Consider the following 144179-nt stretch of genomic DNA (forward strand, 5'->3'; position numbering starts at 1 on the left):
AGAATGTGTAGACACTTTTTTAAAGTATATATATATATATATATATATATATATATATATATATATATATATATATATATGTATATATATATATATATATTTATAGAATGTGTAGACACATTTTTAAAGTTTTAAAGTATATAAATATATATATATATATATATATATATATATATATATATATATATATATATATATATATATATATATATATATGTATGTGTGGGAAAAACATCACAAGACTACTTCATCTCTACAGGCCTGTTTCATGAGGGGTTCCCTCAATCATCAGGAGATTTTCTCCTGATGATTGAGGGAACCCCTCAAAGGCACATGTATATATACACATTTTTAAAGTATATATACATATATATACTTAAAAAATATATATATATATATATTTTTTTTTTTAAGTATATATATATATATATATATATATATATATATATATATACTTTAAAAAAAAATATATATATATACATTTTTTTAAAGTATATATGTATATATATAATTTAAAAATGTGTCTACACATTCTATAAAAGGCACATATATATATATATTTTTTATATGTATATATATATATATATATATATATATATATATATATATATATATATATATATATATATATATATATATGCCTTTTATAGAATGTGTAGACACATTTTTAAAGTGTATATATATATATATATATATATATATATATATATATATGCCTTTTATAGAATTTGTAGACACATTTTTAAAGTGTATATATATATATATATATATATATATATATATATATATATATATATATATATACTTTAAAAATGTGTCTACACATTCTATAAAAGGCACGGATACCAGTGTTTCCATATATACGATTGGTACCTAACAGAACTACACTATATAACAAATCCCAATTATCATGTACAATATTACAGTATATGTAACAGCTGCAGCAAAAACATAAAAAAAATAAAAATAAAAATAAATATACCATATGTAATTTTTATTTCCTACTGTGCGGAAAATAATTTACCACGAAGACGCCCGGAACCAATTAAAAGTGATGGCAAAAAAAAAGGGATTACTGTAACAAAGGAACCAACATGGACTTTGTATTATTCATTTTCTTGGCCTGAATCTGTATCATGAGCAACTTTATGATAGACGGTGGATAATTATGTCTTATCAATAATATCATGTATTATTTCAACATGACACAATTAGTAAGAAAAGGATGAAGTCCACAGCAAAAGGTTCAAATGTTAAAAATAAAAAAAAGCAAACACCAGGGGGCGACATTGCTCTCTGCACTAGTCTCTCATCCAGAGAGAGAGAGAGAGAGAGAGAGGGAGGGATTATACTAGTCACTTGCATTCAGCCACATGATGTTCATAGGAAGATGAAAACGCTTCAAATATCATTTCTGTGCTTTTTTTCCCCGGCTCACAATCGCGCATCACTCGCCGTTTAATTCCCTCCTCAGTGCACACCTCCATTACGTTTGGATTTATAGATGTATGCAAATGATTTTCAATTACTCGCCTTTTCATCACTTTGCCACCACGTCTCATAATTACACATAAAAGCGTGACCACAACTATTTATGTCTCCCTGCACCGCTCATATGCATATGCAATATGCATATGATACTTTCACAAATAGAGGATGCATGCTTTATTTGACAAACATAATCAGCACATATACATATTGTTCATCAGTCAAAAACTTTACTTGCTTGTAATATTTCCATATACTACATTCTAGGAGGGACTGATACTGACTATATTCATGTCGAATAGATACCAAGTACATGCGCGACATAAATCGCCGATATTGATATTTTTTTAACTTGATCATTGAACAATTTTGTGATTGTTTTCATTTTATGTGTTGACGATTATTATAATTATTGTAATAATACATTGTCTTTATTATTTATAATCATTATCATTACATAATGATAATGATTATAAATAATGAACCCCTAAGGGAATAAGCGGAGGAAAATGGATGGATGGATGGATTATAATAATGATTATAAATAATAAAGACAATCATTAGGCAACACAGTCAGAATTGTAAACATGGGTAAACCGTACACTTCTTCACTTTTAATACTTATAATAATATAGTAATACTAGTAAAGTTATTCATTACATTATATTGTAAAAAAAAACAGTAATAATGCAATGATAATAATTACATTTTTACATGATATTGTAAAAATAGGGTAACACTTTAGTATGGGGAACACATATTCACCATTAATTAGTTGCTTATTAACACGCAAATTAGTAACATATTCACTCTTATTTAGTCATTATTAAGTACTTATTAATGCCTTCTTTTGCATAGACTTATTATACAACCAGTTAGCCATTAACTAAGAGTCTTCCCTCAATAACCTCAGAATTATTGCTTATTAGTAACCCAAACCTTTATATGTTCCCCTAGTGTCCAAATAACTTTAAATTAAGTTGTTGTTACTTTAATAAGAAACTAATTAATGGTGAACATGTTCCCCATACTAAAGTGTTACCAAAAATAGATATAATAATATTTGTGCGAAAATAAGGACCCAAAATCGAAAAACGTCACTTCATAAACAACACAATACAAGCATAGACAACAACATCACCCATGTGAACGAGAATATGAACAGAAGGGAAGTGCACAATATCGACGTTATCACGCAAGTATCGATTTGATGCCGACATCACGCTGGGTGTCGACGACGGGATCCACCCCACCTGCCCCTAACTCCATCGTGACTCAGTTATTGATGTCACAATATTGGAGGAATTGTCCTCAAATGTCACGTAAATGCGTGTAAGCGTTGAAAAAAATGTTTTAATAGATAGTATGATATAATGATGATTATTATTATGATTATTACTACTTTTGTGTGTGTGTAGAAGTAGAGGACGAAAGAAGATTTAACAGTTGTTGTTGTTGATATTGATATTTATGTATGTATATATATATATATATATATATATATATATATATATATATATATATATATATATATATATATATATATATATATATATATATATATATATATATATCTTTTTTCTATTTTATAAACTTTTATTTATAATATGCAACATTAACAATCAAGAAATAATAATGCTCAAAACAAGAACAAAAACAGTACAAAACAGCGCCAGGGTATTATAAACTCAATAAAGTAACTACAATAGAACACAATATATATCCATCCATCCATCCATTTTCTACCGCTTATTCCCTTTGGGGTCGCGGGGGGCGCTGGAGCCTATCTCAGCTACAATCGGGCGTATATATACATACATATATATATATATATATGTGTATGTGTACGTGTATGTGTATGTATGTGTGTGTGTGTGTGTGTGTGTGTGTGTGTGTGTGTGTGTGTGTGTGTGTGTGTGTGTGTGTGTGTGTGTGTGTGTGTGTAACAAAAGCCATAGGTTCACACAACTTCGGTAAATAATTTAAATTTGGAACACAGCTTCATAGTTTTCACAGCTTTTTGGTTGTTAAAGGGTAGAGAGTGTTTTAAAGTACAGTTCTAATTATTTTTCTTCTGAGAAACTTACATTTATGAATATAAAACTTAGCCAATAGTCTATCTGTGTTGGCCCTGTGATGAGGTTGCGACTTGTCCAGGGTGTACCCCGCCTTCCGCCCAAATGCAGCTGAGATAGCCTCCTGCATCCCTCGCGACCCCGAAAGGGGCAAGCGGTAGACATGGATGGATGGATGGATGGATGGATAATGAGGTTGCAAATGTAAAATTCATTTTTATTTATTTTTTCCCTACAGTGTTAATCCAAATAGCACATCTATAAAACAAAGCGTTGATATTTAATATTTAGTCTCCAGTGCGCGCTGCTTTTTGCGTCATTTTGCGTTACGCGGAGTGCTGGCGCGTCATTGGCTGGCGGGAAAGAAGCTGTGCGCAAAACCAAGCGCGCCGCTCGCCAGTCGCTCGACAGAAGCCGAGCTGTGAACATCATCTTCTTCATCCTCATCACCACAGCTGCTTGTTTCACTCAAACAGGATCTTTTGTCATTTTTGTGGAGGGGGGAAACAAAAAAAAACACTTTTTTTTCTCGATGCTTCCATCCTGAATAGATTTGATGGAAACATATCAGATGGATGCGCGTCAAAGGACTTTGGAAATGCGCACTTCTTGTAGAAAATAAGGAATATTTTTTTTTTTTTTTGCACTTTAAAAATGATTGTGTTGCTTTTCTTGCTCTCCGTGCCGGGGGGTGCGCTCTGCCAGCTTCGCTACTCGGTAGCGGAGGAGCAGGACCCCGGGACTGTGGTGGGGAATATCGCGGACGACTTGGGTCTGGACATCACCAAACTTTCCGCGCGGCGCTTCCAGACGGTGCCCAGCTCGCGGACCCCCCACCTGGACGTCAACCTGGAGAACGGCGCGCTTTTGGTGAAGGAGAAAATAGACCGGGAGGACATTTGCAAGCAGACGACTCCGTGCCTTTTGCACCTGGAAGTCTTCCTGGAGAACCCGCTGGAGCTTTTCCGCGTCGAGATCGAAGTGATGGATATCAACGACAACCCTCCCGCCTTCCCGGAGGCGGACATTTCCGTGGAGATATCGGAGAGCGCCATCCCCGGGACGCGCTTCCCGGTAGAGAACGCCTTCGACCCGGACGTGGGCGCCAACGCGCTCGGCACGTACGCCATCACCAACAACAACAATTTCTACCTGGACGTGCAGACGCAAAGCGACGGGAACAAGTTCGCCGAACTGGTGCTGGAGAAGCCGCTGGACCGGGAGCAGCAGGCCGTGCACCGCTACGTCCTCACCGCGGTGGACGGCGGCGACCCGCAGCGCACCGGCACCGCGCTTTTGGTCGTCAAAGTTCTGGACTCCAACGACAACGCGCCCACTTTCGACCAGTCCGTGTACGCGGTGGACTTGCTGGAAAACTCCCCGCTGGGCACGGAAGTCATCCAACTTAACGCCACCGACGTGGACGAGGGAGAAAACGGAGAGATTGTTTATTCCTTCAGCAGCCACAACGCGCCGAGGATTAAAGACTTGTTCAGCATCGACGCCCGAACCGGCAGAATCGAAGTGGCGGGCGAGGTGGACTACGAGGAGTCCGGTACGCACCAGATTTACGTACAAGCGAAGGACTTGGGCGCCAACGCGGTCCCGGCGCATTGCAAAGTGCTCGTTAAACTCCTGGACGTGAACGACAACACGCCGGAAATCAGCTTCAGCACCGTGACCGAGTCCGTCAACGAGCAGGACGCCCCCGCCGTCATCGCGCTTTTCAGCGTCTCGGACCGGGACTCCGGTGAGAACGGCTTAATGAGCTGCGAGATCTTAGGAGACGTCCCCTTCAAGCTGAAGTCCTCCTACAAGAACTACTACACCATCATGACGGACGGTCCGCTAGACCGGGAGACCACCGAGTCGTACACCATCACGGTGGTGGCCAAGGACAAAGGCCAGCCGTCTCTCGCCAGCAGTAAGTCCATAAAAGTGCACGTATCTGATGAAAACGACAACGCGCCGCGTTTTACTCAGGCTGTTTACGACGTGTACGTGACCGAGAATAACGTGCCGGGCGCCTTCATCCACGCCGTGAGCGCTTTGGACCCGGATGTGGGACAGAACGCGCTCATCACCTACTCCATATTGGAGTGTGACATCCAGGGCATGTCCGTGGACACCTACGTGTCCATCAACCAGGACACGGGTTATTTGTACGCGCTGCGCTCCTTTGATTACGAGCTGCTCAAAGAGTTCAGCTTCACGGTGCAGGCCAAGGACTCGGGCACCCCGGAACTCTTCTCCAACGCCACCGCCAACGTGATCATCGTGGACCAGAACGACAACGCCCCCGCCGTCATCGCGCCGGTGGGCAGGAACGGCACCGCCAGGGAGCACCTGCCCCGGTCCGCCGAGCCCGGGTACCTGGTGACCCGCGTGGTGGCCATGGACTCGGACGACGGCGAGAACGCGCGGCTGTCCTACAGCATCCTGCGGGGCAATGAGATGGGGATGTTTCGCATGGACTGGAGGACTGGGGAACTGAGGACCGCACGCCGGGTCTCCCCCAAGCGGGACCTTCAGGGTCACTACGACATTCTGATCGAGGTGCGGGATCACGGCCAGCCGCCTTTGTCGTCGTCCGCCAGCGTTAGCGTGATTTTAGTGGACAGCGTGGTGGAAGGGCGGAGCAACGACCGCGGCGCCGCCTCCAAGGCCAAGGAGACCTCTCTTGACCTGACCCTCATCCTCATCATCGCTTTAGGGTCCGTGTCCTTCATCTTCTTGCTGGCCATGATCGTGCTGGCGGTGCGTTGCCAGAAGGACAAGAAGTTGAACCTTCACACCTGCTTGCTCGACTGCTGCTCGTGTTGCGGCTCCTGCTGCGGCCGACAAGCTCGCAGCCGCAAGCAGAAGAAGCTGAGCAAGTCCGACATCATGTTGGTCCAGAGCGCCAACGTGACCTCGGGGGCGGGGGGCCCGGTGGGGCAGGTCCCAGTGGAGGAGTCCGGGGTGGGCGGCGTGGGGGGCGGGTTTGGCTCCCACCACCACCAGAACCAGAACTCGTACTGCTACCAAGTGTGTCTGACGCCAGAGTCGGCCAAAACCGACCTGATGTTCCTGAAACCCTGCAGTCCCTCACGCGGCGCCGACGTCGACCACGCCAATCCCTGCGGCACCCTGGTCGGCAGTTACAGCGACCAGCAACCTGACATCATTTCGAACGGCAGCATTCTGTCAAATGAGGTAAGAATGAATCATCTTTGAGTTGTTATTGGCTAATATGGATCCTGTGGCCTTTAGACAATGTGATGATTGGATATCAATTGTTGGACGTCACCACAAATGTTGAATTTAGGGTTCATAGTTTAATGTTGCATTCATGTGCCATAAGGGGAGACAGCGTGTATGCGTTTGTGTTTTATAAAAAGAGCCCATCTGAAGTGAAATTATGGGAGCAATAATCACCACCACCACAAGTCACTATTATTCATAGAAATTACACTACAGACAAACCTAATACATTCAAGTTTTTGCATAAAAATAAACAATCTAACTGAAAATATCGATATGGCAATACACCATTCCTACAGTGAAGCATGGGGGGGGTAACAGCATCATGATGTGGGGATGTTTTTCACTGTCAGGATAGAGGGAAACATGAATGCAGCCATGTACAGAGACATCCTGGATGAAAACAAACACTTCTCATCCAACCTGATGAAGCTTGAGAGGTGTTGCAAAGAGGAATGGGTGAAACTGCCCAAAGACTGAAAAGGACTTGAGGCTGTAATTGCTACCTCAAGTGCATCAACAAAGTATTGAGGGAATGTTGTGAACACTTACTCACGTGATTTTTTTTTTAATTGTTTCATTTTAAATAACTGCAAAATAAAAATAAAAACATTTTCACATTGTCAATACGGGGTATTGTCTGTAGAATTTTGAGGATACAACTGAATTTACTCCATTATAGAATAAGGCTGTAACAAAAACAAAATGTATAAAAAGTGAAGATGCACTTTCTATACTACTTATATTTTTAATCTGCATGTAAAATGTACCACTAAATTATGTAGAATATTGCAATATTGTATCAAGTATTGTTAGTTTTGCATCGTGCAGTCCTTGCCAATACCCAGCAATATTATTGCTTTTTTCATGTTACACACAAGTAATTGAAGAAGAATGTGTGTGTTTTAACAAAATAGGTCATTAGAAGTGAAATTATGGAAAAAATAATCACTGAAGTCAACTATATCCTTAGACGTGACACGATAGACAAAATAATGTATTCAATAGTTTGCATAAAAATAACCAAAAACAATCTGCCTGAGTTAGGTTGGTTAAACAATATCCACTATACAGCAATACTTGTTATGTTGTTTATTACTGTTAATTGGTTTCAAGCCTGATTGTGGTGAATTAATTTCTGGGACATACGAATCATTTATTTTAAATACAATATGTAATTGGCTAAAGCATACAACAAAAATCATTCTAAATGTGAATTTTAGCATTACGAGAGCCATCGAGACATTTACACTCCCTTAATGCAAGTAATACATAGTAATGCTGCACGAGGCTAAGCCAATCAGTAGCCATGATACTGAACAGCACGCTCTTAATGATTTGGTCTCATCTGGTGGCCAATACGACTGTAGTTTTGATATTTGTACTTTTGTTTTTGCCATTTGTATGCCTATAATGCTGAATTTGGGCCAATATTATGTATAATATGCTTTACAAATATGTGAAAGAGTGATATCTCTAAACTTCAAAGCTTAATGTGATGAGGGATGACTGAAATACACATTTTTTCTTAAATTGTATACATTTTTAAAGTTGTTTTGGGCGCACTGTAACTGACGAACAGTTTATTTGAAGCAAAAAAATATGAATATGAGTATTTTTCAAATCGATTAATCGTTGCAGCCCTAATGCATTGAAATTATTCCGCCCTCTGCATCTGCACATGTGTATGAACCAAAGGAATATGGAAATGTGATTGTCGTTGCAATAAATAATGCTATATGTTTGTATTTTCTCAAGTCATCATATCAGTTTCCCACCAAAATAAAACATAACCTCATAAAGCATACCTTTAATAGTTTGTCGTGTGAAAACATGTACCGTATTTTTCGGACTATAAGTCGCAGTTTTTTTCTCAGGAGCGACTTATGTGTGAAATTATTAACACATTACCGTAAAATATCAAATAATATTATTTAGCTCATTCACGTAAGAGACTAGACGTATACGATTTCATGGGATTTAGCAATTAGGAGTGACAGATTGTTTGGTAAAGGTATAGCATGTTCTATATGTTATAGTTATTTGAATGACTCTTACAATTAATATGTTACGTTAACATACCAGGCACGTTCTCAGTTGGTTATTTATGCGTCATATAACGTACACTTATTCAGCCTGTTGTTCACTATTCTTTATTTATTTTAAATTGCCTTTCAAATGTCTATTCTTGGAGTTGGGTTTTATCAAATACATTTCCCCAAAAAATGCGACTTATACTCCAGTGCGACTTATATGTTTTTTTCCTTCTTTATTATGCATTTTCGGCAGGTGCGGCTTATACTCCGGTGCGACTTATACTCAGAAAAATACGGTACTGCATATTGAATGACAAAATAAAAAAATATATCAATTCGCATTTCTTGGAGTCATACATGTGTCTAGATGCAAGGGGTGCATTAATTCCACAGGAAATCACGTCTCACCAGAAAATCAATACAGAGACATTAAAGATCTATATTATATGGTTAAAAAAGGGTATTGCGATAAATTGCCACTTCAAAAGTTTCCCCACCCAAAATATCGCAAAATATTTCATACCATAATACTCGTGACTCAAGCATCAGTATATGTAATGCATCCCAAAGTCCTTGCCAATATCGAGCACTATTACTGCTGCTTTCATGTGACATATCACAAGTAACTGTGTGTGTTTGAGTGTGTTTTATTAAAAGAGTCCATCTGAAGTGAAATTATGGGAGCAATAATCACCACAGTCAATTTTATTCATAGAAATGACGCGACAGACAAACCTAATTTATTCCAGCTTTTGCATAGAAATAACCAAGAACCAATCAAAGCATAAGTGAGTTAAGTCACATCGTAGATTCTCCTAATTACGTTCCTTTTTATCCTCCGAAGAAGGATTCCGATAAATACTTGAAGGCCAATTTATGCTGAGGCAGCAAATATTAAATGAGAAGAGGAGATAAATGAGTCAATGGCTTCGTTTTGTTCAATGAGGACATTTTTTTTGTGGATTGTCAAAGTCTTGCCTTTGCTGCGCGTTAAGTATTCTGCACACGAGCCAGCATGGCAGCAGCAAGAACAAAGGTTGTTCAGTCCCAGCGTCAGCCGGCTCAATCATTTACGCATTCAATCGCCTCCTAAACCACTCTCTCTCTACTGCTCTCGTCTTGTCTCTCAACTCACTAAGTGGACACGTACGTGCAAGTGGATGCGGTCAATATCGCTACTTTTTAACACTGTCTGCTAGGGTTGTCACCATTTCCGATACTTATTCGATATCTATACCAAGATAAATATGCAAACCCGTTTACTTTTAAATTCAAAAATGTTTCAAAGTATTTAGGGTGACTGTGCTTCAACATGTTTGCACATAATTTAAATTGCAGTATCAGTTGCCAAGAGGTAACTAAATATTAAAAAAAGAACTGCAGTGTTCTATAATATCCCAGTATATCAAAACAAACAATACGGTGCTTATACATATGCTCATAAATAACAACAATAGTCAAGTATTTTACGGTCTAAAAAGAATAGCAGTGACGTGGAGCCTGCAATTATATAAAACCAACAATATTGTTTATAATATTCTTCTAATATGGTTGTAGTGTGATGTCATCATGTCACGTTTAATTAAATATGCTAAAAAAAGGCTAAAACATATATTTAAATACACATTAGGTCAGGAAAAAACACAGAGGCTATATCATCCCTACAAGCCTGAAACAGGCTTGTAGGGATATATTTTCCTGACCTAACGTATATTCCGCTCTTGAGCACTGTATAACGGATAAACCACAGAAACCTCAACTATATATTTAAATACAAATATTTGTGTTTTTATTTGGTATTAGTATCAACATTTCAGCCTTTTCAGCCATTTTTCAAATGTCTGCTTTTTGTTTTATTGTGTTGTTTATTTAATGTCTACAGTGTGTCATAAAAAAAAAGAGCTCTGTTCAACAAATGGCCCCCAGTCCAGACTTAACATGTATTGGCTAATCAAATGAAAGAAGGTGAAAGTGTTTGTTGCGCGAGTGAGAGCGGAGATCCGCCACCACAAGCCCAGGGAGTGTGCACAATCACAGCATGCAGAATGCAACACTTTGAACACCACTGCTTTACTGCAAAGTGTGGCCTGGGGGTGGGGATGCTGGGGATGGGGGGTGTGGTGGGGGGCGGGGGGCATCGGGTTTGCTGAATGCAGCTCTTTTTTATGGCACATTGTAGAAGTAGGGTGAACAAAAAATTTGTAAATGTGTAAAAATGATAATATCATATAAAAACACAAAGATTTGTCTTTAAATATATCTCTACCTCTTTTATTAGCCTAATTCATATCAAATGACAAAAATATATTGTTGTTCTGTTTTATATACTTGACCGCTTCACTGCTGTTATTTTTAGAATGTGAAATAGTTATCTGTTGTTGTTATATATGAGCATATTTATAAGCACAGTACTGTTTGTTTTGATGTACTGGGAGGTTATAGAACACTTTTTGAATGTATGTACTTGTATGTACCTCTTGGCGACTGATACTGCAATTTAAATTCTGTGCAAAAAGATAGTGAAGCACAGTCATCTGGAAAACTTCACACTTTGAAAGACTTTTCAATAAAATAGTGCATTTAAACATACATTGGATCTTTGTTATCGAATAAGCATCGTGAATTTTGGAAATTTGTCGGTATCAACGACTGAAATTCCGGTATCGTAACAATCTTAGTTCCATTTTCATTTGTTTTTGAGTGAGGGTGAACCGGAAGCGCCAAATCCGCATTCGTGACAGGCTTCCACAAATACATAACTACCGAAATTTTTTGGACTATAAGTCGCAGTTTTTTTCATAGTTTAGTTAGTTTGGGGGTGCGACTTATACGCAGGAGCGACTTATGTGTGAAATTATTAACACATTACCGTAAAATATCAAATAATATTATTTAGCTCATTCACGTAAGAGACTAGACATATAAGATTTCATCGGATTTAGCGATTAGGAGTTACAGATTGTTTGGTAAACGTATAGCATGTTATAGTTATTTGAATGACTCTTACCATAATATGTTACGTTAACATACCAGGCACGTTCTCAGTTGGTTATTTATGCGTCATATAACGTACACTTATTCAGCCTGTTGTTCACTATTTTAAATTGCCTTTCAAATGTCTATTCTTGGTGTTGGGTTTTATCAAATAAATTTCCCCAAAAAATGCGATGTTTTTTTCCTTCTTTATTATGCATTTTCGGCCGGTGCGACTTATACTCCGGAGCGACTTATACGCCGAAAAATACGGTATATGGAATCACCAGATATTTTTTTTAGACTTTCTTCATGCACTGAGAATTGATGCAGCTCGCTAAGAAGAAAGAGTATTCGGTACTGACGATACTGAAAAAAGCAGGTGTCGATGTATTTTTTGCATGTTGGTATCGACTTGGTATCTAAGTATTAGGGTTGTACAGTATACCGGTATTAGTATAGTACCGCGATACTAATGAATCATTTTTGGTACTATACCGCTTCTGAAAAGTAATATGTCCAGGAAATATGTCACTGGAAACATGAGGACTTTGAATATGACCAATGTATGATCCTGTAATGTCTTGGTATCGAATTGATAACCAAATTTGTGGTATCATCCAAAACTAATGTAAAGCATCCAAACAACAGAAGAATAAATGATTATTACATTTTAACAGAAGTGTAGATAGAACATGTTAAAACAGAAAGTAAGCAGATATTAACGGGTACATTTACAAGTAGATTAATAACTCAATTTCTACCACTTGTCCTTAATAATTTTGACAAAATAATAGAATGGAAAATGACACAATATGCTACTGCATACTTCAGCAGACTAAATTAGGAGCCTTTGTTTAGAGTGTCCGCCCTGAGATCGGTAGGTTGTGAGTTCAAACCCCGGCCGAGTCATACCAAAGACTATAAAAAAAATGGGACCCATTACCTCCCTGCTTGGCACTCAGCATCAAGGGTTGGAATTGGGGGTTAAATCACCAAAATGATTCCCGGGCGCGGCCACCGCTGCTGCCCACTGCTCCCCTCACCTCCCAGGGGGTGATCAAGGGTGATGGGTCAAATGCAGAGAATAATCTCGCCACACCTAGTGTGTGTGTGACAATCATTGGTACTTTAACTTTAACTTTAACTTTACTTACTACTAAAAGACAAGTTGTCTTGTATGTTCACTATGTTATTTAAGGACAAACTTGCAATAAGAAACATTTGTTTAATGTATCGTAATATTTTTTGTTAAAATAAAGCCAATAATGCCATTTTTTGTGGTCCCCTTTATTTAGAAAATAAATCAAAATAACTTTGGTACCGGTACAGGTACCAAAACATTGGTATCGGCACAACACCAGTCTTGAGTATAAATTATCACTGTTTTAAAAGAGCACATCCTGTGGGTTCAATGTACACAATTGAATATATTACTTGCTCAGACAGCAGTGTGTTTATTCAATTTCAGATTATTGTGTAAGATTTCTTATTGGGGGAAATACATTAATGTCTCTTGTATTGCATTAACCTATTAAAGCCCAAGCTGTTTGTTTACATGCTTTTTTTAATTTCTCTTTGCTATTTGGGCTTATTGGACCCTAATTAGAATAAAAACTAAAAATCATCTTTTAATATGATGAACTTAGTCCATAAGTGCACAAACGTGTACTTCATGTGTAGTGACATGCAAATTTTATTTTTACACTTTTTTTTTTCCAAATTCCATTGTATGTTATACTCTTCTGACACCACCAGGTGGCAGTATAAGTGTCCATATGTCGACATAAGACCCCAATTCAGTAGTGTACACAATTTTGGAAATAAGAGCTAAAAGGGTGCTGTCCACGCATGTGGCCACTAAGGCCTTTAGGGGTTAAAGCCAGCTGCGGTTAGCGCGCGAGTTTGCTTCCCCATTCAATGAGCAGCATCTCCGGTCCGTGAGTTTATTTAGAAAAGTACAGAAAAGTATCGGTACAACACTACTAAGTATTGATACTTTTGACAACACTAGTATCTGTGTACTCACTTCTGTGCAGGACCAGTGTGTATAACCAGCTTTGTTTTTATGGTTCTTCTAGAATAAACACCAGCGGTCGGAGCTCAGCTACCTGGTGGACAGACCGAGACGTGTGAACAGGTACTAAAAACTTCCTGTCTTGCACACAAATGCACACAAATGCACACACACACACACACACACACACACACACACACTAATACACAATATGCTGAGCCAGGTGAAGCACAGAAGCATTCAGCATCTCAGCTAGCCAACATCCAGCAGGCCGAAAGGGAGCCACAGTCTATTCACAGATCTATAAAATTGAATATTACACCCGTCAGTGTGAGCCTGGTGGATTCTGCATCGTTAATTGTGTCTCCGAGAGCCTACATGGTTCCCAGTGTGTTCGTAATGTAGCTCTTCAATTTGGCACCAGTCCCGTAACTGGCAGTGCGGCGCCTATTAAAGCTCTAAGACTGGATTTCATTACATGCCATGTGTAACATCCAATTTAGAAGCGTGATGGCCGCCGTGACGGTATTAATGCAGGTTCTAATTCGCAGTCATTCTCTCTCTCTCTCTTTGCCGTCTTTTAATCACACCCCCCACCATTATTATTAGCGTGACCTTTGACTCCACGCATGACTTGTTTCCATTTCGCCTGTGCTGCTGTGACATGATTGGCTGCATTTTACGTCTCTCCTCCAGTTCGGCATTCCAAGAAGCAGACATTGTCAGCTCTAAGGACAGCGGTCACGGTGATAGCGAACAAGGCGACAGCGATCACGACGCCACCAACCGGGGCCTCACTGCTGGTGAGTTCCACAATAACGTGTCTGATTGTTGACAGGGGACTTCTTTTTTGTGCATTGTTAGCGCAACCAAAGGTGCCGCTCTCGTTTCATATTCATATTATTTGGCAAAGGCTTTGTTAGCTTTCGTTGTTTTGTCCCCTAATCTCCTCACGGCGGTTCTGCTGAGCGATGCTGAAAGGACAGCGACTGACAAGGAGGAAGTGTGAGCCCAGCACTTCGTCCCAGACATTAATCAATAGGTTCACTCAAGTGAAAGGGAAAGAGTAACACAATAAGATGCAGCTGGTTGTATTGTTTTATTTTAACAGCCTCTTATGGTCTGATCTACTAAAAAGTACTAAATAGCGTGTACAAGGGATACAATTGTGTGTTCTATTAGTGGGTGATCTACTAAGACTGTGTACAAAAATAAACTTTTTAAATAAGGATGTTGCATGTATATCGGCTTTTACCATGGAGACACTCATTTACTGCACTTTTTTAAAATTTTTATTTAGCCTTTATTTAACCAGGTAAAATCCCATTGAGATCAAAGATCTCTTTTCCAAGGGAGACCTGGCCAAGAGGGCAGCAGCAAGGTTACATTAAAAACAGTAAACAACACATAAAACATCAAACTTGCTCACGTAACACATGTGCATACAGACAAGGTAGACTGCAATCCTCTCACAGAAGCTTTAAACTCATTCAATGTAACAAGGGTTTAAAGTTGAAGATTCGATTGTATGTTATTCCAAGCCTTCGGTGCTGAAAACCTAAATGCTTTCTTGCCCAGTTCAGTTCTTACTTTGGGGACGACAAATTGCAGAACATTCATTGAACGAAGATTGTGACTTCCTTGTTTCTTTGTTAAAAGACACGATAGATAAAATGGAGTGATACCCAGAATGGTTTTGTAGATGAACACATACCAATGATTGATTTATTGCATCGTATGGGCCAACCTGTGGTGTTCTGCCATAATGTCGACATGCAGCACACAAATAATGACCTGTATAATATGTACCACCTTTACTAGACTATATTGAAGCGCGATCTAGACAACAGAGCCTACTTTTAGCACGGTGAAAGTGCTGTCTGGGGTGTTGTGACTGTGTATCTACAATGGTACATAGATGCAAGAAAATGCATATTGCAAAAAGTTTTTATCGTATATCACCTATATGAAAAAAACAAATGCCATTGATCAAGACGCCAGGCGGACACTGAAACAAAATCAATTGAATTTGTTTTAATCAGGCCCGTAAGTCATCTAGCAGCTATTCGATTATAACATGTCATTGTTGAATAGACGATGTGTTGAATATTTTAATTCATGAAAGTCCAAATCTGTTGACACATGCACACAGGCGGATTATTGTCTCTCTTCGTCATCTGTTTTTGCAGCGCGATCGCCTTCTTTCTCAAAGCAGTTTGTGCTTAACTGTGCCAGTTTACATACACATTATAAACATGCTAATTATATATATATGTATTTACTGTCTATATATGCATATAATGCGTATATATGTATATACTGTGTGTCTGTGTGGTATATATATATATATATATATATATATATATATATATATATATATATATATAAATATATATATATATATATATATATATATATATATATATATATATATATATATATATATATATATATATATATATATATATATATATATATATATATATATACACACACACGTGTATATATATTACTATACATATGTGTGTATATATATAATTTCCATATGTGTATATACATATATATATATGTATAATTTCTATATGTATATACCGGGATTGCCAAGATACCTGTGGCGGTGGGGGCGTAGTTAGGGGCGTGGTCACCATGACCGCATAATTTGCTATGATGATATGATTTTCTATAAAAACCATTAAAAAATGTATATATACATTTAAAAACAAATCTGTTATTGTTAATCAATATTAACATACATTTTTATGTCTTTTTGCCATATTTTCAATTATTGCTGCTGTACAATGCACTTTGTTGAGAATTTTAAAAGTTTTTTTATTTAAAAACTAGCAACTTGCATCTTTTTCTGGTGTTATAATATAATGTACTCATGTTAAGCAGTGTTAATTTTGACAGCTGTTTTTAATTCAGTTTTAGTTATTATTTTTTGAGGACAATTTATTTTAGTTTTAGTCATATTTTAGTCATCTAAATTAATTTAGTTTTAGTCAACAAAAAATGTAGTCGTCTAAAACTACAGTATATGGTGTCGACTTAAATATAAACTATATCGGACAACGCATCTTTGAAGTTGTCTTGAAAGCACTTTTATCTATTATTATTTTTCAAATGTTGAATAACACATGACTCAAATGGTCACATGAAAAAAACAAACTAGTTTTAACGGGCAAGCTCACTTATGCTTACAACAAAAGTAGTGGTAGTGTAAGCCTGCAGATGATTAGCCTGCATAATCCTTCTATCCCTTAATAGAATAGAATAGAATAGAATGGACTTTATTGTCATTATATTTGCAAATAACAAGATTAAGGACTCCAACTTAAGGTGCAGTAGTGGGAACAAATATGGGGTAAAAATAAATGACACAACAGGTAATAAAGAAAGAAAATGTCCCCGACAAAAAGCGAGCTGACGTTTCACCTGCTTTGTGCTGGTGCTCCAGTTGGACTTTCGCTCCTTAAAAGCCGCCACAGTATGTCCATTATAGTGTAACGATCTGCTGGTGATAATGTTTTATATTTGTGTGGTTTTGAATTGATCAAACACACCGTCCGTGCCTGAAAGTGTCTTGGCGGAGTATAAGAAAGTGTTGTTATGTGTCTGGGAAAGCACAGAGATGAAAGGGTTTGCATGTTTCACTATGTAAAAGCGCTTTGAGTCACTAGAGAAAAGTGCTATATAAATATAATTCACTTCACTTCACTTCATGTGAGGTAAAGCCCCTCGGTATTGGGCCGGTTGTTATCATACGATTGGCAATAAAAGATAAAAAAACACCGTCAGACTTTCTTCTGGAGGCGACAGTACCGTATTTTCCGCACCATAAGGCGCCCTGGGTTAAAAGCCGCGCCTTCAATGAACGGCATATTTCAAAACTTTGTCCACCTATAAGCCGCCCGGTGTTGTAAGCCGCATCTAACTGCGCTAAAGGAATGTCAAAAAAACAGTCAGATAGGTCAGTCAAACTTTAATAATATATTAAAAACCAGCGTTCTAACAACTCTGTTCACTCCCAAAATGTACGCAAATGTGCAATCAGAAACATAGTAAAATTCAAAATAGTGCAGAGCAATAGCAACATAATGTTGCTCGAACGTTAATGTCACAACACACAAAATAAACATAACGCTCACTTTCTGAAGTTATTCTTCATTCATAAATCCCTCGAATTATTCTCCTTCGTTGTCCGAATTGAAAAGTTGGGCGAATGTGGGATCCAAAATGTCGTCTGGCGCTGTCTCCCTGTCTCCCTGTCTTGGTGAACGTCACGTGTGTTCGCCTTCTGTCATCCACTGTTCCCACGCAGTTAGCAGTCTAGCTTCGAAATGCCCTGTTGACACCAATATCTAGCGGCTGGAGGTCTTTTGTCAATCCACCCGGAATGATGGCGAGTATTGAATTAAGCGCGTAAGCGTGTCTCTTAATGTGATGTTATGAGCTAGCAAATATAACAACTACACTACCCAGCATGCAACGAAAGTGACGAGCATGCGCGGTAGCCCTGAGAAGCGTTGTTGTATGCTGGGAGTTAGAATGTGGTTATGAGCACGCTGTGAGTAAACGTTGAGAACTCAGTTAACACGCCTCGTCTGCATTATTTATAATTAGACAGACAACACACTTAATAGGAGCCATTTTGGGGTCTTTACATAAACACACAAATGGAAATGAAACGTCACATATCCCAGCATGCACCGCGCGCTTCTTCTACGGGGAAAAAAGATGGCGGCTGTTTACCGAAGTTGCGAGACCGAAACTTTATGAAAATGAATCTTAATATTTATCCATATATAAAGCGCACCGGGTTATAAGGCGCACTGTCAGCTTTTGAGAAAATTTGTGGTTTTTAGGTGCGCCTTATAGTGCGGAAAATACGGTACATGAAGCTGTATTTCCATCTGTACTTAAATATAATTAACATGTTAAGTCAATAAACATATTATTACTACTAATTATTATTTTAGTTATTATTTACTAATTTTACCATTGCGTAATTGTATGTACATTTATTTTTATCAGTTTTTGTAAGTCTCTTCTTTTGCAGTATATTTAATTAGTATTTATTTTTGTAATAAGCCTGACCTAAGCCTTGATAATAATCTTTGTGATTAACACATGGTTTCATATCACTAGGCAAGGTTTATCCTGTTAAACTGTAAGTAAGTTAGATATAATTATGATATAGGATTAAAATTAAGATTAAGATTACTACGGTAATTCAGTGTTAATATTTGAGTGGGCTCCAGGACCCTCTGTAGTGGAAAAGTTGGGCACTGAGGTCAAAAAGGTTAAGAACCCCTGTGCTAAATATGTATATTTGCATTTTCTTCTAATATTGTGGGCAGTCTGATTATCATCATATATTCTACATAATCATGAAGAAAAACACACTAAGTGGATTGCGCTCCTTATTCTGCTCACTAAAGAGATGCAATCTTCCGCGATCAAATTTAGTAGATCAGCTGTGTGCGTGCTTTTACAGCAGGGAAGGGATTCATATGGCCCCATTGAGAGGAAGGTGAGGGGTTAATAATTTTGCAATGCAGTCTGCTGAAAATGATGGAAAGTGTCACTCTACATAGCAACTGACACTGTGGTCAAAAATGGAATTGCCACAAAACATATTTTAAGATATTCAACACCTTATACAGCCTGGCGGCTAAATTGAATAGTGTGCACCCCCCCAATTTGTCACGTTTCATTTGTCAGGTAAACCGCGGCAAATGGGGCCATATTATTCCCCATCCTACTGTAAGTTTGCCTTTGGTAGATCAGACCCTTTGACTTGTAATTAAAATCGACGTCGAGACATTAAAAATGTATATTATTTTGTTTGAAAAAGTGATTCAATATATTTCCATATAAATATTATTTTAAATAGGAGTCATCTTTAAAAGTATACTCTTTTCCAGGTACAGTGTTACCACAAGAACAGTACAGGCCAAACGTTTGGACACAGCTTCTCTTTCAATGTGTTTTCTTTATTTTCATGACTATTTACATTGTAGATTGTCACTGAAGGCATCACAACTATGAATGAAAACATGCGGAGTTATGTACTTAACAAAAAAAGGTGAAATAACTGAAAACATGTTTTATATTCTAGTTTCTTCAAAATAGCCACCTTTTGCTGTGATTACTTTTTTGCACACTCTTGGCATTCACTCAATGAGCTTCAAGAGGTAGTCACCCAAAAGGGTTTTCACTTCACAGGTGTGCTTGAAGCTCATCGAGAGAATCCCAAGAGTGTGCAAAGCAGTCATCAGAGCAAAGGGTGGCTATTTTGAAGAAACTAGAATATAAAACATGTTTTCAGTTACTTCACCTTTTTTTGTTAAGTACATAACTCCACATGTGTCCATTCATAGTTTTGATGCCTTCAGTGACAATCTACAATGTAAATAGTCATGGAAATAAAGAAAACACATTGAATGAGGAGAAGGTGTGTCCAAACTTTTGGCCTGTACTGTATATTTTGGCAAAAATGTATATTATAGGAAAAGTAAGGGTTATAAAAACCAAGTTACAATTGTACATTCTTCAGATATCAATCATTACCTTAAATGTGCCGTTTCAACATCGCTATTGAGTTATTTGTGTTTGTATTTCACTGCCTTTTTTTCGACACATCTCACCGTAACGGTCGTCTTGTTTTTTCGAACATTTGATTAGGTTTGTACCTGTTTATTGATCAAAGTGGAGTCAGACGAAAAAAAGGATCGGTAGGAAATTGTATTTCATATTGAATTGCCCTTTTCCTGTGAAGGTCCACTCGACTACGTCTGTCTGGACAACAGCCTGCCGAGTCGTAGAATCCAAATCAGGACCCATTGGATCGACAATGTAGGATAGTCAACAGTCGTCACGCTCTGTGGCATTTGACGTTCATTTTATTCATTTAATGAAATATCAAAGTTGTTGTACAAGTCGTGGTGTGTTTTGTGCGTTTACAAACAACCAAAACGATAATCAACACACGCTTTACACTAGCATAAACACGTAATGATTTATGTCGCTTCATCTGTAGAGTGTTGGAAAAGATGATGCAATAAAACATGAGGGGTAAACTCACTTGTGCGATGTGGTAAGTACAGTATTACCTCAATATAATTGGTTCTGTGACACAGGTTGTAAATAAACTCACATTGCAAAACAGTCGCCCATTGAAATAAATTAATATTAGAGATGTCCGATAATGGCTTTTTTGCCGATATCCGATATTCCGATATTGTCCAACTCTTAATTACCGATTCCGATATCAACCGATACCGATATATACAGTCGTGGAATTAACACATTATTATGCCTAATTTTGTTGTGATGCACCGCTGGATACATTAAACAATGTAACAAGGTTTTCCAAAATAAATCAACTCAAGTTATGGAAGAAAATGCCAACATGGCGCTGCCATATTTATTATTGAAGTCACAAAGTGCATTATATTTTTTTAACATGCCTCAAAACAGCAGCTTGGAATTTGGGACATGCTCTCCCTGAGAGAGCATGAGGAGGTTGAGGTGGGCGAGGTAGATGGGGGGTGTATATTGTAGCGTCCTGGAAGAGTTAGTGCTGCAAGGGGTTCTGGGTATTTGTTCTGTTGTGTTTATGTTGTGTTACGGTGCGGATGTTCTCCCAAAATATGTTTGTCATTCTTGTTTGGTGTGGGTTCACAGTGTTGTACCAGTGTTAAAGTTGTTTATATGGCCACCCTCAGTGTGACCTGTATGGCTGTTGACCAAGTATGCTTTGTATTCACTTGTGTGTGTGAAAAGCCGTAGATATTATGTGATTGGGCCGGCACGCAAAGGCAGTGCCTTTAAGGTTTATTGGCGCTCTGTACTTTTGCTGGACAAAATAAGACAAAGAATGAGTGGAAGATTTTACATGTAAACAAACTGTTGCGTCACAGTCCACACTACGGTGAGTTCAAGAACTGCCAAAATTAGTAGGACGAAACGATGTTCACCAAACTCTCATCAGTGAAGCATACACACAAACATATTAAACAGTGGGCTTTCTAACAATTAGGAAGGTTTGTGTCATGTTTGTCCTCAAACAAAAAACATACTAAAACAAAACAAGTATTTTCTTTTTCCATTTTCAATCCTTTTTAAAAAATGCTCCAGGGAGCCACTAGGGCGGCACTAAAGAGCCGCAAGCGGCTTGAGAGCTGCGGGTTGCTGACCCCCGCACTAGTAGTATGCGGGCTCTAATTAGTGGGATGCCAAAGTATCACTTAATTAGGTGATCTTTGTTTTATTTTGCTATATTCAAAGTCGGGCTGGGCGGTATATCAGTTTTATGAATTATACTGGTATATTTTCGAAAGAGATGCAATTTATGTGATTCTATCGAGTCAACAACGCGACAGAGATGGATGCACTTAAACACATTTATTCTAAAATACAAACTTTGTGTAAATATACTGTAAAGATGTTCCCAGTTGCAACGGGAATAAAAAAAAAAAACAGATTTAAAAAGCTGCTAGAAATGATTCACCGGTTATGTGTTAACTACTTGGCTCAAGAAGCACTGCCACAACAAATATAAAAGGGTGTTTCTGCAGTGGCAATATTGTCAGCTGCCACACAGCATCCTGCAGTTTACAGCTTGGTGTTCCTGGCTTAAATGTTTAATGGCAACAATGGTCTACTAAAAATGTTGAGTTAAACAAACACTATTGTTAAATGTAAATTATTGTCTAGTTGTTGCTGATGTTTAAAACCAGGGACTTGAGTTTATATATATATATATTTTATGTTTTTGTTATTAGCTGAGGATTTGAGCATAACTAAAGCTTTGTTTTAAAGAAGATTGAAGATTATACTTTATTATTCTTATATTATTTTCAAGGCTTTTTATTTTTTTTAATTTGCATCTATCTTTGCATGAAAGTATAACATTTCCCAAAAATTACCCATGTTTCAATAAAACAACTTGACACGCATATTTGGTTTTGACTTAGATTAAAGCCACTTGACTTAGTCTAAACTTGTTCACTGTTCTGTTACAGAGAACAAGGAAATTGGATTGCTTCTTCTAGTGGCTCCCTGGAGCATTTTTAAAAAAGGATTGAAAATGGAAAAATAAAATATTTTTTTTGTTTTAGTATGTTTTTTGTTTGAGGACAAACATGACACAAACCTTCCTAATGGTTAGAAAGCCCACTGTTTAATATGTTTGTGTGTATGCTTCACTGATGAGAGTTTGGTGAACATCGTTTTGTCCTACTAATTTTGGCAGTTCTTGAACTCACCATAATGTGGACTGTGAGGCAACAGTTTGTTTACATGTAAAATCTTCCACTCATTCTTTGTCTCATTTTGTCCACCAAACGTTTTATGCTGTGTGTGAATGCACAAAGGGGTAGGATTAAATACACTCTGCTTCTTCTTACTCCTTTTCGTACGTGCTGTAATGAAACAACTGGAATTGTGTGATGCATTACATCGTATCGTATGCATGTTCGAAATAAACTGAACTGAACTGAACTTTCCCGAAAGAAATAGCGCGATGTACTTAGTATACAGCCAACATATATATATATATATATATGGGACATGAATTTTGTTCCATACCGCCCAGCCCTAAGTAATACACAGTGTTACTAAATATACTTGTTAAATAAAAACTCTTCCTTTTAATTAGTACTTAGGCTTACTACGCTAATGTGTTAGTCAGTATGGTGGTACATGGAGAGCCAAGTGTTTTTTTGAGGTGGTACTTGAAAAAAGTTTGAGAACTGCTGTGACTTTCTTCCTTTCCATGCTTGTAAAAATAAAGTTATGTTGATCTCTAGCTATAAGCTAATGTTAAGCAAGTAAGACCAGTTGTGTCGGTCGGATCTTACGAGGTTTGATTGATTGATTGATTGAAACTTTTATTAGTAGATTGCACAGTACAGTACATGTTCCGTACAATTGACCACTAAATGGTAACACCCGAATAGGTTTTTCAACTTGTTTAAGTCGGGGTCCACGTTAATCAATTCATGGGTTTACTGTGACATTCACTACATTAACTAGTGGTGGGGAGGATCGTAAGCGGAATTGTTGCTAGTAAAACAAAACATGACAATTAGCCGAGAGACCAGGTAAAAAGGTCAAACGCAGTCAAGCAATTTCAAAAAAATAAATGTCAGTAGGATTAGAGTTTTGGTGATTCACGTCATTGTTATTATTCCTAAACCTATTTAGCTGAATTTTTAATAAACGTGCTCTCGCTGCATTGATGAAGCATTTTTAAGCTCACAAATTAGGACAAAAAATGTAGCAATTGGTTTAAATAGAAGAAAACTTTCTCAATAGTTCTTTATAAAATGTTTGGGGGTCCCCTTAACATCTTCATGCATTATCCTGTGTTTAAATGCTATTCAATAGCATTTAAGCGAGCTAGCGATTAGCATGCAAGCTTGCTTCTCCAGTAAATGAGCGGTATCACCGGTCGTGAGTATATCAAAGTGTGGTTTATCAATCACAGTTATATGATCATTTAAAATCTAATTGCAGGAGTTTTACTGTGGTTTATCATTAGACATGGTAATCGTTACATCTAAGATTGCAACTGGAGATGTCCGATAATGGCTTTTTTGACGATATCCGATATTCCGATATTGTCCAACTCTTAATTACCGATTCCGATATCAACCGATACCGATATATACAGTCGTGGAATTAACACATTATTATGCCTAATTTTGTTGTGATGCCCCTCTGGATGCATTAAGCAATGTAACTTTACCATGAATTGATTAACGTGGACCCCGACTTAAACAAGTTACCATTTAGTGGTCAATTGTACGGAATATGTACTGTGCTGTGTAATCTACTAATAAAAATGTCAATCAATCAATCAAAAACAAGGTTTTCCAAAATAAGAGAACAACTTCAACTCCAGTTATGGAAAAAAGTGCCAACATGGCACTGCCATATTTATTATTGAAGTCACAAAGTGCATTATTTTTTTTAACATGCCTCAAAACAGCTTGGAATTTGGGACATGCTGTTCCTGAGATAATCCGAATACCCACTACAACTATGGGAAATACTATACTTTGTCTTTCACAAAGTGCATTATTTTTTTTATTTTTTAAACATGCCTCAAAACAACAGCTACAAAAACAATGAAGGCACACAGCTTCAGTCCAGAGTATACTAGAGCATACTTGCCAACCTTGAGACCTCCAAATTCGGGAGATGGGCGGGGTTGGGGGGCGGGGTTTTGTGGTAACGGGGGTGTATATTGTAGCGTCCCGGAAAAGTTAGTGCTGCAAGGGGTCCTGGGTATTTATTCTGTTTTGTTTATGTTGTGTTACGGTGCGGATGTTCTCCCGAAATGTGTTTGTCATTCTTGTTTGGTGTGGGTTCACAGTATGGCGCATAATTGTAACAGTGTTAAAGTTGTTTATACGGCCATCCTCAGTGTGACCTGTATGTCAGTTGATCAAGTATGACTCGCATTCACTTATGTGTGTGTTAAAGCCGCATATATTACGTGACTGGACTGGCACGCTGTTTGTATAGAGGAAAAGCGGATGTGACGACAGGTTGTAGAGGACGCCTTTAAGGCACGCCCCCAATATTGTTGTCCGGGTGGAAATCGTGAGGAATTCAGGAGAATGGTTGCCCCGGGAGATTTTCGGGAGGGGCACTGAAATTCGTGAGTCTCCCGGGAAAATCGGGAGGGTTGGCAAGTATGCCCTACGTCCGTGTTTTACCGGATATGTACCGCTCCACAGCGGCGTTTTAAAAAGTCATTAATTTTACTTTTTGAATCCGATACCGATAATTTCCAATATTACATTTTAAAGCATTTATCGGCCGATAATTTCGGCAGGCCGATATTATCGGACATCTCTAGTTGCAACTATCAAACATTTTTGGTTATCGCGTAATCTATTGATTAGTTTGTTCGATGCAATGCATGTTCTACAGAAAATAGTTAAAAACAGTTTATCAGCTTGCCATAACCTTTAATATTGTTTTCTAATAATTGCCAATCATCAACATTGAAATTATACTTTTAACGTGAGAATAATCAGATCTGTGTGTGTGTGTGTGTGTGTCAATTTCAATAGTAATTTGTTCTGAGTGTCTGAGGAATGATCCGATACCTACCTCATACTGACATAAATTAGACGTGACAATGACATATGTGAAAAGCTCAATTGGCAATCAATTTTATGCATTAAACCACATGGGATATATTACAAATATTACTGAGCACGGAGGTAGTTGTTCAGGGCCAATGGCAGTAATATCCTTCTGACAAGCTAGTGTACTATTAAAACTTAGATGTATGCTTTAATTACTGCAATGTGTTTCTTGAACGTGTAGGAATGAATGGAACATACTTTCTTGTGGGTTTTGTATCCCTCCCTAAGGCTCTTTTGGTAATAACTTCCTACTAAAATGGAATTCTCTTCTAATGGGCAGTGTGGATCATTTTGTAGTCGCAGTTTTTACATATTGCTTTGATTCCTATTTTTGCATGTAAATGTGGGCAGTATGCGGTTGACGTTTATTTCGGTCATGTGTGCTGTTTCAACATGATACATCACATATTTCACACATTTTTCCCTTCTCTTTTCGACATGCTTGAAAAGGAGTAGGAAGAAGCAAAGCATATTCATTCCCACCCCCTTTCCACTTCATATCATTTTCTTTACACATATGTTAATTTCCTGTTTTCAACTTGCAACACATTTTACATCAATGTTTTATAAATACAACAGTTTTCTTAATAAATAGTTATGCCAGTTACGATTCACTTAATGAGATTAATTATATCTGTTGCGTTTCGACCAGATGTTCCTCCAAGGGAATTTAAGTTACTGGTCAATCCCAAGTTCTTTTGATGACACATAAACTGAGTTTAAATTATCACCAGAACAGAATAGGTATTTTGCAATTTATTTTCAAAGCTTTGAAGAGACCAGCCTAGGACAACACATTCAATTGCGCAGCCAAGTTGATCTGAAAAACATTACCCCAGTGCTGTATTCCTCAATATGTCCCTTGCCCCCACCCTCCAGAACGAATACACATGTCTATTGTTCTCCCTAGCTAGAGGCAGGATGTGTTAACAACTAAAAGGGAGTATTGCTACTACCTGCATTCCGAGCTCAAGGTAGTCCACAGTGTACACTCGGTCATGAGATGGAGAACAAATAGAAAGAGCACAAAGAGAAAACACTAGTTATTTCCTACATTACTATAGAAAGAAATAACTCTTAAATATGGATATATGTAGATATCTATCTTCGTCATATCCTATTTTCAATAAGTATCATAATTCTTCTTCTTTGTACTTTATAAACGCTAGTTTGAACAGCCTCTTAAATTAAATTATGTCTGTACATTGTTTGACTTTTTTGCCTAATCCAGGGGTCGGTAAAACAAAACGTTGAAAGAGCCATATTGGACCAAAAATACAAAAAAAAAATCTGTCTAGAACTGCAAAAAATTAAAAGTCTAATATGAGTGATATAATGAAGGCAACATATGATGTAAGTGTCTATATTAGCTATATTAGCCTACTATCAAAGGCTGACGCAAATCTTCGTTGACAGAAATGTTGTATTTTAATTGTTATTCTTCACATTTTTGCAACATTGGAAATCATTAGTAAAATGGAGGCTTCTCACAGGATGAGATAACTTCAGGAAATTACTGGCTTAGAATAGCCCAAGGTATAGATGTGTGTGTCCAAGTTAAAGGAAACGACAGACTGTCGTCTTTTAAGGATTCATTACAATATTTGCGAGCTGGGTAATGTTTGCTGTGGTCTGGAACAACATGGCACACAAACAACACAGAAATGCAGCCAATATTACATGCATATACCGTGTCATGAGACATGCAAATATAAATGAAATACACAGAAGACATAAGTAAAGGAAATTCAATTAGCTCAAATATACCTACAAACGAGGCATAATGATGCAATATGTGCATACAGCTAGCCTATTAGCTTGCTGTCATGCATTGACCAAATATGCCTGATTAGCACTCCAACAAGTCAATAACATCAACAAAGCTCACATTTGTGTTTCACGCACAGCATAAACAATTTGGTGGACATAATGAGACAAAGAGGAAGTGGCATAAAACACGTCTTTCTGTGGCAGCATCGGAGAAAGTTGTACATGTAAACAAACTACAATGAGTTGAAGGATTGCTGAAATTAGTAGGACAAAACAGCGCTCTCCAAATACTCTCATCAGTGAAGCATGATTAATAGAGGTGTGGGAAAAAATCGATTCGGATTCGAATTCGAATCGCGATTCTCACGTTGTGCGATTCAGAATCGATTCTCATTTTTAAAAAATCGATTTTTTATTTTTTTTCATTTTTTATTTTTTTAATTAATTAATCCAACAAAACAATACACACCAATACCATAACAATGCAATCCAATTCCAAAACCAAGCCCGACCCAGCAGCACTCAGAACTGCAATAAACAGAGCAATTGAGAGGAGACACAAACACGACACAGAACAAACCAAAAGTAGTGGAACAAAAATGAATATTATCAACAACAGTATCAATATTAGTTACAATTTCATTATCATTATCATTAGACATTTATAAAAAAATAAAAAAATGAACAATAGTGTCACAGTGGCTTACACTTGCATCGCATCTCGTAAGCTTGACAACACACTGTGTCCAATATTTTCACAAAGATAAAATAAGTCATAATTTTGGTTCATTTAATAGTTAAAACAAATGTACATTATTGCAATCAGTTGATTAAACATTGTCCTTTACAGTTATAAAAGCTTTTTACAAAAATCTACTACTCTGCTTGCATGTCAGCAGACTGGGGTATATCCTGCTGAAATCCTATGTATTGAATGAATAGAGAATCATTTTGAATCGGGCAAAAAATCGTTTTTGAATCGAGAATCGTGTTGAATTGAAAAAAAAAAAAAGATTTTGAATCTAATCGTGACCCCAAGAATCGATATTGAATCGAATCGTGGGACACCCAAAGATTCACAGCCCTAATGGTTAATATAAACAGTGGGATTTCTAACAATTAAGAAGGTTTGTGTCATGTCTGTCCTCCTACAGAAACCATTTTAGAACAAAAAATATATATTTTTCCTCATCTTTTTGCATTTTCACACATCTCTGAAAGAGGTCCAGGGAGCCACTAGAGCCTAATCCATTCCATAATTTAAGTCCACATACTGATATGTTAAAGGTCTTAAGTGCTGTACGTGCATACAAATGTTTCAGGTTAGATTTTTCTCCAAGGTTATATTTCTCCTATGTGTGAGTGTATTTGTGCTGAGTGCATATTTCCTTCAAGAGAACATCCACTGCATAAACCCGAGCTAAAACCAGCTTAGCATCCTTTTTTTTTTTTTGTGTGTGTGTATATTTCTCCAGAATGTGCCTGCTTAAGCAGAATTGGCTGTGCGCACCTGTCCACACGTCCACCTTTGTACCCTCGTATTGCACACACATATTTGCAGTGGGGTCTCATCTTTCATTCCGTTTCCCCCACACGTTGGAGCTCTGCAACACTTGGCTGAGCAGTAATTCATTTCTCCGGCCTTTGCATGGCAATTATCAAAAGAGATGCAGGTTGTCCTGGTCGGATGGTGCGTCACAACGTCTCTTTTGTTTTGCCTTCGGATATTTCCAATGAAGAAGCATCCGCGGCCGGTATTTGATCAAACCACATTTCAGCCACCCCTTCTGACACTTAGGAAAATAAGGCTGGTGATAAGGTTTTAAATCAAGGAGACCGCGCCTGTGAGGCTGGGATATCTACAGATGCTTTTTAAAGTCTGCAAATAGCTTTCCCCGAAAGGCGTGTGTCTGCAGTGAAACACAAGTGATTGACGACCACACCCTTATCTCGCCGACACCTTCATTGAGCTTTTTTGGATTATTCAAATCCGCCGCTGTCTTCTCTCCGCAATTATTATTTCTCTCATGTGCTCTAATAGGAACTCGGGTAAAGAAGTCAAGAGAAAAAAATGGCTTCTCAGACATGGTGAGACGGTAGAGAGAGCAGAAATGATCGCCGTGATGACATTTTCGTGAGAACAAACGCCATGACAAATGGGGCAATTAAATCACTGTGGCAACGGCGTATAAGATAGATGATTATGAATTAGTAGCCGGCGTCATGTTTCCTTGTCAGTGATCTGTCAAAGGCGTTTAGTAAACAGCCTTTTAGAACTTCCTCTGCTCGCAAACTCATGAAAATAAAAGTTTGCTTATCAATGCTTACTTTTCAGATGACTGATATTCATTTGTCAAATATAAATAATGTGTAGTCCTAAACCTGGTTTGTAGAGTGTGTGTTTGCTCAAAATGATCATTTGCAGTAATATAGTGAAGTGAAGTATATTTATTAGAGATGTCCGATAATGGCTTTTTTTGACGATATCCGATATTGTCCAACTCTTAATTACCAATTCCGATATCAACCAATACGGATACAACACATTATTTTGCCTAATTTTGTTGTGATGCCCCGCTGGATGCATTAAACAATGTAACAAGGTTTTCCAAAATAAATCAACTCAAGTTATGGAAAAAAATGCCAACATGCCCCTGCCATATTTATTATTGAAGACATAAAGTGCATTATTTTTTTTAACATGCCTCAAAACAGCAGCTTGGAATTTGGGACATGCTCTCCCTGAGAGAGCATGAGGAAGTGAGGTGGGCGGGGTTGGGGGGGCGGGGTTGAGGTGTGTGTGTGGGGGGGTGCAGCAGGGGGTGTATATTGTAGCTTCCCGGAAGAGTTAGTGCTGCAAGGGGTTCTGGGTATTTGTTCTGTTGTGTTTATGTTGTGTTACGGTGCGGATGTTCTCCCCAAATGTGTTTGTCATTCTTGTTTGGTGTGGGTTCACAGTGTGGCGCATATTTGTAACAGTGTTAAAGTAGTTTATACGACCACTCTCAGTGTGACCTGTAGAGCTGTTGACCAAGTATGCGTGCATTCACTTGTGTGTGTGAAAAGCCATAGATAATATGTGATTGGGCCGGCACGCAAAGGCAGTGCCTTTAAGGTTTATTGGCGCTCTGTACTTCTCCCTACATCCGTGTACCACTCCGTACAGCGGCGTTTTAAAAAGTCATACATTTTACTTTTTGAAACCGAAATCACATTTTAAAGCATTTATCGGCCGATAATGCTTAATATCGCTTTTCTCTAGTTACTCAAAGCACTTTACACAGTTAACCCCATTATCTAAGTTACATTTAAACCAGTGTGGGTGGCACTGGGAGCAGGTGGGTAAAGTGTCTTGCCCAAGGACACAACGGCAATGACTGGGATGGCAGAAGCGGGGATCGAACCTGGAACTCTCAAGTTGCTTGCACGGCCGGTCTACCAACCGAGCTACACCGTCCCGCACCACTGACAGTTCTTAACATCTGGTACCCTCTTGTACAGGGGTCGCCATCATAAAACATACATCAAATGTATGTTTTATGTATTAAATTACTAAATTTTCTAGCATCCAACATCAAACTCTTCCCGCAACCACAAGTCCATGACCATCATCGCTCACCTGCGACGGGAAGCATGCATGACTCCGTGAATTTTGCACCCCAAGTATGGATTTTGTGTTGACTTATTGTGAATACAAAACTAAACATTGACACGTGCAAAGGCAATACTAAATGATAAAACAAAGCTAAAGAAGGACTTCCCTATTCATCCCCTCTTTTATCACACAGGAAATATGCGCCAGGTGAACAGCGGATTTTACTAATTCCGGTAAAAAACATGTGACTCGCGGCACATATGTGACCAAAAAAAATATACTACGGTACTAAGACTATAGTGGCCATACACAGTTAGCTATTACAGCAGGGGTAACCAAAGTGCGGCACAGGGGCCATATGTGGCCCGTTACTCGATTGTCATTGGCCCTAGGCACATTACAACAACAACAAAAAAAAAACACCAACAAAAATTAGCAAAACACCAAGAATCGCAATGAAAAAAAGCCAAAATGTTGACATCAGCCAACAACGACCTAAATATTTGTCTTAAAAAAAAAAAAATATATATATATATTATATGTATATATATTTATATATATATATATATACATACATATATATATATATATATATATGTATATATATATATATATATATATATATATATATATATATATATATATATATTTAATATATATATATATATATATATATATATATATATATATATATATATATATATATATATATATATATATATATATATATATTCTGATCTACTATATATATATATATCAGTCTAGTACCCGCACTCTTTTACTATGAAGCCACGCTGTTGTAACACGTGCAGAATGTGGCTTGGCATTGTCTGACTGAAATAAGCAGGGGCGTCCATGAAAAAGACGTTGCTTAGGTGGCAACATATGTTGCTCCAAAACCTGCATGTACCTTTCAGCACTAATGGTGCCTTCACAGATGTGCTTTGGGCACTAATACACCCCCATACCATCACAGATTCTGGCTTTTGAACTTTGAGCCTGTAACAGTCCGGATGGTTATTTTCCTCTTTGGTCCAGAGGACACAGTTTCCAAAAACAATTTGAAATGTGGACTCGTTAGACCACAGAACACTTTTCCACTTTGCATCAGTCCATCTTAGATGAGCTCGGGCAACAGCGAAGCCGGCGGCGTTTCTGGGTGTTGTTGATAAATGTCTTTCGCTTTGCATAGTAGAGTTTTAACTTGCACTTACAGATGTAGCGACAAACTGTAGTTACTGACAGTGGTTTTCTGAAGTGTTCCTGAGCCCATTTGGTGATATCCTTTACAGACTGATGTCGGTTTTTGATGCAGTACCGCCTGAGGGATCGAAGGTCATGGGCATTCAATGTTGGTTTTGGGCCTTGCCACGTGCAGTGATTTCTCCAGATTCTCTGAACCTTTAGATGATATTATGGACCGTAGATGGTGAAATCCCTAAATTCCTTGCAATAGCTCATTGAGAAATGTTGTTCTTAAACTGTTCGACAATTTGCCCACGCATTTGTTCACAAAGTGGTGACCCTCGCCCCATCCTTGTTTGTGAATGACTGAGCATTTCATGGAAGCTGCTTTTATACCCAATCATGGCACCCACCTGTTCCCAATTAGCCTGTTCACCTGTGGGATGTTCCAAATAAGTGTTTGATGAGCATTCCTCAACTTTCTCAGTCTTCTTTGCCCCTTGGGCCAGCTTTTTTTAAACATGTTGCAGGCATCAAATTCCAAATGAGCTAATATTTGCAAAAAATAACAATGTTTACCAATTCGAACGTTAAGTATCTTGTCTTTGCAGTCTATTCAATTGAATATAAGTTGAAAAGGATTTGCAAATCATTGTGTTCTGTTTTTATTTACCATTTATACAACGGGCCAACTTAACTGGTTTTGGGTTTTGTATTTAACTTGGAGATTTATACATTTTCATTACAATTGCTATGTTAAAATGCACGATAAATATATGTTTATTGCATTTCAAAGAACATACATACATTATTATTAGGGATGTCCGATAATGGCTTTTTGCCGATATCCGATATTCTGATATTAATTACCGTATTTTCCGCACTATAAGGCGCACCGGATTATTAGCCGCACCTTCTATGAATTACATATTTCATAATTTTGTCCACCAATAAGCCGCCCCGGACTAAAAGCCGCGCCTACGCTGCGCTAAAGTGAATGTCAAAAAAACGCTGCGCTAAAGTGAATGTCAAAAAAACAGTCAGATAGTTCAGTCAAACTTTAATAATATATTGAAAACCAGCGTTCTAACAACTCTGTCCCAAAATGTACAAATGTGCAATCACAAACATAGTAAAATTCAAAATGGTGTAGAGCAATAGCAACATACCGGTAATGTTGCTCGAACGTTAATGTCACAACACACAACACACAAAATAAACATAGCGCTCACTTTCTGAAGTTATTCTTCATTCGTACCGGTAAATCCTTCGAATTCTTCGTCTTCGGTGTCCGAATTGAAAAGTTGCGCTAGCGTGGCTTCCAAAATGGCGGGCTCCGTCTCTTCGAAATCATCGGATTCAGTGTCGCTGTTGTTGTGCAGCAGTTCTGTGAATCCTGCCTTCCGGAAAGCTCGGACCACAGTTGTGACAGAAATATCTGCCCAGGCATTTACAATCCACTGGCAGATGTTGGCGTATGTTGTCTGCCCGTCTTAGTGAAGGTGTGTTCGCCTTCGGTCATCCATTTTTCCCACGCAGTTCGCAGTCGTGATTTGAATGCCCTGTTGACACCAATATCCAGCGGTTGGAGTTCTTTGGTTAATCCACCCGGAATGACGGCGAGTGTTGTATTTGTGTGCTTCACTTGTTTTTTGACACCATCTGTGATGTGGGCGCGCATAGAGTCATATATCAACATGGACGGAGCAGCGTGAAAAAAGCCACCCGGCCGCTTCGCGTAAACTTCCCTTAACCACTCGCTCATCTTTTCTTCATCCATCCATCCCTTCGAGTTAGCTTTTATGATGACGCCGGCTGGAAAGGTCTCTTTTGGCAAGGTCTTCCTTTTGAATATCACCATGAGTGGAAGTTAGCATGGCAAGCTAGAACCACAGTGAAGGATGACTTCTCATTCCCTGTGGAGCGAATATTCACCGTACGTGCTCCCGTTCCACAGTGCGGTTCAGTTGCTGTGAAATACGGTAGTAATCCGTGTGCGGATGGAGAGATTGCGTCTTTTTATGACCCGGATCGTTTAGTAGGAGCCATTTTGTGGTCTTTACAGATGTAAACAGGAAATGAAACGTACGGTGATATCCGCGCGTTTTTTCTTCTTCTTCCGGGGGCGGGTGAAGCGCTTCCTGTTCTATGGGGGCGGGTGAAGCGCTTCCTGTTCTATGGGGGCGGGTGCTTTCCTTGGCGGTTGCTTGCGTAGAAGAAGAAGCGCTTCCTGTTCTACCGGGAAAAAAGATGGCGGCTGTTTACCGAAGTTGCGAGACCGAAACTTTATGAAAATGAATCGTAATAAAGCGCACCGGGTTATTAGGCGCACTGTCAGCTTTTGAGAAAAATTGTGGTTTTTAGGTGCGCCTTATAGTGCGGAAAATACGGTAACTCTTTAATTACCGATACCGATATCAACCGATATATACAGTCGTGGAATTAACACATTATTATGCCTAATTTGGACAACCAGGTATGGTGAAGATAAGATACTTTGAAAAAAAATTAATAAAATAAATTAAGATAAATAAATTAAAAACATTTTCTTGAATAAAAAAGAAAGTAAAACAATATAAAAACAGTTACATTGAAACTAGTAATTAATGAAAATTAGTAAAATTAACTGTTAAAGGTTAGTACTATTAGTGGACCAGCAGCACGCACAATCATGTGTGCTTACGGACTGTATCCCTTGCAGACTGTATTGATATATATTGATATATAATGTAGGAACCAGAATATTAATAACAGAAAGAAACAACCCTTTTGTGTGAATGAGTGTGAATGAGTGTAAATGGGGGAGGAAGGTTTTTTGGGTTGGTGCACTAATTGTAAGTGTATCTTGTGTTTTTTATGTTGATTTAATCAATTAGAAAAAAAAAATAAAAAATAAAAAAAAGCGATACCGATAATAAAAAAAAAACGATGCCGATAATTTCCGATATTACATTTTAACGCATTTATCGGACATCTCTAATTATTATGTAGTATCATTACATCAATGGTTGATTTGGTCTCATAAAAATAATGGCAATAATATCGTTTATCAGCAATATATCGTCAAGCCAAAATTGTTAAGGGGACAGGCCGAACAGCACATACGTTTTTCAGTTTGTGGTGTGGAATGTCAGAAAAGGTGTGATCAAGTGAAATCAGAGAACATGAAAACAAGAGCCTTGTGACAGACATATGCTATCACAAGGCTCTTTTTGTTGGATTGTCTAGTTTGTGTCCTATTGCGTGCTTATTAGCTGTTGTGTAGGTGATAGCCTATAGGCTACTATAATATCATGACTAAAATGCAAGAAAAGACCAACCTTGGAGGACGTTTAGACGTTAACTGGCTATCCAACTTTTCACAAGTTAACATGCTGCTGGACTGCTTGTATAAAAGATTATAAGTGTAAGCTGCTATAATCTTTTTTTTTGCTGCTACAAGACCGACAGCAAATATAAATCCTGGATCACGACACCCCTAACATAGAATATACTAGGTTTGGATGTGGGTACTACCGAGTGCTGATTCAAATTGAGGTTTTAATTAGTGGGATTATGCAACCGCTATTTTTTATTTTTTTTTTCCTGCCAGCTGTTAGTGACAAACAATCACAATTGTTGAGCCTTACGTTTGTTGACGTTAACGTCTCATTCTTTGCATCACTCTCAGCACCCGAGCGCGTTTATTAAAGAGTAGAATTACGACTTGCGCATTCCTGTAAAGTAACAAAAATCAGGAGGAAAATTTGATTACAAATCCAAATGCCCCGTTGTGGGAATATTTCAGCTTCTAATCGGATGGGCAATATTAGCCCATCAACACGGACGAATGAGCAAGAATGCCATGGACACGTGATGCCAATACACAAAAAAGACAACATCCCACCTAGTTTGTCCGATTGGGAAAAAAATGAACTTTAAGATTTTCAATATTAATTCAAGTTAACTTTTGCTTACAGAAATTAGTCCATTGTATTTTGTGTTTATTTATTTAGGATAGAGTTATTTAGTTCAGTTTTCAACACGCATACAATACAATTACAATGTAATGCATCACGTATTTCCAATTGATTCAATCCAGCATGTCCGAAAAAGAGTAGGAAGAAGCAGAGCCTATTTAATCCTATCCCTTTTCATATCATAGCAGTTTTATGCTATTTGTTTGTTCTCTGTTTGTAACAGAACAGTGAATAAATAAATATACCATAAGTATTTAAACAAATATTAAATACATAAATAATGAATGAGCATGTGTCAGACATCTTGGACTCCTTCGACGTGGACTGGACACTGGCCGAGAGTTAGTGGGCGCCCGAGGGTGGTGTCGGCTCTCTTGGTTGCTTTGTTGGGTCTGCTCCTGTCTCTGGCCATGCTCCCTCCACCCCAGCAGACGGTGGCGTGGAACACCGCAGAGGCCACCACAGTGTGTGTGGGTGTTAAAATGATGATGTTTTTGTTTGGTTGCTTGTCTCTGCATGGTGCAATCGTGTGTGCACAATATATATTATTGGTTAATTCTTTTTTTGTTGTTTTACTTTTGTAGCTGTATGTAGAAATGGCACTGCTGGAGTGGCAGCTGGTTGCATCAGCACTGCTCATTTAATGTCTTTAATGTTCTTTGTGTTTTTTGATGTTTCCCTCTTACACACATGTTTATGTGTGCTATGGCTATGAGGTTTTCTTTCCCTTGGTCTAAGTCTGGACCCCCTCTCCAGAATATTTTTTTTTTTACAACTAAGATGCATGTTACAATCAAAGAGCTGGTGTGTAATAAGTACAATATTTAGGGCCTGATCTACTAAAAGTTTGCGTGTACCTAAACACGTGCATACTTGATATCTACTAAACGTGTTCGCAGTGGATTGCGTCTGTTAAGTGAGCAGAACAAGTAGTTTATTTAGCATCTCTGACTTCATGAATTTGCAGAATATATCCTGATTATCAGTAACCCTACAACACTGGTAGGAGAAAATGCAAATATAACCATACAGCACGCGATGTAACACTGATCAAGTGTTTTGCAAACACAAGTTTGCAGTTGATTTAGCACGTCTGATAAGTATGTGCTAACTGACACAGTTACACACATGGCTGTGAGAAAGGAGGTGCTGTGTGGACACAGAATCCTCCGTGTGTGTGTCAACATATTTAGTCTCAGAAATAAGAATAATAGACTTACAATAGAGATATTGTTTATTCAGCAACATCATTTTATAATTGTATTGCTTGATGACTTGAAGGAATGATCAAAACAAATTCAATAGATGCATTTTAGTGTCCTTGGCGTTTTATTTTAAATGCCGTTCATTTTTTAATTGAGGAAATATTCAATGATAATATATCTCCTATTTGAAAAAAACAGATTGTATTATGAAGAAGGAGTCCTATCGGGTTCTTTTGGCACAAGGGACTCCTGAGGCAGCGGACAGGTACCGACAGGCCAAGCGGTGTGCGGCTTCAGCGGTCGCGGAGCCAAAAACTCGGACATGGGAGGAGTTCGGGGAAACCATGGAAAACGACTTCCAGAAGGCTTGGAAGCGATTCTGGACCACCATCCGCCGCCTCAGAAAGGGGAAGCAGTGCACTATCAACACCGTGTATGGTGAGGATGGTGTTCTGCTGACCTCGACTGCGGAAGTTGTGGATCGGTGGAAGGAATACTTCGAAGACCTCCTCAATCCACCAACACGTCTTCCCATGAGGAAGCAGTGCCTGGGGGATCTATGGTGGGCTCTCCTATTTCTGGGGCTGAGGTTGCTGAGGTGGTTAAAAAGCTCCTCGGTGGCAAGGCCCCAGGGGTAGATGAGATCCACCCGGAGTTCCTTAAGGTTCTGGATGCTGTCGGGCTGTCTTGGTTGACAAGACTCTGCAGCATCGCATGGACATCGGAGGCGGTACCTCTGGATTGGCAGACCGGTGTGGTGGTTCCTCTCTTTAAGAAGGGGAACCGGAGGGTGTGTTCTAACTATCGTGGGATCACACTCCTCAGCCTTCCCGGTAAGGTCTATTCAGGTGTACTGGAGAGGAGGCTACGCCGGATAGTCGAACCTCGGATTCAGGAGGAACAGTGTGGTTTTCGTCCTGGTCGTGGAACTGTGGACCAGCTCTATACTCTCGGCAGGGTCCTTGAGGGTGCATGGGAGTTTGCCCAACCAGTCTACATGTGCTTTGTGGACTTGGAGAAGGCATTCGACCGTGTCCATTGGGAAGTCCTGTGGGGAGTATGGGGTATCGGACTGTTTGATTGTGGCGGTCCGCTCCCTGTATGATCAGTGTCAGAGCTTGGTCCGCATTGCCGGCATTAAGTCGGACACAAATCCAGTGAGGGTTGGACTCCGCCAAGGCTGCCCTTTGTCACCGATTCTGTTCAGAACTTTTATGGACAGAATTTCTAAGCGCAGTCAAGGCGTTGAGGGGATCCGGTTTGGTGGCTGCAGGATTAGGTCTCTGCTTTTTGCAGATGATGTGGTCATGACGGCTTCATCTGGCCAGGATCTTCAGCTCTCACTGGATCGGTTCGCAGCTGAGTGTGAAGCGACTGGGATGAGAATCAGCACCTCCAAGTCCGAGCCCATGGTTCTCTCCCGGAAAAGGGTGGAGTGCCATCTCCGGGTTGCGGAGGAGACCCTGCCCCAAGTGGAGGAGTTCAAGTACCTCGGAGTCTTGTTCACGAGTGAGGGAAGAGTGGATCGTGAGATCGACAGGCGGATCGGTGCGTTGTCTTCAGTAATGCGGACGCTGTATCGATCCGTTGTGGTGAAGAAGGAGCTGAGCCGGAAGGCAAAGCTCTCAATTTACCGGTCGATTTACGTTCCCATCCTCACCTATGGTCATGAGCTTTGGGTTTTGACCAAAAGGACAAGATCAAGGGTACAAGCGGCCGAAATGAGTTTCCTCCGCCGGGTGGCGGGGCTCTCCCTTAGAGATAGGGTGAGAAGCTCTGCCATTCGGGGGGAGCTCAAAGTAAAGCCGCTGCTCCTCCACATCGAGAGGAGCCATATGAGGTGGTTCGGGCATCTGGTCAGGATGCCACCCGAACGCCTCCCTAGGGAGGTGTTTAGGGCACGTATGACTGGTAGGAGGCCACGGGGAAGACCCAGGGCACGTTGGGAAGACTATGTCTCCCGGCTGGCCTGGGAACGCCTCGGGATCCCCCGGGAAAAGCTAGAGGAAGTGGCTGGGCAGAGGGAAGTCTGGGCTTCCCTGCTGAGGCTGCTGCCCCCACGACCCGACCTCGGATAAGCAGATGAAGACGGATGGATGGATGGATGGATTTTATTATGCATTTTGTTGCATATTTGAATCATTCCAGATGGACAAATGCGCTGTGGCAATGTGATCCTAAGCCTCGCGCACAGAACGTCAGTGTGCTAAAAATGTTTCTGTTGTCCAGACTGCGACTCAGAAAAGGTGTTACAGATGTGTGCTGCTGATTCGACACATCGCTCACAAGTATAATTTTAGAGCTGCTAGATGGCTTTAGGGCAAAAATGTTGCTGTCATATATATATGTCGTTTTTGTATTTAATGGTGTTTGTTCATTACTACAATTAATATTGTTAACATAACTCCTATATGAAAAAAACGTTACTATAGTATGCAGTAAGTGCAACCTCCCTACCATGAGTGCACCTTCATCTTTTTAAAAAAAATAGGTGGGTTTCAATGTAGATACACTGCTTCTAAAATGCCCATAAAAAGTGGTACATGACTCCTGCTTGTTTGAAAACCATAGCAAAACGCCACGGGCCGTATTATGATAACATAAATGCGCAGTAAATGACCAAGTGTCTTTGTGGGGAAATCCGCGTAGCTGCATGCCCAAAAATGTCATTTAAATAAGGCGGTCTGCACAAATTATGAATAGTACGCGCAATGTTAGTAGATCACACGCAACACGCTATTTATTAGATTGCTTACACTGCTGAGCACCTTATATTTGGATCTTAGTCGATCAGGCCTTTAGAGTATGAAGTAGTAGGACTCAAAAAAAGACAATAATGGCACATTGAACTAAATGGCAAAGACTAATTCCTGACTATGACAGCACAACTAGGACAAATTAATAACAAATTATTACACAAACAAAAGTACTAAAAATTGGAATTGATTCTAAAGGACCGGGAATGGCTTCCGGATCTGTTCAAACATTAAGGGTACCCATCCCTAGTATATATGTACATGTATATATACATCACTTGTATGTTGTAGGGTTAAGTCACTTCTCAAAGCTACACGAATATTGCTAAGTTTCGACATGGTGTGATGTTTGCGTTTCCAAAGATGCGTAGGACAGCAGTTTGCTTGCAGGTAAGATAATGTTTTAATTCCAAAATATAAAACTTAGGTGCAATCCTCGTACGGCATGATCTTTGAGCATAGCTCAAGGCTAACTTAGACACAGCACATGAAAACTAGAGCAGTATCAAATAACCATACCGTTAAACAGTTGTGTGTAGCGAACGGCGACACAGGTATTTGGGGATGGTGTGGCGCTTTTGTGAGAGTGGCTGTGCCAGCAACCTGAGAGTTCCTGGTTCAATCCCCACCTTCTACTAACCTCGTCACGTCCGTTGTGTCCATGAGCAAGACACTTCACCCTTGCTCCTGATGGGTCGTGGTTAGGGCCTTGCATGGCAGCTCCCTGCCATCAGTGTGTGAATGTGTGGGTGAATGTGGAAATAGTGTCAAAGTGCTTTGAGTACCTTGAAGGTAGAAAAGCGCTATACAAGTATAACCCATGTATCATATTAAACGGGGTATGATTAGCGTCAATCCTCAGGTGGGAACACTAATCACAAAGTAAATGCAGGTTTGCAAGCTTAGCAACCCTGGCAACAGAACGAACAAAGGAGCCAAGTGGCACTAGGAACAAAACAAGACTTAAACATAGGACGAATAATACTAAGTATGAACCAAGACATACATATTCTAACCCCTTACACAACAATTAATAGTTGGCAATAAGTCAACTTTGTCAGCCACATGTTCTGTTGCCAGTGTGTATAGAAGTTGGGCAGTATTTACCTTTGTCCCGTCTTACTATCTGCTGATTTGCCCATGAGCTCTTAAAGTTTTCCGTCCAATCATTGTCAGACTATCAAAATTGTACTTTTTTGATTAATGCTCACACTAGGGTTGTACGGTATACCAGTATTAGTATAGTACCGCGATACTAATGAATTATATTCGGTACTATATATTAGGGGTTCTGTGTATTTGTTCTGTTGTTTTTATGTTGTGTTACAGTGCGGATGTTCTCCCGAAAGGCGTTTGTCATTCTTGTTTGGTGTGGGTTCACAATGTGGTGCATATTTGTAGCAGTGTTAAAGTTGTTTATACGGCCACCCTCAGTGTGACCTGTATGGCTGTTGACCAAGTATGCTTTGCATTCACTTGTGTGTGTGAAAAGCCGTAGATATTATGTGACTGGGACGGCACGCAAAGGCAGTGCCGGGCAATTCATTTTTACCGGGGGCCGCATGAGCAACCCGAGCACTGCTGGAGGGCCACATCGACAATATTTCAATTAAATTTTGCTCAATATTATTTTTGATGTATACCGTAAGATAAATAATAATAATAATAATAATAATAATAATTATAATAATTAATAATAATAATAATAATACTTTCATTTAACCTAACTTAACTTTATACCTCAAGCACTGCTTTGGAAATCATTTGTACTCCTTTCAGAGATCACATTTAGTTCCCCTTAAACATCCTGATGTTGCACAATGAAATGTAAGCATAGGATGAAGTGTGCATTCCTGTAACTTTCTCTGGTAACAGCATTCCATGATTAATATCAATAAATTAACATGAATAATTAATGACAGTAAAATAAGCACACGTATGACGGAGGAGTCATAGTGTAACTTTATGTGGTGTTTGAGTTGTCCGACTTTTTGTGTGGCCATAAACGCACCAGTGGCTTAGTGCTATGCGTGTTGGTGACAGATGACAAGTTGGTTTTGGCCTGGTTTGTACGGCAGAAAATGACTAGTTTTTCGAGATAGAAGTGTTTTACTCATGTTTTTGGTGTGGTTATGGCCGAATATAAACAGTTTTGCTCAATAAAGTGATCAATATAATTCCTGGCCTCGAAGCATCTCGATAGACGTTACAATAAAAAAAACGGTGTTGACGAACACCATTCGGGCCGCTTGTTGTCACTGTCACTCAGAGTTGCATTCCAAAATTACACAGAATAAATTATGTGTTTATTTTGTTTAGAATTCAGATGGGATTTGATTTGGTGTGCGGCATAAACAGTATTTGCTGTGCGCAGAGGACGCTTGAGCAGTGCGCAATTGCGCAGGCGCGCACCTTAGAGGGAACGTTGCTTGGCAGTACATGTCTTTTTGAAAACACGGCATTCGATATCAAATTTCTCTTTTTAGCGTCTCGGGTGTAAACCGTGCATCACTTGTCGCTGTGCACCTTCACTCACAGGTTACACATGGACATACGCCCATAAATAACACTTTTCAAAATAAAAGCAGCACAGTTGTATTGCGCGCACGACAAAGATGTTTTTTCAACTTTATTTTGTAATTTTTGATTGCAGCTGTTCACATTCACTCACAATCACGCACGCGCATTCGTCCACACGGAAGTAATACAAATAACGCTTTTCAAAACAAAAGCAGCACCGTTGTATTGCACACTCGACATAGATACTTTTTTAAATGTATTTTGTAATTTATGATTGGCCTCACGCGGGCCGGACAGGGACGCACAAAGGGGCCGCAGAATGCCCAGGTCTGCTTTAAGGTTTGTTGGTGCTCTGTGTACACATCGGCGTTTTAAAAAGTCATACATTTTACTTTTTGAAACCTATACCGATAATTTCCGATATTACATTTTAAAGCATTTATCGACATCCCAAGTATTATGTTTATAAACTCAGAAAATATGTCCCTGGACACATGAGGACTTTGAATATGACCAATGTATGATTCTGTAACTACTTGGTATTGGATTGATTGAGACTTTTATTAGTAGATTGCACAGTCCAGTACATATTCCGTACAATTGACCACTAAATGGTAACACCCGAATACGTTTTTCAACTTGTTTAAGTCGGGGTCCACGTTAATCAATTCATGGTAGCCATTATGGACAACATCTCCCACCCACTACACTCGGACATTGCGGGGAGAATGAGCACGTTCAGTGGAAAGCTCAGACTCCCAAAATGCAACACGGAACGACACAGGAGGTCCTTCATACCGACAGCCGTCAGACTGTATAATGCATATGTTCCTTCTTGACTGCACTTAAATGTAGAATATATGTAGTATATGTAGAATATATTTATGTTATTTACCGTATTTTTCGGACTATAAGTCGCAGTTTTTTTCATAGTTTATGTACCCTAAGATTTTTTGTTCGAATAAAGCAAATAATGCAATATTTTGTAGTCCCCTTTATTTAGAAAAGTACCTAAAAGTATTGAAATACATTTTGGTACCGGTACCGCTTCCAAAATATTGGTATCGGGACAACACTAGCTCACACATAAATGTTGCATTTTATCATCCATTCGAATCGGTGATAAGAATCTCTGTAATTGAATGGATTCTTTGCTTGTTTTTTTTTTGTTTTTTTACAAGTGGCGGCGTGACAACGTAAGATTGATGGTGGATATCATGAAAAAGATCCGGCACATCTCGCTGCATTTAAATAGCACACAAACCCAAGATCAATAAGCAGTGGTCACCCAGAGCCTTTCTAACTGTTAGGAGGGATATTAATCAAACAGGCAGCCCCCAGGCAGGCGGCCATCTCGACTCTCCATCCAAACATTTAGTAGCTGCCTCTGCAAGACTCACAAATATTTCTCTGTCTGTCATTGCCGGGTAGGGTAGCAGCCATCTTGCTCTGTTTTGGCCCTGGGGAGGTCTCTGGTTTACTCATCACAGCCTCACTGGGCAGCTCGCACCGGGAAGCTTTGCTGCTCCCCTGCCGTCCTGAGCTGCTGTCCAAATATTGGCATGCCTCTCTTCTCTCTGGAGAAGGTAAAGAGGAAAAAATAGCTGGAAGACACAATCTGAGGGGGGGGGGGGGCGGGGGGGATACGGGAAAGACAACTTTCTCATAAAAGGGGGCTCAGACTTTTATGGTCCCTTTTTTCTTTTACCAGAAGTGTCCCCAAAGGAATTGGATCCTATCTATTTTTAGTGGATTCAGGAAAGGACTAAAGTCCCCCAAAAAGGATCAGTTTTCCCCCAAATTAAAAAGTACCGTAAAACAGATACCAAAGCACACCTGAAAGGTTTTTCTTTCCCTAAAGGTCTTAAAGTAACCCAAAAAGGATCCTCTTCCCCCTAATAGTCCCAAAGTAACCCAAACCGGACTTATACCTCAAAGTCCCTTTGCCCCAAGAGGTACGAAATGTGCCATTTTAAGCACCCCACTTGCCGTGGGGTTTATTTAAGGAATTCTGGGATCTTCCCAGAACTCCATAGGGCAGGGGTGTCAAACGTACAGCCCGGGGGCCGGTTCAGGCTCGCCAACAGGTTTTATCCGGCCCGCGGGATGAATTTGCTAAGTATAAAAATGAACCTGAAATTTTTGAATGAAAGAAACTGCTGTTCTAAATGTGTCCATTGGATGTCGCAATAGCAATTATTTGTATATTTGTAGATGGTGCTACATATGTACACAATAAACCACATGATGTTGGTGGCACTCAGCATCAAGGGGTTGGAATTGGGGGTTAAATCACCAAAAATGATTCCCAGGTGCGGTCACCGCTGCTGCTCACTGCTCCCCTCACCTCCCAGGGGGTGATCAAGGGTGATGGGTCAAATGCAGAGAACAATTTCACCACACCTAGTGCGTGTGTGACATTCATTGGTACTTTAACTTTTTTAACTTTACATGAGTCGAGAAAATGAGCAAACTACATGAATAACATCCTGTAATTGGATTTTGATTAGAGATGTCCGATATTATCGGCCGATAAATGCTTTAAAATGTAGTATCGGAAATTATCGGTATCTGTTTTTTTTTATTATCGGTTTCGTTTTTTTTTTTTTTTTTTTTTTTTTTAATTAAATCAACATAAAAAACACAAGATACACTTACAATTTGTGCACCAACCCAAAAAATATTCCTCCCCCATTTACACTCATTCACACTCATTCACACAAAAGGGTTGTTTCTTTCTGTTGTTAATATTCTGGTTCCTACATCATAAATCAATATATATCAATACAGTCTGCAAGGGATACAGTCCGTAAGCACACATGATTGTGTGTGCTGCTGGTAACCTTTAACAGTTAATTTTACTAATTTTCATTAATTACTAGTTTCTATGCAACTGTTTTTATATTGTTTTCCTTTCTTTTTTATTCAAGAAAATGTTTTTAATTTATTTATCTTATTTTATTGTATTAATATTTAAAAAAATAACCTTATCATCACCATACCTGGTTGTCCAAATTAGGCCTAATAATGTGTTAATTCCACGACTGTATATATCAGTATCGGTTGATATCGGTATCGGTTGATATTGCTATTGGTAATTAAAGAGTTGGACAATATCGGATAATCGGATATCGGCAAAAAGCCATTATCGGACATCCCTAGTAATCAAGCTAGCGTCGTTAGCATTAGCGAATATGCTCACACGTTTAAAAGTGTGTGTTAGTAATATTACCTTAAAATGGCATTATTTTTGTATTGTTTCAGTTTCGTAGTCATCAAAACGTCACAGTGGAGTTATTGAGTCTGTCTAGCTGACGCAGCAAGTGGGTCCATGACAATGACATCTGTTTTGTTTAATTAGCTGTTTTACTGCCGTCTTAAAGGCATCGTTTGGAAACAATTAAGGTATGTAAATAGCATTTATAAAATATTTCCCACCGGTATATATTTGTGGCCTATATATAGTCCAGTGCGGCTAGTGTATGTAAAAATATTTATTTCTTCTAAAATTTGGTATGTGCGGCTTAAACACCGTATTTTCCGGACCATAGGGTGCATTAAAGAAGTCATATTATTATTATTTTTTTCTAAATGGAAAACACTTCCTTGTGGTCTACATAATATATAATGGTGGTTCTTTAGTCAAAATGTTGCATAGATTATGTTTTACAGATCATCTTCAAGCCGCTTTCTGACAGTCGCTTCCGGATGCGCCGTTTTGTGGGCGGTCTTTTTTGCGTGGCTCACCTTCGGCCGCGTCTTCTCCCCGTCATCTTTGTTGTAGCGGTGTAGCGTGCAAGGACGGGAGTGGAAGAAGTGTCAAAAGATGGAGCTAACTGTTTTAATGACATTCAGACTTTACTTAAATCGATAACGGAGCAGCATCTCCTCATCCGGAAACAACAACACCGGAAATGTGTCCCGTGAAAAACCGTCAGACCGGAACTCTAATAACTAAAGTTCCTTGGGTGAATAATGTAAACTCACTACACCGGTATGTTTTAGCGCTTTCATGGCGAGTTTACTGACAGATATAAGTAAGAACTTTACACTACTTTATATTAGAAATGGCAACAGCGGAGGATGGAAGTCACATAAGAAGATAGGGAAAAAGAAGAAGCTTATCGACTATGGTGTTAGCACGGAATTCAAAGGCGGACTTGCACAATTTTTCAGGACTTACGCAGACCCAAATACACATAAGCAGGTACCAGAAAGTAAGAAAAGTTTATTTGGCATAATATTGCGAAACACACCATAATAATACTCGTATGTTTAATGCACCAACAATCCTTCAAGCTGTGCGGCTTAATAGCTTACCAAAGTCGTACTAAAACATTTTGATAGATTTTTGAGCGCCGTGTGTAATGTTCTATATTTTCAATGGAACATTTAAAACAGGGGTGTCAAACGTACGGCCCGCGGGCCGGATCAGGTCCGCCCACAGGTTTTATCCGGCCCGCGGGATGAGTTTGCTAAGTATAAAAATGAGCCAACATTTTTGAATGAAAGAAACTGCTGTTCTAAATGTGTCCACTAGATGTCGGAATAGCAATTATTTGTATCTTTGTACATTATGCTACATATGTAAAAAAAACAAAAAAAAACACATGGTTAGTGCACCAGTCGAGGAAAATTAGCAAACTACATAAATAACATCCTGACTGACTGATGGACATTATCTCAGTAGAGTGTCCGCCCTGAGATCGGTAGGTCGTGAGTTCAAAACCCGGCCAACTCTTACCAAAGACTATAAAAATGGGATCCAGAATTGGGGGTTAAATCACCAAAACAATTTCCTGGGGGCAGCCACCGCTGCGGCCCACTGCTCCCCTCACCTCCCAGGGGGTGATCAAGGGTGATGGGTCAAATGCAGAGAATAATTTCGCCACACCTAGTGTGTGTGTGACAAGCACTGGTACTTCAACTTTTTTCAGAAAGTATAAATAACGACAAAAAAGATAGAATACTAATAAACGAAAAAATGTAAGTGTAAAAAAACCCCAAAACAACAGTATGATTTGTACATTTTCAGAATGTGCTTGTTCTTAATTTTTAAGTTATCGTGCCGTGATTTTACCAGTCCGGCCCACTTGGGAGTAGATTTTTATCCATCTGGCCCTCGATCTAAAATGAGTTTGACACCCCTGATTTAAAATGTTGGTGTTGTTTACTTGAGACCCATCATAGTGTGACATGTATCTCTTATGTCTGTCTACTAGTCACACTTATCATTACACCATTTACCAAATAAAATAGCTTCGAGGTGGGGTATGCTCAACCAAAATGTGTCCTTACATTATCCAGCCCTACGCTGGTGTGTGGTTAAGAATAATAAAATAAATAGAAGAAGTTGTGAGAGTGATTCAGGAGTCAGGGTCGTCATAATCAGAGTACCCATATTCAAACATGTGGCTCATCTTCTTCCCTACCAGGATTTGTTTCCTACTCATTTCCTGCAGCGACCACTTGCTGATTGTGTGTCAGGCAGCACAATTAGAGGAATCACTCCGACACGGGATTTCGGAAACAAGCAGCGATGTAATGAAAAACAAAATAGAAGGAGGGGAAATATGCTGATGGCTTATTAACAAGTAGATTGTGTTTGCATTGTTTGCTGCTTGCTGTGTGTGTGTGTGTGTGTGCGTGCGCACTTTTTTGTGTGTGCGCCATTCCCCCTGCTGGATGAGGTCATGATGAGAGAGAAGGCAGCTGCCAGGGACTGTCATTGCCACTCACTGTTTGTTGTTCTACTTCCTGCCCGAGGAGGCCAAGGTGCTCGACGGGGATCAACAGCTACTGGGTGTCATGTGCACGTGTCTGCTGGCAAGCGTTGACACGACTTGGCAACACGGTGCTTTTAAGGCCATGTGTTTGCAAACATATGTGTTTGCGCTGTTTAAGAGCAGGCTGAAAACCAGAATCAGCTTTATTGGCCAAGTATGTTGAACACACAAGAGATTTGACTTGGTACTCTGTGCTCTGGCCGTTAATATTATAATGTTCGGTAACACTTTAGTATGGGGAACACATTCACCATTAATTAATTGCTTATTAAAGTAACAAAGACTTAATTTAAAGTTATTTGGACACTAGGGGAACATACAGTATAGGGGTTAGGGTTAGGGTTACCAATAAGCAATAATTCTGAGGTTATTGAGGGAAGACTCTTAGTTAATGGCTTACTGGTTGTATAATAAGGCCATGCAGAATAAGGCATTAGAAAGTACTTAATAATGACTAATTAAGAGCCAATATGTTACTAATGTGCATGTTAATAAGCAACTACTTAATGGTGAATATGTGTTCCCCATACTAAAGTGTTACCAAATGTTCATAACATTAAAGGCCTACTGAAATGTGATTTTCTTATTTAAATGGGGATAGCAGGTCCATTCTATGTGTCATACTTGATCATTTCGCGATATTGCCATATTTTTGCTGAAAGGATTTAGTAGAGAACATGGACGATAAAGTTCGCAACTTTTGGTCACTGATAAAAAAGCCTTGCATGTACCGGAAGTAGCAGACGAGTAGCGTGACGTCACAGGTTGTGGAGCTCCTCACATCTGCACATTGTTTACAATCATGGCCACCAGCAGCGAGAGCGTTTCGGACCGAGAAAGTGACGATTACCCCATTAATTTGAGCGAGGATGAAAGATTTGTGGATGAGGAAAGTGAGAGTGAAGGACTAGTGGGCAGTGGGAGCGATTCAGATAGGGAAGATGCTCTGAGAGGCGGGTGGGACCTGATATTCAGCTGGGAAAGACTAAAACAGTAAATAAACACAAGACATATATATACTCTATTAGCCACAACACAACCAGGCTTATATTTAATGTGCCACAAATTAATCCTGCATAACAAACACCTCCCCCCTCCCGTCCATATTAACCGCCAATACAACTCAAACACCTGCACAACACACTCAATTCCACAGCCCAAAGTACCGTTCACCTCCCCAAAGTTCATACAGCACATATAATTCCCCAAAGTCCCCAAAGTTACGTACGTGACATGCACATAGCGGCACGCACGTACGGGCAAGCGATCAAATGTTTGGAAGCCGCAGCTGCATGCGTACTCACGGTACCGCGTCTGCGCATCCAACTCAAAGTCCTCCTGGTAAGAGTCCCTGTTGTCCCAGTTGTCCACAGGCCAATGGTAAAGCTTGACTGTCATCTTCCGGGAATGTAAACAATGAAACACCGGCTGTGTTATCCGACACAACAGTCAGGGGGTGCATTCTACGGCGGGGTGCGTTATCCGGCACAACACCTGCCGCAATACACCGCTTCCCCCCTACAGCTTTCTTCTTTGCTGTCTCCATTGTTCATTGAACAGATTGCAAAAGATTCACCAACACAGATGTCCAGAATACTGTGGAATTTTGCGATGAAAACAGACGACTTAATAGCTGGCCACCATACTGTCCCAAAATGTCCTCTACAATCCGTGACGTCACGCGCAGGCGTCATCATACCGAGACGTTTTCAGCAGGATATTTTGCGCAAAATTTAAAATTGCACTTTAGTAAGCTAACCCGGCCGTATTGGCATGTGTTGCAATGTTAAGATTTCATCATTGATATATAAACTATCAGACTGCGTGGTCGGTAGTAGTGGGTTTCGGTAGGCCTTTAAAAATCTTAACTATACAAACTAGGGTTGTACGGTATACCGGTATTAGTATAGTACCGTGATACTAATGAATCATATTCGGTACTAGACCGCCTCTAAAAAGTACCGTAGGCTTTGTTTGCTTACTTACTACTAAAAGACAAATTGTCTTGTATGTTCACTATTTTATTTAAGGACAAAATTGCAATAAGAAAACATATGTTTAATGTACCGTAAGATTTTTTTGTTAAAATAAAGCCAATAATGCAATTTTTTGTGGTGCCCTTTATTTAGGAAAGTATCGAAAAGTACCAAAAAGTATCGAAATACATTTTGGTACTGGTACCAAACTATTGGTATCGGGACAACATTAATACAAACAAAAATTTTACAGCACAAACGTCGCAGAAACTAACATTAATAGTATTTCGCAGTCCCTGCAGGAATTCTCAAATGTCACAATCGAGCCAATTCACGCAAATTACGCGCAGCCTCGCAATTTTGTTCAATTCCCACAACATCCCGGCACATTTTGTTATGATCCGTAGCCTGGATCATGTTTTGTCTGTTAGTTTTGACTTCCTCAGTTCTGTTTTCTGCACCCCTGGGTTTGTGTTTTCAGTTACCATGGGTGCTTATTGGTTTCACCTGCCTCTGGTTAGTGTTCAGCACGCTCACCTGCTGCCAAGCACTAATCAGAGAGCTATTTAGTTCTGCCTTTTCCGGTCAGTCAGTCTGGCTTCCTAATTTGCATCACGCAACAGTTGACAACGGTTTTTGATTGCTTTTTGTATGCTAACTCCCACGCTAGTCTCCTTAAGCTTTGCTTCCCGTCCTATGAGCACGCTTTTGTTTGTTCCTGCCTGATTTATTGGTAAATAAATCATTTCCTACCTTCACGCTGTGTCCGGAGTCCGTCTGCATCTTAGGAGAACGACCCCCGTATCACTATGTGACCCGATCGTCACACATTTTGGCCAATCAGTGTCATTTTAAATTACAAATAGAACATTTTCATAGCTAGAGACCAACCTGTTTAGGACCTTCTAAATACTGTTTTTTTTAGCATTGTTAGAGCCTTCTACTGTTGGCATGAAATAATACCCACATGGTCACCTCTACACTCATTTATTTTCAATTGTTAATTCAATACATTCGACATAACCATATAGCAGTCTTGGCGCTAGGAATTTTCAAAAAGGGGTCCCGGGGACCCCATCAAGTCATAAAAATGGGGTCCCACAGTAAATTTTTGGGGTCCCACTTTTTTGTAGCCGTTTTGAAAACAAACGATGAATGAATGCATGATCCTGTTATATCTCACGTTCTATATTGTGTTTTAGAAAAAGGTTGTCTTAAACGTTACTTAATTAATTAAAATAATAATAATAATAATAATAATAATACATAATAAAAAAAAATTATATATTTTTATTTAATAAGTGGTAGGTGTATTTGTTTTAGTATTGCTTCGGTCATGAAATGATGATAATGGTGTGCCAGGGCATACATACATTATTTATTTAACACTTAAATCTCTGGATTCCACATCAACTTCAGATCTATCCGTCAATTCTAAGTTTTTTTTTTTTGTTTTGCTTTTTTGTTTGTTTGTTTTCTGCCTTTTTTTGTCAAATAAAATTATGTTTTTTTTTATGGCAAACACACCAAATATGCAAAATATTCCACCAAAACTATTTTTCAAAGTGGAATATTTGATGTGAAGTAATCAGAGCCTTGGATAGGTCAATAATTCATAAAAACATGAATTTTGAGTCAATATTATGTTTTGAGCAATGACAGTTTTAAAGAAAAAAAACAGCTTTGTTTTATTAGTCAACATTGCAACTTTTTCTAAAATACTTTTCACCTGTAAGATTTTTTAATTCCACTTTTGTTATGTTTTTGTTTATTTTAATAGTATTTTTAGAATGTGCCGTGGGCCTGTAAAACATTAGCTGCGGGCCGCAAATGGCCTCCGGGCCACACTTTGACACCCCTGCTATAGATAATAAAACATTAAATCTGATAAGTCTATGGATAAAAAGCAGAGCCTGGTGACGCATGCACGTTTATCATAACGCACAGTCAGCATCCCTGCTTCAGTAAACGATGGCGGGTATGACGTCACTGTCAACGATGCGAGCGACACTTGCTAACTTGTCAGCCACTTCTCCAAGAGACTCCTTTTGAACACTCCTCGCACATTAACACTTCAAAAGGCACATATTCGCCCCGTTTGTTGACCTACAAAGTATGTTTTTGGGGTGGAGGAGTCTGGTCGGGTGTTGGTTAGCTTGAAGCTAACAGCTAGCCTGTCTCCAGAGGTGGGTAGTAACGCGCTACATTTACTCCGTTACATCTACTTGAGTAACTTTTGGGATAAATTGTACTTCTAAGAGTAGTTTTAATGCAACATACGTTTACTTTTACTTGAGTATATTTATAGAGAAGAAACGCTACTTTTACTCCGCTACTTTACATTCAGCTCGCTACTCGCTACTAATTTTTATCGATCTGTTAATGCACGCTTTGTTTGTTTTGGTCTGTCAGACAGACCTTCATAGTGCCTGCGTTTCAACAAATACAGTCACCGGTGACGTTCACTCCGTTCCACCAATCAGATGCAGTCACTGGTGACGTTGGACCAATCAAACAGAGCCAGGGGTCACATGACCTGACTTAAACAAGTTGAAAAACTTATTGGGGTGTTACCATTTAGTGGTCAATTGTACGGAATATGTACTGTACTGTGCAATCTACTAATACAAGTTACAATCAATCAATCAAAAGTGTGAAGGAAAAAAGACAATTTTTTATTTCAAAAGCCTAAAGACTGACTGCACAGTTCCTGTCTTCACAATAAAAGTGCCGCTCCATCGCGCCTGCGCTTTCAAAATAAGAGTCTCCGAAAGCCAGCGCAAACAAGCTAGCAAGCTACGGAGTTTGCCGCCAATGTATTTCTTGTAAAGTGTATAAAAACGAATATGGAAGCTGGACATATAAGATGCCAAAAACCAACCACTTACATGTGGTATTAGACAGAAAGGAGGAACTTTTTTTCTCCTCCATTTGAAAACGTGGACGTTTGTCATCACTACTGTCTGATTCCAATCAATGCAAGTCATCAGAATCAGGTAATACACCAACTTATATTCTTGTCTTCATGAAAGAAAGGAATCTATATGTGTTAAACATGCATGTATATTCATTAAAACACTATTAACATGTAAACAAAAACGGCAAAAAAAATATATATAAATTATATACTGGATATATCAATGTATGTATATATATATATATATATATATATATATATATATATATATATATATATATATATATGTATATATGTGTGTGTGTGTGTGTATATATATATATATATATATATATATATATATATATATATATATATATATATATATATATATATATATGATATGTGTGTGTATGTTACTCATCAGTTACTCAGTACTTGAGTAGTTTTTTTACAACATACTTTTTACTTTTACTCAAGTAAATATTTGGGTGACTACTCCTTACTTTTACTTGAGTAATAAATCTCTAAAGTAACAGTACTCTTACTTGAGTACAATTTCTGGCTACTCTACCCACCTCTGCTTGTCTCCATCCTCAAACAATATCGATCCAGCGGGAAACAAAAGTGAAGTTTCCATGGACTCACAAAGACTAAAACAAGTCATTTACTGGAGACATGGCACAGGATGAAGTTAAAAAGGTTGACTTTACACTCACCTTAGTCTTTAATTTGAAGTCTTTCTTTTGATAGCCCCTCGTGGTAAAGTTGTCCCGAGTGCAAACTGAGGCAGTGATTGATAAAACTTTAGGTGAATCAAAGTTTACGACCAATAGAAACGCAATAAACGGGAACGGAAATTTGACCCGGCAAATATAAACAAAACACCGGCGGAAAGTGATAATTGATCAAATACAAAAAATTAAAAAAATACGCGTCCCCCGGAATTGCACGTCCTTTCTGATTTCAATGCGTAAAAAGACACAAAAAGTGTGTTAACGCCAACACTGATATAAAATAGGAGAGTCACTGGACTGACTTGAAGTAGGGCTGGGCGATATATCGAATATACTCGATATATCGCGGGTTTGTTTCTGTGCGATGTAGAAAATGACTAAATCAGGATATTCGAGTATACGTTGTCACGCAGTTGCTTTTAGCTGCGGGCATTACACTACAGGCTTTTCTCACTCTTTCTTGTCTCTCCTTCTCACAGAGAGATAAAACAAGTGCGCCTTCTTACATACGTCACATACAGTCACGCGTGCAACGTCATACGCCCTCGAGAGAGGTAGCGGCATGGCTAACGTTGGCTGTGATGCTAGCGGTGCGGTGCGAGTGGTAATACGAGAGATAGAAGGTGCAAATCTGGTAACAAATGAAGAAAAAATTAATTCCCAAGAAAAACAGCACGGGGTCCATCGTCTGGCGGTGGTTTGGCTTCAAGCGGGAATATGTCGAACAGACAACCGTAATATGTCAAGTGTGCGGCAAAAGTGTTGCTATAAAAAGTAGCAACACTGCTAAAGTGTAGCATCATTTGAAAAGTCCCCCGCTAGAGAATGAAGAGTGCTTGAAACTCCGCATGTCTACATCTCCGTTCGGTGCCACACCAACAAAATGCCCAAGCCACCATTTCCACATCAACACCATATCAAAAAAATAGTCAACAACAGAAGGAGATAACGTCTGCAGTAACCTACCACATAGCGAAGGACATACACTATTTGATTTCCTATTATGCAGCTCATTTTTATTTGACAGTTATGGAAATATCTTGTGTGACATCATGCACAAAAGTGCACTTTATTTGTTTTAAACTATTGTAGTGGTGTTCTGTACAAAAAGTGCACTTTAATTTAGTGTTGTTTTGATTTGTCATCTTAGTGACATCATGCACAAAAGTGCACTCATAGCTTGTTTTAAAATGTCTCTGACAATCTTGCACTTTCTGTTTTGAAATGACATGAATGTTTGTTCCACTGCTTAATAACTGTTTAATAAATACAGTTTTGGTAAATTAACTTAGTTGTGATTTCCCCCTCTGCATGAAAGTTTAAAATGAGCATATATTGATGCAGTATGAACAAGAATGTTTTAATGTAGACACATAGAATCATCATACTGCTGTGATTATATGCATCAAGTGTTAATTCAAGACTAAGGCAAAATATCAAGATATATATTGTGTATCGTGACATGGCCTAAAAATATTGAGATATTAATAAAAGGCCATATCGCCCAGCCCTAACTTGAAGCCATAATCTACTACTGTAGTGTTGCTATTATTAGTTAATTTAGTCCTTTTTGTTTGCTTAATGCTTAATTTAAGACAAGAATACATAGAACATGCTTTAAATCAGTGTTTTTTAACCACTGTGCTGTGGCACACTAGTGTGCCGTGAGATACAGTCTGGTGTGCCGTGGGAGATTATCTAATTTCACCTATTTGGGTTAAAAAGATTTTTTGCAAATCTGTAATTATAGTCTGCAAATGATGTGTTGTTGTTGAGTGTCGGTGCTGTCTAGAGCTCGGCAGAGTTACCGTGTAGTACTTTTCCATATCAGTAGGCGGCAGCCGGTAGCTAATTGCTTTGTAGATGTCGAAAACAGCGGGAGGCAGTGTGCAGGTAAAAAGATGTCTAATGCTTAAACCAAAACTAAACAAAAGGTGAGTGCCCCTAAGAAAAGGCATTGAAGCTTAGGGAAGGCTATGCAGAACAAAACTAAAACTGAACTGGCTACAAAGTAAACAAAAACAGAATGCTGGACGACAGCAAAGACTTACTGTGGAGCAAAGACAGCGTCCACAAAGTACATCCGAACATGACATGACAATCAACAATGTCCCCACAAAGGAGGATAAAAACAACTGAAATATTCTTGATTGCTAAAACAAAGTAGATGCGGGAAATATCGCTCAAAGGAAGACATGAAACTGCTACAAGAAAATACCAAAAAAAGAGAAACAGCTACCAAAATAAGAGCACAAGACAAGAACTGAAATACTACACAGGAAAACGACAAAAAACTCAAAATAAGTCAAGGCGTGATGTGACAGGTCGTGACAGTAGACCTACTTTGAGACAATAGTTGTATTGATGGGTTGGTTATGGTTTAAATTCATATCCAACAATTGCGACAAAAACTTTTTACTGTCAAGTGAGTTTATTTTTTTAACGATTTCTGCTGGATTTTGCAACGCAAAAAATGTGCCTTGGCTCAAAAAAGGTTGAAAAACACTGCTTTAAATAACAGACTAAAGACGCAAACTTAGTGGCGTAAAATTATTGTCTCGTATTTGTTTTCCATTTTTGTTGAAATCCTCTTGTTGTTTAAGGTCACAAGAAACTATTAAAACATTGATCACAAATTCATACACATCACATCACAAGGTGATTCAACGTTATTAGAACAAAAACAAAAATCAGGCATTTCAGACTGCAAAACAATAGGGGAAAAAAGCCTGCAAAATCCTGGAGGGACTGATAAGAATATTTGCAATGAGACGCATCACACAGGTCCTCTCGAGCCAGCGAATCTTTGCACACTTGATTTACTCACCTTCCCCCCCGAGTACAGTACCTCATTGTTGTCTGATTTGATCAGCATTTACATTAAGATAAGTGTGCATTGTGCTGATCAAGCACTTAACTGCACAATGATCAGAATGGAGATTAGAAGGATAAACACGGGGAAATGTCAACAAGTCATTAAGAGGTTAAAGGGCCCACAATTGTTGATTTAGCATACAGTAGATATACCTTCATGTCAGTGGTAGCTCACTTTCAATCAAAAGCATTTAACATATGATTAAACTTGTGGGAAACGTGTGAGAATGGACGAAATGAGAATTATGATTGGGGTTGGGGGGTCTATGTGTGCCCAACTTGCTTACGGCAATATGGCAGATATCTGCCTCACTTATACATAATATTAAATTATAATTTTGATCTGATCTCTTCTTGTTCCATAACTCTTCTAATTTTCCATGTCATTAAACTGCACATCCAACTTTTTGTTTAGTCTAAACTAGAGATGCCCAATAATAAATGCGTTAAAATGTAATATCGGAACTTTTCGGTATCGTTTTTTTTATTATCGGTATCGTTTTTTTCATTTTTATTTTTTTAATTTTTTTTTATTAAATCAACATAAAAAACACAAGATATACTTACAATTAGTGCACCAACTCATTCACACTCATTCACACAAAAGGGTTGTTTCTTTCTGTTATTAATATTCTGGTTCCTACATTATATTAGGGATGTCCCAATCCGATATTTGGATCGGATCGGCCGCCGATATTTGCCAAAAAATGCGTATCGGCAAGGCATGGGAAAATGCCGATCCAGATCCAGTTAAAAAAAAATCCGCTCCGTGTTTTCCAACGCACCTATTTAAATAATACATTTCACTTTTCTGCTGCTCCCTAATTTCCGTTCCGCATTTTCCAGCACACCTTCAACACATCCATAGGTCTGTGGATTCTCACGCAGTTGCTTTTAGCTGCTGGCATTACACGACAGGCTCTTCTCACTCTTTCCTGTGTCTCCCTCACAGACAGCAAGCGCACCTTCTTACACACGTCACATACTGTCACGTCATACGTCACATACGTATACGCCCTCTCCCAGCAGAGAGGTAGCAGCATGGCTAACGTTAGCTGTGATGCTAGCGCAGCCGTGTGACCAACGTTCTCTCTAAGGTGCACGCTTGTGCAATTGCGCACTGCTCAAACATCCTCTGCGCATAGCAATTATATGCCACGCACAAAATCAAATAAAAAAATAAGCACATAACAATTTTCGACACACGGACACAACAGAGAAAACAGTTTTCGTCATCATTGTTCAAATATTGTAACGTCTGTCGAGACGCTTATCTCCATTCGGTGCCACACGTCCACACCATCAAAATGCCGAGGCAAAAATTTCCAGATCAACACCGTATGAAAACATTTGTGATTTTTTTAGTTGTGATTTCCTTCTCTGCATGAAAGTTTAAAAGTAGCATATATTAATGCAGTATGAAGAAGGATGTTTTAATGTAGACATGCAAGCCTTGAAAGAACATTTTGAAAATCAAGACTACATTTCCTGCAAATGGGTGCATTTCTACCCTATATTTTAACTTTAGATTTATTCTCATATCAAACTCTTTTGGCTGTCTTTTTGACACTTACATCCGGCGCCCCCGTCCACACCCCGGATTATAAATAATGTAAATAATTCAATGTGATTATCTTGTGTGATGACTGTATTATGATGATAGTATATATCTGATAGTATATATCTGTATCATGAATACAAGTGGCTTCGACTTAAACAAGTTGAAAAACTTATTCGGGTGTTACCATTTAGTGGTCAATTGTACGTAATATGTGTGCAACCTACTAATAAAAGTCTCAATCAATCAATCAAAACACATAGAATCATCATACTGCTGTGATTATATGCATCAAGTGTTCATTCAAGGCTGAGGCAAAATATCGAGATATATATCGTGTATCGCAAAATGGCCTTAAAATATCGCAATATTAAAAAAAGGCCATATCGCCCAGCACTAGTTTCAATAATGCCATTTCTGTTTGTCATGTATAATTTTGTCTATTTTGTGTTTATCCTTGAATAAACAGGTCAGTTTCTTGTTACCAACCATTGTGTATTATTCAAACTCCCCTAATTCAGCTGGCTAGTTGTTATCAAGAGTACTAAAACCCTTTTCAACATGATTCTGACAACGAAGTAGGCTAAATAACTTTAAACTTTAATACATGCTCGGATAGGCCAGTATCGGTCAGTATCGGTATCGGATCGGAAGTGCAAAAACAATATCGGTATCGGATCGGAGGTGCAAAAACCTGGATCGGGACATCCCTACATTATATATCAATATATATCAATACAGTCTGCAAGGGATACAGTCCGTAAGCACACATGATTGTGCGTGCTGCTGGTCCACTAATAGTACTAACCTTTAACAGTTAATTTTACAAAATGTCATTAATTACTAGTTTCTATGTAGCTGTTTTTATATTGTTTTACTTTCTTTTTTATTCAAGAAAATGTTTTTAATTTATTTATCTTATTTTATAATTTTTTTTAAAAAGTACCTTATCTTCACCATACCTGGTTGTCCAAATTTGGCATAATAATGTGTTAATTCCACGACTACATATATCAATTGATATTGGTATCGGTTGATATCGGTATCAGTAATTAAAGAGTTGGACAATATCGGAATATCGGATATCGGCAAAAAGCCATTATCGGACATCCTTAGTCTAAACTAGTGTTGTCCCGATACCAAGATTTTGGTACCGGTACCAAAATGTATTTTGATACTTGTCGGTACTTTTCGATACTTTTCTAAATAAAGGGGACCACAAAACATTGCATCATTGGCTTTATTTTAACAAAAAATCTCACGGTACATTAAACATATGTTTCTTATTGCAAGTTTGTCCTTAAATGAAATAGTGAACAGACACTACTAAAAGACAACTTGTCTTTTAGTAGTAAGTAAACAAACAAAGGCTCCTAATTGGACGTACGCAGTAACATATTGTGTCATTTATTATTCTATTATTTTGTCAAAAGGACAAACTGTAAAAATGAATGATTAAACCACTTGTTCATTCACTGTTAATATCTGCTTACTTTCTCTTTTAACATGTTCTGTCTACACTTCTGTTCAAATGTAATAATCACTTATTTTTCTGTTGTTTGGATGCGTTACATTAGTTTTGGATGATACCACAAATGTGGGTATCAATCCGATACCAAGTCGTTACAGGATCATACATTGGTCGTATTCAAAGTCTTCATGTGTCCAGGGCAGTGGTTCTTAAACTGGGTTCGATCGAACCCTAAGGGTTCGGTGAGTCGGCCTCAGGGGTTCGGCGGAGCCTCCGCCGCGGCGGTCAAGACACACCTGACTCATCGTGTAAATAAAAACTTCTCCCTATCGGCGTATTATGGATACCCCGAAAGAATGTTCCCTCTAATTTTCCATCTGATTTGCAGGTGTGTAATTTGTTGTGAGTTCATGCACTGTGTTGTTTTTGTTCTTTGAACAAGGTGATGTTCATGCACGGTTCATTTTGTGCACCAGTAAAAAAACATGTAACTTTATCTTGAATTTGAAAAAAATATATATATTTTTTTTTCACTAAAGAAGGGTTCGGTGGATGCACATATGAAACTGGTGGGGTTCAGTACCTCTAACAAGGTTAAGAACCACTGGTCCAGGGACATATTTTCTGTGTTTATAAACATAATATATACATTTTAAAAAACGAAAGAAGACGTTGTGATGCCAACAAATATCGATGTAATCATAGTAGTACGCTCTTGTACTTGGTATCATTACAGTGGATGTTAAGTGGGGGCCGGTGGGGGGTGACCGGTACTTTTTAGAAGTGGTATAGTACCAAATATGATCCATTAGTATCGCGGTACTATACTAATACTGGTGTACCGTACAACCCTAGTCTAAACATAAATTCCCCTTTCTGCTTGTACATTGATATTGTCTTATGTTTTATGTGTTGTGTAATTATGCACTTTATTGAAATAAAGTTAGAAAAATAAATAAAAAAAAGTAACATGTGAGCAGAGATAAACCAACCAATGTTGATGTTCTTCTCTCTACCCTACACTTTCTGCCACAGTTCTCCTGGTTCCATCTGTCATGTCCCCGTCTGGGGTTTTTTTTTTGGCCATTGCTCTCTCCATCTGTGTTTGCTGGGGTCCTTCTCTCTGTTCCTTACGGCTCCTGCAGCCTGGCCGCTTTTCTCTGACTCCCGTGTCTGTTTTGGCCATGCTGTCGATTGTCTGGGAGCCTTGTGTCTCATCTGACTTCATGGTCACTGCGGTCACATGGCCCGTCTCGCTCCCCCTTGTGTCCTGAAATAGCAGCATGATTACATCAACACGAGGGTCAGCCTGCACTAAAAACCTACCTTATCACTTGATAGCGTTACTGACTCACTAACATGACATTTACTCATTGAAATTGGCATCATTGAGGCACATGTTCATTTTATGTTTTTCAATCGAGTTGATATAATTACCACCAGGATACTTGGCAGTGATTCTCAAACTGTGGGCTCTATCTAGTGGTATGCCAAAGAATCACTTAATTAAATATTCAAACACTGTGTTACTGTTCAAACTGTGTGAAATGTTACGGTGGCCAACTATATTATAAATATACTTGTTCAATAAAACCTCTGCCTGGTTTTAATGAATATTTAGGCCTACTACGCTCCATTATTTTAATGTTGGTCATTATGGTAGTACTTGGAGCGCCAAGTGTTTCCTGAGGTGGTACTTGCTGAAAAAAGTTTGAGAGCCACTGGCTTAAGGTATTCCCCATAATAATAATACACTGTAGACCAGGCTTGGGCAATTATTTTGACCCGGGGGCCACATTTAGAGAAAAAAAATGTGTCTGGGGCCGGTATATCTATTTTTAGGAACGCTATTACAAAACCTCACAATAATGTCTGATTGAATGCTAAAAAACGTTATGACAGACCGCCTTAAAAATCGTAATGGAATTTGACATTTTTCTATGAAGGATAAAATACTGAATATTGACAAAATATGAACGCCACACCTCTTTCGATCGACACATTTTACAATCAAGTGAAACGCAACAAAAATGCAACAAACAGTGAAATATGAACGCGAAGGGTACAAAATGAACCCACCTACAATCTGATACATCACTAAGCTTTACAACTTTGTTGTGAAAGTCTCCTTCCGCGTCTGTGGAAACGCTCCCCGCCCACACTGTTTAGTGCCTCATCTGAGCTGCTGTGACGTAGATTACCATAGTAACTAATTATATGACCATCGTAACTAATTAGATTACCATAGTAACTATTTAGATTACCTTAGTAACTAATCAGATTACCATAGTAACTGGTATATCATCCAAAAGCGCAGATTGCAACTATTGAAATATATAGTATAGTTAAAGACTTACGGTCGTTCGAAAACATGACTGCACATCAAAATGGCAGCTACACTTTCCATCTTAAACATCTAAAACAATTATTTGGGAATGTCCGGCGGGCCAGATTAAAAAGCTTAACGGGCCGCATGTGGCCCCCGGGCCTTAATTTTCCCAGATCTGCTGTAGACAGTACAGAAAAAATTGATTCACATCCGTATTGCAATTCTTATACATCCCTAATCTAAATCAATTGATGATTTTCAAAATTTGACTTAAAAATACATACAGTATATATGTGCATATATGTGTATGTATATATGTGTGTGTGAGTGTTTTGCAACACACATATATATATATATATATATATATATATATATATATATATATATATATATATATATATATATATATTGTATATTTATTTTCTTAATTTTTTTAAGGAATACATTTTTAAAAGTTTTTAGCTACACGCAACCAGACATATATATATATATATATATATATATATATATATATATATATATATATATATATATATATATATATGTCTGGTTGCGTGTAGCTAAAAACTTTTAAAAATGTATTCCTTAAAAAAATTAAGAAAATAAATATACAATATATATATATATATATATATATATATATATATATATATATATATATATTGTCTTTTAAAAATGTATTCCTTAAAAAAATTAAGAAAATAAATATACAATATATATATATATATATATATATATATATATATATATATATATATATATATATGTATCAAATCAGACACATTTGTTACTGGATACTTTCTAATACACCACTGTCGTAGAACTTTGTATGTGTCGAATGATGCAGACACATTTGTTACTGGATACTTTCTAATACACTTCTGTCGTCGAACTTTGTATGTGTTGAATGATGCAGACACATTTGTTACTGGATACTTTCTAATACACTTCTGTCGTCGAACTTTGTATGTGTCGAATGATGCAGACACATTTGTTACTGGATACTTTCTAATACACCTCTGTCATAGAACTTTGTATGTGTCGAATGATGCAGACACATTTGTTACTGGATACTTTCTAATACACCTCTGTCATAGAACTTTGTATGTGTCGAATGATGCAGACACATTTGTTACTGGATACTTTCTAATACACTTCTGTCGTCGAACTTTGTATGTGTCAAATGATGCAGACACATTTGTTACTGGATACTTTCTAATACACTTCTGTCGTAGAACTTTGTATGTGTAAGTAATATGCAACTATAATTATTTGATACTTGTTTATAGTGACAAATGTGCTGTTTTAGACTGCAATATTGTTCAATTATTACGAACGTTTAGCTTGTGTGCTATTGTGTGCATTGCTGCTAGCTCCTAGTCGCGCATAGCTTACCGTGTTTACCTTTTGTAAATGACTGGACTCAAATCCAAGAAAAGACCAACTTTGTGTGTTTTTTGGAGGACATTCAGATGTTAACTGGTCGTCCAGCTTTGCACAAGTAAACCCGCTGCAGGACTGCTTGTATAAGATAGTGGTGAAAGGTCAAAGGTTAAGGTTGTCCGCTTTTCGCTCTTTCTCCGCTCGAGCCCCTCGCCTACCCCTCCCTGATGTGCGCCTTCAAACTGGCGTCTCCCACTTCGATCGGAACCTTCCATCTTTTCCCACGTCGCAGCAGCTACCAGGGAAAGCATGAAGAAAAACACAAATCCCATCTGTGCAGGTGGAAATAGTCTGCAGGGTGTAATTATTATGATGACTCTGTTCATGTCTCTTGGTCCTGTCTTCATTTTATAATATCTCTCATGCACTTACCCCCCCCTCCCCCCCTTCCCACCCCACCACCCCCACCCTCCCCTCTTTGTTCTCTCTAAGAGTGTAATTAACATAACTGGAATCCCTTTCATGCTGCTCCTTCTATTATATAATTTCCGACGTAATTTGATCTTTTTGGAGGTTTTGTGTTTGGCAGGAGCTGAATGTATGCATACAAGGGGAGGATTGAAGTGCATTAAAGTGCAATTAAGCAGGTTGTTGCCTTTTATGCAGATAATTGTAGTTTTTATGTGAGGGTGGTATTTGACTTGTGTTTTTTTTGTTGTTGCTGCTGACGGTGTGTTTACGTTTGAAACCGCTTTGATTTCACGAGGGATGTAACGATTCATGTCATGGTAATTGTGAGCAAAAGTATCACATTCATCATCGTTATCGTTGTATTGTTGGATGTGCTCAAATCTTTTAACCTAGTTGAGTTAAAAAAAAAAAAAATAGACATTATACTATAAGAAATATTAAATATTGTTATAAGTTTGAGAACCAATGGTTTTAAGGTATTTCCCATAATAATAATTCACTGTACAAAATACACGTAAAATCGATTCACATAATTATTGCAATTATTATTAATCCCAATTCTAAATCAATTGAATATTTTCAAAATTCAACTTAAAAATACAATGTGTATGTGCATATATATGTATATATGTGTATGTATATATGTATGTGTGTGTATATATACATATGTATGTGTGCATATATATATAGTTATGTATATGTGTGTAAATATGTATATGTGTGTTTATATATACAAATGTGTACATATGTGTGTGCATATAAATATATATTTATATCTGTAAATGTATATATATATATATATATATATATATATATATATTATTATTTTTTTTTTTTTCATTATTATTATTATTTATTTTTTTTTTTTCTTAAGAGCAGTGTTAATTTTGACAGCAGTTTTTGATTTAGTTTTAGTCATACTCTTTTGACAAAAATGTATGTAAGTTTATTCATACTTTTGTCATCTGAATCAAGTTAGTTTTAGTGGGCTAAATTCTTCAACATTTTTGTCGACTAACATAATAGTACATTTTGTATAGTATTGCAGACAACGCACACATCTTTAAAGTTGTCTTGAAAGCACTTTTATTGATTATTCATTATTGCAGATCAAAGTTAAAGTCCCAACAATAGTCACACACACACACGAGGTGTGGTGAAATATGTCCTCTGCATTTGACCCATCCCCATGTTCACCTCCTGGGAGGTGAGGGGAGCAGTGAGCAGCAGCGGTGGCCGCGCTCGGGAAATATAAAACCCCCGATTCTAACCCTTGATGTTGAGTGCCAAGCAGGGAGGTAATGGGTCCCATTTTAATAGTCTTTGGTATGACCTCACAACCTCCCAGTCTCAGGGAGTACTGAGCACGTTAATGCACTTCAAGTCAAAAAAATAATTTCACAACAAGACCTGCATTCCATGAATATTTTCAATAAGTACATTTCAGTCTTGGCCACTGTCCCATTTAAATACAGCAACCAGTGTTATAAATCTAGAATGTATATTTATCTCACATAACTGTCTTTTTTTGTGTGTTGTCAAGTTGTGCAATTAATAGCTGAACAGTGTGCCAAGGACATCGATTATAGTGCACTGTACAAATATGTTGCTTATTAGATAGGCAGGCAAGCAGATATTAACAGTAAATGCACAAGTAGATTAATAATTCATTTTCTATCACTTGTCCTTAATCATTTTGACAAAATACTAGAATGATAAATGACACAATATGTTACTGCACATGTCAGCAGACTAAATTAGGAGCCTTTGTTTGCTTACTTTCTACTAAAAGACAAGTTGTCTTGTATGTTCACTATTTTATTTAAGGACAAACTTGCAATAAGAAACATATGTTTAATGTACCGTACGATTTTTTGTTAAAATAAAGCCAATAATGCCATTTTTTCCCCTTTATTTAGAAAAGTACCAAAAAGTATCGAAATAATTTTGGTACCGGTACCAAAATATTGGTATCGGGACAACACCAGTCCTGAGTATAAATTATCACTGTTTTAAAAGAGCACATCCTGTGGGTTCAATGTACACAATTGAATATCTTACTTGCTCAGACATCAGTGTGTTTATTCAATTTCAGATCGTTGTCTAATGTTTCTTAACGGGGAAATACATTAATGTCTCTTGTATTCACGTTAACATTAAAGCCAGCTGCGGTTAGCGCGCGAGCGTGCTTCCCCAGTAAATGAGTAGCATCTCCGGTGCGTGAGTTTATCGAAGTGCGGTTATTAATTGCAGTTGTTGATGATTCTAACTTAAAACGGTAATACTAACTGTCGGGAGTTTTACCGCGGTTTATCTTTAATACTAGAGATGTCCGATAATATCGGACTGCCGATATTATCGGACGATAAATGCTTTAAAACGTAATATCGGAAATTATTGGTATAAGTAAAATGTATTACTTTTTAAAACGCCGCTGTGTACACGGACGTAGGGAGAAGTACAGAGCGCCAATAAACCTTAAGGGCACTGCCTTTGCGTGCCGGCCCAGTCACATAATATATGCGGCTTTTTCACACACACAAGTGAATGCAACGCACACTTGATCAACAGCCATACAGGTCACACTGAGGATGGCCGTATAAACAACTTTAACACTGTTACAAATATGCGCCACACTGTGAACCCACATCAAACAAGAATGACAAACGCATTTCGGGAGAACATCCGCACCGTAACACAACATATACACAACAGAACAAATACCCAGAACCCCTTGCAGAACTAACTCTTCCGGGACGCTACAATACACCCCCCCCCTCCCCCCCTCCCCCGTCTACCTCATAACCCCACCCACCTCAACCTTGTCCCAAATTCCAAGCTGCTGTTTTGAGGCATGTTAAAAAAAAGAATGCACTTTGTGACTTCAATAATAAATATGGCAGTGCCATGTTGGCATTTTTTTCCATAACTTGAGTTGATTTATTTTGGAAAACCTTGTTACATTGTTTAATGCGGGGCATCACAACAAAATCAGGCATAATAATGTGTTAATTCCACGACTGTATATATCGGTATCGGTTGATATCGGTATCGGTAATTAAGAGTTGGACAATATCGGAATATCGGATATCGGCAAAAAAGTCATTATCGGACATCTCTATTTAATACAGTTTATTGTTAAATCTCCATGCACTCTTCACAATGAATGAGGTGTGCTTCATCAGTGTGGTCGTGATTAATATTTTTTGTTGTATTTTTTTTCTTCTAATGACATGAAAATGAGTCATAACTTTTTTCGTCGGGCCTTTTGACCCTCCATGTGTTATCACTGCAGGTGCTGACCTGTTCTCCAACTGCACAGAGGAGTGCAAGGCCCTGGGCCACTCGGACCGCTGCTGGATGCCGTCCTTCGTCCCCTCTGACGGGCGCCAGGGGCCGGACTACCGCAGCAACCTCCACGTCCCCGGGATGGACGCCACGCTACCAGACACTGAGGTACCCGCCTCTATCGACCTTCCCGAAGTGGCCTTGACCTCGACCAACGATAGGTCATTCTCCACCTTTGGCAAGGATGGTCTCAGGTCACAGTCACACAACAGCCTTCACCATCACCTCCATCAGCAACAGCAGCAGTACAGCGCCAGCACGCTAGAGAGGAAAGAGTATGATAGGGGGACGCTTCCGTACAAACCCACCTTTCTCTGTGAGTATCAGTATGAAAAATCTCTGGGACCGTATGACTTTGGTCTGGTCCAGAACAGATACTAAAGAGGGCTCGCTTGATTGTGATCTGGACTCTTTATCTCGTTCTCCTATTTTAAGGAGCTCAAAAGTGCAACTGTTTTGTTGTGTTGTTCTCACTGTAGGGGTGTCCCGATCCGATCGTGATATCGAATGTTGGTCCGTATCATCAATCAAGTATGGGGTGATACGGGCTTGCATGTAAAATCTCCCGATACCATTAACATCTAAATGTCCTCCAATAAGCACACAAGGTTGGTCTTTTCTTCTAATTTAGTCAAGTCATTTCCAAAAGGTAAAATGGCAATCATAATAATAATAATAATACATTTAATTTGTAGGCGTTTTTCAATAGAACCAAGGACACTTTGCAGCAGGGGTGTCAAACTCATTTTTAGCTAAGGGGCCGCATGGAAGAAAAAATCTGTGCACACGCGGGCCAGACTATTAAAATCATGGCATTAAAACGAAAAAATAAAGACAACTTCAGATTGTTTTCTTTGTCGTACCGTATTTTTCGGAGTATAAGTCGCACCGGAGTATAAGTCGCACCTGCCAAAAATGCATAATAAAAAAGGAAAAAAACATATATATAAGTCGCACTAACTATGAAAAAAAACTGCGACTTATAGTCCGAAAAATACGATACTTTGGCCAAAAATCGAACAAACACATTCTGAAAATATTACAATAAAAATATAGAAAAAAATACCGGCAGTAGTAAAGTTTAGATCCATGAAGGAAAGAAGAAAGTGAATAAATGTTTATAACTGAATACATTTGCATAAAAATGTGTTTTATTTTCATGAATTAAGTAACATTTATGACAACTTTTTTTCCAAAACACTGTATATAATGTGAGATACAACAATCAATCAATCAATCAATGTTTACTTATATAGCCCTAAATCACAAGTGTCTCAAAGGGCTGCACAAGCCAAAACGACATCCTCGGTTCAGATCCCACATCAGGGATGACAATGAGAAACCTTGGAGAGGACCACAGATGTGGGTGACACCCCCCCCCCCCCCCTTTAGGGGAGACCGGTGCAATGGACAACAAGATATACATTTATCATTTGTTTTCAAAACGGTTACAAAAAGTGGGACCCCAAAAATTTACTGTGGGACCCCATTTTTTATGACTTGATGGGGTCCCATTTTGAAAATTCCTAGCGCCAACACTGATGGAGTAGTGGTACGTGCAAAACAGCAGCTGGCGGCTGTGTTCTAATACTAATCAAATATCATCCCGGGGGCCGTAGATAATTCATTTGCGGGCCGGATCTGGCTCGCGGGCCTTGACTTTGACACCCCTGCCTTACAGTGTACAGATAAAATAGTTTCCAAGTTAACGATCAAGCATCAAATGATAAAATTAACATGTAGCCAACGAATAAACAACAGTGTCAAGGAAATTATAGTGAGTATGCAATTTTGAACAGGTGCGTCTTGAGTAAGGTAGGCTATAGGCTACTAAGTGCTAGCAGCTACACGACAGCTTAGCACGCAATAGCACACAGGCTAGACACAAGTAATAAGTGTCCTTAATTGAACAATATTGCAGACTTAAAAAAGCACATTTGTCAATATGAACAAATATCAATCATAGTTGCATATTGCATTGCATATTGTGACCACTAGGTGTCGCCAAACAAAATCACCACTCCATTTCATCTTAAAGAGAGCATAAGTCCATTCCAGACAGTTAATAATAAATAGGTTAGTGTTTTCCATACCTACCATTGTTATATTCCACTTTATCGAACCTTTTCAATCATTCCACACTACAGGATAATAAATGTATGTACTGTATGATTCTTGCTCATAGTGTATAATATCAGCCGATACTCGAGGCTCCAATTATCGGAATAAAAAGTTGTATCGGGACACCCCTGACTGTTATTTTTTGTCATTTTTGTGAAATGTAATCAGTGTTTACCCCGTTTCTCCAAACCCAAGTCAATAGACGCCCCCCTACTAATTTTTAAATATTGTCTGTATTCATGTGCCAGAAAAATAAACTCAAATTTAAATTGAACTCTTTTGGATCTGCTGTGGCCCCCTATTTTTTTCCTCCCACCTGCAGTAAATTTCCCTTTCAAAATCATGTTTTTTTATCTGATGCTCATACAAGTAAAGGTTACCAACATCAAGTTCATCTCATGTTTGTATTTCTTCCATCATCTCATATGCTGTTATAGAATATTCTGTAATAGAAAACATGATTTGGACGTGCATAAACAACCAGCTCGCACCTTAGTCTGGGAAAGAATATATGCAGTATGTCAACAGAGCGAATGTTATATGAAGCTTGCAATATTAAAAAAAAATACATTCCACCCAATTAGTTCCATTGGTAGGTCCAGGAAATAAAATATATAAATGCAGGATCAAATTAAGTGTACAATATATTTATGTGTTAAACCGTGTTCTGCACTTAGATCTGGTTGCATAATTCATAACTACAATTAAAACGATACATTTTAAATCCGTTAACCACTGGAAAACAACATTTGTTGTCTGCCTTTAAAGGGTGCTGATTTTTTATTTTTTTTGCATTAATTAAGATTCTGAATAGATTCAACATTTCCAAGAATCTATTTTTTAAAATATGTTTTATTAGGCCATCTCCACACTTACAGTCATGGTCAAAAGTTTACATACACTTGTAAAGAACATAATGTCATGGCTGTCTTGAGTTTCCAATAATTTCTACAACTCTTATTTTTTTGTGATAGAGTGATTGGAGCACGTACTTGTTGGTCACAAAAAACTTTCATGAAGTTTGGTTCTTTTATGAATTTATTATGGGTCTACTGAAAATGTGACCAAATCTGCTGGGTCAAAAGTATACATACAGCAATGTTAATATTTGGTTACATGTCCCTTGGCAAGTTTCACTGCAATAAGGTGCTTTTGGTAGCCATCCACAAGCTTCTGGTTGAATTTTTGACCACTACTCTGCACAAAATTGGTGCAGTTCAGCTAAATTTGTTGTAGAGGATGTGAACAATGCAACCTCTACCCAGTAGGAGTAGTAAGTACACATGTTTTCCTGTGTACTTACTACTCCTTCTGGGTAGAACAGGAAGCCTGTTGAATCAATTGAGCACCGCTGCCTCCATGCACGTGTGTTCCTGTGTACCTACAGTACTACTTCTACTGAGTAGGAGTAGTAAAAACACATATGCGCTCTAAATAAATAATACGTGTGTACTTACTACTTCTATCTAGAAGATGTGTTCTTGCATACTTACTACTTCTACTCAGTAGTACATGTACGCAAAAACACATGCACACTTACAACTCCTGCCCAGTCTGCTTACACATGGCTTGCAGAGGATGTGAACGATGCAACCTCTACCCAGTAGGAGTAGCAAGTACACATGTTTCCCTGTGTACTCTCTACTTCTACTAGGTAGAACAGGGAGCCTGTTGATTTAAATGAGCACTGCTGCCACCTAGCTCCAGGCACATGTGTTCCTGTGTACCTGCTACCTCTACTGGGTAGGAGTAGTGAATACATATGTGCACTCAAAATAAATAATACATGTGTACTTACTACTTCTATCTAGAAGATGTGTTCTTGCATACTTACTACTTCTACTCAGTAGTACATGTACGCAAAAACACATGCACACTTACTTCTGTCATGTCTGTGTGATCAGGCTTTATTTTTGGACCTTTTTGTGCAGTTTTGTTTTGTCACCATAGTTACCCATTAGTTTCACCTGTCATGTCACGCACCTGTTTTGAGTCACGCACCTGTTGTTAATCATGTCCATAAGTATTTAAGTTAATTCATTTTCTGTTGTTCGGCCTGACGACCTCGCACCCCATATATGCTTCTGCACACCCTTATGATCCTTGCTGCTCCTTTTTCATGCCGGTTCCATGCCAAGTAAGTTTTTGTTTCTCAAGCCACAGTTAATGTTTTGTTTAATTGTTCATAGTTTCCGCCACTGTGCGTGCTTTTCATTTGTACTTTTTTGCTATAGTCTTTTGGTTTCATAGCTTATTCTCCGCCATTGTGCGCGCTTTTTGTTTGATCTTTTTTTTCATAAATAAATCATGTACCTTGGTTCCCGTCTCGCCCGTGCCAACTGTCCGTTGCATCCCGGAAAAGCACACACCCAGGACCAAGTCTTGACAGTAGGTCGTCAGCAGACCCGCTTTTCCGCACCTAAGTTGGCCGAGTTGGACATTTTGGACGAGGCTTCTTGGGCGGTCCTGTGCGCGATGGAGGATGAAACTCTGCGCTACTCCTCCGTGGAGTACAGAAACTTCATTTGGTCCCAGGACGACACAGCGTCACCTCAGCCGCGGAAGCGCCGCTCCAGACGAAGGACGTCAGGTAGAACTTCCGCGAGCCAGCAGGACACGCCGCTCCCACAAGCCCCTCCCTCTCCGGGCGGAAGCAAGCAGCAGCCAGCCCGGCTTCGCCCGGATGATGTCAAAAACCATGATTTTTTTTTTCTGAATTCGTTTTCTTTTGATTCCCCGCTCCCCAGGACTCAAGCCACACCCAAGACACAAAACAATTTTTTTTCACCCACTCAATCCCAGGCCCAAGAAAGACAATTTGGACAATTTAATGGGGAGGTTTCTGCCCTCCTCCGCCCACCCCTACAGAGAGTTCCAGACCGCAGGGAGCGCGTCTGGTATCCGCCCCTTGAGGGGGGGGCTGGGGTCGGGAGCTGTGTTGGTGGGGTGGCTCGGCATCACCATGCCAAGCCACAGCCTCCCTCACGGCCGCCACCACCAGTCTACCGACCTGTCAAGCCACAGCCTCCAGCACGACCGTCCTCACCAGTCTACCGACCCGTCAAGCCACAGCCTCCAGCACGACCGCCCTCACCAGTCTTCCGACCTGCCAAGCCACAACCCCCAGCTAGGCCACCTCCACCTGCACCAAGGCTAGCACCTGTCGCCGCACCAAGGCTAGCACCAGCTCCACCACGCCAAGTTCCTCGCCAAGCTCCGGTACCAGCTCCACGACGCCAAGCTCCGGTACCAGCTCCACGACGCCAAGCTCCGGTACCAGCTCCACGACGCCAAGCTCCGGTACCAGCTCCACGACGCCAAGCTCCGGTACCAGCTCCACGACGCCAAGCTCCGGTACCAGCTCCACGACGCCAAGCTCCGGAACCAGCTCCACGACGCCAAGCTCCGGTACCAGCTCCACGATGCCAAGCTCCGGTACCAGCTCGACGCCAAGACCAAGACACGCCATGCCAAGACCAAGACACGCCAAGCCAAGGCCAAGACCAAGACCCGCCAAACCAAGACCAAGACCAAGACCCGCTAAGCCAAAACCAAGACCAAGACACGCCATGCCAAGACCAAGACACGCCATGCCAAGACCAAGACACGCCATGCCAAGACCAAGACTCGCCATGCCAAGACCAAGACTCGCCATGCCAAGACCAAGACTCGCCATGCCAAGACCAAGACTCGCCATGCCAAGACCAAGACTCGCCATGCCAAGACCAAGACTCGCCATGCCAAGACCAAGACTCGCCATGCCAAGACCAAGACTCGCCATGCCAAGACCAAGACTCGCCATGCCAAGACCAAGACTCGCCATGCCAAGACCAAGACTCGCCATGCCAAGACCAAGACTCGCCATGCCAAGACCAAGACTCGCCATGCCAAGACCAAGACTCGCCATGCCAAGACCAAGACTCGCCATGCCAAGACCAAGACTCGCCATGCCAAGACCAAGACTCGCCATGCCAAGACCAAGACTCGCCATGCCAAGACCAAGACCCGCCATGCCAAGACCAAGACCCGCCATGCCAAGACCAAGACCCGCCATGCCAAGACCAAGACCCGCCATGCCAAGATCAAGACCCGCCATGCCAAGACCCACACCAAGACCGAGACCCACGCCTAGACCAAGACCAAGACCCACGCCGAGCTTCGCCGCCGGACGCGCCACGCCGAGCTTCGCCGCCTGACTTGCCACGCCGAGCTGCCACGCCTGCCAAGTTGACGACGCGCCTGTCTCCTCTTCGGCCACGGATATGGCCGCTACCTGGTCGTCCGCCACGCCAAGTGCGCCCACCTCCCAGTCGGCCACGAATGTGGCCAATCCCTGGGCGCCCGCCTCGCCTGCTGCAGCGGCGTTCCACTCGCCGCCGCCACTTGACTTTGCCTCGGTGAATTCGGGGCCACTTGGGCTGGCGACCCACCGCCATGTCCCCCTCCCGCCCTCCCATGACTATTGATCTTTGGATTTTTTTGGACATCTGGTATCTGTCCTTAAGGGAGGGGCTCTGTCATGTCTGTGTGATCAGGCTTTATTTTTGGACCTTTTTGTGCAGTTTTGTTTTGTCACCATAGTTACCCATTAGTTTCACCTGTCATGTCACGCACCTGTTTTGAGTCACGCACCTGTTGTTAATCATGTCCATAAGTATTTAAGTTAATTCATTTTCTGTTGTTCGGCCTGACGACCTCGCACCCCATATATGCTTCTGCACACCCTTATGATCCTTGCTGCTCCTTTTTCATGCCGGTTCCATGCCAAGTAAGTTTTTGTTTCTCAAGCCACAGTTAATGTTTTGTTTAATTGTTCATAGTTTCCGCCACTGTGCGTGCTTTTCATTTGTACTTTTTTGCTATAGTCTTTTGGTTTCATAGCTTATTCTCCGCCATTGTGCGCGCTTTTTGTTTGATCTTTTTTTTCATAAATAAATCATGTACCTTGGTTCCCGTCTCGCCCGTGCCAACTGTCCGTTGCATCCCGGAAAAGCACACACCCAGGACCAAGTCTTGACAACTACCCCTGCCCAGTCTGCCTAAACATGGCTTGCAGAGGATGTGAACGATGCAACCTCTACCCAGTAGGAGTAGTAAGTACACATGTTTCCCTGTGTACTCACTACCTCTACTGGGTAGAACAGGGAGCCTGTTGATTTATTTGAGCACCGCTGCCACCGAGCTCCAGGCACATGTGTTCCTGTGTACCTGCTACCTCTACTGGGTAGGAGTAGTGAATACATATGTGCTCTCAAAATAAATAATACGTGTGTACTTACTTCTTCTATCTAGAAGATGTGTTCTTGCATACTTACTACTTCTACTCAGTAGTACATGTACGCAAAAACACATGCACACTTACTACCCCTGCCCAGTCTGCCTACACATGGCTTGCAGAGGATGTGAACGATGCAACCTACCCAGTAGGAGAAATAACTACCGATGTTTCCTTATGTACTTCCAACTTCTACTGGGTAGAACACGGAGCCTGTAGACTCGATTGAGCACTGCTGCTACCGAGCTCCAGGCACATGTGTTCCTGTGTACCTGCTACCTCGAATGGGTAGGAGTAGTGAATACACATTTGCGCTCAAAATAAGTAAGTTGTGTGTACTTACTACTTTTATCCAGAAAATGTGTTCTTGCGTGCTTACTATCTCTTCCCAGTAGTAAATGTACGCAAAAACACATGCACACTTACTACCCCTGCCCAGTCTGCCTACACATGGCCTGCAGAGGATGTTAATGATGCAACCTACCCAGTAGGAGAAGTAAGTACACGTTTCCCTATGTACTTCCAAGTTCTACTGGGTAGAACACAGAGCATGTAGTCTCGATTGAGCACTGCTGCCACCGAGCTCCAGGCACATGTGTTCCTGTGTACCTGCTACCTCTAATGGGTAGGAGTAGTGAATACAAATCCGTGCTCAAATACAAACCCCGTTGCCATATGAGTTGGGAAAATGTGTTAGATGTAAATATAAACGGAATACAATGATTTGCAAATCCTTTTCAACCCATATTCAATTGAATGCACTACAAAGACAAGATATTTGATGTTCAAACTCATAAACTTTTTTTTTTTTTTTTTGCAAATATTAATTAACTTACAATTTCATGGCTGCAACACATGCCAAAGTAGTTGGGAAAGGGCATGTTCACCACTGTGTTACATGGCCTTTTCTTTTAACAACACTCAAACAATTGGGAACTGAGGAAACTAATTGTTGAAGCTTTGAAAGTGGAATGATTTCCCATTCTTGTTTTATGTAGAGCTTCAGTCTTTCAACAGTCCGGGGTCTCCGCTGTCGTATTTTACGCTTCATAATGTGCCACACATTTTCGATGGGAGACAGGTCTGGACTGCAGGCGGGCCAGGAAAGTACCCACACTCTTTTTTTACGAAGCCATGCTGTTGTAACACGTGCTGAATGTGGCTTGGCATTGTCTTGCTGAAATAAGCAGGGACGTCCATGAAAAAGACGGCGCTTAGATGGCAGCATATGTTGTTCCAAAACCTGTATGTACCTTTCAGCATTAATGGTGCCTTCACAGATGTGTAAGTTACCCATGCCTTGGGCACTAATGCACTCCAATACCATCACAGATGCTGGCTTTTAAACTTTGCGTCGATAACAGTCTGGATGGTTCGCTTCTCCTTTGGTCCGGATGACACGATGTCAAATATTTCCAAAAACAATTTGAAATGTGGACTCGTCAGACCACAGAACACTTTTCCACTTTGCATGAGTCCATCTTAGATGATCTCGGGCCCAGAGAAGCCGGCAGGGTTTCTGGATGTTGTTGATAAATGGCTTTTGCTTTGCATAGTAGAGCTTTAACTTGCACTTACAGATGTAGCGACAAACTGTATTTAGTGACAGTGGTTTTCTGAAGTGTTCCTGAGCCCATGTGGTGATATCCTTTAGAGATTGATGTCGGTTTTTGATACAGTGCCGTCTGAGGGATCGAAGGTCACGGTCATTCAATGTTGGTTTCCAGCCATGCCGCTTACATGGAGTGATTTCTCCAGATTTTCTGAACCTTTTGATGATATTATGGACCGTAGATTTTGAAATCCCTAAATTTCTTGCAATTGCACTTTGAGAAACGTTGTTCTTAAACTGTTTGACTATTTGCTCACGCAGTTGTGGACAAAGGGGTGTACCTCGCCCTATCCTTTCTTGTGAAAGACTGAGCATTTTTTGGGAAGCTGTTTTTATACCCAATCATGGCACCCACCTGTTCCCAATTAGCCTGCACACCTGTGGGATGTTCCAAATAAGTGTTTGATGAGCATTCCTCAAATTTATCAGTATTTATTGCCACCTTTCCCAACTTCTTTGTCACGTGTTGCTGGCATCAAATTCTAAAGTTAATGATTATTTGCAAAAAAAAAAAAAAAAGTTTATCAGTTTGAACATCAAATATGTTGTCTTTGTAGTATATTCAACTGAATATGGGTTGAATATGATTTGCAAATCATTGTATTCCGTTTATATTTACATCTAACACAATTTCCCAACTCATATGGAAACGGGGTTTGTAGATAGTGCTGCTTCTACCGGGCAGAAGTAGTAAGTACACATGTGGTGCTGTGTATTTATTACACTTTACCCGTCAAAAACACTCCCCGCCCATTCTGCCCAGATGTGGCCTGCAGAAGCTGTGAATGATGCAACCTCTACCCAGTCGAAGTAGTAAGTCCACATTTCCCTGTGTACTTACTACCTCTACCAGGTAGAACACTTAGCCTGATGATTAGATTGAACACCGCTGCCACAGAGCTGCAGGTGTATGTATTGTCCTAACACGAATACTAGAGTGTAGACACAAATAATGCAATTTCCCGTGCTGACTACAACTCCAACATACAATTTGAGAAACGGTTCAAAGTTTCGAGTCGTGCTGTCAATTGATTTTTTTTTTTCAAAATCACGATTAATCACAGTTGCTCCAAGGAGCATGTGTGTTCAAAATAAATTGCATGACTAATTTTACCATATGCTTTGTGCCTATTAATCCCCAAGCCCTAATTTAGAGATGACAAAAAGACCGAATCGTGAGTTTATTTGAAGAGTTCTACAACCAGCGGATGGCAGTGATTCAGTGAAATGACTCTTAAACATCCAAAAGCATCAACATTTCCAACTATAAAGAAGATGTACAGAATTCATTAGGAGATGATAACAAATCATTTCCAAGCTCCCACACAACATGAATAATCTATTAGCTCTAAGAGAAGAGAATGCATTCCATATATGCGTTTAGTTTCCAGTCACCGCATGTACACCGGCAATTTTCCTTTGCAGACAAAGTGAGGAATTGTTTGCGAGGGAGCAAACAGTGCTAAGCAATCAGTCTCTGATGCAGAAGTTGTCTGTGAGAAAGATAATTGCTATTTAGCCTTTAGGTGCTGTCGCCTACTCTGAATATAGCACCTGCTCCTCTCCTTTGTCCCAAGGGGTTACGATAAATGCACAATATAAAAGTATTTTTTTTACACCGTTATTGGATTTATGATCCAGTCTCTTCAAATATATGAGCTTTGTTTTGGCACAAGAGAGATTTGTCAGTGTGTTAAAAACAAGAATAGCCCCAGAAGTAAAGACATCATATTTTGCGTTTCACACCAACAATTGTGTTTGTTTCCTAATAACAACATATACATATTTAATTATACATGCTGACAGTCCTGGTCAAAAGTTTACTTTCTTGTAAAGAACATAATGTCATGGCTGTCTTGAGTTTCCAATCATTTCTACAACTCTTATTTTTTTTGTGATAGAGTGATTGGAGCACATACTTGTTGGTCACAAAAAAACATTCATGAAGTTTGGTTCTTTTATGAATTTATTATAGGTCTACTGAAAATGTGACCAAATCTGCTGGGTCAAAAGTATACATACAGCAATGATAATATTTGGTTACATGTCCCTTGGCAAGTTTCACTGCAATAAGGCCCTTTTGGTAGTCATCCACAAGCTGCTGGTTTAATTTTTGACCACGTATCTTGACAGAATTGGTGACATTCAGCTAAATTTGTTGGTTTTCTGACATGGACTTGTTTCTTCAGCATTGTCCACATGTTCTCAATGGGGTTTAAGTCAGGACTTTGGGAAGGCCATTCTAAAACTTTAATTCTAGCCTGATTTAGCCATTCCTTTACCACTTTTGACGTGTGTTTGGGGTCATTGTCCTGTTGGAACAACCAACTGCGCCCAAGACCCAACCTCCGAGCTGATGATTTTAGGTTGTCCTGAAGAGTTTGGAGGTAATGCTCCTTTTTCATTGTCCCATTTACTCAGGTGATAGCTTGTGTTTTCTTCCTGATCGTAGCAGTGACAAAACTGTGCCATGCACTTTATACTTACGAACAATTGTCTGCACAGTTGCTCTTGGGACTTTAAGCTGCTTTGAAATGACTCCAAGTGACTTTCCTGACTTGTTCAAGTCAATGATTAGTTTTTTCAGATCTGTGCTGAGTTCCTTTGACTTTCCCATTGTCGCGTTTGTAACCGAGTCTAATGACTGCATCACATGAGCCCTATTTAAATGGGCTCAGAGAAGTCAACAGGTCATCATAATCACTCACAGGCCATGCCATTAAACTAATTTGATTTGATTATAACTTTTCTACATCACCAAAATTGATAATGTATGTTGCTGTACAGGCCCGGCCCTAACCAATCTGGCGCCCTAGGCAAGATTTTAGGTGGCGCCCTCCCACATCGGCAGTGAAGTGTATATACTCACAAGAAACCGAATAGCTTTGTCTTTGACCTTTTTTTTTTACTTACAACTATACCTAATATATAAAGGGGTGGAAAAGTGACTATTACCTGCAGGGCAAACATAGCTAACCAGAAGGCAATAACAATGTAAACAAAAAACAGCTGCTTAAAAGATCTAATACAAATGTCCCTGAAAAATGTAACGTGGGATCTGTAATTACCTAACGTTACATTATTATTTTCCATAACAATTTAGCCCCCTCCACAATATTAACCCGACGTTAAAACAGAACTAGCTATTTATTGATTAGCAATTGCCGAATCATGTGACATTAGCTTAATGCTACAAAGCCAGGTTACTATCACATTCTGTAACAGACAAATAATTTCATGTTCGGCTCACCTACCTGCTACCTCTGTCTTTTCTCGTTTCTCCTCCTCTTCTTTTCTCTTTTTTCTTCCCTGGGCACCTGACAGTTTTGGCCGTTTTGACATCTTGTGTTGATTTTTTGATGTGGTGACGTCCAAAAAGAGTCATGATACGGAAAGGGAGGGGGCGCACCGTGCGGGGGGAGAGGGGGGGGGGGGGGGGGGGGGGGCGTAATGTTGTAACAAATAATATTTCTATTAAATAGGCTTTACTTTGCATTTTAATTAACGTGGGATTATTTTTTGTATTTAGAAATAATAGTACCAACTTTTTTTTTCTTCTTTTTTTTTCTCCAACATTTGTGGCACTGGCGTGGCGCCCCCTGATGGACGGCGCCCTTAGCATTTGCCTATACGGCCTATGCCACGGGCCGGCCCTGTTGCTGTATGTATACTTTTTCAGTAGACCCATGAACCAAACTTCATGAATGTTCATGAATGTTTTTTGTGACAAACAAGTATGTTTAACTCTATCACAAAAAAATAAGAGTTGTAGAAATTATTGAAAAATCAAGACAGCCATGACATTATGTTCTTAACAAGTGTATGTAAACGTTTGTCCACGGCTGTATATATTTATAGTATTTGATATACTTATAGTATTTTGAAGATGCTAAAATTGTAATATATTCAGTATTTTGTGTAGTATTTCTCAGGCTTATTTTCTTTTGTTTTGAGTGTTTTTGCAAAGTTGTCACAAAATTACATTTTTTTCAGCCCTTCGTTGTATAGGCGACAATTTTTATGAATCAATGCTATTTGTTTGTTGTAACTCTCAAAATAAACTTTTCTTTTTTCCTCACTGTGATAATAAACAATAAGAGATGTAATGGTTCATCTTGAGAAACGTTATTTAATTTTTGTACAAGGTTCTAAGGCAGGGGTGTCAAACGTACGGCCCACGGGCCGAACAGGTTTTATCTGGGATGAGTTTGCTAAGTATAAAAATTAGCCGAAATGTTTTAATGGCATAAACTGTTCTAAATGTGTCCACTAGATGTCGCAATAGCAATTATTTGTATCTTTGTAGATACAAAAAAAAACAAAATAAACCACATGATGTTAGTACATCAGTTGAGGAAAATGAACAAACTACATGAATACCATCCTGTAATTTGATTTTGATATTATTTTTATATCTTGATAGATTGAAAATTAACACCAATGAGTTGACTGATGAACATTATCATATAATTTAGTCAGAAAGTATAAATAACGAAAAATTAAGATAGAATACTATTAACCGCAACATGTAAGTGTAAAAAAAAAAACAACAACATTATGATTTGTAAATTTTTAGAATGTGCTTGTTCTATTTTTAAACAAAAAAAACAATCTGAAGTTGTCTTTATTTTTAACTTATCGGTGCCGTGATTTTTCCAGTCCGGCTCACTTGGGAGTAGATTTTTCTCCATGTGGCCCCCGATCTAAAATGAGTTTACACCCCTGTTCTAAGGTGATGATGACTCATTTAAGTCACAGGACAGAATGTAACGGGAGTGAGTTTTTAGCAAATACATGAAATATAAACAGATTTCAACTTGAAGTATCCCAAACTTTTTCCACTTACAATAAGAAACCGAAATTTTAGCTACGAGTATTGGTTGACACCGATATTGATCCAATGTACATACTTTTATTATTATTTTGTAATGTTAGAAGTTTGAACAAGTGACATTAGTCAAAGAGAGAAGAACACTAACCTATTCAACCCTCTGAAATGGACTTATGTTGTCTTTAAGTTACTTTACTTTTGGTAAACAATAGTGAACGTATTGCCAGCCCCTTCCTGCCGTGTCACTGATAACAATATAATGGCCCCTTTGTCAAACGCGGCGTTAGTGCTCGTCTTATAAGGCACCAGGTTCAATCCTACTTTAGAATTTTAACAGGAAGGTTTCCAAATGATGTTAAATTTGGCATTTTGCACTGAAAAATAAATTTTTGAACAATTTGTTTCCCATAAATTTGTTTGAGTTAAAGTCTGATTAAAAAATTATAAAATTTAATTCATGTACAGTACAGGCCAAAAGTTTGAACACACCTCATTCAGTGGGTTTTCTTTATTTTCATGACTATTACATTGTAGATTGTCACTGAAGGCATCAAAACTATGAATGAACACATGTGGAGTTATGTACTTAACAAAACAAGGTGAAATAACTGAAACAATGTTTTATATTCTATCCATCCATCCATTTTCTACCGCTTGTCCCTTTTGGGGTGGCGGGGGGTGCTGGAACCTATCTCAGCTGCATTCGGGTTGAAGGCGGGGTACATTCTGGACAAGTCGCCACCTCATCACAGGGCCAACACAACATTCACACTCACATTCACACACTAGGGTCAATTTAGTGTTGCCAATCAACCTATCCCCAGGTGCATGTCTTTGGAGGTGGGAAGAAGCCGGAGTACCCGGAGGGAACCCACGCAGTCACGGGGAGAACATGCAAACTCCACACAGAAGGATCCCGAGCCCGGGATTGAACCCAGGACTACTCAGGACCTTCGTATTGTGAGGCACATGCCACCGTTTATATTCTAGTTTCTTCAAAATAGCCACCCTTTGTTCTGATTACTTTTTCGCACACTCTTGGCATTCTCTCATGAGCTTCACGAGGTAGTTACCTGAAACGGTTTTTACTTCACAGATGTGCTTGAAGCCCATCGAGAGAATGCCAAGAGTGTGCAAAGCAGTATTCAGAGCAAAGGGCTGGTATTTTGAAGAAACTAGCATTTTGCACACTCTTGGCATTCTCTCGATGACCTTCAAGCACACCTGTGAAGTTTGATTGATTGATTGATGGAGACGTGTATTAGTAGATTGCACAGTACAGTACATATTCCGTACAATTGACCACTAAATGGTAACACCCGGATAAGTTTTTCAACTTGTTTAAGTCGGGGTCCACGTTAATCAATTCATGGTAGTGAAGTGAAAACCATTTCAGACTACCTCTTGAAGCTCATCGAGAGAATGCCAAGAGTGTGCAAAGCAGTTATCAGAGCAATGCGTGGCTATTTTGAAGAAACTAGAATATAAAAGATGTTTTCAGTTCCTTCACCTTTTTTTGTTAAGTACATAACTCCACATGTGTTCATCCATAGTTTTGATGCCTTCAGTGACAATTTACAATGTAAATACCACATTTTTCAGAGTATAAGTCGCACCGGAGTATAAATTGCACCTGCCGAAAATGCATAATAAAGAAGGAAAAAAACAAATATAAGTCGCACTGGAGCCCGGCTATTTTGAAGAAACTAGAATATAAAAGATGTTTTCAGTTCTTTCACCTTTTTTTGTTAAGTACGTAACTCCACATGTGTTCATCCATAGTTTTGATGCCTTCAGTGACAATTTACAATGTAAATACCGTATTTTTCGGAGTATAAGTCGCACCGGAGTATAAGTCGCACCTGCCGAAAATGCATAATAAAGGAGGAAAAAAACAAATATAAGTCGCACTGGAGCCCGGCCAAACTATGAAAAAAACTGCGACTTATAGTCCGAAAAATACGGTAGTCATGAAAATAAAGAAAACACATTGAATGAGGAGAAGGTGTGTCCACACTTTTGGCCTGTATTGTACACTAAATGTCACATACATTAAAAAGTGTACAAAATGTTTTTGATTCAGGCCTGACCTACTAAAAAAAACATCCCAGATCTGTAGTCCATGTCGTCATGGTTGGTGCCAGATTAGATGGGAGGTGCATGTCAAAATTAAAATACCAATGATTGTCACACACACACACTAGGTGTGGCGAAATTATTCGCTGCATTTGACCCATCACCCTTGATCACCCCCTGGGAGGTGAGGGGAGCAGTGAGCGGCAGCGGTGGCCACGCCCGGGAATCATTTTTGGTGATTTAACCCCCAATTCCAACCCTTGATGCTGAGTGCCAAGCGGGGAGGTAATAGGTCCCATTTTTATAGTCTTTGGTATGACTCGACCGGGGTTTGAACTCACAACCTACCGATCTCAGGGCGGACAATCTAACCACTAAGCCACTGAGTAGGTCGAGCTCCACCCAGAGGATTTGGAGGTTCGAGGTGTGAGACGGCGTGACGCTGGAGCGTAAAGAAGACTATTGTTTCAGTAGAAGAGCTTCATGGTTTATAAGTAGCTTCACAACAAGTCTTTTGTGGCGCGTATCGCATTTGTAGCCATCTCTAAAAAGTAAAAAGCCTCATGGGAAACAGTCATTTGTCCTAACGACCGTTCTTTGTCTTCACAGCCCGCAAGAGGATTTGCTAGCTCGTTCCACGTGGACCTGTCAGAGACAGCGTGAAGTTGAGCAATCGGCCGCCAATACTGATCATAGAGACCTCAGACTCGATAACAGAACTTTGGAGTACGACAACTCTGGATAAGCGTCTCTCTTCTCTTGGGCGGCAAACGCTGCGAGACAAAACCTCGGCCCCGGACGCCAATGAAGAAGAGAGGTCGCGGTAAAGAATTGAGAGGAACATTCCAAGGCCTTATTCCTCTCAGCGGGACTGAGATCAGGACTACAAACATCGTGAAGATGACGGAAGTACTCAGCGGAGGAAAGAAGGGGTTTTCGGAGCTTTTTTTTTGTTTTGTTTACATGACTTAACAAACTGGGACCGACATCCCGTGGAGCCCTTTAGCTATTTCTCAGCGAGCCAACTGTACAGAAGACTGTGGGATGCAGAGGGTGGTGTACAGGAAATATACGGCACAGGAAAAGATGTATGACTTCTTTGGTTTGTTTGAGTTGTTCTCTCTGTGTGCTTCACATATTACAACATATTCTGTAGACGGGATTTAAAGGCGAAAGGTTTAGTCTCACATGAATGTTCGCTAATATTCCGGCTCCTTTCCGAGCTCGTCGAAGGGGAAGTTATGAGGATTCTCTCGACCTACACGTAAACAATCAGAGACGTTCAGTGGTTTTTATCATGTGTGCAAAGTGTTTACTGTGCTATTTTAAAAAGCTTTTCAATGAATATAAATCTATACATATAAAACAATATATATATAAAAAAAAACTATATAACATTTTTTTTTCTCCAGAAAACTGTGTAACATTGATTTGTGCGCCTCATTCGATCTGATGATTCCAAGTGCCACAAAACCGTTGATGAAAAGGAAAGCTGCAATTAAAGCCTGGATTATGTTACGGTGCAGTCGCTACACCGTCACCATCAACCGGTGTTGCCAGATGGGAAATTTGTTTTAATACTAGAAGTGTAAAATGTTGTTATTTTGAGGAAAACTATCCTGGGATGTGAATCTTAGAAAAACACTCGGTTCAACTTGATTCCGAGTCGATTCAAAATCAATTCTCGATTCAACACAATTCTCTGATTCAAGTATAAAAATGATAATAAAACCTTCTCAAAACAGGTTGGATAGACAGATGGATAGATAGTACTTTATTGGAGAGTTCCCTCAGGAAAATTTAAATTCCAGCAGCAGTGTACAGAATTGAGATCAAATTTAAAAAGTATAAAGTAAATAATGGGGGTATAAATGGAAGCTAAAATAGAAAAATATTACAATAAGAATAAAAATAAAAATCAACAATGAGAATCAAAATATAACAGTAAAATAAGAATATAACAAGAGAACCTAGGCAGTAGTGACCATGTTATGAAAAAGTATTGCACTGTTATTGTTTTGCATCCCCTGTCATCCTAGTACTCCCCCCAGAGAGGAGTTGTACAGTCTAATGGCGTGTGGGACAAAGGAGTTTTTGAGTCTATTAGTCCTGCACTTGGGATGAAGCAGTCTAGCACTGAACAGGCTCCTCTGGCTACTGACAACGGTATCCAGAGGGTGACTGGCATCATCCAGGATGCTCACTAGTTTTTCCACAGTCCTCTTCTCTGCCACCGTCACCAGTGAGTCCAGTTTCATTCCGATCGTAGAACCGGACCGCCTGATCAGTTTACCTTAGTAAGGCTGGTTGTTCCGTTGTTCGCAACATAGCTCGAAAAGTTATAGGCATATTTTTAATTAAACTTTCAGGAAATGTCTGAAATGGGATAAGGAACACGTGATTCCATTTTGGGCTGATCTGGATTATTTCTACGATGTTATGATCGCCTCAACTTCTGTGTGAAAATACCAAAAGCGTCACTTTGTTTCTTTCATTCCGCTAGCTTTACATAACAAAAAAAAAAATGTGGGCAGATTTTGATGACACTTTCCGGAAGTGGGCTAAGTAACAAGTGATTACATTTTAAGGGTGATCCAGATCAACGTCTGTATTCAGCATTTTTTTTTTACGATCGGAAGGAGGGCCTGACAGAGGTCTGCGCCCTCTGAGTGCAGATTGTTGTGGATTATATTTCCTATTTTTGAACGTATTACTTGGTTATTGTTTAATGTATATAACTGACATATTTAAATTACTATTCCTACAATTTGATTGTCACAAAATTCTATAAAAGTATAGAGGTTTATTTGAAATAGGGACGGATACAAAAACATAGACATCTGAAACAGTTATCCAATGTATGCATCATAGTGTTTGTAGCCAAAGCTAATTTACAACACTTGTCCCCAACAACAACAACACAGATCCAACATCATTAAAATAGGAAAATAAAAAATAGAATGAGTCGATAATAATGATAATAGTAATAATATAGACAAAGTGCAACCTAGATAAAAGCCAATAATAATAATAACACAGACAAAGTGCAGACTAGATAAAACCCAATTAGTAAAAATGAGTAAAAACTAAACATGGGAACACGATTGTTGTTCAACTAGACATAATTTTGTTTGTTTTTTGAAAGTGACAAGTGCAGGTATACTTTTCTAAGTGTCCGGTAAAGAGTTCCATAGTTGTGGTCCTTTTATTGAAAAGGCAGTTTGGGCAAAAGATGTCCTACGAAATGGAACACAACAGTTGCCTTTTGACATTGCTCGGGTGGTAGATCTGGTGCCACTTTGCAGTCTTGTAATTGCCTTGCAGAGCAATTGGGGAGCAGAGTTATCCAAGCATTTAAAAACCAGGTTGACTGTGTGTAACAAAATAAAATTGGTAAAACTTAAAATATTGTATTTGGTTAAAATTTGGCAATGATGATACCGTATACTCTTCTTGTCTAGAACTTTCAAGGTGCGGTTATAAAGACACTCAATGGTCTTGATTGATGACTGGTGTGCCTGGGACCATGTAGTTAAGCCATAAGATATGTGTGAAAGAATCATTGCATTCATAAAAGTAAAAGCACAGCTAAGAGTTAAGCAGTGTCTTATAATCTTAAAACAGCCTAGGTTTGCCTTCAGGGTTTTACACATTTTCTTAATGTGACTTTTAAAATTCAGCTGATAGTCTATGATTATGCCCAAATATTTGACTTCAGTTACTTGTTCAATGAGCTCCTCATTAATTTGTATATTCAGGTTTGTTTGAGGTAGCTTTTTTATGGAGAAGCAGACAGAGTTAGTCTTTTAAAGGGAAACATTATCACAATTTCAGAAGGGTTAAAACCATTAGAAATCAGTTCCTAGTGGCTTATTTTGTTTTTCGAAGTTTTTTTCAAAATGTTACCCATCACGCAATATCCCTAAAAAAAGCTTCAAAGTGCCTGATTTTAACCATCGTTATATACACCCGTCCATTTTCCTGTGACGTCACACAGTGATGCCAACACAAACAAACATGGCGGATAGAATAGCAAGGAATAGCGACATTAGCTCGGATTCAGACTCGGATTTCAGTGGCTTAAGCGATTCAACAGATTACGCATGTATTGAAACGGATGGTTGTAGTGTGGAGGCAGGTAGCGACAACGAAATTGAAGAAAAAATTGAAGCTATTGAGCCATATCGGTTTGAACCGTATGCAAGCGAAACCGACGAAAACGACACGACAGCCAGCGACACGAGAGAAAGCGAGGACAAATTCGGCGATCGCCTTCTAACCAACGTGTTTGTTTGGCATGAAAGGAAACTAACAACTATGAACTAGGTTTACAGCATATGAAATATGTTTGGCAACAACATGCACTTTGAGAGTGCAGACAGCCCAGTTTTCATCAATTAATATATTCTGTAGACATACCCTCATCCGCTCTCTTCTCCTGGGGGTCTGGCGGCAGATTTATTTGACTTTATCGTTGGAAATGCATCTGCTTTGAGTGTCGCAGGATACCCACACATTCTTGCCATCTCTGTCGTAGCATAGCTTTCGTCGGTAAAGTGTGCGGAACAAACGTCCAATTTCTTGCCACTTTCGCATCTTTGGGCCACTGGTGCAACTTGAATCCGTCCCTGTTCGTGTTGTTACACCCTCCGACAACACACCGACGAGGCATGATGTCTCCAAGGTACGGAAAACAGTCGAAAAAACGAAAATAACAGAGCTGATTTGACTCGGTGTTTGTAATGTGTTTGAGAAAATGGCGGATTGCTTCCCGATGTGACGTCACGTTGTGACGTTATCGCTCCGAGAGGGAATAATAGAAAGGTGTTTAATTCGCCAAAATTCACCCATTTAGAGTTCGGAAATCGGTTAAAAAAATATATGGTCTTTTTTCTGCAACATCAAGGTATATATTGACGCTTACATAGGTCTGGTGATAATGTTCCCCTTTAAGTAAAAAGGCGTTGACATAAAAAAATTAACTTATCTTATTTTTTATAAGCACCGATTTCAGCACTGTTTAGGCGATGACCCCATTTTGAAAACACCAATTTGGTACTAGTTTAGTAAAAAAAGTAAACATACCTATCTCTATTCCAGTGTCGTAGATAGGGACGGAAATCTTACAAAAACGACCAGGTCAAATCCAACTATTGGGATGATAATTCGACTCAGAATTGATTCCCAATTCAAAATGATTCTTGCAATATATTTTGTGGCATATAAATTATGATAAAACCTTTTCAAAACATGGTTACAAAAGCTCCTCCGAGCTTCTGACATATGACGTAAGCCCGGACATAGCTTAAAAACGTCTTTTTAAAAATGTTGAATCAATTCAAAATCGTATTTATATAGCTGGAACTATCCCATGTGGAACATCACTTACTTGTACTGTTCATGTTGCTCCCAAACAAGAAGAAGACATTCTTAATAAAAATGATGAAGAGAGAAAAAACAGGCAGGGTTTCGCACCGAAAAATATGTATTAAAATATCCGACCAATCATCTTCTTTAATGTAAGGCTAGGAATGGAACTACCGGTGGTTTGGAGCAGGTGTTGGTGCAGTGACGCTGACACCGTAACATAATCTAGGCTGAAGCGAAACACTGTCATATCAACCAAGGACTATCTTAATTTTCTTCTGGACTTGTCACGGTTTACAAACACTAAACAGTTTTGTGTACAGCGCAGACACCGATATCTTGACCGGATGTGTATTTTTAGCCTGATATATGCTCATGTACAGGACTAGGGGGCTTTCACTACTGAGCTATAGTTGACGGACCTTACCATCATGTGATCACATGTTCACAGGTCAAGTGATAAATAAACAGTGTCATTGAAGATCCATACTGTGTGCTTTGTCAACATTCCTGTATGTTCACATTCCTTCATTAGCTTCTCAAGGAATTGAATGCATCACAACTGGACTGTTTAGGTGTTCAACTCTCCTCCAAGCAGACATCATCTCCTCCTGCTTTTAAGACTAGCTCTAGTCTGAGCTTTGGTCAGGAATCATTTTCTAGTTTATTTCTTGGTGTCACCTAACCCCTATGTGTTTTTTTTCATAACAATATTAGGGTTCAACACAATTGGTATATTATTTACTGGGGGTTTAGCCTCCCCTGTCTTTAAAACCTAGTGACACCTGTTTTGAACTTATATAAATAATTCTTGGATGCACCACAACTACACTATATTGCCAAAATTTGACCACCTGCCTTGACTCACATATGGACTTGAAGTGCCATCCCATTCCTAACCCATAGGGTTCAATATGATGTCGGCCCACTTTTTGCAGCTATTACAGCTTCAACACTTCTGGGAAGGCTGTCCACAAGGTTGCAGAGTGTGTTTATAGGTATTCTTCCAAAAACGCATTGGTGAGGTCACACACCGATGTTGGTCGAGAAGGCCTGGCTCTCGGTCTCTGTTCTAATTCATCCCAAAGGTGTTCTATCGGGTTCAGGTCAGGACTCTGCGCAGGCCAGTCAAGTTCATCCACACCAGACTCTGTCATCCATGTCTTTATGGACCTTGCTTTGTGCACTGGTGCACATTCAGGTTGGAAGAGGAAGGGGCCCACTCCAAACTGTTCCCACAAGGTTGGGAGCATGGAATTGTCCAAAATGTTTTGGTATCCTGGAGCATTCAAAGTTCCTTTCACTGGAACTAAGGGGCCAAGCCCAACTCCTGAAAAACAACCCCGCACCATAATTCCTCCTCCACCAAATTCCACACTCGGCACAATGCAGTCCGAAATGTACCGTTCTCCCGGCAACCTCCAAACCCAGACTCGTCCATCAGATTGCCAGATGGAAAAGCGTGATTCATCACTCCAGAGAAGGCGTCTCCACTGCTCTAGAATCCAGTGGCGACGCTTTGCAGCTGTTCGACCATGGAAACCCATTTCATAAAGCTCTCTGCGTACTGTACGTTGGCTAATTGGAAGGTCAAATGAAGTTTGGAGCTCTTTCGCAACAGACTGTGCAAAAGTGAAACTTAAACGTAACTTTGACTCTGCTGCCGCAAATGGAATCCTTATATTTGTACCTTTCTTTTACCACCTTACACTGGTTTCCAAATGTTAGTGCTGTGTATGTGTGCATAAAATGTGAGCTTTGATGACATTATGAAGTCTGCGAAGAGTCATCCAAGTGGTCCATGCTGGGTTTGTTGCTAGGAGAAGGAATGAACCTTCTTGGGGCGGTATAGCTCGGTTGGTAGAGTGGCCGTGCCATCAACTTGAGGGTTGCAGGTTCGATCCGCGCTTCCGCCATCCGAGTCACTGCCGTTGTGTCCTTGGGCAAGACACTTTACCCAACTGCTCCCAGTGCCACCCACACTGGTTTAAATGTAACTTAGATATTGGGTTTTCACTATGTAAAGCGCTTTGAGTCACTAGAGAAAAGCGCTATGTAAATATAATTCACTTCACTTCACTTTTTCCAAGACGTTAATTCACATTCAGTTAGTGAATTAACTGAATTAACTTTTAGTTACACATTCCTAAATGCATTCAAAAAACTTAACAGCAAAATAGATTTTTACCTTAACTTTTATGACGTCGTATTTTATAAGTAACAGATTTAAATGAAAGGAAAAAAAATAAAAAATCTTCAATTATTTACCAAAGCCAAGAAAATGATCATGTGGCCCCCCAGAAGGTAGTAGTCCTAAACAACCGTGTGGACTGTTTGTGCTACGGGCTTACAACCATAGAAACCCACTAATCTGGATTAGCCACACAGCGCTACCAAAACAACTCTGAATTACAAATTCTTTCTGACACCACACTCGATCCAATAGAAAACCGTTTATCATTTCCTGTTGAGCGTCAGCCAATAGCTTCCATGCGTCAAATCGTACAAGCCCCTTTTCTAACATACTAAGCACAGATCAATGACTTTAAAGATTTAACAAACTTTACTGTCTCGCCAAATGAGATGACATGGATTTTTTTTTTTACTTCCAAACTTCTAATCTTCATGATGATTAGCACATTCAAGAGCTAATGAAATTGTGAAAACTGGACATAACCGCATTAGAAGTCATGCGTAACCACAACAGAGAAAACATGGATGGATTGTCTTTATTTTGCATGAAATCATGACAAGATAGTGTCAGAAAAACATGGAGTTTTCTTTGTATACGTTCCTGTACCTGGTATCATTACAGTGGATGTTAGGTGTAGATCCACCAATGGCGTTTGTTTACATTTTGACACCGGTGAGCTATAGCAGTGTTTTTCAACCACTAGTGTGCCGTGAGATACAGTCTGGTGTGCCGTGGGAGATTATCTAATTTCACCTATTTGGGTTAAAAATATTTTTTGCAAACCAGTAATTATAGTCTGCAAATGATGTGTTGTTGTTGAGTGTCGGTGCTGTCTAGAGCTCGGCAGAGTAACCGTGTAATACTCTTCCATATCAGTAGGTGGCAGCCAGTAGCTAATTGCTTTGTAGATGTCGGAAACAGCGGGAGGCAGTGTGCAGGTAAAAAGGTATCTAATGCTTAAACCAAAAATAAACAAAAGGTGAGTGCCCCTAAGAAAAGGCATTGAAGCTTAGGGAAGGCTATGCAGAACGAAACAAAAACCTAACTGGCTACAAAGTAAACAAAAACAGAATGCTGGACGACAGCAAAGACTTACTGTGGAGCAAAGACGGCGTCCACAATGTACATGACAATCAACAATGTCCCCACAAAGAAAGATAAAACTGAAATATTCTTGACTGCTAAAACAAAGTAGATACAGGAAATATCGCTCAAAGGAAGACATGAAACTGCTACAGGAAAATACCAAAAAAAGAGAAAAAGACACCAAAATAGGAGCGCAAGACAAGAACTAAAACACTACACACAGGAAAACAGCAATAAACTCCAAATAGGTCAAGGCGTGATGTGACAGGTGGTCACAGTACACCTACTTTGAGACAAGAGCTATAGTGATGCATGCTTGGTTGTGGTTTGAATTCATATACAACAATTGCGACAACGACTTTTTACTGTCAACTGAGTTTCGTTTTTTAATGATTTCTGCTGGTGGTGTGCCTCCGCATTTTTTCAACGCAATAAATGTGCCTTGGCTCAAAAAAGGTTGAAAAACACTGAGCTACAGTGTGCTTTTCTAGTCGATACTACTATGATTACGTCGATATTTTTTGGCATCACAAAATCTTCTTTCCATCCATCCATCCATCCATCCATTTTCCACCGCTAGTCCCATTTTGTTTTTGTTTTTAATTTGTAGTATGTTAAAAAACTCAGTAAATATGTCCCTGGACACATGAGGACTTTGAATATGACCAATGTATGATCCTGTATTGACTTGGTATCAGATTGATACCTAAATTTGTGGTATCATCTAAAACTAATGCAAAGCATCCAAACAACAGAAGAATAAGTGACTATTGCATTTTAACAGAAGTGTAGATAGATATTAACAGTAAATGAACAAGTAGATTAATAATTCATTTTCTACCACTTGTCCTTATTAATTTTGACAAAATAATAGAATGATAAATGACACAATTTGTTACTGCATATGTCAGCAGACTGAATTAGGAGCCTTTATTTGCTTACTTACTACTAAAAGACAAGTCGTCTTGTATGTTCACTATTTTATTTAAGGACACATTTACAATAAGAAAACATATGTTTAATGTAGTCTAAGATTTTTTGTTGAAATAAAGCCAATAATGCAATTTATTGTGGTCCCTTTTATTTAGAAAAGTATCGAAAAGTACCAAAATAATTTTGGTACCGGTACCGGTAACACTTTTGCAACACCTGATCCTAAATTCAGAAAAACTAAAAAAAATGTTGTCAAATTTAAAATGGGATTATACAAGGACTCAATCTATGGCCCAATTGTGTTTTCAAGTCCATACCAGCAAAGTAGATATTTGAAAGCCATATTGTTAAAAATGATGTATATAGGCCAGGGGTGTCAAACTCATTTTAGCTCAGGGATCGCATGGAGGAAAATCTATCCCCAAGTGGGCCGTAATGGTAAAATCATGGCATGATAACCTAAATGAAGACAACTCCAGGTTGTTTTCTTTGTTTTTCTTTGGCCAAAGATAGAACAAGCACATTCTGAAAAGGTACAAATCGCAAATAATCCTCTGGACAAAACACTTCAAGTTTGTTGAAATATCTCAGGAAATTGGTGCAGTTTGAAAAACACAATGAGCTTAGACTTGATCTCAGTGTATCTACAAAGCCAGGATTAAACTTAAAGTCACAGTCTTTCTGGGATTGAACAAAAAGCACAAAATGTAAACTCTTCAAGGTATCAAATACCTCCTTTGTCATGTCCACCTATCAATCCAGTGCTAACTCAACAAACCGAAAGAAACGGAGGTAAAAACTATTCGAAAGGATTACGTTTTATCGTTTTTGACAAAGACATTATGGGGGAGTAAGGGTGACAGATAACGATGTGTTCGAAGCAGAAGACATAAAACGGCAAGTTTTAAGTAGAGATAAATGCTTTAAAATGTAATATCGGAAATTATCGGTATCGGTTTCAACCTCCTGATTTTCCCGAGAGATTCCCAAATTTCAGTGCCCCACCCGAAAATCTCCCGGGGCAACCATTCTCCCTTTATCCACCCGGACAACATTATTGGGGGCGTGCCTTAAAGGCACTGCCTCTAGCGTCCTCTACAACCTGTCGTCACGTCCGCTTTTCCTCCATACAAACAGCGTGCCGGCCCAATCACATAATATATGCGGCTTTTATACACACCTAAGTGAATGCAAGGCATACTTGATCAAAAGCCATACAGGTCACACTGAGGGTGGCTGTATAAACAACTTTAACACTGTTACAAATATGCGCCACAATGTGAACCCACACCAAACAAGAATGACAAACACATTTCGGGAGAACATCCGCACCGTAACAAAACATAAACACAACAGAACAAATACCCAGAACCCCTTGCAGCACTAACTCTTCCGGGACGCTACAATATACCCCCCCCCCCCCCCCCCCCCCCCCATCTCCCGAATTCGGAGGTCTCAAGGTTGGCAAGTATGCTCTAGTATACTCTGGCCTGAAGCTGTGTGCCTTCATTGTTTTTGTAGCTGTTGTTTTGAGGCATGTTTAAAAAATATAAAAAATAATGCACTTTTTGAAAGTCAAAGTATAGTATTTCCCATAGTTGTAGTGGGTATTAGGATTATCTCAGGGAGAGCATGTCCCGAATTCCAAGCTGCTGTTTTGAGGCATGTTAAAAAAAATAATGCACTTTGTGACTTCAATAATAAATATGGCAGTGCCATGTTGGCACATTTTTCCAAAACTGGAGTTGAAGTTGTTCTCTTATTTTGGAAAACCTTGTTTTTGATTGATTGATTGAAACTTGTATTAGTAGATTGCCCAGTACAGTACATGTTCCGTACAATTGACCACTAAATAGTAACACCCGAATAAGTTTTTCAACTTGTTTAAGTCGGGGTCCACGTTAATCAATTCATGGTAAAGTTACATTGTTTAATGCATCCAGCGGGGCATCACAACAAAATTAGGCATAATTATGTGTTAATTCCACGACTGTATATATTGGTATCGGTTGATATCGGAATCGGTAATTAAGAGTTGGGCAATATCGGAATATGGGATATCGGCAAAAAAGCCATTATCGGACATCTCTAGTTTTAAGTTTCATTTGGGTCGAGGGAGAGGAACCGCAGCCACGCTTTACTTTGTACCTCTTGCAAGTCCTAACAGAATTGCTATTGTGACATCCGGTGGACACATTAAGAACAGCAGTTTATTTCATCCCAAAAAAATCCAGCTCATTATAATACTTGGCAAACTCATAAAACCTGTTTGGTTAGACACCCCTGATATAGGCGAACTTAAAAATGATTTATTCTAAGTTTATTTAAAGTCCAAAGTGTCAGTAGCACTTTGACATCAAATTGTATCTTGTTAGGAACCTAAAATTATGTTTATTCTCCAAATGGACACCGGAGGAAACGCTGTGGCTAATAGTCTCCAGCTTCCGGTATTTTGGGGTTTATCTATCCAGGTACCCCACCTGGAACCACAACACATCCTGGTGCTCTAGAAGGCACACCAGCGTCTCAGCAGAGGGTAGTGAAAGCTGCTCAGAAGACATCAGACGCCACATACATTTTCATCAGTAGATGCAGATAGGGGGCTCTCCGCATCACCGAGGATTCCACTTCTTTGATCCCCTCCCCTCAGGCAGGAGACTGCAGAGGACCACCGGACTAAGAAACGCTGAACTTTTACTGTGCTCTGTAGCAAGGGGGGGAAAAAAAGTGTCTGTACACTCTACCCTTCTGTTAATTCCAAATACGTGTTCCACCCCCACCATTAGCGTGCTCCTCACATGGACGACTGGGTGTCGTTGATTTCCAGGTCATCAAATGTGCGCCATCCGTCACTTGGCTGCCTGCAAACAGACGATCTGTTTGTGTCCGTCACAAGATGGTCTTCTTTTAGGAGCTGAGGTGCATGTGACTACTGCATGTGACTGATGCTGCTGTCCTGCATGAATGAATGGCCTATTAGTTTGTGATTAGCGTCTCAGCCAGAAACATTCCACCAAACTTAATAGGAGAGCATGGGAATTAGTTCTCAAGAGGGATGAACCCAACATTAAAATGGGTCCAATCGTAGTTACGTACTGTATAAGGCATAATAGTAAACAAATTACATCGTTCTGCTTATTAAACGTAAGTTGTGTTAAGTGTTTTGTTATCATTATTTAAAAAAGAACAATTCTGCATTCTAATTACCAAAAAACTGTTAACCACAAAATCATGATTTCCTGAATGAATGCGCTTTAAGAAGTTCAAGGTTCAAGGGGTTTTATTCGTCACATGCAGAGTACACCACAGTGAAATGCTTTTTTCCATGCTCTTCAGACATTGCGTACAATGGGATCCAAACACGAGTAGCTGAATCTGATACACTAAATACAAAAAATACAACAATTTGAATAGCTCTGATGTACATTAATTACAAGACAATAAGTTGCACAATAAGTCCCAGTAGTTATGGTAGAAGTATCAGTACAAGTAAAAGTCACAGTCTTTCTGGGATTGAACAAAAAACACAAAATGTAAACTCTTCAAGGTATCAAATACCTCCTTTGTCATGTCCACGTATCAATCCAGTGCTAACTCAACAACCGTGAGTAACGGAGGTAAAAACTATTCGAAAGGATTACGTTTTCTCGTTTTTGACAAAGACATTCAGGGAAAGTAAGGGTGACAGATAACGATGTGTTCGAAGCAGAAGACATAAAACGGCAGGTTTTAAGTAGAGATAAATGCTTTAAAATGTAATATCGGAAATTATCGGCATCGGTTTCAACCTCCCGATTTTCCCGGGAGACTCCCAAATTTCAGTGCCCCACGCGAAAATCTCCCGGGGAAACCATTCTCCCGATATCCACCCGGACAACATTATTGGGGGCGTGCCTTAAAGGCACTGCCTCTAGCGTCCTCTACAACCTGTCGTCACGTCCGCTTTTCCTCCATACAAACAGCGTGCCGGCCTAATCACATAATATATGCGGCTTTTACACACACCTAAGTGAATGCAAGCATACTTGATCAAAAGCCATACAGGTCACACTGAGGGTGGCCGTATAAACAACTTTAATACTGTTACAAATATGCGCCACAATGTGAACCCACACCAAACAAGAATGACAAACACATTTCGGGAGAACATCCGCACCGTAACAAAACATAAACACAACAGAACAAATACCCAGGACCCCTTGCAGCACTAACTCTTCCGGGACGCTACAATATACCACAAATGTGAGGTCAGAGACGACCACAATGTACACTATATTGCCAAAAGTGTTTGGCCACCCATCCAAATGATGAGAATCAGGTGTCCTAATCACTTGGCCCGGTGTATAAAATCAAGCACTTAGGCATGGAGACTGTTTCTCCAAACATTTGTGAAAGAATGGACCGCTCTCAGTGATTTTCAGCGTGGAACTGTCATAGGATGCCACCTGTGCAACAAATCCAATCGTGAAATTTCCTCTCTCCTAAATATTCCAAAGTCAACTTTATTATCAGAAAAGTGAAGAGTTTGGGAACAACAGCAACTCAGCCACCAAGTGGTAGGCCACGTAAACTGACAGAGAGCGGTCAGTGGATGCTGAAGCGCATACTGCAAAGACTTTCTGCACAATCAGTTGCTCCAAACTACCTGTGATTTTCCAATTAGCCCACGTACAGTACGCAGAGAGCTTCATGGAATGGGGTTCCATGTCCGAGCAGCTGCATCAAGCCATACATCACCAAGTCCAATGCAAAGTGTGGGATGCAGTGGTGTAAAGCACGTCGCCACTGGACTCTAGAGCAGTGGAAACACGTTCTCTGGAGTGATGAATCACGCTTTTCCATCTGGCAACCTGATGGACCAGTCTGGGTTTGGAGGTTGCCAGGAGAACGCTACATTTCGGACTGCATTGTGCCGAGTGTGAAATTTGATGTAGGAGGAATTATGGTGTGGGGTTGTTTTTCAGGAGTTGGGCTTGGCCGCTTAGTTCCAGTGAAAGGAACTTTGAATGCTCCAGGATACCAAAACATTTTGGACAATTCCATGGGATGGCACTTCAAGTTCATGTGTAAGTAAAGGCAGGTGGCCAAATACTTTTGGCAATATAGTGTATGTGCATTGCTGTCATAATTATACTGTATGAAAAACACATCAAATCAAACTATATTTTTATTTTTGAATATGTTTCATAAGTAGCTTTTTTTTCGAACGGCCACACTGTAAGGCCACCACTTTTTAAAATTTAAATCTATCAGTCGAAACATTTTGCACATTTCGTACACAGCCAAGTTGCAACACAAAATGCTTTACACCACTTTAAAAGGAACGACAACAAAATGCGCGCGCACACACACACTCACACACTCACACAAACTAGTAATGTGTGATACCAGTGATTTTCTTTTTGATCCAATACCAAGTAAAATCATCCGATACCGATACTTGGTGCGAACATACCTAACAAGTCTGCAAAAATGTGTATTTTCAAATAATGACATACCGATCCTAAAAACAAACGTAAAAATGTAAGAAAAAAACAGCAAAAAATCGGAATGTAATGTGAAAAAGATGCTATTTTTAAACTAATAATTAATGATAATCTATTTAGTCACATACAACAAAATGGTGTTTTTAAATATATCTAATATCTGTGTAGAAGTGCTTCCTCGCAGTTCCACTGTTAGACACAGCACCGGAGCCAAGCGTGCAGGTTTTAACAAGGTTTTAATAATCAATTGCTTTGACAAAGTTTTCTCTCCAGCAGTACGCGACTTTTCAGCCACGTCCGAATCCTCTCTCTCCTCCTGCTCCCGGCCGCTTACTGTTAAAGACAACAGATGATTAGATTAACACGTACCACCTGTGAAATCTAATCACCTGCCAGCTGTGTCTCGCCGTCAGCACTGCCACACCCCCGTCTGATGGTGCTCTGTCCTCAGCACCATAAAAAGAGGCGGTGACATTTGCTCCTGCAGGCAGCGCTGGCCACATCTCCCTCCACAATCTGTTTTTAGCATTTCTTTAGAATGACAAAATATATCAGTATGCGGCCCTTGTTGGAAAAAGTTTAGACAGTGCTGATCTACAATATTACAAACTCTCAAAAAAAAAAAAAATACACTCAAAATATGAGTTTAGTTTAGTTAGTTAATTTACAAAATAAAATAGCACTAACTTAAAAATGTATTTAAAAAAATTACAACCATTATAAACAATGTTAAATGTGTAACTGAACTTCATTATTTTTGTACAGGCAGAATGTTTGACATACTCGGTTATGCAGTAACACAATCGTATTATTTTTATTTTTATTCAAGTCTCACATGGGAAAAAAAAACAATAGGAAAATGTAAAGAAAAAGAGCAAAACAATTGATATGTAATGAAAAATAAAATGCTGAAATGTTCTAACTAAGATTCAATAATTATGAACTTAGTCACAAGCTGACACAATATCTTTTTTTTTAGCATTTAAAAAAAAAAAAAAAAAAATCAATCAATATGACCTCCGTGTGACGATCTGTCACTTCATTTCTGTTTGTTTCCTGTCAGCACTCTCATTTTGTTACATTTCCTGCATGTCTCCCTGAGCGCTGTTTTCCCCTCACCTGCTGCTGATTGGCAGCCTGGCCACACCTGGTGCTAATCAGCAGGTTGCTACTTATGCCTGCCTCGCCTGCTCCTCAGCGCTCGAGGATTGACTATTGTTTGAGAGCCGTTACGTGCACGACTGCTTTCTCCTCTGTTAATTATATTAAAAACATCTTACCTGCTTTTCGATCTCCGGGTTCCTTCATCTTGGGGTCACAACTACTGCAGCCCTGCGAGTTCCCGACACCCTGCATACTTTGACTTTTGACTTGGTGGACAAAGTTTGGACACTCCTGAACTAAAGTATCAAAAGTATTGATATTTTGATTTTAGCATTGATATTAGAGCATGGGTGTCAAACTCTGGCCCGCGGGCCAAATTTGGCCTGCCGTGTAATTTCACTTGGCCCTTGAGGTGATATCAAATTACCACTAGAGCTGGCCCGCGGATTATATACAGCGGCGGTGCCGCGGTACACCGCATTCACCGCTAAATCTCATACTTGTCAACCCTCCCGGGAGACTTCCAAATTTCAGTGCCCCTCCCGAAAATCATCACGTCCCCTTTTCGTCCAGTCCAACGAGTGCTGGCCCAGTGATATAATATGTGCGGCTTTGGCACGAACACACAAGTGAATGCCATGCATACTTGATCTTCAGCGATACAGGTTACACTGAGGGTGCCCGTATAAAAAACTTTAACACTGTTAGAAATATACGCCACACTGTGAACCCACACCAAACAAGAATGACAAACACATTTCGGGAGAACATCCGCACCGTAACACAACATAAACATAACAGAACAAATACTTATATATTATTTACATGCTTAACTATGTAAATAATACAAGAGGATGTTGTATGTGCGTGATGGATGTAATTTTCGTCAGTCCAAGAGGGCGAGGCACAAAGGAAGTCCGGGGACAGGCAGGAGGTCGAGGGCAGGAGAGAAGCAACGAGGTCCGTGTCCAGGCAAGGGTCGAAGATCGAGGGAGGCAGTCCAAAATCCGTAAGGAGGTCGAGGTACAGAGCTCGAGCACACGGGACAAGGCGGGGGTGAGGACATGAGTCAACAAGACAAAAGAGCACGGAGAACAAGGAGGCGAGGACAACAAGAGGGAAGCCAGAGACGTAATGCTTACTACAGAGAATTAACGACATTCCAAGGAGTGACTGGTCTTTATGCTGTCCTCCTGATTGCTGCCAGGTGCGCAGATTGCTGACAGTCTGCAGCTGCGACGAAGCGTGAGCGTGAAGCGCTTGGCGAGCGCAGGGGTGTGTCCTGGCATGCTGCCAGACAGAATGTCGGATCTTGCTGCGGGAGGATTGTGGGTTCGAGGCCGCGCCGTGACAAAGACACTGTGACGCTTGTCCGTCCCGGCGCTCGGCGCCAGCTCCGGTCTCTTCGTCCGCATCTCCTCCAGTCTCTCCAGCCGGACTCTGGTGTGTCAGAGACCCAGCAGCTGGTCTCCATGGCCAAAAGGCTCCCGGGAGGCAGATCCAGAAGTCACAAAAGTGCCACCCCTTGTCACACAGTCCCAAAGGGTCCCGAACCAAAAGGCAAAAAAAACACATGAATACAAGAGGGAAACATCAGGAACACAAAAGGATGACACAAGAGCACAGAGCCGCTAGAGCGGCACTATCATGGGGGAAAAAAAAGTTTTATTGCTCGAATAAGTTGGTTGGTTCATATTTGCTGAAATGTGCCATGCTGGCCAGCATGCATGTTGATTTCCCCATGAGTTTGACACCTGTGTTCTCACCCTGGTTATTCATGTACTTGGAAGGTTGCTGCACGCTTGATATTTTAATAGAGAAGTTTACACCCTGGCAAGCTGCAAAAAGGAGACCATGCTGTGACTAAAACGTTTGGCCAAATTTTAATCGCATTTTATTGAAGAAGAAACCCAAAAGCAAACAACCATTTGACCTGAAAGAGAGAGAGAATTAGGTTAACACAATTAAAGACTGACTTTCCATCAAAGAGCCTGACTTGACCTGATCTTTGGCAGACGCTGCAGATGAATCATCGCCATTTAGGCTTCTTCTTTCCATCACGTTGACTGAGGTGACCTCGCTGTCAGTCTGAGCCTGCGAGACTTTCGCTCATGTTCAAACCTGGCAGACGCACTTCATTAATCTGACTAAATAGACCTTTAAGAGACCGTTTCACCTTTTCAACGGGTTCCTCATCGGACATACGTGCCGTGTCGTGCACGCACAGGAGTAGCGTGAAACGTCCTCGCACATAAGTCAGCATTCGTGTGCACCCCTCAAAGACTTGATGTGTGGGACAGACAGGCAGGGATGTTCACCTAAATTGTTTTGGGGGCCACATTTCCAGAAAACTAACCAAAGAAGTGACGACTACACTGCAAAAACTGAAATCTAAGTACCGTATTTTCCGCACTATAAGCCGCACCTAAAAACCACAAATTTTCACAAAAGCTGACAGTGCGGCTTATAACCCGGTGCGCCTTATATATGGATTGATATAAATATTTATTTTCATAAAGTTTCGGTCTCGCAACTACGGTAAACAGCCGCCATCTTTTTTCCCCGTAGAAGAGGAAGCGCTTCTTCTTCTATGGTAAGCAACTGCCAAGGTAAGCACCCGCCCCCGTAGAAGAGGAAGCGCTTCTTCTTCTACGGTAAGCAACCACCCGCCCCCGTAGAAGAAGAAGCGCGCGGGTATTACGTTTCATTTCCTTTGTGTGTTTACATCTGTAAAGACCACAAAATGGCTCCTACTAAGCGACACGCGTATAACGCAGAATTTAAACTTAAGGCAATAAGTCACGCCGAAGAACACGGAAATAGAGCAGCAGCAAGAGAATATAACATAAATGAATCAATGGTGCGTAGGTGGAGGAAGCAACAAGATGAACTGCGCCAGGTAAAGAAGACAAAACAGAGTTTCCGAGGGAACAAAACAAGATGGCAACTGTTGGAGGACAAACTCGAACAGTGGGTTGTTGATCAGAGAGCAGCAAGCAGAAGTGTCAGCACCATCACTATTCGAATGAAGGCAACAGTGCTAGCAAGCGAACTTCACCTGGATGATTTTAAAGGTGGTGCTTCTTGGTGTTTCCGGTTCATGAAAAGACGCAATCTCTTCGACGAGACGGAGCCGGCCATTTTGGATCCCGTATTCGCCCAACTTTTTAATTCGGACACCGTAGGAGAAGAATTCGAGGGATTTATGAATGAAGAATAACTTCAGAAAGTGAGTGTTATGTTTATTTTGTGTGTTGTGACATTAACGTTCGAGCAACATTAAGTTATTGATTACTATTGCTCTGCACTATTTTGAATTTTACTATGTTTGTGATTGCACATTTGCACATTACCGTACATTTTGGGAGTGAACAGAGTTGTTAGAACGCTGGTTTTTAATGTTGTCTGTCTATCTGTGTTGGCCCTGCGATGAGGTGGCGACCTGTCCAGGGTGTACCCCGCCTTCCGCCCGATTGTAGCTGAGATAGGCTCCAGCGACCCCCGCGACCCCAAAGGGAATAAGCGGTAGAAATGGATGGATGGATGACCTATCTGACTGTTTTTTTGACATTCCCTGTAGCGCAGTTAGATGCGGCTTATAACACGGGGCGGCTTATAGGTGGACAAAGTTTTGAAATATGCCGTTCATTGAAGGCGCGGCTTATAACACGGGGCGGCTTATGGTGCGGAAAATACGGTAAGATTAAATATCTCAAATAAGGGTGATATTTGCTTATTTTCTGTCTGATAAGATAATTCTTCTCACTAAGCATATTTTATGTTAGAGTGTTTTACTTGTTTTAAGTGTTTTGGTCTTAAATGATCTCAATAAGATATTACAGTTTGTTGCTGAGATCTAATGACTTATATTGAGTAAAACATGCTTGAAACTAGAATATCAACTGATGCAAAGCTGTGTCATCAACACTAACAAGTATAAAACTACTTTTTTTTTTAAAGTAATAATTTCTTATTTCAAGCATCAAATAAAAAATCATGATTTTGACACAATTGTGTCTCATAATTAAAACAGATGACAGCCAAATGGACTTTGCTGTTTTATTTTCAATGAAATAAGAGAAAATACATACTGTATTTTTCGGAGTATAAGTCGCTCCGGAGTATAAGTCGCACCGGCCGAAAATGCATAATAAAGAAGGAAAAAAACATATATAAGTCGCACTGGAGTATAAGTCACATTTTTTGGGGAAATGTATTTGATAAAAGCCAACACTAAGAATAAACATTTGAAAGGCAATTTAAAATAAATAAAGAATAGTGAACAACAGGCTGAATAAGTGTACGTTATATGAGGCATAAATAACCAACTGAGAACGTGACTGGTATATTAACGTAACATATTATGATAAGAGTCATTCAAATAACTATAACATATAGAACATGCTATACGTTTACCAAACAATCTGTCACTCCTAATCGCTAAATCCCATGAAATCTTATACGTCTAGTCTCTTACGTGAATGAGCTAAATAATATTATTTGATTTTTTACGGTAATGTGTTAATAATTTCACACATAAGTCGCTCCTGAGTATAAGTCGCACCCCCGGCCAAACTATGAAAAAAACTGCCACCTATAGTCCGAAAAATACTGTACTCATATAGTAGTACAGTTGGCACAGTACAGTAAACTGACAGTTCGTATTTAAACATTTGACATTTCAAACAATTTTGAACAGAAATAGTTCATGCACATTCAGATAAATTCTTCAAAATTACAATCTAAAAAAAAATTGCGCACTAATTGACTGAAAAAGCACGCACTTGGCGCGATGATGTCATGTTATCCATGTAAAAATGCATTTTTAGACATTATGATTTGCTTGAGCGGCTAGTAGACCCCGAGAGTAACAAGCGGTTGCCTTGTTGTCTTTCCATTAAGAACAATAAACTCGTTTTTAGTATAAGTTTGCTGGTTTCAAGAAATGTAATGCCAAGCGCATATCATTATGTCAAGATAATGGCACTAGTATTTACTACATATAAGACTATTTTTCAACATATTGAGAAAAAAGGTCTCACATTTGTTTTTTCTATCAAGAAAAGTGCACTTGTTATGAGAGAGAATATACTTATATTAAGGTATTTTGGGGTTCATTGAGGTTAGCTAATTTTACTTGTTTTGGAAAGTCTTGATAAGCCAAATTTTCTTGTTCTATTGGCAGATAATTTTGCTTAGTTCAAGTAAAATACCCCTCATTTTTGTATTTTGTTCCCTTGTTTTTGAACACTGACTTTTTGCAGTGTACTGTACTACAAAAGACTACTGACTAGGGTTGTACGGTATACCGGTATTGGTACAATACCACGATACTAATGATTCATATTCGGTACTATACCGCCTCTAAAAAGTACCGGTGCCCCACGACCCCCTGCCTCCTGTTGTCGTCACGTCGTGTCATTGCTGGTTTTACGAGGAGAGGAGCATGTTCAGCAGCGCACAATCACTGAGTACTTACAAGCAGACACAGTGTGTAGACAGAAAAGGGAGAACGGATGCATTTTGGTCAAAGAACTAAATATAAAGGTGAAGTTATAACACTGAAACGCACTCAAGAAGAGGTGCTTTAAGACATGGCTAGCTAACTAGCGGCTAAAGTCCAGCCCCAGTCGGCAGTGTTTTAGCTACTTCTAAATCACTAATCCTTGTCTCCATGGCGACAAATAAAGTACGTTTCTTACAAGTATCATCCCTGCAGGACGAGGAATAGCTAAACATGCTTTACTATACACCGCTAATGACGCCTTTCCTGAATGTAAACAAATGCCATGGTTGGATCTACACCTAACATTCACTGTAATGATACCAAGTACAGGAGCGTATCTAGTCGATACATCAATATTTTTTAGCATCACATCTATTTTCGTTTAAAAAATATATATATATATATATATATATATTATGTTTATAAACTCAGGAAATATGTCTTTGGACACATGAGGATTTTGAAAATGACCAATGTATGATCCTGTAATGACTTGGTATCGGATTGATACCCAAATGTGTAGTATCACCCAACACTAAAGTAAAGTATCAAACAACAGAAGAATAAGTGATTATTACATTTTAACAGAAGTGTAAATAGAACATGTTAAAAGAGAAAGTAAGCAGATATTAACAATAAATGAACAAGTAGATTAATAATTCATTTTCTACCACTTGTCCTTAATAATGTTGACAAAATAATAGAATGGAAAATGACGCAATATGTTACTGCATATGTCAGCAGCTAAATTAGGAGCCTTTGTTTGCTTACTTACTACCAAAAGACAAGTTGTCTAGTATGTTCACTATTTTATTTAAGGACAAACTTGCAATAAGAAAACATATGTTTAATGTACCCTAAGATTTGTTGTTAAAATAAAGCCAATAATGCAATTTATCGTGGTCCCTTTTATTTAGAAAAGTATCAAAAAGTACCGAAAAGTATCAAAATAATTCTGGTACCGGTACCAAAATACTGGTATCGGGACAACACTACTACTGACTGCATCTGAAGGAAAGAAGCTGCAGCAAGACTTTGGTTATGAAAAAAGCCAAGAGGATCTTTTGTAACATGTAACCTGTTTTATTATCACGAAAACGGGGCATTCTACCGAATTAAAGCAAAGTGTTGTCCCTTAACCAAAAAAAGGGTTTAATAAAAGACTTAAGTATGGAAACATGCATTTTTACTTACTTCATATTATGATTAGTTTAAAGCCAGGGCAATCAAATGAGATAGTGATACGATAAATAAATACAAAATCATTTTTTATAGGGTACTTTCTATTGAGAAGTAGCTGTAATCAATTGTGACACTTAAATTTCTATGTGTTTACCCCAATTAAAAAGTATTTCAAAACAAAATATCCTCTTGTTGCCCTCTAAAAGTAACCTATATTAACATGAATTGATTAATGTGGAGCCCGACTTAAACAAGTTGAGAAACTTATTCGGGTGTTACCATTTAGTGGTCAATTGTACGGCATATGTACTGTACTGTGTAATCAATCAATCAATCAATGGATTAGATCAGTGGTTCTTAACATTGTTGGAGGTACCGAACCCCACCAGTTTCACATGCGCATTCACCGAACCCTTCTTCAGTGAAAAATAAAATGTTTTTTTTTTTCTAATTCAAGACAAAGTTATATGTTTTTGGGAACACTTTAGTATGGGGAACATATTCTAAGTAACAAAGACTTAATTTAGAGTTATTTGGTTAGGGTTAGGGTTAGACCAGGGGTCGGGAACCTTTTTGGCTGCGAGAGCCATGAAAGCCAAATATTTTAAAATGTATTTCCGTGAGAGCCATATAATATTTTTTAACACTGAATACAACTAAATGCGCACATTTTTAAGTAAAACCAACATTTTTATAGTATAATATGTCTCTTATTCTTTTTAATAACTGTCACGTGGGGGTCGCATATTGATGCGGGATCGTTCCTTCCGTGCAACACGGACACTCCGGACAACAACGTGAGGGTAAGAAATGATTTAATTATATAAATCATAGGCAAACAGAAAAACAAGCAAAAGAAAAGTGTGCCGAACACACGGGAAGCTAAAGTTTAAACTTAGCACAGGACTCTGGAACATGAAAAACAAACCAACGTGATGTAGCTTACCGCAAACAAGGAGCACAGGACGAGTGAACAGAAAGTCAGTCTTAAATAGTGTCAGTGATGAAAAACAGGTGCGCGTCGAGAACACAAGCGGCCGGTGAAAATAATAAGTAACCATGGTGACGAAACAAACTCACAGGTGCACAAGCAATAACTAAAGGAGTCCAAAACTAACCAAACATAACTAAACAAAACATGATCCGACCACGGATCATGACAATAACATTGTTATTCGGAAGCTAACCAATAGTAAATAAAATACTTCTTACCGTTGCGACTTCTTGAACATGTGCGGTAGAAAACGGATTAATGGATTAAAATGCATGAGAATGTTTTATATTTTGAACGTTATTTTTAACACTGTGATTACCAGCGGAATTATTTATTAATTATCATGTTAAGCAATGTCAGCTAAGATTTATCTGCGAGCCAGATGCAGTCATCGAAAGAGCCACATCTGGCTCTAGAGCCATAGGTTCCCTACCCCTGGGTTAGAGGGTTAGGGCCAGGGTTAGAGGGTTAGGGTTATAATAAGGCCATGCCGAATAAGGCATTAATAAGTACTTAATAATGACTAGTTAAGAGCCAATATGTTACTAAATAGTGAATATGTTCCCCATACGAAAGTGTTACCATGTTTTTTTTACTGGTGCACAAAATTAACCATGCATGAACATCACTTTGTTCAAAGAACAAAACCAACACAGTGCATAAACTCACAACAAATTACACACCTGCCAATCAGTCTGACTTCTGCTGTTGCCGTATCCGTAATACGCCGATATGGAGAAGTTTTGACCTCCGTCGAACCCCTGAGCCCGACTCACCAAAACCCTAGGGTTCGATCGAACCCTGGTTAAGAACCACTAGATAAGGTGTTCAAGTTTAAAGAATACATCAGTGCCTCACTGGCCGCGAACTTCTCCGCACGTCACTGCTTCTGGACGTGGACAAACACATACTGAAGATACACATGGTTGTCTGGACGATGTCACAGTTTGGTGCTGAAGATAATTTGAATTTCATTTCACACTCAACTTCAAAGATGCCGGCTTCCTTCAACCGACCTTTAGAACAAGTACATGTCGCAGAGATACCAGCAGGCGTATGAAATCCAAAGTTTCATTTTTAATCAAATCAAACTGAAAATAACCCCGCACGCTGAATGAGAAGGTTTTCAAAGAACTTACCCACTATTAAGATGAAACAAAACACGGGTAGTTGGAGTGGATACAACGTGAAAGTAATTAATGCAGAAGCCGCTTTCATTATGCACTCATGAATGACACTAAACAGCGTATTTCACAACAGTGTGCACAAGGCCAAAGTCATCTTCATGTCTTATTTCCTTATCTCTGCTCCAAAACCACATAGTCTGGTAATTTGTCGTTTGCAAACATGACCTTCACTAAGCTAATTACAGCTAAACTGGAGCTTCAACTTTAAAACTTGCGTGATTCAACTCATTGGGCCAACTCTTGATTGCGTTATACGATTGTGTTACTTTATATATACAATAATAATAATAATAGATTTTATTTGTAAAAAGCACTTTCCATTGAGTAAACAACCTCAAAGTGCTACAGTGTATTAAAAAAATCAAAAATCAAATAAAAATAAAAAGATAATAAAAATTAAAAAAAATAAAAACTAGAACAGCCTAATACCTAGAACTAGTATGCATATATCTAAAAAAAGCCTTTTTTAAAAGCATCCACAGTCTGTGGTGCCCTCAGGTGGTCAGGGAGAGCGTTCCATAGACTGGGAGCGGCGGAGCAGAAAGCCCGGTCTCCCATTGTTCGCAGCTTTGTCCTCGGAGGTTGGAGGAGGTTATCCTGTCCGGAGTGGACTTAGCCTTAGGGCAGTGGTTCGTAACCTTGTTGGAACCCCACCAGTTTCATATGCACATTCACCGAACCAGAACCGTAAGCATAAAATGATGTTATTATATTAAAGAAATACTAATACAGATATATTTTACAAACAGAAAGTAACAGGAAAGTACACAGGAACCCATGTGTACATCTCATTGTGCAACATGTGAATGTTTTAGTGGGAACTAAATGTGATATCTGAAAGGGGTACACATTATTTACAAAGCAGGAATCCCACCCAGACATATAATACTAGTACAAATTTCATGAAAAACAATATGTTATAGTCATTGTAAGTGGGCCAAAACACTTATATTAGAAAATAATGTCATGGAAATGACTGCTGTCATTTGATTACAATAATAAAACATTGAACTTGTTCTTTAGTCAGGTTTGGGACAGGTGTGCTGCAGGTGTGACCACAGTGCATGTGCACATCTGATGTTGTCACATGTGCTCCACTGAATGCTCAAGGAGGTTTTGAGTTTGCTCACAGATATGGAAAATTAGAGGGAACATTGTTTGGGGGTATCCATAATACGCCGACAGGGAGAAGTTTTTGTTTACACGGCGTGTCTTGACCTCCGCGGCGGAGGCTCTGCCGAACCCCTGAGGCCGACTCACCGAACCCCTAGGGTTCGATCGAACCCAGGTTAAGAACCACTGCCTTAGGGGAAGCCCTAGGCTGAGGGGGTTTTGTGTTCATATATATATCTATATATATTTAAAGATCTATATATATATATATATATATATATATATATATATATATATATATATATATATATATATATATATATATATATACAGTGGCCTACTGGTTAGCGTGTCTGCCCTGAGATCGGTAGGTTGTGAGTTGAAACCTTGGCCGAGTCATACCAAAGACTATAAAAATGGGAGCCATTCCCTCCCTGCTCTCAGCATCAAGGGTTGGAATTGGGGGTTAAATCACCAAAAATGATTCTCGGGCGTGGCCACCGCTGCTGCCCACTGCTCCCCTCACCTCACAGGGGGTGATCAAGGGTGATGGGTCAAATGCAGAGAATAATTTCGCCACACCTAGTGTGTGTGTGACAATCATTGGTACTTTGACTTTTTATATATACTGTATATAGAGAGTAGGATTGAATTCTGTAAAACAGTGCTCAATACATGGATGTAGAGCGTGGTAAAATCCCCTGATGAGTGGGTAACTATAAAACAGGCATGTTGAGGTAAACCTCGGGGGAACAGGAGTTAGTGCATGTGCCTCACAATATGAAGGTCCTGGGTTCGATCCCCGGGCTCGGGGTCTTTCTGTGTGGAGTTTGCATGTTCTGCCCGTGACTGCGTGGGTTCCCTACGGGTAGTCCAGCTCCCTCCGAAGACATGCACCTGGGGATAGGTTGATTGGCAACTCCAAATTGATCCTAGTGTGTTGTCTGTCTATCTGTGTTGGCCCTGCGATGAGGTGGCGAATTGTCCAGGGTGAAGTGGCTTCTGCCCTCACAAACGATTAGAGATCACATAAATAAACCCTTATATTTAATATCCATATTGCTACAATAATAATTGTAGCTATGATTGTCTTCTCGCCGCTCCGCCAGAGCCAAACTTTGCCCTAGGTGGGGCCGATCCAAGAATTTTACTAAACTATCTCATTTCTACCGGGTTTATTTGTTTACCAGAGTATTTTAGAATTTTTCTTTAAGGTGGAAAAATTAGAATTTTTCGTTAAGGTCTGATCTAATTAAAAGTTGTATTGACAATAAACCTTTGCAAAGATAGTAATATTCACTTATGATTGAGAAATTCACGTTTCAATCCATTAAGGGACGGCCACATACAGAAAAATTGGGAACACTTATATTTTGTACATTAAAGATACTGAAATAACTGCAGTTATCAAAAGTAACAATTTAATTCATGTGATTAATCACAATAAATTATTGCATTAATCATGAGTATACGCAGATTAAACATACCATTTATTTTGACGGCACATATTCCTTTACCAGCATAAGATGAGACCCTAACTGGTGTGCTCACTGGCAACTTTCACTTCAAAATAAACCCTGACTAGATTTTAAATAAAGGTTTTGAACAAATAAATGACGGACATTCAAGTGAAACTTTTGAAAAATGTCCCTTGATGACATTTCAGACAATTAAATTGCATTTGTGTCTTAATATCGGGCTCTTAAATGAAAACGAGCGAATAATAACCTGTGATTAATAATGATTAATCCATATTTAAAAGTGTGATTCATCTGTTTAAAAAAATAAAATTTTCTGCTCGAATGCAGCTGGGATAGGCTCCAGCACCCCTGCGATCCCAAGAGGGACAAGCGGTAGAAAATGCATGTATGGATGGATCTTTAGACATCACTAAAACTAATACAATGTAGGTTAAGGGGGGAATTCAAAAAGTTTATACTTCTTCCCTCTACCCTTTTCGAGATATGTTTATTTTAATTTAATTTTCTTTTCTTAATTCAATGTTCTTTTCTTTTTTGTGAAATAATATTATTGCCATTGAGCACAAGACTGTTCACTGGAGATATGTATGTATGTGTGATGTGGAGCTGACTATGACATACTCAATAAACAACAATGAATCAAGATTTGCTAAAACTAGCTGAACAAAACATCCACATTTGAGCTTTGTGTGATTGGTAACAAAGAAAAATCTAATTTAAACCCCTTCAAATATTCAATGCATTTTCTTATTGTTGTGTATTAATATTATTATTATTATTCCACCAATTAAAACATTTTTGAGTGTTTTAGCACACACTCAAACGTACGATATATCTGTACACATTTGTTCATTATGACAGGATGCTCAGAAATATTCAGACAAAAAACAGTAAGGCCTTTTTTCTTTTCAGGTCCCATTTTGGGGGAGGATTTTGGCCGGTTCCATTTTTTCTTTTTTGTTTGTAATGTTCTGATCTGTGCCACAAATGACCCTCGGGCCGTATTTTGAACATCCTAGCTTTGAGATTTTTTTTTTTTTCCTCAAACATATTTCATCATTGTGATCATGTGCTTTGTTTATTTTAGCTCCATAACCACCAACCACTGGAAAGTACAACCACATTGAAATAACACTCAGACTATTATACAAACCCCGTTTCCATATGAGTTGGGAAATTGTGTTAGATGTAAATATAAACGGAATACAATGATTTGCTAATCTTTTTCAACCCATATTCAGTTGAATATGCTACAAGGACAACATAGTTGATGTTCAAACTGATAAACATTTTTTTTGCAAATAATCATTAACTTTAGAATTTGATGCCAGCAACACGTGACAAAGAAGTTGGGAAAGGTGGCAATAAATACTGATAAAGTTGAGGAATGCTCATCAAACACTTATTTGGAACATCCCACAGGTGAACAGGCAAATTGGGAACAGGTGGGTGCCATGATTGGGTATAAAAGTAGATTCCATGAAATGCTCAGTCATTCACAAACAAGGATGGGGCGAGGGTCACCACTTTGTCAACAAATGCGTGAGCAAATTGTTGAACAGTTTAAGAAAAACCTTTCTCAACCAGCTATTGCAAGGAATGTAGGGATTTCACCATCTACGGTCCGTAATATCATCAAAGGGTTCAGAGAATCTGCAAATCACTGCACGTAAGCAGCTAAGCCTGTGACCTTCGATCCCTCAGGCTGTACTGCATCAACAAGCGACATCAGTGTGTAAAGGATATCATAAAAAGTGGAAAAGTGTTCTGTGGTCTGACGAGTCCACATTTCAAATTGTTTTTGGAAACTGTGGACGTCGTGTCCTCCGGACCAAAGAGGAAAAGCACCATCCGGATTGCTATAGGCGCAAAGTTGAAAAGCCAGCATCTGTGATGGTATGGGGGTGTATTAGTGCCCAAGACATGGGTAACTTACACATCTGTGAAGGCGCCATTAATGCTGAAAGGTACATACAGGTTTTGGAGCAACATATGTTGCCATCCAAGCAACGTTACCATGGACACCCCTGCTTATTTCAGCAAGACAATGCCAAGCCACGTGTTACATCAACGTGCCTTGATAGTAAAAGAGTGCGGGTACTAGACTGGCCTGCCTGTAGTCCAGACCTGTCTCCCATTGAAAATGTGTGGCGTATTATGAAGCCTAAAATACCACAAAGGAGACCCCCGGACTGTTGAACAACTTAAGCTGTACATCAAGCAAGAATGGGAAAGAATTCCACCTGAGAAGCTTAAAAAATGTTTCCCCTCAGTTCTCAAATGTTTACTGAGTGTTGTTAAAAGAAAAGGTGATGTAACACAGTGGTGAACATGCCCTTTCCCAACTACTTTGGCACGTGTTGCAGCCATGAAATTCTAAGTTAATTATTATTTGCAAAAAAAGAAAGAAAGTTTATTAGTCTGAACATCAAATATCTTGTCTTTGTAGTGCATTCAGTTGAATATGAGTTGAAAAGGATTTGCAAATCATTGTATTACGTTTATATTTACATCTAACACAATTTCCCAACTCATTTGGAAACGGGGTTTGTATATTATTATATATTGTCACGTTGCAGAGTGTCATTCCAGCTCTCATGGGATTGTGCAAGTGTACAAGAGGGCTGAAATCTGTTGTCCCTGATAATACAATTCTAAATGTATGTAAAATGACAACTGGGAATAATACAAAGCAGGATATGTCCCTCCTCTGGGCTCAGTCCTTTTGTCCTACATTACAATTATGCCGCGTGTCTAATAAAAGCACACACATGCTCATGCACTCACTCATTGGGCTTGAAACATTTTGCCCTCAGCCACCATCCCCTCGTATTCCATATTCTGGACAGGAAGTTGTGAGTTGGTAACCTGGGGTGACGGAATCAGGCCTCTGACTCATACCCTGACCCCCCAAGGGGCGAACAACCCAGTGGAGGACAGACCTCAGCCTCCAGTGCTGAGCTAACGTAACTTGACTGACAGAGACAAAACACACTAAATACACAGGCAGGGTCTTTGATGCTTTGAAGAAGCAAACAGTTCTTGCTAAATAATCGTTTTGCACGCGATGATGCAAGCCGAGTCATGTGATTACCTGATACTTTATTCAGAAGTCTAAAAGTATTGACCTGCATCTGACTTTGTGCTTGCATCAGAGACTTGGAGGATTGCTTGTTTTGTCAATTTAAAGGGAAACTGCACTTTTATGAGAGACAAGAAGACAAAAGTTGTTTTTTTTGCATTCTAATTGGTAATAATTGGGTCGTTCTTGGTGACTGGCAATGCAGCTACCGAGAGCAATCCATTCGGCCACTAAATCACTTTAAAATTGCATCCAAAAACCACCAACAATATTTAAATTATGTTCCGTAACCTGTATAATAACCAAGCTGAAAGAAAAAAAATATATTCAGTCTAAGTCTGGGCCCCTGGACTGAGACCAAGGAAGAAGAAAAAAAAAACATAGCCACAGCACACATAAACATGTGTGTTAGAGGGAAACATCAAAGAACACACAGGTCATTAAAATAAATTAAAAGAGCAGAGCTGATGCAACCAGCTGCCACTCCTGCAGTGCCATTTCTACATGCAGCTACAAAAGTAAAACAACAACAAAAACAAAAAATAATTAACCAATAATATATATATTGCGCCAACACGATTGACACAAAGACAAGCAACCAAACAAAAACATCATTTCAACACCCATATACTGTATATGTGGTGGCCTCTGTGGTGTTCCATGCCATCGTCTGCAGGGCTGGGGGGAGCATGGCCAGAGACAGGAGCAGATCCAACAAAGCAACCAAGAGAGCCGACTCCACTCTCGGCCAGTGTCCAGTCTGCATGGATTTGCCCACATTTCTTGTTTTGTTTGTACACAGCTAGCTTGCATGATGTGATGCATGTATCGTGATCAATATAATAGTAATTCTCTCGATGGACAGTTTGGTGGCCGTTTGGTTCAGGGGGCCGGGACGTTTTTTGGGGGGTAAACACGCTATTTATGTGGTTCCAAGTTCCACATTTGCAGCGTTTAACCACGCTGACCTCACTCTCTCGGTTTCTGTCTGCTCCAACATTTCACCCTCCGTTTGTGCTCGCTTCTATAACCAGCAGTACATCCTCTGTATTCTTTATATTAGAGATGTCCGATAACATCAGCCTGCCGATATTATCGGCCGATAAATGCGTTAAAATGTAATATCGGAAATTATCAGTATCGTTTTTTTAATTATCGGTATCGTTTTTTAAAATGTATTTATTTATTTTATTTATTTATTAAATCAACATAAAAAACACAAGATACACTTACAATTAGTGCACCAACCCAAAAAACCTCCCTTCCCCATTTACACTCATTCACACTCATTCACACAAAAGGGTTGTTTCTTTCTGTTATTAATATTCTGGTTCCTACATTATATATCAATATATATCAATACAGTCTGCAAGGGATACAGTCCGTAGGCCAGAGGTGTGGACTCGAGTCACATGACTTGGACTCGAGTCAGACTCGAGTCATGAATTTGATGACTTTAGACTCGACTTGACAAAATGTGAAGAGACTTGCAACTCGACTTAGACTTTAACATCAATGACTTGTGACTTCACTTGGACTTGAGCCTTTTGACTTGACATGACTTGACATGACTTGCCACTTTCCCCAAAATCCAAAGCTTAAAAAGTTATTTGGGAGCGCTCCGTATTTTTCATTTTCTTCGTCTGTCTATCAGCGTGTTATTCCTGTCAGCTGGTGTGCTGTCAGTACAACAGCCAATCAAATTAGATCTACGTTGTTTTCATCACACAGCATTCATCCAATCAAATTGCAGGAGAACCAATGAGGAAGAGTTGTCCAACAACGTGCCAGTGAGAAACAATTATGTTAAAGTTGGTTTCGTTCGGGTATAAAAACTACGACATGGTCAACAAAAAACGAATTGCGGTATGCAAATCACGCAGTTCGAATATTACAGACGGAGACGCAACAACTTTCAACTTCGTTCGACATTTGAAGTTGCACAAAGAAGGGTAAGTTTTGAATGTAAGATAACGTTTATTGGCTAAGTAACGTGACTTTTATTTGCTGTGTAGTTATAACCATAGACATCTTATAAGTAGACGCAGCATAGAGCGCTACTGCCTACTGCCGCAGACGAGGCGCGTGGCCGCCATCTTGGAGTGGTGATCCGCTCCACTCAGTGTAATTAATTTGGCAGGAGCAATGAACTGTCAGCGCATTTAATTCATCTTACCTCACTGAATACCACTGATTTTCACCCCCTTTTTTGTCATACGTGTAGCTATGATAACAGACACATGTTTTGGCGTGTTTTATTATTCATAGTTTGCTTAACAGTAATATAATATTCTTATACGCTATAAGTGACCAGACGTCCGAGATCAAAACTGGGAATATAATCCCAGAGAAGGGGGAAAAAAACGGTAATCTATTTTTAAGTTGAAGAAACAATATGATTAGGTTATATATACATGCGTATATCCTACATAAACAATGTATGAATACATTAGATATCTATATATCTTAGGGACCTATAGACTGTATCTCTGTTGCTTCAGCAGCAGAGAGTTTATTCTGTCTTGACACTTTGTATTGATATTTTCTATTACATTCTTCCCTTAAATGATAATGTTTGCAGTGATTGTTTTATATGTATTATTTTATGTAAGTCGCTTTGGATAAAAGCGTCTGCCAAATATGTAAACATATATAAACACCTGAAAGTCTTCATATCAGCTAAAACCACCTCGAAGGGAATAAGCGGTAGAAAATGGATGGATGGAAAACCACCAATCTGTTTCACTGGATTCAGAATAAAACCAAATTCTGTTTTACCCAACAATGTTAGTATTTGAATATTGTTACTTGAAGACTGATTCCTGGTTACAATAATACTGTTAAGAAAGTATTGTCTTATACTTTGCCTAAAATGAGAATGCATCATAATCAGTGGCGGCTGGTGAATTTTGTTTTAGGTGGGGCTGAAAGTTTGTAAACCAAACCCCTGTAGGGGCGTCATCCTCCCCCAGAAGATTTCTTTGTGATTTTCACATACAAATATTGAAGATCTTTGATCCTTCTCCACTCTGTGGTAATATTATTTTCATAAAATACAACCAATAGTACGTTAATGTTAAATCTCACTTGTGAAAAGTAATCCCCCGATTCCTATTTTCAACAGTCCGCTCATTTGAGCAGGAAAACGGTGAACACCACCATCTTTGTTTTCTACCTGTCGTCTGTCAGTTTCGGCTGCTCGCCGGCTCCTCATCAGCACTTCAAGATGGCGGCCAAATTGCTCACGTCACAGCAACCAATGCTGCGTCTACTTATAAGATGTCTATGGTTATAACGTCATTGCAAACACGGCAATCTGTTGCGTCCACTGCAGTTTGCTACCTTATTCATACTTTTTGTAAAGTGATTTTTTTTTAAGCAGGGTTTCATGAGGTACCTATACATAACGTTACGTTAGTCAATGTTTCACACACAGTAACGTAACGTTAGACGGCAGTCAGCAGCACCGCGTATTTTAGCCACCTACAAAAAGACAAACATAGTCAAATAAAGGTCAGTTAAAATGTATACTATATTAAGAGTATGTGTACATATTGCATAGGGTCCTGACATCTAAAAAGTACAACTCTGTTCATTGTTATGTTCATATATTTGTTATGTTTTTCATGTGTACGCACACATAAACACACATACAGTATGAGATGAGATCAATGAGATAAGGTAAGAACAGGATAGAAACTGCTGTGGAACTAGTTACAATGCAATATGCCATGGAAATACAATGTTAACACTTTTGTGCAAATAAGTACAGTTGCACTTGTTTTTTTTCAAATGTGTTTATTCTGTAAAGGAATGAGTTACATGTTTAAAATGACTGGTTAATAGTGCTATTTTGAAGTGCAATGTCAGCACTATCTTTTTCCCTGCAATTTCAAATGCACTTGTTTTAATAAATAAATACAGCGTTTTAAAAGCATACACAATCTGTGTAAATATATTAGTCTGTGGTTAAATGACTTGAAAGGACTCGAAACTCAAAATGCAGGACTTGGGACTTGACTTGAGACTTTCCAGTCTTGACTTTGGACTTGACTCGGACTTGCCCTGTCTTGACTCGGGACTTGACTCGAGACTTGAGGGTAAAGACTTGAGACTTACTTGTGACTTGCAAAGCAATGACTTGGTCCCACCTCTGCCGTAGGCACACATGATTGTGCGTGCTGCTGGTCCACTAATAGTACTAACCTTTAACAGTTAATGTTACTTATTTTCATTAATTAGTTGTTTCTATGTAACTGTTTTTATATTGTTTTACTTTCTTTTTTATTCAAGAAAATGTTTTTAATTTATTTATCTTATTTTATTATTTTTTTTAAAAAGTACCTTATCTTCACCATACCTGGTTGTCCAAATTAGGCATAAAAATGTGTTAATTCCACGACTGCATATATCGGTTGATATCGGTATCGGAAATTAAAGAGTTGAACAATATCGGAATATCGGATATCGGCAAAAAGCCATTATCGGACATCCCTACTTTATATATTTTTTTAACAACTTTATATTGAAAAATATAAAGTCGTGAATCCTCATTTGTCCAGACATTCTCATCTCTGTCTTCTATTACCAAGTCTGCCATTACACAAGCATTTATTTCCAAAAGTAGGAACACACATTTGTTGCCGGAAGTCAGAAGTATGTTGCTATGGGAATGGAAATAAATGTGCTCAGAAAATAAGTTGCGGTAATGCATAAAATGACCAAAACATGGTAAATATTGTACAAACCCTGTTTCCATATGAGTTGGGAAATTGTGTTAGATGTAAATATAAACGGAATAAAATGATTTGCAAATCCTTTTCAACCCATATTCAATTGAATGCACTACAAAGACAAGATATTTGATGTTCAAACTCATAAACTTTTTTTTTTTTTTGCAAATAATAATTAACTTAGAATTTCATGGCTGCAACACGTGCCAAAGTAGTTGGGAAAGGGCATGTTCACCACTGTATTACATGACCTTTCCTTTTAACAACACTCAGTAAACGTTTTGGGAACTGAGGAGACACATTTTTTAAGCTTCTCAAGTGGAATTATTTCCCATTCTTGCTTGATGTACTGCTTAAGTTGTTCAACAGTCCGGGGGTCTCCGTTGTGGTATTTTAGGCGTCATAATGCGCCACACATTTTCAATGGGAGACAGGTCTGGACCACAGGCAGGCCAGTCTAGTACCCGCACTCTTTACTATGAAGCCACGTTGATGTAACACGTGGCTTGGCATTGTCTTGCTGAAATAAGCAGGGGCGTCCATGGTAACGTTGCTTGGATGGTGTCATGTCTGGGATCATGTTTTGTTTAAGTTATGTTCTGCTTGGTTTTTGGACTCTTTTTAGTTCCTGCTTTTTCACTCCCTTGTCTTGTTTCCATGGTTACCCATTAGTTTCAATTGTTCCACGTTTGGACTCATTGTGCACTGTTGTTTGTTTTGTCACCATAGCAACCCATTATTTTTCACCTGTCCTCACGACTCACGCACCTGTCTTTAATCATGTTTTCACTATTTAAGCCCGTAGTTGCCAGGTAATCAGCCTGGCGACATCACACTCTCGATATACCCCTGACACTCTTGATACCATCCTTCATGCTGCTCTTTTCTACCGCAAGTAAGTTGTGTTTATTTATGCCACAGTTAGTGTCTTTTGTTTTGCCATGTTCATAGTTATGCATAGTCCAAGTTTTTGTTCCCTGCGTTAAGTTTTGTGCCTCCACTGTGAGCGCCTTTTGTTTGTTCCTTTTTTGAGTGTTAACATTAAATATGTATTTACCTTCACGCCATGTCCGGTCGAAATCCTTTGCACCATGGGAAAACAAACCACGGCAAAGTCCAACTCCTGACAGATGGCAACATATGTTGCTCCAAAACCTGTATGTACCTTTCAGGATTAATGGCGCCTTCACAGATGTGCAAGTTACCCATGTCTTGGGCACTAATACACCCCCATACCATCACAGATGCTGGCTTTTCAACTTTGCGCCTATAACAATCGGGATGGTTCTTTTCCTCTTTGGTCTATTTAAAATGTGGACTCGTCAGACCACAGAACACTTTTCCACTTTGTATCAGTCCATCTTAGATGAGCTCAGGCCCAGCGAAGCCGACGGCGTTTCTGGGTGTTGTTGATAAACGGTTTTTGCCTTGCATAGGAGAGTTTTAACTTGCACTTACAGATGTAGCGACCAACTGTAGTTACTGACAGTGGGTTTCTGAAGTGTTCCTGAGCCCATGTGGTGATATCCTTTACACGCTGATGTCGCTTGTTGATGCAGTACAGCCTGAGGGATCGAAGGTCACGGGCTTAGCTGCTTACGTGCAGTGATTTCTCCAGATTCTCTGAACCCTTTGATGATATTACGGACCGTAAATGGTGAAATCCTGAAATTCCTTGCAATAGCTGGTTGAGAAAGGTTTTTCTTAAACTGTTTAACAATTTGCTCATGCATTTGTTGACAAAGTGGTGACCCTCGCCCCATCCTTGTTTGTGAATGACTGAGCATTTCATTGAATCTACTTTCATACCCAATCATGACACCCACCTGTTCCCAATTTGCCTGTTCACCTGTGGGATGTTCCGAATAAGTGTTTGATGAGCATTCTTCAATTTTATCAGTATTTATTGCCACCTTTCCCAACTTCTTTGTCACGTGTTGCTGGCATCAATTTCTAAAGTTAATGATTATTTGCCAAAAAAAACATGTTTATCAGTTTGAACATCAAATATGTTGTTTTTGTAGCATATTCAACTGAATATGGGTTGAAAATGATTTGCAAATCATTGTATTCCGTTTATATTTACATCTAACACAATTTCCCTACTCATATGGAAATGGGGTTTGTACATACTACATATTGTATGAACGTGTCTGGTACTACATATATATTTACTTGCAGTGTGTATATAAAACGTTGATGGAGGGTTTTTAAGTTGTTTTAGAGGGCTTTGAAGGCTACGATGGTGACTCCAGTTACCCGCATCTTGTATGTGGCTTTCCTAAAAAAATGAATAAATGTGTGTTCTTGTTTCTCATAATGATTGTGAAGGATAGGCAAAAAAACAGTTCCCCTTTAAGTTTGATAATAAACAACACAAGACACACATCAAGGTACAGGTGGGAGGGGTCTTTGATCATTACATGGCTTTCTGCAGGAGACAACAAGGTAAGTGTCTCTGAGGGGGGCTGTGTTAATCTGATCACCCACTCTGCTACTTACAACATCTGCTGCAATACAGCTGCTGAACCATCTTGTGCAGCAGCAGATCAGGAGGTTCTCTGTGGTGGATCTGTTGAAGTCAATCAGCAGGTGTTGGGAGAGCTGGGCTTGATGTAGATTCCTGAGGAAGTACAGTCTTTGACATGCTTTCGTCACCTGATGAGGGATATTAATGGCACATTTGAGGTCTGCTGAGATGTGCAACGTAAAGCTTCAAACTCTCTTTATCTCCTAGCCTTTGATGTGCTCAGTGATCATGGGTTTTCCCAAGCCCATCGTGTTTATTGTGCCTGTCTACAGGTCCGGGCTGGCAATTTGATCAGGGACATCGAACGAGCCCAACAAGGATGGTATCGTCAGGAAATTGGGAAGTACAGAAAGAGTCAGAAGATACATCTCTGAGGTGTTCCTGTGTTCAAGATAAGAATGGAGGTGTTGCTTCCTATCCACATATAAAAATAATGGATTGGAATTTATGGTTAGTCTGATGGTGATAAGCTGCATAGGTCGCTGTAGTAGAATAACAGAAACGTGGCTGCCAATTTTCTCTAAACTCCACCAAATATTTATTCATATTCGTACACCACTGCGGGAGGCACTGCGAGCAAGGTGGGTACGTTTTCCTTGCCAAGGACACAGAGACAGTGACTAGAATGGTGGAACATGGACTTGTACCAGGAGCCTTCAAGTTTCTAGACAACCGCTCTACCATTTGAGCCACACCTCCCTGAACTACAACCGAGGTCATCAGGAAGAGCGTGCTTGATGTTTAGTGATTTTAGGTGTCGTTCTGGGAGGAGAATCAGCACCTTTAAGTCCGAGCCCATGGTTCTCGCCCGGAAAAGGGTGGAGTGCCATCTCCGGGTTGGGGAGGTGTCCCTGCCCTATGTGGAGGAGTTCAAGTACCTCAGAGTCTTGTTCACGAGTGAGGGAAGAGTGGATCGTGAGATCGACAGACGGATCAGTGCGGCGTCTTCAGTAATGCGGACGCTGTATCGATCCGTTGTGGTGAAGAAGGAGCTGAGCCGGAAGGCAAAGCTCTCAATTTACCGGTCGATCTACGTTCTCATCCTCACCTATGGTTATGAGCTTTGGGTTATGACCAAAAGGACAAAATCACGGGTACCTGGTTAGCGCCTTGCATGGCAGCTCCCACCATCAGTGTGTGAACGTGTGTGTGAATGGGTGAATGTGGAAATAGTGTCAAAGCGCTTTTGAGTTTCTTAAAAAAAGGTAGAAAAGCGCTATACAAGTACAACCCATTTACCATTTACCATTTACAAGCGGCCGAAATGAGTTTCCTCCGCCGGCTGGCGGGGCTCTCCCTTAGAGATAGGGTGAGAAGCTCTGCCATCCAGGGGGAGCTCAAAGTAAAGCCGCTGCTCCTCCACATCGAGATGAGCCAGATGAGGTGGTTCGGGCATCTGATCAGGATGCCACCCAAACGCCTCCCTTGGGAGGTGTTTAGGGCACGTCCGACCGGTAGGAGGCCACGAAGAAGACCCAGGACACGTTGGGAAGACTATGTCTCCCGGCTAGCCTGGGAACGCCTCCGGCAGGAGCTGCACAAAGTGGCTGGGGAAAGGAAAGTCTGGACTTCCCTGCTTCGGCTGCTGCCCCGGGACCCGACCTCAGATAAGCGGAAGAAGATGGATTGATGGATGAAGGTGTCGTTCAGGCAGCTGACTGTGCTCTTCATGGGCACTGGGACAATGGTGGCTGACTTGAGGCAGGTGAGGTCTAAGGACTGAAGCAGGATGAGATTGATGTCAGTAGTCAATATCTATTCTAGCTTCAATAAGCTTTTCTTTCACACCATCTGGACCAGCTGTTTTCCTAACATTCTCTCTGGCTTGTACCCGACGCAGCTGCTGGATGGGACTGTTGCTGCTCTACGGAAGAACAGAATAGGTGTAGACTCCCCTGTAGTGCTGATTAAATTTGGTGAGGAACTGGTTCAAGTTTTCCAGTAAAGTGCTGTCAGAGGATTCAGACAACCATATGTCCCTGGTATGAACTCGATCAGTCCTATCTAAGTCTATGAGCATGAACGGATGAGCCTGTTCGGGTGAGAGGCGAAACTTCTTCCCAGACGAACTGAACAGCCAAGCTGGGGTCGAATGAATGGCCTGAGAATACTGTATAATAACCTGATGATGAGAACATCCATAGAAATGCTCTAAAATTTTTCATCGAAGCTCTGTAGTTTTACTTGTCCTTCATGATAACTCTGTGTAAAGACCAGTGTGCTCCTTTGTAGACCAATTGGTCTCCTGACCTAAAAGTATCATTCCTTGCTCTGAGCAGAATCCGCACCTTGCTGTCGAGCCACGGTTCCTGGTTGGGGAACACTTTGATTGTCTTTGTTGTGGCATATAAATAATTTACCCCAGAAAATGAAATATGTTCCTGCATTTCTACCAAAAACTACACAGGTGAATAAAGTTCCACCAGGAATCAATGTGGTTCTTGGTCATCACCAGGTACTTTGGAATGTTCCCCAGGAACCTTTGAAAATCAGACTGTGCTGTTGAATGCTGATTGGTTAACATCAGTTGGGTGTTTCTAAAACTTTCTATTCAGCCGCCATTACAGTATGCTGGGACAACTTGCTTATTTCTTATTTCTTGTGTGTTTGATAATGAACAGAAAGTATTAAGATGGGCATTTTTGAGTTGCAGGAACTTTTGCGTGGCATCTGTGTGCTGAAAAAACGCTTATTAGTGGAACAATTTAGCACTGTTTTTCTTCTATAGACAACTTTGCAGTTAAAAATTGTTTATTTATATATCTTTTTCGAAACAAGGAGCAACAAAAAGTTGACAAACTCTTTTGAACATATTTACAGAGAATTATTCTGTATTCAGACAAACTCCGAAGCGGCGGATCAAAACAATAGAGTCTGGAAGAATAGCCAACAACCTGGTGGATTTAAATACACAGGCCCCCCAGATGTAAATTTCTCACAACAATTTATGATTCAATTTGATTCCAGATTTAACACGATTCTAAATTCAAGCCAATTCTTGCACTATCCATCCATCCATCCATCCATCCATCTTCTTCCGCTTATCCGAGGTCGGGTCGCGGGGACAGCAGCTTAAGCAGGGAAGCCCAGACTTCCCTCTCCCCAGCCACTTCGTCCAGCTCCTCCCGGGGGATCCCGAGGCGTTCCCAGGCCAGCCGGGAGAGATAGTCTTCCCAGCGTGTCCTGGGTCTTCCCCGTGGCCTCCTACCGGTCGGACATGCCCGAAACACCTCCCTAGGGAGGTGTTCGGGTGGCATCCTGACCAGATGCCCGAACCACCTCATCTGGCTCCTCTCGATGTGGAGGAGCAGCGGCTTTACTTTGAGCTCCCCCCGAATGACAGAGCTTCTCACCCTATCTCTAAGGGAGAGCCCCGCCACTCGGCGGAGGAAACTCATTTCGGCCGCTTGTACCCGTGATCTTGTCCTTTTGGTCATGACCCAAAGCTCATGACCATAGGTGAGGATGGGAACGTAGATCGACCGGTAAATCGAGAACTTTGCCTTCCGGCTCAGCTCCTTCTTCACCACAACGGATCGATACAACGTCCGCATTACTGAAGACGCCGCACCGATCCGCCTGTCGATCTCACGATCCACTCTTCCCCCACTCGTGAACAAGACTCCGAGGTACTTGAACTCCTCCACTTGGGGCAAGATCTCCTCCCCAACCCGGAGATGGCACTCCACCCTTTTCCGGGAGAGAACCATGGACTCGGACTTGGAGGTGCTGATTCCCATCCCAGTCGCTTCACACTCGGCTGCGAACCGATCCAGTGAGAGCTGAAGATCTTGGCCAGAGGAAGCCATCAGGACCACATCATCTGCAAATAGCAGAGACCTAATCCTGCAGCCCCCAAACCAGATACCCTCAACGCCCTGACTGCGCCTAGAAATTCTGTCCATAAAGGTTATGAACAGAATCGGTGACAAAGGGCAGCCTTGGCGGAGTCCAAACCTCACTGGAAACGTGTCCGACTTACTGCCGGCAATGCGGACCAAGCTCTGACACTGATTATACATGGAGCGAACTGCCACAATAAGACAGTCCGTTACCCCATACTCTCTGAGCACTCCCCACAGGACTTCCCGGGGTACACGGTCGAATGCCTTCTCCAAGTCCACAAAGCACATGTAGACTGGTTGGGCAAACTCCCATGCACCCTCAAGGACCCTGCCGAGAGTATAGAGCTTGTCCACAGTTCCACGACCAGGACGAAAACCACACTGTTCCTCCTGAATCCGAGGTTCGACTATCCGGCGTAGCCTCCTCTCCAGTACACCTGAATAGACCTTACCGGGAAGGCTGAGGAGTGTGATCCCACGATAGTTGGAACACACCCTCCGGTTCCCCTTCTTAAAGAGAGGAACCACCACCCCGGTCTGCCAATCCAGAGGTACCGCCCCCGATGTCCACGCGATGTTGCAGAGTCTTGTCAACCAAGACAGCCCCACAACATCCAGAGCCTTAAGGAACTCCGGGCGAATCTCATCCACCCCCGGGGCCTTGCCACCGAGGAGATTTTTAACTACCTCGGCAACCTCAGCCCCAGAAATAGGAGAGCCCACCACAGATTCCCCAGGCCCTGCTTCCTCATAGGAAGACGTGCTGGTAGGATTGAGGAGGTCTTCGAAGTATTCTCTCCACCGATCCACAACATCCGCAGTCAAGGTCAGCAGAGCACCATCCCCACCATACACGGTGTTGACACTGCACTGCTTCCCCTTCCTGAGGCGGCGGATGGTGGTCCAGAATTGCTTCGAAGCCGTCCGGAAGTCTTTTTCCATAGCCTCCCCGAACTCCTCCCATGTCCGAGTTTTTGCCTCCGCGACCGCTGAAGCCGCACACCGCTTGGCCTGTCGGTACCTGTCTGCTGCCTCAGGAGTCCCATGAGCCAAAAGAACCCGATAGGACTCCTTCTTCAGCTTGACGGCATCCCTCACCGCCGGTGTCCACCAACGGGTTCTAGGATTACCGCCACGACAGGCACCAACTACCTTGCAGCCACAGCTCCAATCGACCGCCTTGACAACAGAGGTACGGAACATCGTCCACTCGGACTCAATGTCCAGCGCCTCCCTCGTGACATGTTCAAAGTTCTTCCGGAGGTGGGAATTGAAACTCTCTCTGACAGGAGACTCTGCCAGGCGTTCCCAGCAAACCTTCACAATGCGTTTGGGCCTGCCAGGTCTGTCCGGCATCCTCCCCCACCATCGCAGCCAACTCACCACCAGGTGGTGATCGGTAGAAAGCTCCGCCCCTCTCTTCACCCGAGTGTCCAAAACATGAGACCGCAAATCCGATGACACAACTACAAAGTCGATCATGGAACTGCGGCCTAGGGTGTCCTGGTGCCAAGTGCACATATGGACACCCTTATGTTTGAACATGGTGTTTGTTATCGACAATCTGTGACGAGCACAAAAGTCCAATAACAGAAAACCACTCGGGTTCAGATCCGGGCGGCCATTCTTCCCAATCACACCTCTCCAGGTTTCACTGTCGCTGCCAACATGCGCGTTGAAGTCCCCCAGTAGAACGAGGGAATCACCCGGGGGGCCGCTCTCCAGTACTCCCTCGAGTGAATCCAAAAAGGGTGGGTACTCTGAGCTGCCGTTTGGCGCGTAAACGCAAACAACAGTCAGGACCCGTCCCCCCACCCGAAGGCGGAGGGAAGCTACCCTCTCGTCCACCGGGTTGAACTCCAACGTGCAGGCTTTGAGCCGAGGGGCAACAAGAATTGCCACCCCAGCCCGTCGCCTCTCACTGCCGGCAACGCCAGAGTGGAAGAGAGTCCAGCCCCTCTCAAGAGAAGTGGTTCCAGAGCCCTTGCTGTGCGTCGAAGTGAGTCCGACTATATCCAGCCGGAACTTCTCCACCTCACGCACTAGCTCAGGCTCCTTCCCCCCCAGCGAGGTGACGTTCCACGTCCCAAGAGCCAGCTTATGTAGCCGAGGATCGGACCGCCAAGTGCCCTGCCCTCGGCTGCCGCCCAGCTCACACTGCACCCGACCTCTATGGCCCCTGCTATGGGTGGTGAGCCCATTGGAGGGGGGACCTACGTTGCCTCTTTGGGCTGTGAGGAACTGGCCATCGTGCCCCACCTCCGGGCCTGGCTCCAGAGGGGGGCCCCGGTGACCCGCGTCCGGGCGAGGGAAATCTGGGTCCTTTGTTTTCACTAAATTATTATAATGCAACTTTTTAAAAACAGCTTACAGGTTACAAAATCTTCTCTTTGTAATAGCATACAACAAATATGCGTAGTGAGTATGGCCTAAACACTTATTTTTGAAAACTGATTGTTGGGAATACACGCCAAACCAAATGAGTGAAAAGCTAAAGAAACTTTATGAGATGGAAAAAAGTTGCAGTGGAACAGATTTCATTAGTAAAACTCTACAAACTACTGCTACTTGGCAACTTTGTTGTGAAATGTGAAACAGAGGAGGCGGTAATCATGGAACGAAGGTAAATCACATCAAAAATTCACTATTTACTTTGTTACATGCTGTAGCTGCACAACATTTGTGTAGTTATTAGCCTCAAACTAAAAATACTAATGCTAACGGCTAACGCTGAATCCGATGTTTGTGTGGTCTTTGTGAGATAAACACTGACATTTGTCATTTATTTATTTTTTACAGATGAAATAGATCATAAATGCTCATAAATTAATCATTTACTGAGGCTCTGGTCGTTGGATACTGTGGACAAAAGTTAAACATTTTATGTTTGTTTTTAAATCATTTTGTATCGTAATTCTTTGTATTTTATTTACTAACACTTTAGGAAACACAATCTGACATACTATTGTTTTTTTATTTGCATAACATCAATTTAGAAATGTACTGTACCAGTCATCTATACATCATCAGCCTGATTTGTATGAAATAACTGAAATGTGAAAATCGGTGGAAATGCAAACACACAGGAACTTAAAGTTCTGGGTCCTAGTTTCTTAAATTTGTTGGAAAAAGTATCTCTTTTCAGACAATATACACAACAAATATTTGAATGGTATATAGAATAAATCAGCAAACATCAGCTGCACAATGTTAGGGATTCCAATAAAGCTGTATCAGAATGTTGACTTGAACAGTCGGCAGTAAGTTTATTATTGTTGTTCAATCCGACTTCATTTAAACTCTTCTTGTCTTTATGAAGGCTGAATATTTGCAGAACCTTGCGCAGCGTGTCTCATTAGAATGTGCAAGTGTACTTAATGAAGCGTTAAGTGAGTATATTAATCATTTTGACTTGTGGGCACACAACTCTATTATGGCTAACTTTGTGATAGTTGTTTAGTTGGAAATACATTTGTCGACGTATTCAAATAATCAGGACAATATCACAGCGTAAACAGCAAATGAGAAATAACACACTTGAGAAAGATATTCATTTTATGAGATATTTTGACCAAGAGATGAGATATTAGTGTACAGGTATAATGAACAACAAAGGGCTCATATTGAAGTAATGCCTTGCCTCTGCATGTTTTAAATCTTGAAAAATAAGAGAACTGATTAAAAAATATATAACATCTCTGAAACATTTCAATGATTATATTTCACAGTGGCAGCACGGTGCATCAGGGGTGAGTGCATGTGCCTCACAATACTAAGTTGCTGGGTTCGATCCCCGGGCTCGGGGTGTGGAGTTTGTATGTACTCCCCGTTACTGGGTGGGCTCTCTCCGGGTACTCGAGCATCTTCCAAAGACATGCACCTGGAGATAGGTTGATTGGCAACACTAAAATCGGCCCCAGAGTGTGAATGTGAGAGTGAATGTTGTCTGTCTATCTGTGTTGGCCTTGCAATTAGGTGGCGACTTGTCCAGGGTGTACCCCACCATTCGCCTGAGTGTAGTTGGGATAAGCTCCAGCATGCGCCCCTGAGAGACAAGCGGTAGAAAATGGATGGATATTTCAAGGTAAGGTTAATTTTAGGAAGCTGTGACATGTGTGTGTATATATATATGTATATGTATGTATTAGGGTTGTACGGTATACCGGTATTAGTATAGTGCCGCAATACTAATGAATCATATTCGATACTATACAGCCTCGAAAAAGTACCGGTCTGGCATCACATCTTCTTTCGTTTAAAAAAAATGTATATTATGTTTATAAACACAGGAAATATGTCCCTGGACACATGAGGACTTTGAATATGACCAATGTATGATCCTGTAACGACTTGGTATCGGATTGATACCCACATTTGTGGTATCATCCGAAAACTAATGTAAAGTATCAAACAACAGAAGAATCAGTGATTATTGCATTTTTACATATATATATTTATTAGTGTTGTATATATATATATATATATATATATATATATATATATATATATATATATATATATATATATATATATATATATATTTATATGTATCTGACGCGCCTACAAAATATGGGGACTTTTCATGCATGTCAAAACGGCGTCCTAATGTTTAGAAGAAAAAACACAGCAAATTCGATTGGGCACCTGAGGTGTTCTGCATCGCACATGCAGGGCTTGCTCCGCTGATCGGGCATCAATAATATGCATTGTCTCAGCAGGTTCGTACTGAAAAAAAGACATACTGTCAGTTCATGGATGCTCTCAAAATGTCTTATGTTTTCCCTTGATTAAGAGCACAGAAGGGGGTTTGCGTGTCGATCTCACAGTCAACTTAAGTTTCCATGGCAACAGTTCCTCTGCTGGCTTATCTTGATATGCTTGTGAGGTGGGTTGCCGCTCGCAAATACCCGACACCTTAGTGTCATGGACTGTATAGTTTGCGACTGTTTGTGTGGGAATAAAACTGACCATTTAAATTTGCACCCAATGATATACCATAATATTTACTGTTGGAATAAATGTTTCTAAATTATCACAACAACTTTGTGTTACATTGAGGGTCTGGTGAGAAGACAAAAGCTGTCTTTGAAACCTACCAAGAGTAAGGCTCGTAAAACTCCACTGTGTAGGGGGAAAGCAAGATGAAGGTGTTTCTGTTTTCTCTCATGTATGATAATCAAAAGAAATATATTGTTCTAACCCAAGGACTTCAAAGCGTACAGATGGCAGGATCCGCCCAATTTCCAGACAAACTATTTTTGAACTATTTTATGGACCTCTTTTTGAACCATTTTACAGACTCTTTTTGAACTGACCTTTTCTACGAATTGTTTACGATCTTTTCTGTGAACTTTTTGCGACCTTTGTCCTTTGGAAACAACGGTGGCCATGTGGTCGGGGAGGGTCCAAAATAAAAGAAGGAGGCGTGCAATCTTTTGGCAGAGCGTCCTGAGATACTGTAAAAGGGTACAGTGTAGAGACGACTCTCCTCAAAAGTGAGTCCAAATTGAATTCTGTCTCTGACATACACTGGTCATGTATGTCATCAGTGTTTGAACCTGACAATTACACAATAGTTAGCATTATATCAAGTGTTTGTTTCAGTATGTTGCCAGAAATAATTAATGGATGTTATGCATTATTCGTTATTCATTTGTTAACACGTGATTTTTTTTTTTTTTTTGCTTTAATATGCTGCGGACACATATATGCATTTTCTGCATCCTTAAATCTCATTGCACATTTCTCCAACTTTGACCACGCCGAGCTGATACAGTAGCGTTGCTGTCCCTTCTTCAGCAGACTCTCAGCTGTCAGACTGAGAAATGGCAGCCAGGACAGGGGTCTTCTGTCTGGGGAGGTGGGTAAGGGAGCTTGGAGTCCTATACAGACACACATTTCCACATGAATAAACTCACAACACAAAGACACAAAAAAAAAGCCATGCACATGTCGTCATTTCTACCTTATGATATTTTTGTCTTCTTTTAAAGTGCATTTGCATGTCTATGAAAAATACAGTTTGCAATCAATACTCCAGAATGAGGTTGGGATTGCAGACTGATGCTTGCTATCTGACTCTTGTAACTGTTATGCATTACTTAGTGCTGCAAAGGAAGATCTGGAAAATCAATAACGAATCAAAATATAACAGCCTTTTTGCTGTACGTCCTATTGCTTTTCCACAGCTGCATCTTTGCCAGTAGGCTCTGAGAAATACTCCCTTTGTTCCAATGAGTTGAGGTGATTAACTTGCATAGGTAGAGTAAATATACTGAACTTGCATAGGTATGGTAAATGTACTGATAAATATGGTCATGTATGAACAAAAACGCATCTGCCACACATGGTCATGTCATAAATCAGTTGTGATTCAACAGGAAAGTTAAACTCGCAACCACCTGGTGGTGTCTTCCCTCTCACTATGTTCGGCTGACAAGATCAAAGATTAACTTTAATCCTCAGGTTTTTTCTCAGACTCTGGAGCTTTAAGTTTCGTCACTGTGCTTTGTCAGCAAACAACCCGACTATCCACTTGCATTATTGATTATAAAGCCTTGTCAAAGTGGATGTAATAATAATAGATGCCACACCGCTGATCAAAGCTCTTCTGCCTGCTTGACATTAGTTAAAGTGTTGTTGAGTCTAGGGCTATCAACCCATCCCTCTACAAGGTCACATTTAAAGTAAACTTACAACGACATCATCTTGATGGTCAGTGTCAGCCACTGACTAACAAGGTCTAACTTTTAACTTTTAACTCTCCCAACGGCGTGGCGCCGTTGGGAGAGTGGCCGTGCCAGCAACCTGAGGGTTCCTAGTTCGATCCCCAGCTTCTATCAACCTAGTCACGTCCATTGTGTCCTTGAGCAAGACACTTCACCCTTGCTCCTGATGGTCGTGGTTAGCGCCTTGCATGACAGCTCCCGCCATCAGTGAGTGAATGTGTGTGTGAATGGGTGAATGTGGAAATAGTGTCAAAGCACTTTGAGTACCTTGAAGGTAGAAAAGTGCTATACAAGTACAACCCATTTACCATTTACCATTTTAAAGGCATGTCCTATACCCAGTGGTGGGCCGTCAGGGCCAGCAAGGCCTTCTCTGCTAGCCTAACATAACCAGAAATCATGATCATAATTAAAGATAAAAGTTATTTTTTATTTACTTTCCCTAAATATCTTAAAAGTATTCACATTCTCTTCATGTCATATGATACTCATTCCAGTGCTGTTGTTTATAGGTTAGAGTTTTTATCCAATCAGAATTCAGCTAGCTTATGTTGCCACGCTGTACCAAATCTGCCCGGGGCCTTCAGAATCAACAATGTGGGCATCCATTAAGAAGAGACGATTTGAGAAAAGTAATACAGAGGTGAGTCTGGGGTCTACTTCTACTGCTAAAAATGGGGACATACAGTTGATAGATAATTGCGATAGCCAATCAGAACACGAGTTGGCCTTCTAGCTGGTCTCTCGTTGAACTTGACGTTTACACGTCCTGGGATTGGATACTCACTGGTTTGAGCCGCAGCGGTGCTATGCAGATCAGCAGAGCCCCACCCGGGACCGTTAGCGGATGAATTTAATATACCGTATTTTTCGGAGTATAAGTTGCACCTGCCGAAAATGCATAATAAAGAATGAAAAAAACATATATAAGTCGCACTGGAGCCCGGCCAAACTATGAAAAAAACTGCGACTTATAGTCCGAAAAATACGGGAGCTACTTTTTTAACCCACAATGGCCAAAGCTTTTTTAATGTTGCTTTTAAAGGGGAACATTATCACCAGACCTATGTAAGCATCAATATATACCTTGATGTTGCAGAAAAAAGACCATATAATTTTTTTACCGATTTCCGAACTCTAAATGGGTGAATTTTGGCGAATTAAACGCCTTTCTAATATTCGCTCTCGGAGACGTCACATCGGGAAGCAATCCGCCATTTTCTCAAACACCGAGTCAAATCAGCTCTGTTATTTTCCGTTTTTTCGACTGTTTTCCGTACCTTGGAGACATCATGCCTCGTCGGTGTGTTGTCGGAGGGTGTAACAACACGAACAGGGACGGATTCAAGTTGCACCAGTGGCCCAAAGATGCGAAAGTGGCAAAAAATTGGACGTTTGTTCCGCACATTTTACCGACGAAAGCTATGCTACGACAGAGATGGCAAGAATGTGTGGATATCCTGCGACACTCAAAGCAGATGCATTTCCAACGATAAAGTCAAAGAAATCTGCCGCCAGACCCCCATTGAATCTGCCGGAGTGTGTGAGCAATTTAGGGACAAAGGTCCTCGGTAGCACGGCAAGCAATGGCGGCAGTTTGTTCCCGCAGACGAGCGAGCTAAACCCCCTGGATGTCTTGGCTCACATCGACCCTAGTTTCCCTGGCCTGCTGACATCAACTCCAAAACTGGACGGATCAGCTTTCAGGAAAAGAGCGCGGATGAGGGTATGTCTACAGAATATATTAATTGATGAAAATTGGGCTGTCTGCACTCTCAAAGTGCATGTTGTTGCCAAATGTATTTCATATGCTGTAAACCTAGTTCATAGTTGTTAGTTTCCTTTAATGCCAAACAAACACATACCAATCGTTGGTTAGAAGGCGATCGCCAAATTCGTCTTCGCTTTCTCCCGTGTCGCTGGCTGTCGTGTCGTTTTCGTCGGTTTCGCTTGCATACGGTTCAAACCGATATGGCTCAATAGCTTCAGTTTCTTCTTCAATTTCGTTTTCGCTACCTGCCTCCACACTACAACCATCCGTTTCAATACATTCGTAATCTGTTGAATTGCTTAAGCCGCTGAAATCCAAGTTTGAATCCGAGCTAATGTCGCTATAGCTTGCTGTTCTTTCCGCCATGTTTGTTTGTGTTGGCATCACTATGTGACGTCACAGGAAAATGGACGGGTGTATATAACGATGGTTAAAATCAGGCACTTTGAAGCTTTTTTTAGGAAAATTGCGTGATGGTTAAAATTTTGAAAAAAACTTCTAAAAATATAATAAGCCACTGGGAACTGATTTTTAATGGTTTTAACCATTCTGAAATTGTGATAATGTTCCCCTTTAAGTATGTAATGCAGTGGTGTGCCTAACATGAATCATGATAATAAATGGAGCAGGATTTTTGCTCAGCTGTGTTTGTTAGCTTAGTGGAGGCCCTGAGTATCTTCTTCAGCATTAAACTGTTCAAACCACAGCACAAGAAGGAGCGCTACCGCAGGTCTTTTCTATCCACAGCCATAAAACTTTACAACACACTTATGTGATTACTGTGATGTTAGTGGGTTTTTTTTGTATTTTAACTTCTATCTATACATAATAGTGAGCAACATGTAGTATTTATTAATATTTTTGGGGGTTTTCATTACGGTTTTCTTTTGTTACTGTATGTAAATACCTGCACTGCAACAACCTAATTTCCCCATTGTGGGATAAATAAAAGTCTATCCTATCCTATCCTATATCTTCTGGGGTATTGTCGGATGACAAGCTTATCACTTCAATCATTGGTTTGTTGTTCATTATTCTCTCGCAGTAGTAGTAATGTGTTTGTGTGCATGTATGACATGGTGTTTGCTGAGTGATGTTGCCTCCTTCCATTTGATATTGAGTTAATTTTAGTGTGGTGCTGGTTGTTGCTTGCATTAGTAAAAAGATACTTCCTGCATTGAACTTGCTGTGCTCTCGCGCTATCATGTTAACATACAACCACACCAAAAATAGCGTGCCACGTTACATCAAACATATCAGTTACGGCGTTGTAACGTACATAAATGTAAATAAATAGTTACCGTATTTTCCGGACTATAAGGCGCACCGCCGATGAATGGTCTATTTTTTTTAATCTTTTTTCATATATTAGGCGCACCGGATTATAGGGCGCATTAAAGCAGTCATATTATTATAATTTTTTTCTAAATGTAAAACACTTCTTTGTGGTCTACATAACATGTAATGGTGGTTCTTTTTTGTCACAGATCATCTTCAAGCCGCTTTCTGACAGTCGCTTCCGGATGCGCCGTTTTGTGTCTTATTTATGAGGTTCACCTTCGGCAGCGTCTTCTCCCTATGATCTTTGTTGTAGCGGTGTAGCGTGCAAGGACGGGGGTGGAAGACGTGTCAAAGGATGGAGCTAACTGTTTTAATGACATTCAGACTTTACGTAAATCAATAACGGAGCAGCATCTCCTCATCCGGAAACAACAACACCGGAAATGTGTCCCGTGAAAAACCGTCCGACCGGAAACTAAAGTTCCTTGGGTGAATAATGTACACTCACTACACCGGTATGTTTTAGCGCTTTCATGGCGAGTTTACTGACAGATATAAGTAAGAACTTTACACTACTTTATATTAGAAATGGCAACAGCGGAGGATGAATGTCCCATAACAAGAAGATAGAGAATAAAAAGAAGATTATTGATTACGGCGTTGGCGCGAACGTGCACAGTTTTTTAGGATATAGATCAGCAGGTACCAGACGGTAAGATAAGAAGCTTTTGCAAACTATTGCGAAACAAAACATCATAGAATATGTCTTACCTTATACACACACCATAATAATACTCGTATGTTTAATGCGCCGACAATCCTTTAGGTGGTGCGGCTTCATAGCTTACCAAAGTCGTACTAAAAAATGTTTGATAGATTTTTGAGCGCCGTGTGTAATGTTCTATATTTTCAATGGAACATCTAAAATGTTGGTGTTGTTTACTTCAGACCCATCATAGTGCAGTCTACACGTATCTCTTATGTTTGACTGCCATCTACCGGTCACACTTATCATTACACCATGTACCAAATAAAATAACATTGAGGTGGTTATGCACAACCAAAATAATAACTGGGATTTATATAGCGCTTTTCTAAGTACCCAAAGTCGCTTTACATGTAGAACCCATCAATCATTCACACCTGTGCGCCTAATGATTCCTTGCATTAGGCGCACAAGGTTATAAGGCGCACCGGCGAGTTTTGAGAAGAAAAAAAAGATTTTAAGCACGCCTTATAGTCCGGAAAATACGGTACTCGTTACTAGTAAAAGAAACAGTGTTAGTAACGCCATTATTATATAACACCTCTTATTATATAACAACGTTATTACAAACACTGATCACACATGCACGTGAAAGAATACAATACAGACTTATAGTGTTAATGAGTGTTTATTACAACAGAATAGACATGTTGTGACAAAAGTAGGGATGTTCCGAGCCGAAGTTGATATCGGTCCATTATTCGCAAAAATCAGATGATATCTGCTTGCATGTAAAATGTGTGATATAACGTCCGATACAAGCAGTCCTGCAGCGTTTTTACTTATGCAAAGCTGTACAGCCAGTTAACATCTACAATAACCACGTGGTCTTTTTTTGTATTTTAGTCGTTATTTACAAAAGGTCAACATGTAGGGCTAGGGCTATAAGCCACTTAGAGCTAGCAGCTACACAACAGCTAGGCACACAATATCACACAAGCTAGACATACACCACCTCCAAAACCCTCAAATCTAAACTCCAAAAATCTCCGGAACAAGCTAGTCAGATTACTTCTAGACCACCACCCCAGATCTCATCTCACTCCTACCCACTTCTCCAAAGTGGGCTGGCTCAGGATGGAGGACAGAGTAAAACAACTTGCACTGAGCCTAGTCTATAAAATTCGCTACACCTCCCTGATACCGAAGTACATGTCAAACTACTTCCTTAACGTAAATGACCGCCATAACCACAACACCAGGGGGAGCTCCACTAACCACGTTAAACCCAGATTCCGATCTAACAAAGGTCTTAACTCCTTCTCTTTCTATGCCACATCAATGTGGAATGCGCTCACAACAGGTATAAAAGAAAGGGCATCTCTATCCTCCTTCAAAACCGCAATAAAAGTACACCTCCAGGCAACTTCAACCCGAAACTAACACCCTCCCCGGATGGTTAAGAATCAAATGTAAACAATCAAATGTAGATACTTTTCTTATGCCTTCTGATCTCTCTCTCTCTCTCTATGTCCACTACTTTCTGTACATATCCTACCAAGTCAGACCTACACTGTTTCAATATCCATTTCTCTGTTCTCAATTGTTGATGACTGATGATAACAACCAAACCTAACCCCCCCCTCCACACCCTGAATTGTAAATAATGTAAATAATTAAATGTATACACCCTGATGATTATCTTGTGTGATGACTGTATAATGATGATAGTATATATGATAGTATATATCTGTATCATGAATCAATTTAAGTGGACCCGACTTAAACAATTCGAAAAACTTATTCGGGTGTTACCATTTAGTGGTCAATTGTACGGAATATGTACTTCACTGTGCAACCTACTAATAAAAGTCTCAATCAATCAATCAATCAATAAGTGTAACGATCGGGTCGCATGTTGATGCGGAGGTCATTCTCTAAAGATGCAGATGGAACACTACGGACAAAGCATGCAGGTAGGAAATTATTTATTGGTTTTACTCATGCAGGAACAACCAAAAGCGTGCAATAGCACGGGAGGCAAAGCTAAGGTGGCTAGCGCGGGAGCTAGCATACAAAAACAGGAATCAAAAACTAATCGTCGTTAACCGTTGCATGTAGCAAACTAGGAAGCCAGACAGTGTGTGGCGAGCAACGTGAATAAATAGCACTCGGATTAGTGCCTGGCAGCAGGTGAGCATCCCAGACACTAATCAGAGGCAGCTGCAACCAATCAGCACCCATGGTAACTGAAACACAAACCCAGGGGTGCAGAAAACAGAACTGAGGTAGTCAAAACAAAGATGAAAACATGATCCGGGCAACAGATCATAACAATAGGCGTCCTTAATTGGACAATATTGCAGTCTAAAACAGCACATTTGTCAATGTAAAGAAACATAAACTTGAAGACACCTACCATTGTTCTCTGTTCGACTCATTTCACTGACTGTAAATGTTCTGTAAAGTACAAAAATACGGGGCATTTATTTACAACACATTCCCCAAGCAGCTTTGCTATAATGTTCAGAATTTATAGTCATTTTTGACGAGCAAAACATTGCATTTGTTATTTTATACCACACTTCTTAGGGAGAATAACGCATCTTAAATCTGTGTTTGACAACAGGAAAATACTTTTGTGGCACCAGAGATAAGATAAAGAAGCAGGCAGTCGTATATTTTCAGGAGGAACGGAAACTACAGGCTTGTCTTTTTGTTCTTGTTGCTTTTTTAGGTATGAACAAATGTGCAAGTATAAGTAAAATGTAGTGGAAGAATCATAGAAAGCACATTTTAACTATCTCTTAACATATGCATGCACACAAACCTTGACCCTGTTTCATTAATGGATTGACTTCCATCATGACCCCCAGGGCAAAAAATAATTTGACGCACAAACGCCCACAAAGGATCAAACATTCATGCGTATATAATAAAGCTCTTAAGTCTGCCAAAGTCTCATTTTGTTAAAAAGCTTCATTGAAGCATTTAATCAGTGCATGAAGTACAGGACCACCTACACTTTATAACAGTATGATGTGGTCAAAGGTCACTGTTGTCAGATGAGAGTATCTGTTTGATGGAGTTGAGGTCTTGGCTCTAATGTTCGTTATCTGTAAAACTGGAACGTTTTATCATTTGGGTGATGTTTGGCGGACTGCCATGTTCTTTCATTCCCACCATGGGCATCAAAATCCCCGGCAACTAATCATTGGGACACGCAGAATCTTCCTCCGCCATCAGATGGTAGCTCTCAAGGGAATTAATAAAATTAAATTACCAGTAAATTAAAATATCACAACACTGCTTTTCACCTAACAGTCCTTGTTGAATAACAGTAATCTTCTTCGCCAAGCAGCCATACTTGCCAACCTTGAGACCTCCGATTTTGGGAGGTGGGGATGGGTCGGGGGTGTGTTCAGGGGTGGGGTGGGGGCGTGGTTGGGGGGCGGGGGGCTTGGTTGGGGGCGTGGTTAAGAGGGGAGGAGTATATTTACAGCTAGAATTCACCAAGTCAAGTTTTTCATATATATATATATATATATATATATATATATATATATATATATATATATATGCATATATATATATATATCTACATCCTGAAAATATGCAAACAAAACTGTGTTTGGATAATTGATACTTCAAACTTGCATTAATAAATCTTAAGGAATATAACATAACTTGGCTTCTGAGATCTTCAAAATGTAATGAATAAAATGCTAAAGTTGTTGATAAACAAGCAATTATTTTAATAATTTAATATGGTCATTTTAAATGAATTATTATGATTATTTAAAATTTATTATTTCAAACATGTTTATTTTAATGTATAATTCTATGGCTGGATGTAAAAGAAGTCAGAAAAAATACAAATAAAAATATAATTAATTTTGATGTTTTTAGCAAAATATAGTAAAAATGTATTTATTTTTTATTTTTATTTTTTATTAATAAATATATTTATTTTTAGGTAAGATAAACATAATAATACAATTCATCTCTAGTCTGGATGATTTAGTTCTTGTCATCCTGTTGTCCTCCCGTCTCTTCCCCAAGGATGGTTCCATGAGCTGGGCAAACGCCTGGAGATGCCCTACGTCAACAACACGGTCGGCGCCCCGTCGGTGCGCAGCTCGTACATCGACGCCCTCTACTTCACCCTCAGCAGCCTGACCAGCATCGGCTTTGGCAACGTGTGCGCCAACACGGACGCCGAGAAGATCTTCTCCATCTGCACCATGCTCATCGGCGGTATGCGGGACGCCTTTAATGGAATAACGTGATTGGGCAGGCACACTGTTTATATCGTGGGAAAGCGGATGTGAAAACAGGCTGTCCTCACTCAGGTCCGGCTGAAAATCGGGAAATTTTCGGGAGAATATTTGTCCCGGGAGGTTTTCGGGAGAGGCACTGAATTTCGGGAGTCTCCCGGAAAATTCGGGAGGGTTGGCAAGTATGCAAGCCGCTGTAGCTAGCTCACTGTGTCGAGGTTTGGGTTTTCCGGGTCGAGGTTTGGGTTTTCCGGGTCGAGGTTGATAAGTGAAGAAACAACTGGGCAATTGTTGATGATGTGGTGCACACTAAAAAAATGTTGGGTTAAAAAATAACCCAATTGTGACCCAACTGCTGGTTCAGAAAAGGAAGGACCCCTTATTTGAGTCATTTTAACTCAACATTTTGGGTTACTTTTTTCAACCCATCTTTGTGTTGAATTATTTCACCAAAAAGTTGAGTTATGATAACTTAATGTTGGGTTATTCCCAACCAAACTATTGGGTTGAATTATTTAACACAAAAGTTGAGTTATGCTAACTCAATGTTGGTTGATTCATAACCCAACTACTGGGTTGAATTAATGTAACACAAAAGCTGAGTTATGCTCACGACAATGTTGGGTTATTCCAATATCGGGTTGCGCAATTGAGCGCTCCTTGACCCAATAGTTGGCTACAAATTATAAATGTTACTGCTGGTTTGTCCTACTCCTTTCCAACTACTGATCAAAATCATTCTTATTCCATTAAAATATACTCAAAAGCAAGATATGAGTGACATTTTTTTTTACAAGAATTGCCGTGTATGGTCATAGTTGTTACGGCAGGGTCGCATTTTACTGCGTGGATCGTTCTCCCAGGATGCTGACGTGACTCAAATATTTTCATGTACATAAGTTGTGTGATTGTAAATAATGTTAATGAAATGAATCCTTAATAAAATTCCCTTCAAGAAAAAATTACCTTTTTAATTAAAAAAAAGCCTTTTACCCAAACATGTGTTACTCATTGAAAAACAACCCAAAAATGGTTCATAGATTTGAAAACCCAGAAATTTAGTTAAAATAATACCCTTATAACCCAAAAAATTGATTGCTCTTCATAAAAATAAGTCCAAAATTTAACCCAACACTCGCAACTAATAAATTGGGTTATCAAAATAACCCAGCATTTTTTAGTGTGTGGGAAGTCTGTTGGACGGCACTCTAGAAGTGCATGTCAGCGTTGAAACAGCCAACTTCTGTACGTAACCGGTTCAAAGTTGAGAAATAGGCAGATCGGGGCGTCTGCTGCTAACTGGCAATCATTCTCGGAGCATATTAAAATTGGGCCTAGAAGAGATGGGCAGCAGGAAGGCAGGCATTGGAGACCAAAGTCTTGGAGCCAATATAAATGTGTGTATAGGGGGTGGTTTTACTGTATATAATGGAAATTATTATTTATATTTTCTGTTTTGAAAACGTTTTTTTAAACGTGGCAACATCGTAGGTTGACTAGTGTATCAGAACAAAACTGCAATGCATTATATCCAATATAGTCCACAAACTCTGAAAACATCAGAGGTATCTAAAATAGGACCATCTTGCCCGAAACGTCCCAAAGGACACTAGATCTTCCCAAGATCTCGAAGAGTACCCCAAAATGGACTTACTGTACCTTTAAAATTCATGCTGCCCCAAATGGTTCGAAATGTACCAAAGGAGTCTTGGGCCAGGGATGGAGCCCTTTTAGGTTTGGGCTTTTCGGACCTTTTTGGGAACCCAATTCATCATTAGAATCGTTTAGGTCACAGGTGTCAAACCAGATCTGGCCTGCCACATCATTTTGAATGGCCTGTGAAAGCCTGGAAATAATATGCATCAATGAAGTACTTTATCTTTCTTTCTTTTTCTACTTTGACAGAAAACAAGACATGTACTACAAGCAGTTATATTCATTTTAAACTTTATCCATCTAATAAGGCAACAGATATTATATTATCATTTATTCGACGCATTTTTGGGGTAAAAACATACATAAATATCTACTTAGCCTTATGATTACAAAGCAAGTTATCCATCAAATTGTACACTGTAAACGTGAAAATATATATATATTTTTTAAAACAGCTAGGTCTTCAGAATCCTACCGTAAGAAAAAAACTGAGGTACCATTTTACATTTACAATAATACACTGTAAAAACAGCAACCATATTTTTATGCAAAAAAACAAACAAAAAACTGGCAGCTCAATCACCAAATAAAATAGAGTGTGACCATTTTACTGTAAATTTTATGGTAAAATTCTGCCATTTTTTTGACCGCAAATTCAACAGATTTTTTTTTCTTACAGTGTAGATAAAATATACATTTACAAATCAAATGCATAGCTAATTGCGTGATAGTATCATGCAGCTAATCCTTATTCATGTATGTTTATTTTATTAATATTAAACATAAATATTAATGTTTAATATATAGAGGGCCACGTTGCAAGGCCAAAACTGCAACGTGGCCTTCAATGAAAACGAGTTTGACACCCCTGGTCATTCATCAGGAATCTTCGTGAACCCCTCCATGCTTTAAAAGGGCAACTATCGGACTTTGAAGATATTTAGAGAAAAAAAAAAGGACTTTGGGTTAGGTTTGTAGTATTTTTCAATGCCACATTGGATAGGTACAAACCCAGACCTTCAGACTGAGCCCCTTCACAAGTCCACAACATGCTCTTACACCCCTCCAAACAGACGCCAAACCTCTACTTTACTTTGCAAGCTCATAATTATTTGCTTGCACATATTATGTGTACATAAATACTATTTGCTATACAGATTTTTAATGCATTTATCCCACTCCCCATGAGTAGACTGACCATACGTCCTCTTTTCCCCGGACATGTCCTCTTTCGCGGGGCTGTCCGGGTGGGGTTTCTTAAATGCCTCAAATGTCTGGTATTTTGAGTTAGGGTTGCATGTATTTTCAATGTACGTCCAGGGTTAAGAAGGGGTTGAAAACAAAACAAATTCTGAAGGTGTGCACATGCAGCAACATTCGTGAGGGAGGGGCAGAGACAGAGAGCGAGAGAGCGAGACAGTCGAGAGACAGACAGGACACAAGAGAGAAGCCGAAACGTATATGCAACTTCACGGATGATTTGCGGGAAAAGTATCTGTGTTTTCGTCCTGGCCGTGACACACGGAAAGCAGAATGCACTGTGTGCAAAGCAGGAACGTATATATCCGTGGAAAATAAAGGGGCCAATGATCTACAAGCCCATATCAACACTACAAAGCACAAAACAGCTGTGCAGGGCGAGAGCTCGTCTGCTGTTTTTTGTTTCAATTTAATGAACTTGTTTTGAGGCATTATTTATGTTTAGATTATAAGGTTATTTTGAGTATTTCTACCTCTGCACTTTTATCCAAAACTGTGGATGTTACAGAATATAAGTGTGATTTATTTTGCTATACTGTCAAGCAGTTAACGCACTTTTTGTGTCTTTTTAACGCATTGAAATCAGAATTTTTTTATTTACCATTTGCGGCCCACAGCTAATGTTTTAAAGGCCCACGGCACATTCTAAAAATACTGTTAAAATAAACAAAAACAAAACAAAAGGGAAATAAAAAAGATTACAGGTGAAATGTAATTTAGAAACAGTTGCAATGTTGACTTATACAACAAAGCTGTTTTTTTTTCTTTCAAACGGTCATTGATCAAAACATAATATTGAACCAAAATCAATGTTATTATGAATTATTGACCTATCCAAGGTTCTGATTACTTCACATCAAATATTCCACATTTTTGGTGGAAGATTTTGCATATTTTGGGTGTTTGCTATAAAAAACATAGTTTTGTTTGGCAAAAAAGGG

The 144179-nt window shown here is 39.8% G+C and overlaps 1 protein-coding gene across 3 annotated transcripts; it reads left to right on the forward strand.

Moving 5' to 3' along the window:
- The first annotated feature begins 3982 nt into the window (after positions 1 to 3982).
- pcdh10a (protocadherin 10a) lies at positions 3983 to 89583 on the forward strand. 3 transcript variants are annotated; one of them, XM_061983917.1, is made up of 6 exons: positions 3983 to 6758; positions 13897 to 13955; positions 14529 to 14635; positions 67769 to 67929; positions 68005 to 68137; positions 84346 to 89583. In XM_061983917.1, exons 1-6 carry the CDS (start codon positions 4218 to 4220, stop codon positions 84363 to 84365), a joined length of 3021 nt encoding a protein of 1006 aa, XP_061839901.1. In that variant the 5' UTR covers positions 3983 to 4217; the 3' UTR covers positions 84366 to 89583. The 3 variants fall into 3 exon arrangements, with proteins under 3 accessions (XP_061839901.1, XP_061839899.1, XP_061839902.1); XM_061983915.1 differs by having other exon boundaries at positions 67769 to 68137; XM_061983918.1 differs by lacking the exon at positions 68005 to 68137.
- Positions 89584 to 144179: the final 54596 nt, after the last annotated feature.

Source organism: Nerophis lumbriciformis, linkage group LG25 (assembly GCF_033978685.3).
Source record: "Nerophis lumbriciformis linkage group LG25, RoL_Nlum_v2.1, whole genome shotgun sequence".
Lineage (NCBI taxonomy): Eukaryota > Metazoa > Chordata > Actinopteri > Syngnathiformes > Syngnathidae > Nerophis > Nerophis lumbriciformis.

What these genes read in the sequence shown, in the direction of transcription:
- pcdh10a (XM_061983915.1), top strand. Translation starts at nt 4,218, where the DNA reads ATGATTGTGTTGCTTTTCTTGCTCTCCGTGCCGGGGGGTGCGCTCTGC. An exon ending in AGACCGAGACGTGTGAACAG is followed by an intron (nt 13,956 to 14,528) that starts GTACTAAAAACT and finishes TCTCTCCTCCAG; the next exon opens with TTCGGCATTCCAAGAAGCAG. An exon ending in CAACCGGGGCCTCACTGCTG is followed by an intron (nt 14,636 to 67,768) that starts GTGAGTTCCACA and finishes TTATCACTGCAG; the next exon opens with GTGCTGACCTGTTCTCCAAC.